Source organism: Bufo gargarizans, chromosome 1 (genome assembly GCF_014858855.1).
Source record: "Bufo gargarizans isolate SCDJY-AF-19 chromosome 1, ASM1485885v1, whole genome shotgun sequence".
NCBI lineage: Eukaryota > Metazoa > Chordata > Amphibia > Anura > Bufonidae > Bufo > Bufo gargarizans.
The window spans coordinates 580,268,683-580,377,524 of record NC_058080.1 but is presented as its reverse complement, the minus strand read 5'-3'; the positions used below and the strand labels follow the sequence as shown (position 1 = coordinate 580,377,524).

At 43.9% G+C, this 108,842-nt stretch overlaps 1 protein-coding gene across 1 annotated transcript; it reads right to left on the bottom strand.

Annotated features, from left to right (window-relative positions):
• Positions 1-35,500: 35,500 nt before the first annotated feature.
• On the bottom strand, positions 35,501-79,758 carry ERP29 (endoplasmic reticulum protein 29). Its single transcript, XM_044290707.1, has 3 exons — positions 79,633-79,758; positions 64,910-65,048; positions 35,501-37,595 (listed from the first exon to the last, which is right to left on the bottom strand). Exons 1-3 carry the CDS (start codon positions 79,756-79,758, stop codon positions 37,093-37,095), a joined length of 768 nt encoding a protein of 255 aa, XP_044146642.1. The 3' UTR covers positions 35,501-37,092.
• Positions 79,759-108,842: the final 29,084 nt, after the last annotated feature.

Sequence of the window (108,842 nt, the reverse complement as noted above, 5' to 3'; positions counted from 1 at the left end):
CTAGATACATTTCGACACCGCGCGGAAAAAATAAAACACAAAAAAAAGCTGCGTGCATTCCGCATTATATGGAACGTCTGGCCCATAATAGAACAGTCCGATGGGGGGGGAGTGGGGGACAAGTTTGGACTTTTCAGACGTGACGATATGTGATATGTTTGTTTATATATTTTATATGTAAAATTGGGAAAGGGGGTGATTTTTACTTAATATTTTGATTTATTTATTTTTTAAATAACTATCTGGGATCGTTGACTTTTTTTTTTCCCCCAGTATTTATATATATATATATATATATATATATATATATATATATATATATATATACATACACACACATACATACATACATACATACATACATACATACATACATACATACATACACACATACACACATACACACATACACACATACACACATACACACATACACACATACACACATACACACATACACACATACATACATACAAACCGTGCATCAGCAAAAGCGGGACAACTCCTCCGTCTGGTCCGGCGAGCGAATGTGGTTCCATTCCTGCGGACAATCGGGTGGAAGGGGTGACCCCATCGATTCAGTAATAACTTGGAGAATCGGCTTCAGAATACGCCTCATCGTCAAAGTTCTTCTAGACACATCCGGTAAAATGTGGATTTGAGAATTTGCAAAAGGTACCGGGCCTCGTCTCCAGGCTCTCTGTATCAAGTCCTCTTTCTCTGAAGAAATGGACGTGACACAGCATGTCTCGCGGATTGGAGGCACTTACACGCCGGGGACCCGTGACTCGGTGGACCCTGTCCAGCTCAATCTCGGACTCTTCCGGCCTGTCGAGGAGGGTGTGAAAAACAGCCGTCATTGCTTTACGCAATTCTGAAGATTGGATCTCTTCGGGGATCCCTCGCAGTTTAATATTGTTACAGCGCCCCCTATTCTCCTGGTCATCAAGTTGAAGCAGCAGGTGTCTGTTTAGGGCTTTTTGGGAGGCCATGCTCGCCTCCACCTGTGTCAAACGAGAGTCCAGAGAGTTAGAAAGATGCTCCTAGGAGGTCAGTTTGGTAGAAATGGCACTAATATCAGCTTTGACTGAGGCAATGGCCTTGTCTTGTTTAGATTCAAGCTTCAATAACATTGCCTCTAAGTCAGTTTTAGTGGGAAGAGTGCTGAGCAATGACCAAATATCACGTAGTTTAGGCCTTTTAGCGCGTTTATTAGGCGAAGAGGAGGCGGAGGACGCCGAATGGGAGGCCTATGAGACTGAAAGATGGCAGGGGTATCTGACATGTCCTGCGGTAACATCTGTTCCATCATGGGGTCCCCCGCTTAGTCAGGGGCACTGAATGGTAAGGATCCTATGGTGGCCAAAGGGGGCGACCCTGTAATGTTGGTTTGCCGGGGCTGCAACTGAGGGCCTGCTACATCAGGCACCAGTGTCTTGAGATGGTTTCCCCCCCCAAAGTCTCTGCATAATGAGAGGGCAATGTGGGTATCTGTGCCCATCGCATCGCATGACGGGGAGTCAGGTGGCGGCCTCACCTCTGTTCCAGTGCTCCCTGTAGCTGGTGCAGCGGGCGGGGAGGCTGATTGCTTCGAGGCCCATGTGCCAGAGGTGAAGGGGAAGGAGGCCTTTGCAGGCACCATCGGGCCCCATCAGAGATCCGGTCTGTGATGGCAGGGGAGCCGGAGAGCAGGCCAGTAGGGGCTTGGGTCAGATGGAGTCGCGGCTGTTCCAGCGCGTCCGGCCCCATCACTTCCATCAGCACCATCTTGGTGGTACAGGTGGCGGCTGCTGGGAGAAATACTGCGCTATCTGCGGTTCGGCCGGCACAAAGTTGGTCCCTCAGCGTCCAGAGCGTCTCACCATGCCCAAAAGAGGAGAGAAGGGCCCTTAGGAGACTTGTAAAAGGTATTCAAGAGGGCCCAGGGTCTGGGAGCTCTGTACACCGGCTGCTCACATGTTCATGCTCAGGCCACGCCCCCTATCTGGGATTTTTTAATCCCTTGTCCTATTCACCCTAATAGAGCTCTATTGGGGTGAATAGGACTTCACACTCTCCCTGCTGCCCCAGGATTACACTGCTGGGGCTTTGATCGGAACTGCCACTGCACCACCAATGAGGAGGAGGGGAGAGGACCCTGTGGCCACTGCCACCAATTATTTTAATAGTGGGGGGGCGCACTGTGCCACCAATGATTTTAATACTGGTGGGGGGGGGGGGTTTGAAGGGAGGGGGTGCACTGCGCCACCAATGATTTTAATACTGGGGGGGAGGCCTACTATGCTACCAATAGTAACATAGTACATAAGGCCGAAAAAAGACATTTGTCCATCCAGTTCGGCCTGTCATCCTGCAAGTTGATCCAGAGGAAGGCAAAAAAACCATTGTGAGGTAGAAGCCAATTTTCCTCACTTTAGGGGAATAAAAATTCCTTCCCGACTCCAATCAGGCAATCAGAATAACTCCCTGGATCAACGATCCCTCTCTAGTAGCTATAGCCTGTAATATTATTACACTCCAGAAATACATCCAGGCCCCTCTTGAATTCCTTTATTGTACTCACCATCACCACCTCCTCAGGCAGAGCGTTCCATAGTCTCACTGCTCTTACCGTAAAGAATCCTCTTCTATGTTTGTGTACAAACCTCCTTTCCTCCAGACGCAGAGGATGTCCCCTCGTCACAGTCACCGTCCTGGGGATAAATAGATGGGAGAGATCTTTGTACTGACCCCTGATATATGTATACATAGTAATTAGATCTCCCCTCAGTCTTTTTTCTAAAGTGAATAACCCTAATTTTGATAATCTTTCAGGGTACTGTAGTTGCCCCATTCCAGTTATTACTTTAGTTGCCCTCCTCTGGACCCTTTCCAGCTCTATGTCTGCTTTGTTCACTGGAGCCCAGAACTGTACACAGTACTCCATGTGTGGTCTGACTAATTATTTGTAAAGTGGTAGGACTATGTTCTCATCACGGGCATCTATGCCCCTTTTAATGCAACCCATTATCTTATTGGCCTTGGCGGCAGCAGCTGCCTGACACTGGTTTTTGCAGCTTAGTTTGCTGTTTATTAAAATTCCTAGATCCTTTTCCATGTCAGTGTTACCGAGTGTTTTACCTATTTAGTATGTACGGGTGACTTGCATTATTTCTTCCCATGTGCATAACCTTACATTTGTCAGTGTTAAACCTTATCTGCCCAAGCCTCCAATCTATCCAGATCCCTCTGTAGTAGTATACTGTCCTCTTCAGTGTTAATTACTTTACACAGTTTAGTGTCATCTGCGAAAATTGATACTTTACTATGCAAGCCTTCTACAAGATCATTAATAAATATATTGAAGAGAATAGGGCCCAATACTGACCCCTGAGGTACCCCACTAGTGACAGTGACCCAATCTGAGTGTGTACCGTTAATAACCACCCTCTGTTTTCTATCATTGAGACAGTTACTTACCCACTCACAGACGTTTTCTCCCAGTCCGAGCATTCTCATTTATATACTAACCTTTTATGTGGTACAGTGCCAAATGCTTTGGAGAAGCCCAGATATACAACATCCATTGATTCGCCGCTGTTAAGTCTAGAACTTAATACAGGAGGCAGGGGCGGCGCCTGAAGGGTTAACTGCCGCTAATCGCAGCGCCCCGCCAGCACCCACCTCCGGGATTTGTATTAAACATTTACTTTCTCCTCATTGGTGGCAGCGGCCCAGCGGGGAGGGAGGGACTGCTTCCTTCTCCCCCTGTGCTGCTGAGGAGAACACTGAGCACGCTCCTTGTTCTGTGATACTAGTCTGTGCAATAGTGAAGTCTGGTATCGAGGTCAATACCAGGCAAATGTATTGATTTGGAAATCGAAAATTCGATATCCGAAATAACCCTAACTGGGTGCTATAGGCAACACCTTTACATTTTTATTATGTAAATCCACGCATTTATGTGAATTCTATTTGTTCACATCAATTATGAATTAGTAAGTCTGTATTATTTATTTCTAAAAACTTCAGACCTTCTTTCTCCCCATAAATAGTATCCTGGGAATGGCACTTCTGTTCATTTGGCCAGGTCATTATACGTACATTACTCCTGTAAGTATGAATGTAAGAAAAAGCCATCACTCGGAAAATTCCTGGCGGCTAACCTGTGGCACTTTTCAACAACGGACCTATCCATGTTGTATACCAAGAACAAAAGGCTCAACTCCGTGATATAACTACCGTGTATTGCCAAATACATACATGCCTATGGTATAAAGATTAATACAAATGCCTATAAAAAAAAAACTACCAGACTGCATAAAGTCAATATTATATTTTATTAACAAAATTCATAGAAAAATCACAATAAAACAAGTGCAGGGAAAAGGCGACATCAACCAGAGGGGGGCACAATGGTACTAATTCATACTGCGCCAGCATTTAATAAACAATATATATATAAAGTGCAAACAATGCTACAGGTTACAAAGGCAGAATCAATTACCCATACTGTGCCTCTTCCGGGATAGTGCCGAATTTTGTTAATAAAATATAATATTGATTTTATGTGGTCTGTTTTTTTTTTTTTTGTTTTTTTTTATAGGCATTGCTATCCATGTTGTAGTAGTTGGGTATCACTTTGGAAATAGTCCTGCACTATATTGCAAACCACTGGCTTTGATATGCTTTAACAGGTGTCTACGCATATTTCTGGGCACAGGCACAATGAATAACACATCCGTATGCAAATATATTGGAAATAAAAAAAAATGTTCCACCAGTGCTCCTACAGGTTCTATTGTCATTTTAATTAAAATAACCTCAACATAACATGCTAAATATTCAGTATTTACGTATTTTAGGTTACGGTTGAATAGTGGTAAAATGAAAACATGCTTGTAATGTTGCTATTTGAAATACTGCACACTTGCCACAGTCACCCTGGTCACTAATATATGGAGACTTCAACATAGTTGTCTTTAAGGCTACTTTCACATTAGCGTTTTTACTAGATCTGGCAGAGTTCAACAAAAATGCTTCCGTTACTGATAATACAACCATCTGCATCTGTTATGAACGGATCCGGTTGTATTATCTTTAACCTTGCCGAGACGAACTCCATTGAAAGTCAATTGAGGACGGATCCGCTTTCTATTGTGGCAGAGAAAACGGATCTGTCCCCTTTGACTTTCATTGGGGGTCACGCCAGATCTGACTTGCGCAGCATCCCAGGACGGAAAGCAAACTACAGCATGTTGCGGTTTGCTGTACCAGTATGGGAACGCAACTAAACGGAAGGGAATGCATTTTAAAGCATTCTGTTCAATTCAGTTTTGTCCCCATTGACAGTGAATGGGGACAAAACTGAAGCGTTTTTCCGGTATTGAGCCCCTATGACAGAACTCAATACCGGAAAACTAAAACGCTAGTGTGAAAGTAGCATAACTTGGGATCAGTACATGATACTACCCACAAAATCCTAGTATCTAGGTGATTCTCGTAGAAATTACACAGGAATTATGTTCAGTTTTGTTCCAGATGAGTCTTTACAACACAGGAAACAACTGGTTTTCTTATTTTAAGAGAACATTGTTAAAAGCACTTACAAAAGTTGAGAGAAGAGCTTAAAGGGTTTCTGTCACCAGAATTAACCCTATTAAACTGGCTGACATTAGCGATGTGCTATTGTCAGCAGACCCTAACTGTACTATTATTATGCTTATGGGTGCCCCGGTTACTTCACAATTTTAACTTTAATAATATGCTAATTAGCCTCTAGGAGCGTTGCTCCTGCTCCTAGAGGCTCCATTCGCCCACCTCAAGTCACTCCCTGCCTGCCTTGATTGACAGGACCAGCGGTCGTCTTCTTTGACTGCGCTGTGTGCTGGATAAATCTCGCGCCTGCGCACTCTCAGCACACACGGCTGGCCGGAAGAGACGAACGCTGCCTGGCCCTGTCAATCAAGGACGGCAGGGCGTGACTTGAGGTTAGAGAACAGAGCCTCTAGGAGCAGGAGCAACGCCCGGCTCCTAGAGGCTAATTAGCATATCAAAGTTAAAATTGTGACTTAAACGGGGCATCCATAAGCATAAAAATAGTATAGTTAGGGTCTGCTGACAATAGCACATTGCTAATGTCAGCCAGTTTAATAGGGTTAATTCTGGTGACAGAAACCCTTTAATAAATCATCTACCACTGTACATTCCACTACTAAGTGAACTTGACAGGTATATGAAGGCACACACCCCTTAAATACTAATAACTTGACAGATTTACTAAACCTAAAAAGTAGACTGGCTCAGGCTGGATAATACATTGGGTGCATGGCTGGTGCACTTTTGTGTAACCTTACGCCAACTTTTGATTTGCTTGCTTTGTCACATCTTAAAGTTTTTTTTTCATCTTAGACAATGGGGGCCTATCGCTAGGATATGCCCCCATTGTCTGATAGGTGCGGGTCCTACCTCTGGGACCTGCACCTACAAGGAGAACGGAGCCGGGGAGAGTTGTGGCTGGAGGACCCCGTCCACCACCAGGCACAGCTCCCCACCTCTCCCATTGAAGTGAATGGGAGAGCACCGCGCATGCGCGGCCACTGCTCCCATTCATTTCTATGGGGCTGATGGAAATAGCCGAGCCAACGCTCTGCTATTTTTGGCGGCTCCATAGAAAAGGCGGCTGCGTAGTGAGTCCTCCAAGTTTTTCCTCTCCGTTCTCCTTGTAGGTACAGGTCTCAGAGGTAGGACCCGCACCTATCAGACAATGGGGGCATATCCTAGCAATATGCCCCCATTGTCTAAGATGGGATAACCCCTTTAAGGCATGCCACAGTTGATAAATGTGTTTAAAACCAAAATGAGACATTTTGATGCATTTTAAAACAAATTCTAGACACATATCACATTAAATGTGGGAAACTATCTTCTGCCACCCTTTATTAGACTAAAGTTGCCCTCGTAGTATAACACTTTAAACACTGGAAGCGTACTGCCTTTGATAAACTTGTGAAGATGCATAGGTAGAACAAACCCCATTACAAAATCCTGTGCTGCTCTTTTCTACTGCCAGAAAGTGACATGTGAGCAGTCAACAAGCAGCTAACCACATGACTTTTCCTACACTTACTGCTCATGTGCAGGATACTTACTTGAACAGTCAAGAATTGGGGGGTAGGGGACTCCCGGAGGGCAACATGTATTGTAACGTGCTCGAGACAGCTAATGGGTAATTGTATAAATAGCATAGCAACTCTGTTCACTAGAAACCAGCATAACTAGGTTATTAATTCAAGACTTTGGTATCAGCAAAAAAGTTTACTTAAAGGAAACCTGCTCAAGAGATCCAACCATGGTTTCCATATTTTTAAGGATAAAGAGGGTATTTTGATTGTAAGAAGTTATTCCCTATACACTGGAAAATGGGGGCCTCTTACCTAAAAATGAACGGAGCAGCTCAGGAGCATAGCTAGGGAGGCAGCCATGGTATGTCCAGTTAGTACTGAGGGCATGGACTTGTGCTGGCCTAGAGTCTCCCACTCAACACATGGAACAGTAAATCAGTGCTACAGTTAAATACACTCACTGACAAAATAAATAATGCAGCAAGAAATATTTCTTGCTGGAATGGAATGAAACTGTCTGAGTGAATGTCATAGGCGTGCGTGTGTGCATTTACAGTATGTGTATATATATATTATACACACACATACATACACACACTCTGCATACATACATACAGACCCACACTCATAATTATCAATATAAACAAACATTAAAAAAAGTATTAAAACTTTTTATTTATTAAAAAAGCATTTAGCAATGTAAACAAACATTTAAAATAAATAAGCTGTTATAACTGTAACAAATCTAAGTAAACATTTTTACACAAAGTGCATGGTACATGGGAATTTTTCCTCATCTTTATGCTCTAGTGAAGAAGACGTCGCACAGGTGTTATTCACTTAAATTCTTGCTCAATATATAATATGAGTGCATCCAGGCGTTCTTGGGACATTGTACTCCTCAGTTTGGTTCTTACATGTGTCAGTTTTGAAAAGGTTCTTTCACATGAATAGCTTGTCACACTTACTTACTCTTACAGTTACAAACTTACTTACTCTACCTGGCTGCCGCCCGTAACCTGTTCTGGGAGAAAACGCTGGGCTCTGCTCTGGCACTGCGCTGTGACACGGCCAGGCCTCACCCTAACGTTGCCGTGACTCCGTCTCTACGTGATGTCACGGAACGCGTGTACGCAAACGTTACAGGGGAGGTCTGGAGGAGGAGCAAGTCCGTCCTTCTCTATGCGGCGCTTCTGCTCGCATACTGAAGGATCGGATCAGGACAAACAACATGGTAGACGGCAGTGCAGCAGCACAGAGGTGACAACCTCAACTTTGAGGCTTGATTAGGGTGTGCCCAGGAACACCCGGCACACCTCGTGCGCACGCCTATGGTGAATGTAATGATGATATGCATACGTTATTACAATATTGGAGCAAAAGTTTTTTTGGGGAAAACTATACAGTTGAAAAGAGGCTCTTGTACCATGTAAGGCCATTGAAGCCTGGATACCAGATGAGATACAGCTGGGCATCAAGGTGGCAAACAAAAGTGGCTGTCTGTCAATGGCAGGACATGTAATGGGCACCGTGACACCAGTCAGGCAGAAACTGAGGTGCGTAATGAAGGTGTCTGGATAGTGAACAACAAAACTGTGGGAGCTGCTCATGCTTGTCAACAGATTAAGGCCTCATGCACACGACAGTATTGCTTTTTCAGTGTTTTGCGGTCCGTTTTTTACGGATCCGTTGTTCCGTTTTTTGTTTCCGTTTCCTTTCCGTTCCGTTTTTCCGTATGCCATATACAGTATACAGTAATTACATAGTCAAAATTGGGCTGGGCATAACATTTTCAATAGATGGTTCAGCAAAAACGGAACGGATACTGAAGACATACGGATGCATTTCCGTATGTGTTCCGTTTTTTTTGCGGACCCATTGACTTGAATGGAGCCAAGCACCGTGATTTGCGGACAAGAATAGGACATGTTCTATCTTTTCACGGCACGGAAATACGGAAATACTGAAACGGAATGCACACTGAGACACTTCAGTATTTTTTGCTGAACCATTGAAATGAATGGTTCAGTATATGTTCCGTATACTGAGCTAAAAAAAACGTCCAGTATACTGAACGCAAAATACTGTCGTGTGCATGAGCCCTAAGGCTGGGTTCAGACCTGAGCGTACTGAACGTACGCTCTGTATGCGCGATTGTACGGGCGTTTGCAATCGAGCATACAGAGACAAGCGAACGCCCATTGTCGCGCGTTCCCGCTGAAGTCTATGTACGGGAACGCGCAACAAGACGCCCCAAAGAAGCTCCGGTACTTCTTGGGGCGTCGGGCGTTTTACAGCGCGATCGTATGTGCTGTAAAACGCTCAGGTGAGAACCAAGCCTGAGTGATCCTCTCTACTGGTGGTCTGTCTGCGCCATCCGTAGCCTGTTCGCCATGTGTGCTCTCAAGTAACCACTGCTCCTAACAGCTAGGTCACAATGACCTAGATCGCAGGTCATTGGTTGAAATGACCATTCTGCTTCTCTCCGTTCAATGATGCGACCCCTCTTAAAGTCTGTCAACTGGGTAAAATGTCTTTGAGTGCACTGTAGAAGAATGTCTAGCAGTCAATGATCTCTCACCAAGATGTACACTAACCAAAAGTAGCCTCTTAGAGCCTTTTTATAGGGCAGTGGGGAAGTACTTTTACATCACCTTGAGGCAAGACCCAGTGTCTAATCAGACCACAACTGAAATCATTTATATAACTGCCTGATACTGCATGCCAAGTTTTCCAGCAATTTGACATTTCTATCAGGGTGTTTTTTTTTTATTTATATTTTTGCTATATGTTTTTATCTATAATTTTATGAGCAGATATAGAAGGCTAAATATGCTATTTAAAAAGAAACATTTTGCATTTACAATACTGGTTTCTTATGTAGGAGATGGGTCTTTCATCTGTGTATGTTCAGTATATATCTGTGTACTTCATGTGTACTATCCTGCAGATAGTGGATAACTTCTTAGACCTCGAATACAGCTTAATGATAATTTATTTTATAAAGTAAATTTTTTTCAAACAGTAAAATATATATAATAATTATATACACAATATTCCATTTAATTAGGGGGAAAGTTTAAACTTACAATCTCTAGAAATTAATTACATAGCCTTCTGTAAAGGTAGAGAACAAGTTACCGGAAGTTCAAAAATATACAGTACATAAAGTATTTTCTGGAAAAACATTAAGACTAGTGTTGGTCGAGCACCAAAGTGCTCGAGTAGAAGACCTCGGAAAAGTCAATGGCAGAACCCGAACATTAAACCAGGCACCCCCTGCTCTGAAGAGGGGAGGGTGTCTGGTTCAAATGAAAAATTAAGAAATTTATGGAAACGCCACTGAAATGGTTCAGGAACAGCATGGGGAGGATGTCTGGATGCACCTTGGACTCCCAGGTCGCTGCTGGGAACGAAGAAAGCCCCTGTCCATGTGTCAGTCGTTAAGTGGACCTTCCCAATAACTGTGTTGGTCAGGGCACAGGTGATGTTACGGGACACATGCTGGTGTAAGGCTGGGACTGAACACCGTGAAAAATATTGGTGGCTGGGGACAGAGTAACGTGGATCGGCCACCGCCATCAGCATGCAGAAAGCCTCAGTGTCCACAAGCCTAAATGGCAACATTTCCAGGGCCAGAAATTTGGAAAGGTGCGCATTTAGTGCTGTGGCCTGTGAATTATTATCACAGGGATCGCAGGTCAGTGAATGTAACGGAGCATTAGATTGCATAGAAAGGGGGAATATAAATGTAATTTTAACTCCTAAGACTCCTGTGCCCAGCCTTCTGTCTCCCAGGGAAGCACGGGAGGCAGAAGCATAGCGTCTGGCTGCACAGCCCATCTTTTCTAATCTGAGACGGATGGCCTTTAGCAACGCTCTTTCGTCTATGAAAAAAGTACACTGATTGTCACAGATATTTAGGATGCACAAACGTTATACAGGAGGTATAGCGCAGGTAATGTCGCTGTCACCACCGGCTAATAAAAAATTACACTGAATTAATGTCACTGATATTTCGGATGCGCTAACGTTATACAGGAGATGTAGCGCAGGTAATGTAACTGTCTGCAGCAGACACCTTCTACAGATAAAGTACACTGGATGTCACAGATATTTAGGATGCGCTAACGTTATACAGGAGATGTAGCGCAGGTCATGTAACTGTCCGCAGCAGACACCTTCTACAGATAAAGTACACTGGATGTCACAGATATTTTTAGGCTGCGCACACGTTACACAGGAGATGATGGTGTGCTCACCGTGTATAGGTCAAACATTACGTTTCTCCTTACCTAGTATTTCATATCACAATGTCTTGTAAACTATTTTAGCTGGAGGGAAATAACTTCAGTTCGGTCAACACTGACTTAATCCCTGAAGGAAAAATAAAGTCTTCTGTCTTTGCAATGGAAACTGCAGATAATTGAAGGTTTTCATATCTGACCTCAGGAGATTGGCATAAAAAAATATTACCTCAGTAACGCTCAGCTTTGTAATGTTTTAGTTTGTTCTGATTTTTTTTAGGTCACCTTACAGGTAATGTGTCACCAAAAATAGTATCTGCCAGCTAAAACCAGATAGTTTCGCATCTTTTTTTCTAATCTTTTTTTTTTTTTTTCCTGATTACCGATTTTTTTCTATATAATTTTCAGAACATGATTATGGGGGCGGCCGTTACCTGAGCTGTTCTTAACAGCATTTACAAAGCATAAAAAAAATTGCTTTATGTCAGCCACATGGTCCATGGACACAATGGTCAGAAAGGGGCCTCATTGACTTCTATGGAATAGTTTTCTGGGCATGTACTGTGACCTGTGCAGAGTCATTGTACAAGGAAAGAATAGATAAGATTTGACAATCACCTATTGTGAATGGTGGATCCTGCCTTATCTATACACAGAGGTGATATCAGTACAGGCAGGATAAGAATGACAGATAAGCAGATAACTGCAGTAACGTGATCTGTACAGACCAAGAAGTGGTGCCTCATATTAGGCTTAGTGGCCAGTGCAAAACCTGCTGGCATTCTTGTTTAGTTTAAATATAAAAAGTGACATGGAAAATTAAAAATAATATAAAAAATTATTCAAAAATATGTTAAACATAAAAAAGTGATTTAAAGAACAGGTGATTTTCTGATTAAACCTTTCCATTAAAGTGAATCAGCCATTCACAAGATGGGGGCATCAGTTAGGGTACTTTCACACTAGCGTTTTTCTTTTCCGGCACAGAGTTCCGTCACAGGGGCTCTATACCGGAAAAGAACTGATCAGTTTTATCCCCATGCATTCTGAATGGAGAGTAATCCGTTCAGTTTGCATCAGGATGTCTTCAGTTCAGTCGTTTTGACTGATCAGGCAAAAGAAAAAACCGTAGCATGCTACAGTTTTCTCTCCGGCCCAAAAAACTGAAGACATGCCTGAACGCCGGATCCGGCATTTTTTCCCATAGGAATGTATTAGCGCTGGATCCGGCATTCAGAATACCGGAATGCCGGATCCGTCGTTCCGTCATGCGCATGCGCAGATCGGTAAAAATGAGAAAAATGTACAAGACGGATCCGTCGGTCCGCATGACAAGCAGAGAGACGGATCCGTCCTTGCAATGCATTTGTGAGACGGATCCGCATCCGGATCAGTCTCACAAATGCTTTCAGTCAGCAGCAGATCGGCGGATCCGGCGGCCAGTTCCGACGACGGAACTGCCCGCCGGATCACACTGCCGCAAGTGTGAAAGTAGCCTTATATAATTTTTTTTTTTTTTATCTTCTTGTGTGTATGTATGTATGTATGTTTTTTTAGGTATGTAAAATGATGTTATTTTAAAAGTTGAGCTGCAAAAGTCTATAGCAGTAAATAAATTATTACCTGATAACCAGCATGGATTGATGCAAAACAGGTCATGCCGGACTAACATGCTGGGTTTCTTGAGAAGGTAAGTGCAATTCTGGGTGTTGCTTATGCTGCAGATGTGATATATCTGGATTTTTCTAAAGCATTTGATACAGGAGCACACAAGAGCCTTGTGCTGAAGCTACACATGCAGGGACTAGGGGACAATATATGCACATAGATAAAGAACTGGTTACAGGACAGAAAACAAACAGTCAGCAGTGGGGTACAGGGGAGAACGTGACAGATTCATTTTATGTTGATAAATGTAGTCAAGGGCACAGTAATCGTATGGCTGCATACACATTGAATAGAATAAAACTGGGGACAATAGAACAAGAAAAGGTCGTATAATGTAGAAAGAATCTGAATCGCACCTCCTCATTCCTATACTAATGACTACTGTACGTGATTTGCAGCATTTCTATTGATAAAACATGGCTATACAGCACAAGTATCAAACATTTGCTGTGCACTAAAAGAGGCATTAGTATACAGTTTTATCAAAGAGCATAGGCCCACTTACCGTGACAAGGTTGCCTCTTGTTAAGTGGGAACCTACTCTAACCATAGCGCAGTGCCGTGCGGCAACCACCGCGCCTCCACACCGCACCAGCAGGCAATGGGATCCAACAGCCACAATGCGGCCCCACCGTGAGGCAGAGCCACCTAGGCCTCGGATCCCATCACTCCACCAGCACGGCACAGAAGCAGCGACGGCCACCGTCCAGCGCTGCATGTGAACTGGTGCAAAGGGATCACCTGTTCACAGCTTCTCAGGAACTTCAACTGAGATGGGGTAGGAATTATTTGACCCTTTGCAGACTACTGCTAAATTAAAAGCACCTGTGCCACATGGGGAGGAGTGCTGACTCAGAGTGGGAAGCATTGTGGCTGTTGGATCCCATTGCCTGCTGGTGCGGTGGGGCGGTGGTCGCCGCACGGCACTGCGCTATGGTTAGAGTAGGTTCCCACTTAACAAGAGGCAACCTTGTCGCAGTAAGTGGGCCTATGCTCTTTGATCAAACTGTATACTAATGCCTCTTTTAGTGCACAGCAAATGTTTGATACTTGTGCTGTATAGCCATGTTTTATCAATAGAAATGCTGCAAATTACATACAGTAGTCATTAGTATAGGAATGAGGAGGTGCGATTCAGATTCTTTCTACATTATACGAATAGAACAAGAAAAGGACTTCTGGTTACAAGTAAGCCAACAGCAGTACTTATCAAAGGAGTATTATGATAGGTAAAAGTTACTCCCTATCTACAGGCTAAGAGATAACTATCAGATCGGTGGGGGTCCTACTACTGGGACCTCCACCAATGTAGAGAACAGGGGCCCTGTACGCCCTGCTACTCCCCTGAAATGACCGGAGCAGCCGGTCAAACATGGCCCCCGTTCTCAAGATTGGTGGAGGTCCTACTGCTGGGACCTCCACCAATCTTGAGAACGGGGGCTCTGTACGCCCTGCTACTCCCCTGAAATTACCAGAGATAGCAGAGCGCTGTACTCTATTTGCAGAACTCCCATAGAAATGAATGGAGCAGCCGCTCTGGTCATTTCAGGGGAGTAGCAGGTGGCCTGCAGCGGTTACAGGGCCCCATGTTCTCGAGAATGTTGGGGGTCCCACCGATCTAATAGTTAACATTTACCTACAGGAATACCCCTTTAATGTCAGGCAGCAGCTGCAAAAGCAAATACAATTTTAGAATGTATAAGAAGAGAAATACAAACTTACTGCAATATTACCCCTATATAAATCATTGTAAGGCAAGTTTATGCTTGAATTTCTTTGCAGGGTTTTAGAATAGTCTCCCAGAGCTGCTGTTTTGATGTGAACTGCCTCCCACCCTCATAGATCTTTTGCTTGAGGATACTCCAAAGGTTCTGAACAGAGTTGAGGTCAGGTGAGGATGGTGGCCACATTATGAGTTTCCTTTTATGCCCATAGCAGCCAATGGTGCATGGTCATGCATGAAGATGACTTTGCCACGGAAGTTACGGTTCTTTTTCCATGGAAGAAAGTGGTTATTCAGAAACTCTATATACTTTACCAAGGTCGCAAAGAGATATCACAATGGAGGCAGAGCAGCGGAGCCCTCTTGCTCACGGGCCCCATAGCAGTGGCGTGGTCACAAGTGAAGCTCAGCGGTGTAGCTACCATGGAATCAAGAGAAGCGACTGCTACGGGGCCTGAACTCAGGAAAGGGTACAGGAGTAGTCTTGATCGCAAATATTCTAATCATGAATTTTTATCGCAAACATCGGCACTTCGAGAATTCGCGAAGATGTAGAATATAGTGCTATATATTCGTAATAGTGAATATTCTAGATTTTTTTTTTCCATCAGTAACCTCCCTTCTTGCTTGTGGGCCAATAAGAAGGCTGCAATGTCTTTGTCAGAACTTAGCAACATCCCTAGCAACCAATAGGAAAGTTGCCTACCCCTTTACTATATAAGAACCTCCCCAGCAGCCATTTTCTGCAGTTTTTTTTGTTTTGTAGTTCTGAGAGAGACAGCAGTGTCATTGCTGTGCTCTGTGCTTTCATCTGGATCCTATTCCTTATCCAATTACATTAGTTAGTTAGTATATATATATATATATTACAGATAGTTAGTGGGAAATAGTCAGTGTAGGTTAGATAGTGATATAGTGTAGCTGACGGGTTTCAGTGCAGGGTGTTAGGTAGTGTGATAGGAATTACTGTTTCTCTGCTGTCCATACATACATGTTAGGCTACATGCACACGACTGTTCAGTTTTTTGCGGTCCGCAAACCGCAGATCTGCAAAACACGGAAGCCGCCTGTGTGCCTTCCGCAATTTGCGGAACGGAACGGACGGCCCATTGTAGAAATGCCTATTCTTGTCCGCAAAATGGACAAGAATAGGACATGCTATATATTTTTTGCGGGGCCACGGAACGGAGCAAAGGATGCGGACAGCACACGGAGTGCTGTCCGCATCTTTTGCGGCCCCATTAAAGTGAATGGGTCCGCACCCGAGCCGCAAAAACTGCGGCTCGGATGCAGAACCAAACTACGGTCGTGTGCATGAGGCCTTACAGACATAGTGCTGTGATGTCACAATACTTAGTACACCAATTAGTAATATCTACTGATAAAATGTGAAGTTGCATGCATTGCGCAAAAAATATGCACATCATTGGTGCCGATTTGCACAATCGCGACAATAATGACTGGAGATCACGTATTCTAGAATTCGCTAATTTATTGCGAATATTATGCGAAATATCACCAAAATGAATATTGCCTATGCCGCTCATCACTACTCAGGAGGAGGACAAATGGATTTATTTTCAGTACCACTGGTCTTCTCTTCCGGGCGCTTGCACTGCACTTGTACCTGGCAGCACACAGCTTCAGGATGGGATATAGTGTGTGCAGAATTGCAGTATGACCTGATGCTGTGCGACGTCAGGTCACAGTGTAGTGCTTGTCTAGACATAGTGTTGCACGAAGAGAAGAGGTGCCCATTGGGGATCAAGGGAGGCCCCATTCAAAAATTTGCTGTGGGGCCCAGTCAGTTCTAGCTACGCCACTGGTGATGATGTTTCTGGAACAAAATGTAAATTTTTTATTTTTTTTTCTAAACTCACACAACCCCTTTAATGGGGTTATGCCTTAAATAGTTTATAATGCTGAAAAAAAGACATCTGTCCATCCAGTTCAGCCTCTTATCCTGCAAGATGATCCAGAGGAAGGCAAAAAATAAATAAAAATACTGTGAGGTAGAAACAAATTTTCCTCACTTTAGGGGGAAAAAAAATAATTCCTGACTCCAATCGGAATAACTCCCTAGATCAACGACCCCTCTCTAGGAGCTATAGCCTGTAATATTATTATTTTGGAAAGAAGACACCCCAAGGTATTCCGTGAGGGGCATGGCGAGTTCCTAGAATTTTTTATTTTTTGTCGCAAGTTAGTGGAATATGAGACTTTGTAAGGAAAAAAGAAAAAAAAAAGAAAAATCATCATTTTCCGCTAACTTGTGACAAAAAATAAAAAATTCTAGGAACTCGCCATGCCCATCACGGAATACCTTGGGGTGTCTTCTTTCCAAAATGGGGTCACTTGTGGGGTAGTTATACTGCCCTGGCAATTTAGGGGCCCAAATGTGTGAGAAGTACTTTGCAATCAAAATGTGTAAAAAATGGCCTGTGAAATCCGAAAGGTGCTCTTTGGAATGTGTGCCCCTTTGCCCACCTTGGCTGCAAAAAAGTGTCACACATCTGGTATCGCCGTACTCAGGAGAAGTTGGGTAATGTGTTTTGGGGTGTCATTTTACATATACCCATGCTGGGTGAGAGAAATATCTTGGCAAAAGATAACTTTTCCCTTTTTATTTATACAAAGTTGGCATTTGACCAAGATATTTTTCTCACCCAGCATGGGTATATGTAAAATGACACCCCAAAACACATTCCCCAGCTTCTCCTGAGTACGGCGATACCAGATGTGTGACACTTTTTTGCAGCCTAGATGCGCAAAGGGGCCCAAATTCCTTTTAGGAGGGCATTTTTAGACATTTGGATCCCAGACTTCTTCTCACACTTTCGGGCCCCTAAAAAGCCAGGGCAGCAGTGGCGTAGGGATCGCCATAGCAGCCATAGCAATGGCTATGGGGCCCTACGCCACTGGGGGGCCCGCCGCCGACTGAGGATTAAAAATAAATAAAATAAAAATCATGTGGCGAGAGGGCCGGGCCCGGGGCGTGGCGCTGTGATAGGGGGCGGTCGGACTCGTAGCTGGAGGCAGAGAGGCAGTCTGGGCTGTGGTTCGCCGGAAGTGGAGGAGGCGGAAGCAGCATGTACAAGGAAGCTGCGAGGCGAGCTGCTGGAGTGTGGGTGGCTGGCTGGCTTGGCGGCGCGCGCGGTATGGTACGGCTTCACTGTGTCGGTTCAAGTGGCTGAGGTGAGGGCTGGCTGGGGAGTGGGACTGAGTCTGTCCCTGTTGCGATGTGTGTCCAACCAAAGCGGCAGGTGGCAGCGTCAGTCAGTGAGTGGAGTCAGACGTGGAGTACTGTAACTGGAGACTAAAGTGGACAAGTATTACAGACCCCTCAGATAGGATTAGGTGGCTCTGTCTTTGCCAAAATCCCACTAACCATTACCACAAATGCAGCTGTGCCTGCCAGGCTTGAGCAGGTATATGTGTGAATATGGAAGATGCTGAGATCCGGCTGTACCTCACAGTGAGGTACAGCCGTATCTCAGCATCTTCCCTAATCCATATTCACACATATACCTGCTCAAGCCTGGCAGGCACAGCTGCAATTTTTAATAGTGTGGTGTGGTAATGGTTAGTGGCGTTTTGGCGAAGACACAGCCACCTAATCCTATCTGAGGGGTCTGTAACACAAGAAGGTGAAAGTACATATCGTGGGAGGTGTATGTGTATTAGACAGAAGGTAGGGATATGTATCTTGTGTAGTTTGGGTATTAGGGAGAGTAAGGGGTGTATATATCTATTGCTGTTACAGAGCCGCTCTTCACCTACACGTGTATCAGCACTAGATATATACCCCTTACTCTCCCTAATACCCAAACTACACAAGATACATATCCCTACTTTCTGTCTAATACACATGCACCCCCCACGATATGTACTTTCACCTTCCTGTGTTACAGACCCCTGTACAATTTAAAGAGGACCTTTCACCTGGAAAAACATTGTGAACTAAGTATGCAGACATGTAGAGCGGCGCCCGGGGATCTCACTGCACTTACCATTATCCATGGGCACCGCTGCGTTCTCCCGTTATGCCCTCCGGTATCTTCTCTCTGTAAGTTATAGTAGGCGGTGTCTGCCCTTGTCCTGTGGGCGTCTCCTTCTCCTAGGCTGCAGCGCTGGCCAATCGCAGCGCATAGCTCACAGCCTGGGAGAAAAAAAAACTCCCAGGCTGTGAGCTGTGCGCTGCGATTGGCCACTCTACATGTCTGCATACTTAGTTCACAATGTTTTTCCAGGTGAAAGGTCCTCTTTAACAATCTTCTATAATACACAGACATTTGGGCTGGGTTCACACCTGAGCGTTTTACAGCACATACGAACGCGCTGTAAAACGCCCTACGCCCCCAGAAGTACAGGAGCTTCTTTGGGGCGTATTGTCGCACTTTCCTGCACATAGACTTAGCGGGAACGAGCGACAATGGGCGTTTGCTTGTTTTCTCGCGCGTATGTAAACGCACGATAAAAACGCCTGAAAAATCGCATACAGAGTACGCTCAGGTGTGAACCCACACTTAGATTCATACATTTCCTACACTGGCACAAATGCGTTGCCAGTGACCAACTGTCTGTGCTCAGTCCTATGCGTAACCGTCGCAAGCGCATGAGGAGCTGCGGATGTGGTGGCGAGGTCCGAGAGGTATGTGGGAGATCCGGGACGGGGGGGCCCATAACAGTTTTTTCTGCTATGGGGCCCTGTCATTTCTAGCTACGCCCCTGCAGGGCAGTATAAATACCCCACATGTGACCCCACTTTGGAAGGAAGACACCCCAAGGTATTCCGTGAGGGGCATGGCGAGTTCATAGAAATTTTTTTTTTTTTGCATAAGTTAGCGGAAATTGTTTTTTTTTGTTTTTTTCTCACAAAGTCTCACTTTCCGCTAACTTAGGACAAAAGTTTCAATCTTTCATTGACTCAATATGCCCCTCATTGAATACCTTGGGGTGTCTTCTTTCCGAAATGGGGTCACATGTGGGGTATTTATACTGCCCTGGCTTTTTAGGGGCCCTAAAGCGTGAGAAGAAGTCTGGAATATAAATGTCTAAAAATGTTTACGCATTTGGATTCCGTGAGGGGTATGGTGAGTTCATGTGAGATTTTATTTTTTGACACAAGTTAGTGGAATATGAGACTTAGTAAGAAAAAACAAAAACAAACAAAAAATTTCCGCTAACTTGGGCCAAAAAAATGTCTGAATGGAGCCTTACAGGGGGGGGGTGATCAATGACAGGGGGGTGATCAATGACAGGGGGGTGATCAATGACAGGGGGGTGATCACCCATATAGACTCACTGATCACCCCCCTGTCACTGATCACCCCCCTGGTAAGGCTCCATTCAGACGTCCGTATGATTTTTACGGATCCATGGATACATGGATCGGATCCGCAAAACACATGCGGACGTCTGAATGGAGCCTTACAGGGGGGTTATCAATGACAGGGGGTGATCAGGGTGATCACCCCCGTCACTGATCACCCCCCCTGTAAGGCTCCATTCAGACGTCCGTATGATTTTTACGGATCCGTGGATGCATGGATCGGATCCGCAAAACACATGTGGACGTCTGAATGGAGCCTTACAGGGGGGTTATCAATGACAGGGGGTGATCAGGGTGATCACCCCCCTGTCACTGATCACCCCCCCTGTAAGGCTCCATTCAGACGTCCGTATGATTTTTACAGATCCGTGGATACATGGATCGGATCCGCAAAACACATGCGGACGTCTGAATGGAGCCTTACAGGGGGGTTATCAATGACAGGGGGTGATCAGGGTGATCACCCCCCTGTCACTGATCACCCCCCCTGTAAGGCTCCATTCAGACGTCCGTATGATTTTTAAGGATCCGTGGATACATGGATCGGATCCGCAAAACACATGCGGACGTGTGAATGGAGCCTTACAGGGGGGTGATCAATGACAGGGGGGTGATCAATGACAGGGGGTGATCAGGGAGTGTATATGGGTGACACACGCCTGTCATTGATCACCCCCCTGTAAGGCTCCATTCAGACGTCCGCATGTGTTTTGCGGATCCGATCCATGTATCCATGGATCCGTAAAAATCATGCGGACATCTGAACGGAGCCTGACAGGGGGGTGATCAATGACAGGGGGGGTGATCAATGACAGGGGGGGTGATCAGGGAGTTTTTATGGGGTGATCATGGGTGATCAGGGGTTCATAAAGGGTTAATAAGTGACGGGGGGGGTGTAGTGTAGTGTAGTGTTTGGTGCGACTTTACTGACCTACCTGTGTCCTCTGGTGGTCGATCCTAACAAAAGGGACCACCAGAGGACCAGGTAGCAGGTATATTAGACGCTGTTATCAAAACAGCGTCTAATATACCTGTTAGGGGTTAAAAAAATCAGATCTCCAGCCTGCCAGCGAGCGATCGCCGCTGGCAGGCTGGAGATCCACTCGCTTACCTTCCGTTCCTGTGAGCGCGCGCGTCTGTGTGCGCGCGTTCACAGGAAATCTCGGCTCTCGCGGGAGGACGCATATATGCGTCCACCCAGAAGAGCAGGGCCGCCGGCAGGACGCAATCCTGCGTACGGCGGTCCTGTAGCGGTTAAAGGATAACTGTCACATTTAGACCCTAATTTCAATTTTCATATATGTAGTTACTAATAACATGATATTCCAGAATCAGTTACTATTAGACTGACTTACTCCATATTCAATAAGATTCAGCCCTTAGCAACCAGTCTGCATAAAACTGCAATTTCAATATTCAGTTAAGATGGCCGCCACTGCCCTCACCCTGAGGCTAATCCCGCCTGCCCTTACTAGCCAGTAACAGTAGCCCCCCAAAAGTGTCAGTAACCAGAGCCCTCCCCCCCTAAAGGGTTAATCTCCTGCAGCACAAAGGGGTCCTCTTACCACATGTTGCTTTCATTTATACACTGAGCAGACGGCAGATCTCCCTTCCCTGGTCTGCGCTGCTTCGGCTCTGCATTCTCCAGCTCTGCTGAGTGAGGGAGTGTCTGCCAAGCGCAGGGACAGGGAGAAGTGCACACAGCCCAGGCACCGTTATCAGCTGCTGGGGAGGACCTGGCTTTAATCATTTACACACAGTCCCTGGCTGTCAGTAATCTGACCCTGCACGCTGCGTGCTTCTGCGTCCTCCGTCCTTCAATAGAGAGACGGACCATGCCTAGCAACCTGATTTTAAGCACAGGTAAAAGTAGGCAGTACAGGGAACAAAACTGTGGAATCAAGGGGTAATTGAGTACACAGTGAAAAGCTGAAATAGGGCCACCAAGGAGATATTAATCACCACAATCCAATACAAAAAAATAAATATATATATGACAGTTATACTTTAAGGCCTCTTGCACACAAAGTTATACATCCGTTCCGTGCATTGGGGATCGCAATTTGCGGTCCCCAATGCACGGGTAACGTCTGTGCGCTGGCTGGGACGGATGCAGACCCATTCAACTTGAATGGGTTCATGATCCATTCGCACTGCAAAAAAATAGAACAAGTTGTATTTTTTTGCGGTGCGGAGGCACTGACAGAAACACCATGGAAGCACTTCGCAGAGCTTCCAATCCATGCTTCCATTACGCATCTCCGTGATTGTGAACCCATTCAAGTGAATGGGTCCGCATCCGTGATGCGGAGTGCACACGGGCCGGTGCCCGTGTATTGCAGACCCACCATATGCGGGCCGCAATATGGCCACGGGCACAACACGTTCGTGTGCAAGAGGCCAAAGTCTTGTTTTTTTGCAGTACTTAAATGGTAGCTCTATACTGAAGGTGCCAATCAGAGGTGTGTAGATAAAAACTCATGGGCCCTGAAACCGGTAGCTTGAGCTCATTGAAGGGTTCAAAGCCAGAGAAGGAGTTAATATTAGCGTATCTGGTGGTCTAGGGCGGAGGAGGAGGTTAAAGGGTTATTCCCATCTGGACATTTATGGAATATTCACAGGAAGTGGGACCTGTATTGAGCCCCATCTCATAGCCGCAGTGGATGGAGAGGCGGCTGCACGCTTTTATGGGAGTTGAAAACATAGCCGAGCAAACTTACCGCTGCCTGCCACTCAGTGGCCCGGTGACATGTGCAGGCACAGCCATGTGGCCATTCATCAGCCAGCAGTGGTGACGTGCGACCTTCATGGGATCGGAAGTGCGGTGACGGTGACACGCTGCAGTAATCAGGACGACCAGAGCAGGTTACTGGGGCTTTATTTGTACTTACAGCATGCTCAGCCATCCCCAAATTTTTTCCATGCCGAGCCAACCCCTCTTAATGCAATTAACAAGATGCTCTCAATACCATTGATATATTGTATTTTTTTTAATTTGATTTATATATCAAGAGCACAAACAATACAACTTCTGCATGGATGAGCAATCTCCCATTAGAATAAAAACCTGATTCAGTAATATCCGACACGTCTCAAGTACCGTATGTGGTCAAAAGTCTACCTGTTATACAATGAAAGGTCACAGACCCCTCAGGAGTAGAAGGGATTAGCAGATTAACAACAGAGGCGCCAACAATTCTAACGGGATGTCACACACACAACATTTCCTTTATGTGACAAGTTCTAACAGTTTTTAATGGATGAAGTGACATGGAAGATGCACTTACCTAGATGTGTGCTTTCTTGTGTGGTTTGTGGAAGAGGACTGGATCCGTCCCTGTGGTCTCATGCATACAGCCCGTATATTACTGCATAGTCACCGTTTTATTTGCTCATCTCCCTGCCAACCAGGTACAGCCATTTCCATGAAAATCCAATGCCGTGTACGCTGGCATTGGGTGAGCTTGCCATATAATTAAGCTATTGGTGATAAAATTATTACCTTTTTTTTAATGAAATTATTTTAGCAGTGGTGCTGTGTTTCTAGGACCTGACCCCTAATTTACAGTTATGCATAAAATATGTAATTATTCTATTTTACTTGCTTTTATACATAGTGCAATAAGAGGTTATATAGACCCTATTATCCCAGAAGGCAGAAGTTTTCCGGCTCATGCATACAAACGTATTTTATTTCTGTGTCCGTTTTTTTGTGGACCATATACGGAACCATTTATTTCAAAGGGTCTGCAAAAAAAAGAAAGTAACTCAGTGTGCATTCCGTTTCCGTATGTCTGCATGTCCATTCTGCAAAAAAATAGAACATGTCCTATTATTGTCCACATAAGGGGGCCAGCTGTTCCGTTCCACAAAATATGGAATACACACGGACAATTAAGATGTCCTCAGGGCAAGAAAATAGGTAACGTGACTGGTCTGTATATATTGCTTATCGCAGACACACTATAATAATGAGGATGTTTATAGAGGCTCTCCTATCCTATTGCTGTGGGTTAGTGCTGTCTGGAGTGGCTCACCCGGTCACTAAAAGCGTATATATTATATAAGAACAATAGACAGGCACTCACCATCTGACTCAACACAGGCAATCAAATAAAATACACATTTGATTCTAATATAAATTATTTAAAAAGGCCAATAACATAGAATATGAATGAGAGTAAGGCTTGCCTGTGTTGAGTCAGATGGTGAGTGCCTGTCTATTGTTCTTATACAATATAATAATGCTCCTAACAGGTTCCCCTTAGGACCTGTCACCTCTCCTGACATGTCTGCTTTAGTAGGGGTATTCCGGTTGTTTAAAATTAACTGATCACAAGAATGTGTACCCCGTACCCCCCTGAAATGAACAGAGCGGCCGGTCGTACGTGTGCATGGCCCCTCTATTCATTTCTATGGGAGTTCCAGAGATAGCTGAGTACAGTGGCTTGCTATCTCCAGAATTCCCATTGAAATGAATAGAGTGGCCGGACGCATGCCCGACCAGCTACTCCTTTCATTTCAGGGGCTGCAAGGGGTACGAGGCACCTATTCTCGTGATCGGTGGGGGACCTACCACTGGGATAGAGGATAACTTCGAACAACGGGATTACCCCTTCAACCATCCAATAACAATTCTGGAGCATCTTTTCTTATACCTCTATGATGTGCCATTCCTCTGTTATTCCTACTAGAATTGCATGAATGACTTACCAGCATTTTGCAATAGAGGTCCATCTGGGGGTTACCTGGTGGGGCGTGTCCCTGTCTGACATTATGCAATCAGTGCTTCTATTACTAGACTATACAGGGACACACCCTCCCAACTGCTAATGCCCGGAAGGACCTTTATGGCAGACTGCTGGGCAGCTCATTCATGCACTTATAGTAGGAATAATACAGGAATAGAACAACACATATGCCATATGAAAAGATGGTTCAGAATTGTTATTACATAGGGAATGAACGTAGCTACTCAAACTGAAATGCAGGAGAGGTGACAGGTCCTCTTTGACTCCCAAGCACCTTTCTATGAAGCAACAGTTACATTTGAAATCCATCTAGAAGTCTAGCCTACATGAGTGCTATAAAGCTGGCCGAGGATGCAGACTTTTCTTTGTTCTTTTACCAATCTTACATATATTCCTGTTCCTTGGAAAGACTGTTCACCATCGATAAGCAGATCATCAGTGCAATGCTTTTACTGACAATATGTCAGCCTAATAACCTGTGTAAATGCCGTGTGAGCCATATGTCTGGGAGAGTGGACTGACCACAGGGGGTGGTGATGACATCTGCATCTTTGGTCACTCCAATCAATTCCTCTATACCCTAAGCCGTATCCAGAAGGATAAGCTGAGTCCTCTCTCCTTTTGTTTCTTTGTAAGTAGATATGTTGGGACAAGAAGAACATAAAAAAAAATCTCATTTACAAAGCGTGGCAGAAAGCCAAAATTTTCCAATTTATGCCAGCAAACTGGTTGGGGAAAGATTTACCATGAGGGGAATTTTTGAAGTCAGTTTTTCTTGAGCCTGTGCTACCATAATTGTCGCTCGTTGCTTGATAAATTTGGTGTATCTTTATATATGTCTAGAGATATTTCTCCTGCTTTCATGACACCCCCCTACTGCAGTGAAGCTGCTACATCTTTTAGACCTTTTGAAAAAAAAAAAATATATATATAATTTTTGCATAAAAACGGCACATGCCAAAAATTTGTGACTTTTTTACACCATAAAACTGGTAAGAATGGTTTATAAACGTCGCCCGTATTTTCCTGTGGATTCTGCAGTGAGGAGGAGAAATAGCTGTGTGAACAAATTTCTTTAGCACGTCTGCACGACTTGTGCTTTTCAGATTGTGAAACACTACAAAAAAAAAAAACCTATGAAAAAAAAAATGTATTTATTACTTTGTGAACAATGGGTGTAGCCAAAAAGATCAAAAACACAAACATTTTTAATACCATATGGTTCTCTGCAGAGTTCTGCACATACTGAAATACAATGCTGGCTACAACTGCATGTACTGACATACAATGGAAGATGACTGGAAAAAAAGCAGAAATAAGGCCAGAGACATGGAAGAATGCAAGTAAATTCAGATTAAAGAGAACCGGTCACCACAAAATGCAATACAATCTAAAAGCAGTATCTTATAGAGCAGGAGGAGCTGAGTGGATTGATATATATTTTTTGTGGGAAAAGGTAAACTGTAATTTATACATTAATATCTTAGCATTTCCCACCTCCTGTGAACAGCTATTGGTACACTGAGGTGTTATCAGTGACTGACAGCTATCTCTTATGCACACTTAGGGCTGTATTAGACCTGGAGATGAGGCTGGCGATTATTGGGAAGGTAGCGTTCCTTCCAGACAATCACCTGCTGGTCAGTTAGGGAGACCGCTACAATGATCTCCTCCACTGTATGGGGAGGAGCAATCACTAATGCCGTCGCTCGTCTCCACAGAATAATTATTTGCCGGCAGCAGACAGTGATTTCACTGCATGATCTGCCACCGGCAAACAATGATTTTTTTTTAGCCTGCATAAAAATTGCAATTGCCTGATGAATGAGCATTTGCCTGTTCATCGGGTAATCAAAGTCACTTTTACACAGGCAGTGTCACGGACGTACTGAGACATACAGACGTCCCCGCAACAATGGGTGACAGAATATCTGTGAGACTGGCAACACGTGCTTTTGTCTGACAGGTTTACTTGTGGATCAATAGACGTCTGTGTTGTTTCTGATTCTGGCCACACCTCTAACCTCCAGGTGTTGCTATTGTGGTCATTTAACTTTCCTTATTTATAGTTGGTTCTCCCACAATGCTGTGCGGTTTATTGCTTCAGTGGTATCTGTGGTCTGCTGGTGTTTGGTTCTCAGCCGAGTTTCTGTTGCTGCCATAGCTACTGGAAAGTTAAGTGTTTCCTTTCCCTTTTGCATTTTGTTTTGGTTCATCTGCGTGTTGTTTCTCCCCTGCCCCTTGTTGTAGGCCTGATGGAGACTCCTGGTCGTCTTTCCTTTCTGGAGGAACAGGTAGTCTCAATCCTGTCACTGTCGCCAGGGCCTTATAGGGTGAGTTAGGACTCGAGGTACTCCTGTGTATGAACTCACCTACCTTTGGGGTCTGTTCATAGTGATTGCCAGTTCAAATGTTTAAGTTGTGCTTGTACTCTCCTATTCTTTTTTTTTTTTGTTTTATGGCGTACTATCCCTGGAACAGTTGCAGTCATGGGGCTCTTATATTGGACCCCTATATAGCAGCAGTCAGCCTTTTGGTTCACACTGTGTACTACAACCGAGTACTATGGGGCTAAAGTTCCTTTCTAATAATGTGAGGGGTCTGAATTCTCCCTTCAGACGCTCTCAATTATGGTCTGATGTACTAGAAGCTCGCTGCGATGTGGTTCTGATACAAGAGTCTCATCTGTTGGAGAAGGATCAGCATAGATGCGCTCACAGGCTCTTTCCTCATATGTTCTTTTCTCCCTCAGTTAAACGGCGTAAGGCTGGTACGTTTATTGGGGTCAGAGCCTCGGTAACATTCACCCTTCACCACTCTGTATCAGATCCACATGGTAGGTTTATTATTCTGATCTGCTCTATTAATGATGTTTTATACACCATTGCCTCAGTGTACGCACCCAATGTCAGACAGAAAGCCTTTCTCAACAGATTCTTTAGAAAGCTCAGCAAGGTGGCGAAAGGTGCAGTAATAATAGGAGGCGATTTTAACATACCGGTAAATGCGGATATTGATTGTCACACAGCCCCGGGGGTCAAGCGGGATGATTTAAGGTCCACCCTAAGTACTTTGCCCTATCATGATATTTGGAGGTATCATCACGGAGATGAGAGAGATTTTACCTATGTCTCCTCAGCTCACTTGTCCCACTCTCCTATTGACTACTTTCTTTTTTTTGTTTCAATCATTTTTATTGAAAATTTCCAATACAAGCGAGAATAGACGCCATCAGATACAAAAAGCAGTTGGTCATACAGTATTGACTACTTTCTGATCTAGGGACCTCCTGCATAAGGCAATCAAGTCTGACATTGGGTGCGCCACCTGGTCCGATCACGCCCCCATAACCCTGGAATTGGACACGGGGCTACCCGGCTGCTCTCCTGCTCAGTGGAGACTTAACCCCTACCTACTTAAAAGTGAACAGAGAGTTGAGGAATTTAGATCCAAAATCTGTGATTTCTTTGCACTGAATGTAAGCCCTGAAATCTCCCCCTCGACTCTGTGGCTGGCGCACAAGGCGTATATGAGAGGGATCCTATTACAGTCAGCTGCTCGTCTAAAGAAATGTAGGGACCAACAACTGACAGCGGCCTTATCTGCTTTGAATGCGGCAGACCAGCTGTGTAAGAAGGTCTCTACCCCTGCAAACCTAAAAGCCCTCCAAGATGCCCGTTCGGTGGTGAAGTCACTCCTTCTCTACAAGCATGAAAGGACGTTACGAAGACTTCGCACCTCCTTTTACCATATGGGCGACAGGGCGGGGGCACTTTTGGCACGTAGGTTACACCGCAGAGTGGCTGAGTCCAGGATAGGCAAGTTATGTCATGATAATGTCACCCACACGCATCCTCAGGAGATAGCTAATGCATTTGCTGCGTATTATAAGCGACTATATAATTTAGCGGATGATCCTTCTGTCTTCCAGCCTTCCTCTGATATAATAAAGGCTTTCCTGGACTCAGTTCACCTACCTGCACTAACCAGAGAGCAGCTAGATGCTCTGAACTTGCCCATAACTAGTGAGGAAATTCATTTTGCCATTCGCAATACCCCCCTGGGTAGGGCCCCTGGTCTGGACGGCTTTATTTCTAATTATTATAGGATATTTAAGCAACAGCTGACACCTTACCTGACCTCACTATTTAATAGTTTTTTCACCTCTAGAGCCATACCCCCAGAAATGTTGGTCGCTACGGTGGTAACCATCCCAAAGCCAGGCAAAACTCCTGATGAACCGGCAAACTTTAGACCTATATCATTATTAAATGCAGACTTAAAGCTTTTTGCTAAAATTCTGGCATCTCGTATTAATACTTATCTCCCGTGTTTAGTAGATCCGGATCAGGTGGGCTTCGTTCCTGGGAGGCAGTGTCGGGATGGAACCAGAAGAATGCTGGACCTGATTCAACTTGCGGGCAGTTCCAGGAGCCCCACATTGTTTCTTTCCCTCGATGCCGAAAAAGCATTTGACAGGGTGCACTGGGGGTTCCTGGAACAAGTCCTAGGTAAATTTGGGTTTCACGGACCTATATATGAGGCGATTCTAGGATTATACTCTGTGCCTTCTGCAAGAGTCTTGGCTTCTGGTTTCATCTCCGACCCGTTCCCAATAACGAATGGTACTCGCCAGGGGTGCCCCTTGTCCCCGCTTATATTCTCTCTGGTTATAGAGCCCCTAGCATCTCATATACGTACCTGTCCTCAAATTCAAGGAGTCTCAGATGGTAATTCCTCACATGTCATAGGGCTCTATGCTGATGATGTAATCCTGACCATAACAAACCTAGAATACTCGCTAGCTGCTGTGTCGAATGTTCTCCGACTATATTCACAATGCTCCTATTACAAACTAAATGAGAAGAAAACCTATGTTCTGGATTTTCATGTTAATGATGAGACCAGATCTGTCCTTCAACAGCGATACCCCTTCCAGTGGGCCGCCACTTCAATTACTTATCTTGGGGTGGAGCTGGCACGCTCTGTCCCCAAATCCCTCTCCATTAATTTGTCCAATCTGAGGGCTGATCTCAAAAAGGATTATGCGAAGATGTCCCAAGTCCACTTATCGTGGATAGCCCGAATTAATGCTGCTAAGATGCTATCCCTCCCTAAAATACTGTATTGTTTAAGGTGCCTACTAATATTGGTCCCCAAGGCCCAGATTACTCAACTCCAACGAGACCTTATGACGTTTGTTTGGGGTGGTAAAAAGCCCAGAATATCCAAAGATGCATTGCACCCCCCCATTAGAAACGGAGGATTGGGAGTACCTGATCTATACAAATATTATCTTGCAAACCTGGCGGAACAGGCATTTGAAGCGTGGTCCCCTACCTCCCCTCAAAAATGGCATGGGATAGAAGAATCCTTAGTAAAAGCCCGCTCTTTGAGAGCTTTGCTTGCAGCCTGTAGTCTGAAAGCTGTTCAGTTCTCCCCTTTACTCTACACCACTCGGGCTATGATGTATATTTGGAAGCAGCTCATAGATTCCTTTCAATTATTCAGTGTGCCCCTAAATGTTGCCCCTTTGACTGCGCTGGAATATCATGTCCCTGATCTGTCCCTAGGCACATGGAGATCTAAGGGTATTGAATGTCTTGGCTGCTTGTACTCTGGGGATGCTCTAGTGGAATTTGCCACCTTGCACACCAAGTATGCCCTACCAAACTTCTGTTTTTATCAATTTTTGCAAATACGACATTTTCTAAACTCATTGCCTGACCGTCACCTCCCAACTCCTAACTCCTTCCAGCTCTTTATTAGGGAGTCTTGCCCCCTTAGACCTAAAATCTCTACATTCTATGCTGCCATACTCCCTGCGGAATTAAAGGTTAAGCAACCCTTCGCCCACAGATGGGAATTGGAACTGGGGAAAATATTCTCTGTACGGCAATGGAACACAGCCTTACACTGGTCCTACAAGTCTACCAGGTGTATTAACCATGTTGAGCAGGCTAGGAGGATTCAATTACGCTGGTACCTGACGCCCAATAGACTGGCCCACCTGGTTCCGGGTTATTCCCCCCTCTGCTGGAGAGGCTGCGGGATGGTGGGTACTCCCTTGCACATGTGGTGGTCATGTCCCTCAGTTACCCCTTTTTGGTCAAGTGTCGGATCTCTCCTTAGAGAAATTACTGCCACACAAATAATTCTCTCTCCTGAACTGTCAATCCTAGGCATAGGATTAGACAACTCCCCTCCCAAGATAAGGGGGATTTTAGCACATGTACTCAGCGCCTCCAGGAATGTTATAGCCCGCCAGTGGAAGTTGGCGCAGTCCCCGGAGGTAGAGCGGTAGTGCAATCTGTTAATGAGCATATGCATTGTGAAATGGTTTTTGCGGAGAATGTACGCTTCAGAATACGCATACATAATCAGTAGGGCATGTGGCTATCTAGCCGTTATGCTACCCCCCTACCGTTTTCTATACTCTGATAGAGTTGCATTGTCACTGTAGTTCTCACTGGATATGCTGCTTCATATATGTGAACTCAGGACGTGCTGCACTTGCTTTCCTATGTACGCCTTTTCTTTTCTTTCCTTTTCTTTTGCACTCTGTTGTTATTACTTATAATGCTGTGAATGCGCTATTCGCGCCTCTGTAAACTGTGCTGCCCTCACTTGTTATAACTCAATAAAAACCTATTGAACACCATAGTGATTGCCAGTTAAGACTGTGACTAGGTATTTGACTAATAGGTGTCCTTCTTTCTTCCCTTACTTTCAGGCCTTGTACCCTTCTCCTTTAAAGGACCTTAACATGTATAGCTTGGAAGAAAGACGAGACAGAGGGGATATGCTAGAAACTTTTAAATACATAAAGGGAATTAACAAGGTAAAAGAGGAGAGAATAGGTAAAAGAAGAAAAACTGCTACAAGAGGACATAGTTTTAAATTAGAGGGGCAAAGGTTTAAAAGTTATATCAGAAAGTATTACTTTACTGAGAGAGTAGTGGATGCATGGAATAGCCTTCCTGCAGAAGTGGTAGCTGCAAATACAGTGAAGGAGTTTAAGCATGCATGGGATAGGCATAAGGCCATCCTTCGTATAAGATAGGGCCAGGGGCTATTCATAGTATTCAGTATATTGGGCAAACTAGATGGGCCAAATGGTTCTTATCTGCCGACACATTCTATGTTTCTATGTTTCCTTCTTCGTCCAGTGTGATGTCTCCCTCCCACACATGGGTGTGACAGGCAATGATCTGGCTGACCCTCTGCACAAATTAATCTCGACAAGAAAAAATACTTGAAGGGTAGTTGCAGAATCAATATCACTATCACTGAAAACAACTACCTAAAACGTAACTTTTATTAAAGATCATTAAATATAGATCCCTTACGGGGACCAGTGAATACATGGACAAACACAGAATAGAGCTGTAAAGGACCAGACAGACGGCCAATGCTGAGGAATGGAGGTACGGGGCAACACGTAAAGATCCCTAATGTCTGTCCCTAGGGTGTCCATCAAAATATCCTCAGCCCAGAGATGCACCTGGATGGTAGGAGCACTCTGTCCACGTGCCTCGACTGTCTTTCCCTATAGGCCCTTGCTAAAGGTGAATATACCCCATACATATACCTGGGTCTTCATATACACTAAATACGATAAACACATAAAAATCACGAGAACTGTACAGATTTACAATCCTGATCAAAACTTGGTATTACATTACTTGTCCCGACACGTTTCCCCCTATAATTCTAAAGGTTCGTCAGAGGACACAAGTACCAAAAATATCATGTGTGTCAAAGATACACAGCAAATACAGTACAAAACCAAAACAAAAGCTGGGGTACCCCCAAGCCAGCACTTGTCTATGAGAGAAACACCATATACGTGTAATTACTCAATTTAGATAGACTGAATACCAGTATGATACTTATCTGGCGATAAACTTCAGATTCCGCTCACAGACCAATGGTGCATGGCTTGAGGGGCCCAAGGGGGCAAAAAAAGATGTGGCTCCAATTAGTCCCTTCACACAACCACTAACTTTCAAAGCCCCAGAGGGGGGTGGTCCTGAAAATCATTGGCCAATCCTGGGCTGTGAATCCTATCATAAGACCTGGCTATTGGCCATGTTAATTAGCCCAGGTCATAATGATTAGGATTACAACAGCCCCCCACATATAAGGATCACTATATGGGGTCCCAGCAGTAGATTAATATCTACAACAAACCGGAGGATGTATATGCTTACCTTTGCTATTGGAACACATGCCAAGTCCCAAGATGGCCGTGCGCTCCAAATGGATCCAATGGTGGATGTGTGCGTCATTGATGCAACGAGGCGCACGTGTGACGATGCACACAGGGCGTATAAACATGGCCGTGCGTTCCACCGCAGCTTAGTTAGCTTCACCATTGCGCCCGCCTCCCGGAACGTTTGACGTCGATGATCATGGACGTGCGTTCCATTCCTGCGGTCCACGCGGCGCATGTCACGACGAACACATGCATTTCATATTGCAAGGAAAACGTACCACCCCTCACCCCACCTATTCAAGATCATAGGCTGGGGAGGCGGACCGTATGTTAACCCTCTTGGTGCCATATTAGTGTCCCAATCGTCACTCAGGGACACATACAGATTACCGAAGGCAACATTAGATACATTACTCTTTCAGGTGTCCTATGGACGCCATGCTGTCCTAACCATAAATGAGATATATTTGATGCAAGAAATGGCTACTCAGATATAGAGCTAGCCCTACAATAGTAAATTGACACTTCGTGTGTCGATGTCTAATTCTATCAATTATAGAGGATGAAACTTATGGATAATTGGAGCAAACCCATTGGACCAGACGAATCCCTCTGCACATCTAATACAGCCCTTATACACGCAATGCTATCAATCATTGATAAAAGCTCCTGTACCAATAGCTGTTCGCATTAGGTGTAAAAAGCAGATATAAATGTATAAATTACAGGTTTTACTGAAGCTTTTCCCACATAACTATATATCACACTTCTCAGCTTCTCCTGATCTATAACATGGCAATTTCAGATTGTATTGTATTTTCTGGTGACAGGTCCTAACAATGCATCACAGGTAAGACATATTGACATTTTAACCATGATATATTAGAAATCATAAGAAGGCTAAAAGTATAAAATATGTAAAAACTTGTGTTATTGAGTAGGTGGGAACAGTCCAACATTTATTGGGCTTCTATAATATAATCCATACATAGTACATTGAAACATCTGCAACATTTCAGCAAACTGGATGCAGCTATTATCTAGGAGTTATTAGGGACATTTATTAATAATTGTGTAGGGCGTAAAAATAAATAAATAGATATAATAACATTACAAATCAAAAGTGGTGATTTGTTCCATCTCATATATGAAAAGGCGCACGTCACTTTTAAAATGTGACTTTTTTTTAAAGGGAGTCTGTCACCTACATAACTTGTTTTAAACTGATTATATAGCTCTGTGGGAGGTAGATCCATAACACTGATGGTACCCGGGTTTAGTTTTTCAGAGCCTCCAAAGTGCCAAAAACGAATTTTTAAAGATATGCAAATTACCTATCGCAAGTGCTGAGGGGCGGAGAGTGTGCTGCAAGTGCTCCCCGCCTTACTTGTGCCGGACTCCTCCCCTCTGTATCGTCCGGCCAGCCCTGTATCCTTGCGGCGTCATTCTCGTCTCCATTCATAATCCAGCGCCTCTGCGCTTTACCACCGGGCATGCGCAGTACATTGCCCACTGTGGGCAGAGGCATACTGACATGCAGTGCGCATGCGCCAGTTAAGTAACTGGCCCGATGGTAAAGCCGTAGACGAGTGGCCAGCTCTGTATTATTTGGTATGGGACTGTCAGAAATAGCTGAGCCAGCACTCGCCTATTCTAGGAACTCCCATAACAGTGAAGGAAGAGCATGCATGGCTGCTCTCTCTTCACTTTGCGGGCACCGTTCTGGAAATAGGACCGGGTCCCAGAGGTGTGAAGTCGCACCTGACACTGATGGCATATCCTAGTGATATGCCATCATTGTCCCAGAAGTGAATACTCCTTTAGGAATCTTAATGGGAATCTGTCAGCACTTTTAACCATGCAAAACTGCTAATAGCCCTAGGCACGGGCTGGGAACAGCACAACAAACATACTTTTTGTGGAGATTTTATTATCAGGAGTAGTCTGAATATGAACTTTTATTCTGCCTAGTTTTGCTCCTGTAGCAGGGTTTCATTGTGAAGTGGTCTCTGCATTGAGCTCCTTCACAACTCTTCCAATTTGCTGAGTGACAGCTATAGTTGTCTCCTGGTTGAGCTGTCACTCAAAGTAGAAGAGCTGGGCTGTGAAGAAGCTCAATGCAGAGAGCACTTCACATTGAAGCTGAGTCTCCGGTGCACTTGCGGGAAAAGAACCTGGCAAAATAAGGACCCTTTACCATGAGCAAGTTTTCTGCGCAGGAAAAATGGGTGACGTGAACCCTGACCCATTCATTTCAATGAGTCTGTGTACATGAGCATTTTTTTGCCATGCATCAGTTTTGCGTTACGTGAAAAACGCAGCATGTTCTATATTCTGCGGTTTTCACGCAGCCCTGGCCCCATAGAAGTGAATGGAGCTTCAGTGAAAAACGCATTGCATCCGAAAGCAAATCCGGATGCAATGCGTTTTTCACTGATGGTTGCTATGACATGTTGTTTGTAGACCTTCAGTTTTTTATCACGCACATGAAAAACTGATCAATACGGATCAAAACGCATTGCACCCGCTCGGAAAAAACTGAACGCAATCACAGACAAAACTGACTGAACTTGCTTGCAAAATGGTGCGAGTTTCACTGAACGCACCTGTAAGATGGAGAAACAGTCCCCACTGTTTAAAATACTGTTGATGTGTAAATTAACTTGGAATTTGAATATGCATAGAGAGGTATGGTGATCTAACTGGACAAGAAGCAGGAAATAGAGTGAAATGACAGATTGCTGTGGGTTATCCAGATATCGCCCAGAGAAAAGAAGATTGGTTCCTGGAAAACTGAAAGAGCTGTGGAATGGAGCTACACACCCTGCATGGCCTCATGGTTGCTGGAAAGACTTGTCCTCTGATTTAAGTCACCATCGGATGAATAGCAGACCTAGGTCAGTAAGATCGTGCACGCACCAAGTAAATTGGCGCCTAAAGACGACAGTAAGCCAGTAGTAAGTTAGTTAGGGGATCCTGTCTTGCATCAGGCTAAAAGTGTTTGCCACGTTTTTCTGCAAGGAATCCGTTGCCCTAAAGGGACACTGCGCAACTGAACGCGACAGTATTGTTCACAAATTCAATTCACCCAGTTGTTTCACTCAAGAATATTATAGAGCTTTATATCTGTGATAAGGTTGTAGGCTGCACAGTTACACCGCAGGCGAGATCATATCCTGCATCCAGTTTTCTAGGGTAATAATAGGTACGCGAGGCAGTGTTAGTTGTCCTTGCCAGTAGGTAAATTGTTGCAAGTGTTTTTTTCCCTGCTACCACTCGAGGGCGCCGTGCTGTGTAACTCAGGGGTCTCAGCCTATGGGCTGAGGGGATGGAACTTTATGCTATGTTCACTGCATTGGGAACTGTATGTGATATCCTGTTTAATACAACTATTCAGTAAAGTTTCTGTTGTTTTAAAAGCTGGTGTCGGTGTTGCTTTCCTCGTCTGTGACTTCGCTGCATCCTGAGGAGTTACACACCCTGAACGCATTCAGAGCCAATATGTATTGTTCGTGTGAAAGAGGCCTAATACATAATTTTCACATTACTCATAATAAATGCTCCACAAAAAAGTATGTTTATCCTCCTTTCCCCGAAACCAACTTAGTGCTGTGAGTATTTTTACATAGTCAAAACTGCTGACAGATACTCATTAAATATAGGTACAGTACTAGATAATCTGCACCAACCTTTCACGTGGATTACTGGACAAGGCACCATGTAATAATACAACAAGCTACTATCAAGACAGACATGAGCATCTCTTGAACATTGGGGGCATCTATTGCATGAAAGTAGGAAGCCACAATACAAAAAAAAATATATATATATATATATACTATTCCTTAGAATGGAAAAAAAAATACTGTATTGCTGAACTTAGAAATGATGCACATAACAAGAACACATTATATATCAAAACTAGGCAGGCAGTAAGACTTCCTATGGGAAGAACAGATGTCCATGAAGTGAGATGAGACATGTCACAATGTTTCTTGTACCATTAATATGGAATACTGTTGGAATAAATAGGTTAACTTAAATCTTTTTTTAAAGCTCCTCTTTTTCTTGCGTTTTGCTCTGGAAGCTGCTGAGAATATTGAGCCTCTTCTGGAGATCCTCTTTCTTAGAATCACTCATCTTGTTATTTTCTATCAGTTTTGTAATGCGTTCAAACTCACTGTGCGCAAAGTTCTCTCCTTGGTCCAGGATTTTGCTCATGATCTTCACATATTGCTCTGCAGACTGTTTATCCAGCTCCCGAACAAAGGCCAACATGGTCCGAGTTTTCTTCAGGAGCTCGCTCCTCTCCTCTTTATCAGTGGACTTTATGAACTCTTCAGCTAGCATATCATAATCCTCTAGGCACCCAGGCATGCCCAAGTATACTCCATGAGTCTTTAACCAATGCTGGATAGCATTGGTCTTAACCACCCCATTGTAAGGGATTGGGTTTTCGATGTCACCATTCACAAAGAGATAAAAATATGGGAACTTTTCCTTATCTAGCTTGTACCTCTCACCCAACTCCATATTAATTTTATCACCATAATCTGTAAAAGAATGAAAAAATACAGAATAAACACTGAAAGCATTTTAAGAAAGGGAAGTGTCCTTGATGTAGATCTATCACCATCTATCTATAAAATATATTTATTCTTCATAGACACCTATTAAAACAAATTTGGTACATACAGTATACTCTTCATGATCCAATTTCAAATGCTGGGGGATTGTCAAGTCCAGCCGACAGGGTTCTAGAAGTTTCTAATAAAGTAATGTGTTTTTGATGCAGTGTGCATTAAATGTACACACTAATGTGACTTTAACTACTGAGGCACTGCCTCTCACTCTGCCTCTTATCTCCCTATATGTGCTGTCTAAATTACAAACTGGTGCTTATAGCAACCGATTACAGTACAGGTTTCATTTTTTTTTCCATTGCAACCAACCACAGCACAGATTTCATTTTACTACAACGCTTCTGACTCTGCCTCTTGCTGCATGTTGTCAGAAAATAAGGTCCTTTGCAATTTGTAATTCAAAGTTTTGTAATTTAGTTGCAATTTCTAACATGCGCTATCTAAAGGATGAACTATTTGCTGTCCCAAGCAACTAATGATGCAGTCTGCACTTTATACACTAATGTAACTGCTGAAGAACTGCTTCTCACTCTGCCTCTCATCTCCCAGGCAATTCAGTCTGCCTCTCATCTCTTTGCTGTCTAAAAGACAAACTGCTCCAAGGAATGCCCAGTATGTAGTGGAAAGCCCAAGCTTTCCCGAAGTGGTTTTGTAGAAAAGCCAGTATAGGGCCTGGAGTTTTGGATTGGGGAAGAGTTGGGCGGATTCCCCAATCCTCAGTCCACTTCTGGTACAGATCTAGCCTGCTGCCTGATTAGCTGCACCTGCAGCACTTGCATAAAGAGAACACGGGCAGAGTCTGGGCCTGAGAGCTGGATTATATCTGGAAGTGACATGCCGGTCCTTGTGAGTAGTTTGCAGTGGTGAACTTCAGTGCTGACAGTACTGTACCTAGGACAGTTAGTGGAACACTGTTTAGGCTACTTTCACATTCGCGTTTGGTGCGGATCCGTCATGGATCTGCACAGACGGATCCGTTCAGATAATACAAACGTCTGCATCCATTCAGAACGGATTTGTTTGTATTATCTTTAACATAGCCAAGACGGATTCGTCTTGAACACCATTGAAAGTCAATGGAGGACGGATCCGTTTTCTATTGTGTCATAGAAAACAGATCCGTCCCTATTGACTTACATTGTGTGTCAGAACTGATCCGTTTGGTGTCCGCCTCGGAACGGAGGAAAACTGATGCATTCTGAGCGGATCCTTTTCCATTCAGAATGAATTAGAGCCAAACTGATCCGTTTTGGACCTCTTGTGAGAGCCCTGAACGGATCTCACAAACGGAAAGCCAGAACGCTAGTGTGAAAGTAGCCTTAGTTAGTGCTCAGAGCGGATTTGTTTTGTGTTGTGCCTGAAATGTAAAGGCCCTTTATTTTTGCTATTTAAACCACAATAAAGTGGAACTTTGCTTGGACTTCATCTCGTGTGTCACTGTCTCTGACTGTCCGCAAGCCGTCCAATCCTGCCTCTATCAGAGCTAACTCCCACAGCTAGTACACTAAATAGATAGAAGATAGAATACAGTGGACTCATAGTTATGAATCAGACTCTCCCACCTCCTTATAAATGAATAAAGGTTAATGAGTATAGAGGACCATTGGTGAGGGGTGGGAATAGGAGAGGGGTGCACTGGGCTAATGAATAAGCAGACTCATAGCTATCCGTCCACCATGCTGTTTCTTAGCAGATTTTTTAATAAGTGACACAGTATTTTTTTAAAATCTGGTAACGGTTTCAATGTGTCAATAATAGCTCAACAAACCTGTCACGATAATATGCTGTCCTTGAAGAGGCATTGCCACAGGATATGGCATAAATACCTGAAAGGTGTGGGGATATGTTAAACCCTGTTTGCCAAGCCATCTGATCCTCTATACTGCCCTAAATACCTGATGGGTGCAGGTTCCAGCTCTGGGACTATCACCTATTGGGTCTGATCTGTTCACATATTCTTGATGGTCAACCTCTCGATAAAATTCTCTGGGAGTTATGGAAAGTGCAGATCTCAGCTTCCTTTTTCCATATCTCCAAAATACTTTGGTGGAGGGGACTGCATGCAAGCACTGAACGGGGTCCAGAAGACCCCTATCTGAATGGAAGTGAGATGACCACTTCCTAACTGTCTATGGCACTTCCGAGTACAGCTCTTAACTGTTTCCATCAGTCCCAGAGAAGTGAATGGAGCTCTGCTCAAGCACGCACACTACCATTCTATTCACAGAGAGGACTCACGGATCCAGTTCTTATGGGCAGTGGGGATCTCAGCAGTCGAACCCACATCAATCATACATTTATCCTGTGGATAGGAGTAAGAGTGGTTTTAAATACACAGCATTTTTTTTCAAAAAAAATACCACTGTATTTTTGGTCAATGTGAAGATGTCCCACCAGGACCTTTTTGGCCGTGCCCCCTCCATGCTGTGCAGGGACAGATCCATCCCAGTAACTCCAGCCTCGTACTACTGCTTTGGACTGGGTAAGTGCTGGCAGCAATACTGTATTGTTGGTGCGTCTTATAGTCCAGTCGGTTCTATAGTCCAAAATACAGTAAGTTTTTTATTTAGATTTCCAATTCCTTTCTCATACATTTCTGGTGTTGGCTCAATAAACTGCATGAGAAAAAGCAACACAAACTGCACCCAAAGGGCTCTTTCACAAAAGCAAATGTTCCGTCCGGGTGCGATGCTTGAAGCAAACGCATAGCATCTGGACTGAATCCTGACACATTCATTTCAACGATTCTATGTACATAAGCGCCATTTTTCACGCATCATTTCTGCATTCAGGAAAAATCGCAGCATGTTCTATATTCTACGTTTTTCACGCAGCTCTGGTTCCATAGAAGTGAATGGGGCTTCAGTGAAAAACTGAGGGCATCCAGATCCAATGTGTTTTTCACTGATGGTTGCTAGGATATGTAGATTGTTATCCTTCAGTTTTTTTCATGCGCGTGAACTCTACTTTGAAAAGCTGTGTAACCAACCAATATGGCGCCCACTACAGCTCCTGCAGGGTTTATAACAAAGTTATTTTGGAGTCATGAACAGACAATGTGGGGAAGATTTATCAAATCGATTGTAAATGATAACTGGTTTAGTTGCCCATAACAATAAAGCAGATTCCACTTTTCAGGGTTTCAATGGAAAATTAAAAGGTGGAATCTGATTAGTTTCTATAGGCAACTAAACCAGATTTGCATATTACTCTAAATAAATAAAAGCGACACTTATATTTGGATAAAACAGGCCGTGTTGCTTTATTTTGGGGTTACCCATAAAATTGCACCAATAAATAGTTAATTAATAATCCATAAATAATAAATAACCATAAAGATAATTTTTATCTCAGCAATAACCAATAAATCTTGACCAAAAGTCCACCCAGCATTAGCTGGGCGACAAAATCCCACAAGTCATACCTCTAAAAGGGCATGGCCCCCCCAAAAAAGTAACACAGCCATTGTTGCCAATCGAATTTTGAAGGCCCAAGTTAAAAATATCCAGACCCACATCTAAGTGCACATTGTCAGATCTGTATAGCCCTGGAACAAAGCCTTCAAAGTCAATGTGTCTATAACTAAAACCTCCTTAAACCGGTAAAAATTTTGACATGGCCCTGTTGATTCGTTTTCTAATCTTAAAACAAATGAAGCGAGATGGAGGGCAACCCACTATCCAGCAGTATATGGATCAACACAAATGTATGCTAAATAAAGTATTTAATTACAATATATATAGTAGAAAACAAACAATAATATGTTAAAAGAGAATGCTAAAAAAGAGAAACCGCTAGATGCAAGTCTGAATAGCGGCGTGTAAGTCCATGTGGTACGTAATAAGTTCAGCGGAGGTGCTAAACAGGGTAGTCCACTTGAATATGCCCCTATGTCTCAGGCAAATATACAGTCTGTCCCACTGTACCGGTAATAATATATGTTAAAAAATCATCTGCTCACACTTATAAATATCGTGTGTCTATATGTCCAAAAGACATCCACAAAAAAAGTATATAGTTGTACCAGTCGGTCCTCTTGTGAGTTTTAACGTGATACACTTGTATATAATAAACAGGTAGGTTGTACACAGTACTTTACCGGTCCTTGTTGGTAAATATGGAGAGTTCTTTCCGCTAGAGCCGCCCGTATATTCGTAGCATTCCTTTGTGCTGCCGAGACCTCCGCGGCATCCCACGTGGTCAACAGAGTAAACCCGTGGCGTCCCACGTGACTCTGAGGCTGGGAACGCTCTGGGTCATAAGTGCCGACCGCTCTAGTCTAGCAGATGTATCACTGTAGATGCCGGCATACGGGTTGTATAAAACGGGACGGTAATCTGTTGCTGTCGAGATAATGATTCTGTTGCTGTTGAGATAATTATCTGTTATTGTTGAGATCTCTCACTGTTCGTTACCAAACGCGTTTCGGGGTTAAGACTTCCCATCCCTCAGTGGTCGAACAGTGAGTAGCAGCTAACTTCCTTTTATAGGGTCCAGAGACCATAAAACAATGGATGCTGGGACAGCGAGAGATCTTCAACATATGGATAACGAGTCCCAAACTGGAGTGGAACTCCAGAGTGGTCTAATCTTATTGAAGCCCAAACCATCTTTAGACCATACTAATCTCGGCACGATCTCATAAAAAATCATAGTGGCAAAATATGCATTTTATTGGACTCAAAGGATAAGTTCTCAGAGTAATGTCTCTTCCTCAACCTAAGCCCTGCAGCCTCGGCTGGATGAAGCAGGCAGACAACTCCAGTTCCAGGAAGAAAGCATACCCTGTGAAGATAACTGTGAGTAAAGTCCAGAGACCCAGGAGAAGCCATATTCCTCCTCAGTTAGTCAGTCAACATACAGCAGAAGATAGAGAGTGCAGAAGCCAAATTCCTGCCACAGTACAGAGCTAACAAGCAGACGTCCTTTCCTGCAAGCTCCACGTTGATATAGCAGAAGATAAATTCCTGCCAACCATTGCCAATACCTACTGGGACCTAAGAAAAAAGCTGTATCTTGCTTGGGTGAAAGTTACCCTCAGTAAAGACAAGTTTGAACTTTACCAAAGGTCTGGATCTCAATTTCTGCTGCAAATTCCTCTATTACTCCTACTATCACTACACTCAATTTATTGCAAGTGAGCCAGGATCCAGGGATCCAGCTGTACCCAGGTAGGAGACGCCATTGACAAAATTACCACTACCATACAGAAACAGTACACCACTCTGGCATTGCTAACCTAGGGCGCGAGTTATACCATCCTTGGAGGGCCCTGTGACAGTACCATACGCACGCTGCAATTGGCGTCACAAACAAAATACAGACTATTATTCACCTGACACAGCCATTGCATTAAAGTGGCATCAGTATACCTGCATCCTGGTTGCTGCATTGTTGGCGTCGCTGGAACAGGATCGAGCTGTGTGCCAACCGGATCCAACTGTGTGCCAACAGAACTGGATCCAATTGTGTGCCTTAGCAGGATTAAATTGCATGTTTAACACTGCTACAAGGCCTGAAGAGTGTAAAAATGTACTTTATTGACTTAATTGCTGTGCCAGAAAGTGCTCCACAGTGCGCACCAGCACTCCAAGGGTTAATTCGCCATATTCGTGTAATGGCGCCGCTTCTTCATGCCCTTTAGAAGCGGGAAAACTCAAGAACATCCTCTCAAGAGCGCGAAAATGCTGAATACGCCCCCCTAGAAGCGGGAACTCTCAAGCCTGCCCACCAAGAACTTTGCAATGTGAGCCAAGGGAGTGAAGACTCCTCCCTCATTCCCTGTACCAAGTGAGAGAGGAGACGCAGGAAACATGGCGCTCCCATCACTTAAGTGGGACCAAATGGCGATACAAGGAGAGCTAGTTTACGAGGCTACCTTACCAGAGATCCGGGTCTCCCAACTCGTGAACAAAGCTGGCCCCTGCATGTTCGGAGTGTCCACAGAGCCTGCGCATGCCGCGAATGGTGGAGAGACAGCCGCTGACGACCAAATCAAGATGGCTGCCGTTTCTGAACTCACTCCCGCGGAAAAGGACATTGCAACTACAGTCCAGACCCTGGAGGCTGTGGATCCCTCCGCGACGGCCGAGCGCACGGACCAGACATCCCCTAAGATGGCCGCCGACGCCAAGCCTGCTCCCGTGGACGACACCGGCTACTAAGTCGCCCAGGCCTTGGACCAATCCTGAAGTCCCATTAGAGATCACCGCTCACACCTAGACTGCGTGGGAATACAAGTCGGCTATTGAAGAGTGGGTCAAGCAAGTGTTAGATGACCACCGGCCAGGTGACTCAAAATTTATCCAGCGCACTGGGACCGTACTCTGGTTCTCAGTGGAGAGAGGAGTTGGATTCCTGCAAGACAATTACAGTGTGGCAGAAATATTTGTGGGCCGCCGTTCTGTCAAGCGCTCTTATTTGCCCCAGGCACCCCCAGTTTGCCTGCCAGAACCCCTTCAGCCGGAGGTATTAACCACCTCTGCACCGGCTAGGGATCCCGGTTTACAGCATGTCACAGCTGCATTCACCAGGCTGACTGCTCAGCCAATTCCAAAAGACACCACAAGAGGGCAGTGGCGCACCACTACAGCTGCAAAACTAAGTTACCAGAGGTAACAGCACCCTCTAATGATCTTCAGTAGCTCTAGTAGAGAGGAGGACCTGGACGTCCTTCTCTAAATGTCCTTATCTTCAACACCTGAACTTTTTGGGAGCCACATCATGGACTGGTCTTGACGGGTGAGGACCCGTTGGCATTGTTTTAATGTTTTCCTTTACAGGTTGCCTTATTTCGTCCTCACCCTGATGGTCATGTGCAGTAAGGACTCCCCCCCATCTTCAATTACATTTAACCTCATCTTCACCTTCAACAACCTTTCACATCCCAGGTTGTGCCAAAGTTTGCACATTGTTTTATCCCCTTTCTCAGGTTACTTGATAGCCTTATGAAACTATGGTTCTTAATATGCTGCTTTTATGTGTTTTACATAACATTTTATACTGCCTAATGGATTACAATTAACGTTATTATTCCTGTGGATTACAACTGACTTCTGCCTGTTTCCAGTGGATTCTACATCAAGTACTTAAAGTAAAAGGACTCAAGTCATATTTGAGCATATTATTGCACTAACAAATGCATAACGTATTTGCACTGTTTTCCAAAATGTTTACTGCAACGTAAAAAAGCTTGCACCCAAAGAAAAGACTCAAACGTATACCTGAACTCTTTGTGATTTATACTGTGATATTATTGCACTAATTTTGCCTAATGTTTTCATGTTATGCAACATTTAAGTATTATATGCCCATTGTGTGTATTATTTTTTAGGTGCCTCGATGTGACCTCATGCACTTATTGTGATATTGCACTTACTTTTGTACTTAGCCAGATAGGTAGCGCCTTACTCTTGTGTGCCTTGCTTTACAGCTCTTGGTCTCTCCCCCTTTAAACGGACTGCCTATATGGACGCTTAATACTAATGGCCTACACCCAGTGTTATATACCCATAGATACCCAGGGTAGGACCAAGTGGTAAGTCCCGGCAGGTCTAGTACCTACACGGGTAACCCCGCTGCTTCGGGAATGGTTAGAGGAGTTTTTGACCCCTCCTTCCCGTTTGTTATTTGTTCAGGATTGCTCCCATCCTGAGGTGTCTTCCAGGAGTTTCATGGGATTATCATACCCTCCTCCTGTGACTGCCAGAAGTGCACGGAGACGCTTATACCTCCCATTCTGTGCTTTTGCCTAAGGTATGGTAGCTCAAACCTTAGAGCCTTTTAGCTAACTATAGCCACCATAGTGATCATGCTATAAGCCTTATATTTTGACTTTGGTGCAGGGAAGGGAATACAGGATAAAGCCACCCTTCCATTTGAGGGCATTTCATTACACAATGGCAGGATTACAGAGTAAAGACACCCCCATGCTTCCTTTGGTGTTTAGAGGAACACTTCAAAGTCAGTCAGTAGTAATTGCTTAGTGCAGACCTTTGGTTCCCTGGTTATACCGAAAGGGAAACTGTTACTTAGGACACCCTACTCATGCGGGCAGGAACCTAGGGTAGCCGTTTTGTGTTTGTCTTTGTATGTCTTTATGTGTAAGACACGCAGCACTCTGTACTAATTTGGGTACCCCAGAGCTGGTTCCTCCCCTCCTAAGCATAAGCCGAGGGCGGCTTAAATTGAAGTAAGGGGGAATGTAACACCTCAGAGTTCTGTTACTAAACTCTTTTACACCGCTACAATCTCCTAAGAGCATTAACTTTGTCATCTAATGTAATTTTACATTATATCCTCACAACTGTGCATTATAAACCATGTTAAAGGGATTCTGTCACCAGGATTAACGATATAGCGATATTTCATATGTGCCCATTAGTCTCCATGCAGTGTTTACAATGATCCCTCTGTTTATGCTCTGTGTGAGTTAGATTCTTATAAAAAGCGATCTTATTGATATGTAAATCACCTCTGTCAGGAGCCCAAAGGGTTGTCCCACGATATGTTGGAGCCCAGCTGCGCCCATCAATCCGGAGCCCAGCACCGCCTACTACTTAATTTATTCACTCCACTATACTGACGTCAGTTCATCTCTGCTCCGTAGTCTTGCGCAGGCGCAGTGGACACTGTAGTCTGCGCCCGTGCGGACTACTGGCACCGACTTCGACTAGTCCACTGCACATGCGCCAGCTCCCTGCGCACCCCGATCGGACCGGAAAAGACTTTATTTCGCTGCGCAAGTCGGTCCTAAGTGGAAGAATGTTCTGGCAGAAAGCGCTCCTTTGACAATTTTGACCGACTTGCGCAGAGAAAGAAAGTATTTTCTGGTCCAATCGGGGTGCGCAGGGAGCCGGTGCATGCGCAGTGGACTAGTCAAAGTCGGTGCCAGTAGTCTACACGGGCGCAGACTACAGTGTCCACTGTGCCTGCGCAAGACTACGGAGCAGAGATGAACTGACGTCAGGATAGTGGAGTGAATAAATTAAGTAGTAAACGGTGCTAGGCTCCGGATCGATAGGCACGGCTGGGCTCCAACATATCATGGGACAACCCCTTGGGCTCCTGACAGAGGTGATTTACATATCAATAGCCCCGCTAGGTGAAACCCCCTTCATGACCAGAGCACTTTTTACACTTCGGCACTACACTCCTTTCACCGTTTATCGCTCGGTCATGCAACTTACCACCCAAATGAATTTTACCTCCTTTTCTTCTCACTAATGGAGCTTTCATTTGGTGGTATTTCATTGCTGCTGGCATTTTTACTTTTTTTGTTATTAATCAAAATGTAACGATTTTTTTGCAAAAAAATGACATTTTTCACTTTCAGCTGTAAAATTTTGCAAAAAAAACGACATCCATATATAAATTTTTCGCCAAATTTATTGTTCTACATGTCTTTGATAAAAAAAAAATGTTTGGGCAAAAAAAAAAAAATGGTTTGGGTAAAAGTTATAGCATTTACAAACTATGGTACAAAAATGTGAATTTCCGCTTTTTGAAACAGCTCTGACTTTCTGAGCACCTGTCATGATTCCTGAGGTTCTACAATGCCCAAACAGTAGAAAACCCCCACAAATGACCCCATTTCGGAAAGTAGACACCCTAAGGTATTCGCTGATGGGCATAGTGAGTTCATAGAACTTTTTATTTTTTGTCACAAGTTAGCGGAAAATGATGATGATTTTATTTATTTATTTTTTCCTTACAAAGTCTCATATTCCACTAACTTGCGACAAAAAATAAAAAATTCTAGGAACTCGCCATGCCCCTCACGGAATACCTTGGGGTGTCTTCTTTCCAAAATGGGGTCACTTGTGGGGTAGTTATACTGCCCTGGCAATTTAGGGGCCCAAATGTGTGAGAAGAACTTTGCAATCAAAATGTGTAAAAAATGACCGGTGAAATCCAAAAGGTGCACTTTGGAATATGTGCCCCTTTGCCCACCTTGGCAGCAAAAAAGTGTCACACATCTGGTATCGCCGTACTCAGGAGAAGTTGGGGAATGTGTTTTGGGGTGTCATTTTACATATACCCATGCTGGGTGAGAAAAATATCTTGGTCAAATGCCAACTTTGTATAAAAAAATGGGAAAAGTTGTCTTTTGCCAAGATATTTCTCTCATCCAGCATGGGTATATGTAAAATGACACCCCAAAACACATTCCCCAACTTCTCCTGAGTACGGCGATACCAGATGTGTCACACTTTTTTGCTGCCAAGGTGGGCAAAGGGGCACATATTCCAAAGTGCACCTTTCGGATTTTGCAGGCCATTTTTTACACATTTTGATTGCAAGGTACTTCTCACACATATGAGCCCCTAAATTGCCAGGGCAGTATAACTACGCCACAAGTGACCCCATTTTGGAAAGAAGACACCCCAAGGTATTCCGTGAGGGGCATGGCGAGTTCCTAGAATTTTTATATTTTTTGTCACAATTTAGCGGAAAATGATCATTTTTTTTTTTTCTCTTTTTTCCTTACAAAGTCTCATATTCCACTAACTTGCGACAAAAAATAAAAAATTCTAGGAACTCGCCATGCCCCTCACGGAATACCTTGGGGTGTCTTCTTTCCAAAATGGGGTCACTTGTGGCGTAGTTATACTGCCCTGGCAATTTAGGGGCCCAAATGTGTGAGAAGTACTTTGCAATCAAAATCTGTAAAAAATGACCGGTGAAATCCGAAAGGTGCACTTTGGAATATGTGCCCCTTTGCCCACCTTGGCAGCAAAAAAGTGTGACACATCTGGTATCGCCGTACTCAGGAGAAGTTGGGCAATGTGTTTTGGGGTGTCATTTTACATATACCCATGCTGGGTGAGAAAAATATCTTGGTCAAATGCCAACTTTGTATAAAAAAATGGGAAAAGTTGTCTTTTGCCAAGATATTTCTCTCATCCAGCATGGGTATATGTAAAATGACACCCCAAAACACATTCCCCAACTTCTCCTGAGTACGGCGATACCAGATGTGTCACACTTTTTTGCTGCCAAGGTGGGCAAAGGGGCACATATTCCAAAGTGCACCTTTCGGATTTCACCGGTCATTTTTTACAGATTTTGATTGCAAAGTACTTCTCACACATTTGGGCCCCTAAATTGCCAGGGCAGTATAACTACGCCACAAGTGACCCCATTTTGGAAAGAAGACACCCCAAGGTATTCCGTGAGGGGCATGGCGAGTTCCTAGAATTTTTTATTTTTTGTCGCAAGTTAGTGGAATATGAGACTTTGTAAGGAAAAAAGAAAAAAAAAGAAAAATCATCATTTTCCGCTAACTTGTGACAAAAAATAAAAAATTCTAGGAACTCGCCGTGCCCCTCACGGAATACCTTGGGGTGTCTTCTTTCCAAAATGGGGTCACTTGTGGCGTAGTTATACTGCCCTGGCAATTTAGGGGCCCAAATGTGTAAGAAGTACCTTGCAATCAAAATGTGTAAAAAATGGCCTGCGAAATCCGAAAGGTGCCCCTTTGCCCACCTTGGCTGCAAAAAAGTGTCACACATGTGGTATCGCCGTACTCAGGAGAAGTTGGGTAATGTGTTTTGGGGGGTCATTTTACATATACCCATGCTGGGTGAGAGAAATATCTTGGCAAAAGACAACTTTTCCCATTTTTTTATACAAAGTTGGCATTTGACCAAGATATTTTTCTCACCCAGCATGGGTATATGTAAAATGACACCCCAAAACACATTGCCCAACTTCTCCTGAGTACGGCGATACCACATGTGTGACACTTTTTTGCAGCCTAGATGCGCAAAGGGGCCCAAATTCCTTTTAGGAGGGCATTTTTAGACATTTGGATCCCAGACTTCTTCTCACACTTTCGGGCCCCTAAAAAGCCAGGGCAGTATAAATACCCCACATGTGACCCCACTTTGGAAAGAAGACACCCCAAGGTATTCAATGAGGGGCATGGCGAGTTCCTAGAATTTTTTTTTTTTTTGCATAAGTTAGCGGATATTGATTTTTTTTTTGTTTTTTTCTCACAAAGTCTCACTTTCCGCTAACTTAGGACAAAAATTTCAATCTTTCATGGACTCAATATGCCCCTCACGGAATACCTTGGGGTGTCTTCTTTCCGAAATGGGGTCACATGTGGGGTATTTATACTGCCCTGGCTTTTTAGGGGCCCTAAAGCGTGAGAAGAAGTCTGGAATATAAATGTCTAAAAATGTTTACGCATTTGGATTCCGTGAGGGGTATGGTGCGTCCATGTGAGATTTTATTTTTTGACACAAGTTAGTAGAATATGAGACTTAGTAAGAAAAAACAAAAACAAACAAAAAATTTCCGCTAACTTGTGCCAAAAAAAATGTCTAAATGGAGCCTTACCAGGGGGGGGGTGATCAATGACAGGGGGGTGATCAATGACAGGGGGGTGATCACCCATATAGACTCCCTGATCACCCCCCTGTCATTGATCACCCCCCCTGTAAGGCTCCATTCAGACATCCGCATGATTTTTTACGGATCCATGGATCGGATCCACAGAACGCATGCGGACGTCTGAATGGAGCCTTACAGGGGGGTTATCAATGACAGGTGGTGATCAGGGTAATCACCCCCCTGTCACTGATCACCCCCCCCTGTAAGGCTCCATTCAGACATCCGCATGATTTTTTACGGATCCATGGATACATGGATCGGATCCACAAAACGCATGCGGACGTCTGAATGGAGCCTTACAGGGGGGTTATCAATGACAGGGGGTGATCAGGGTAATCACCCCCCTGTCACTGATCACCCCCCCTGTAAGGCTCCATTCAGACATCCGCATGATTTTTTTACGGATACATGGATACATGGATCGGATCCACAGAACGCATGCGGACGTCTGAATGGAGCCTTACAGGGGGGTTATCAATGACAGGGGGTGATCAGGGTTATCAGGGTGATCACCCCCCTGTCACTGATCACCCCCCCTGTAAGGCTCCATTCAGACATCCGCATGATTTTTTACGGATCCATGGATACATGGATCGGATCCACAGAACGCATGCGGACGTCTGAATGGAGCCTTACAGGGGGGTTATCAATGACAGGGGGTGATCAGGGTAATCAGGGTGATCACCCCCGTCACTGATCACCCCCCCTGTAAGGCTCCATTCAGACATCCGCATGATTTTTTACGGATCCATGGATACATGGATCGGATCCACAAAACGCATGCGGACGTCTGAATGGAGCCTTACAGGGGGGTTATCAATGACAGGGGGGTGATCAGGGAGTGTATATGGGTGATCACCCGCCTGTCATTGATCACCCCCTGTAAGGCTCCATTCAGACGTCCGCATGTGTTTTGCGGATCCGAACCATGTATCCATGGATCCGTAAAAATCATGCGGACGTCTGAATGGAGCCTTACAGGGGAGTGATCAATGACAGGGGGGTGATCAATGACAGGGGGTGATCAGGGAGTGTATATGGGTGATCACCCGCCTGTCATTGATCACCCCCCGTAAGGCTCCATTCAGACGTCCGTATGCTTTTTGCGGATCCGATCCATGTATCCGTGGATCCGTAAAAATCATACGGACGTCTGAACGGAGCCTGACAGGGGGGTGATCAATGACAGGGCGGTGATCAATGACAGGGGGGTGATCAGGGAGTTTATATGGGGTGATCATGGGTGATCAGGGGTTTATAAGGGGTTAATAAGTGACGGGGGGGGGGGTGTAGTGTAGTGTGGTGTTTGGTGCTACTGTACTTACCTACCTGAGTCCTCTGGTGGTCGATCCTAACAAAAGGGACCACCAGAGGACCAGGTAGGAGGTATATTAGACGCTGTTATGAAAACAGCGTCTAATATACCTGTTAGGGGTTAAAAAATTCGGATCTCCAGCCTGCCAGCGAGCGATCGCCGCTGGCATGCTGGAGATCCACTCGCTTACCTTCCGTTCCTGTGAGCGCGCGCCTGTGCGCGCGCGTTCACAGGAAATCTCGGCTCTCGCGGGAGGACGCGTATATGCGTCCACCCAGAAGAGCAGGACCGCCGGCAGGACGCAATCCTGCGTACGGCGGTCCTAAGGTGGTTAAAAGAATCTAACATACACAGAGCATAAACAGAGGGATCATTGTAAACACTGCATGGAGACTAATGGGCACATATAAATATCACTATATCGTTAATCCTGGTGACAGAATCCCTTTAAAGTGTATATTGCTGTAATTTCCATGTTCACCAGCAGGTGGCAGCAATGTGTTAGCAAGGACTTAGGTTCAGTTTAGTACATCTACGCTGGAATAGTTCGTTCCAGTTTAACTCCCCCTCTGTGAGCAGAGTTGGCTACGCCAATATCCTGCAGCATGGGGAGGGAAGGAAGTTAGAGGCAGTGTGCCTGTTGGGGAAGGCTGTGTGTGTTAGGAGCTCCCAGATGAAAGGGAACCAAACCAGGATCTTGTCTCGGCTGTGACATTGATCACCATCCCCAACCTGAGCCCTGCAGCCTCGGCTGGATAAAGCAAGCAGACAACTCCAGTTCCAGGAAGAAAGCATACCCTGTGAAGATAACTGTGAGTAAAGTCCAGAGACCCAGAGACCCAGGAGAAGCCATATTCCTCCTCAGCTAGCCAGTCCCCATACAGCAGAAGATAGAGAGTGCAGAAGCCAAATTCCTGCCACAGTACAGAGCTAACAAGCAGACGTCCTTTCCTGCAAGCTCCAGGTTGATATAGCAGAAGATTAATTCCTGCCAACCATTGCCAATACCTGCTGGGACCCAAGACAAAAGCTGTATCTTGCTTGGAAGAAAGTTACCCTTAATAAAGACAAGTTTGAACTTTACCAAAGGTCTGGATCTCAATTTCTGCTGCAAATTCCTCTATTACTCCTACTATCACTACACTCAATTTATTGCAAGTGAGCCAGGATCCAGCCGTATCCAGGTAGGAGACACTGTTGACACATTTACCACTACCATAAAGAGACAGTACACCACTCTGGCATTCCTAACCTGGGGCGTGAGTTATACCATTCTTGGAGGGCCCTGTGACAGTACCCTGCGCACGCTGCAATTGGCGTCACAAACAAAACTATAGACTAATATACCCATATCCTGACCCACTGCATAATTTGGCGTCAGTGTAACCGTACCACACCTATCCGGCTCTATTGCACTTTGTTAGGGACAGGAATAGAAGAAACCACTTGACTCTGAATTAACGCCTTGGGATGACTAAACCAGACCCCAAATGGCGATGAAATATCCACTTTCCGAATGAAATCATAAAAAAGGGAATATAGACCAGAAACAAACTGTTGGTTAAAAAGTAAATTAGACATGGACTGAACATTGACTTTCTCACCACTAGATGGCGTGAGTAGAGTCCCTTGACCAAAACGTTTTAATAAATCCACTGCTTGATCAAACGACGCATAAGACACCGCAGCATCAGACCTAGAAACTTCATCATTAAGCAAATGATCAAGTGGAAAAGACAAGTGATAAATTAATCTAAACTCGCCAGGTTCTTTCTATAATTATCCATCTTCTCATCCTTTTTATCAGGACGAACAATATGTTCTTTAATGGACAGTAACAGTGACATAGTTTGAATAAATTCTAATCGCCATATAGGTTCTTTAATGCTTGGTGTTAAATGGCACCTCCTGACCAGGATCAGAGAAATGAAGAGCTTTCACATCCAGCTTCGGAGGATCTTCACACTGCACCTCAAGTAAGATTGCTGAAGCCATAGGCAAGTTGTAGTTTCCATGGCTGCTGCTAGGTCAGCTGTAAATCCAATGTGGGTCTTTTTCTGCGCTTAAATCTTCATCTGGCTGCCATCCTTGGATAAATTCCTGTGCTCCTGTAGAAGTTTCCGGCTGGGCAAGGCAGTGCCGCTCTTCTCCGCCCTCCAACTCCGCTCTCAGGATTAATTGCCGCAGAAGGTGCTCCATTCCTGAGCTGGTCCCGGTCTTCTTAAACTGCAAGGTACTAAAAGCGATGTCCCCCTCTTTTAAACCACAGGAACCAATGATCAGCTGATCCATCAGGAACCGTCGCTATAACTGGAATTCAACTTGAGGTAACCCTGTGGAAACTGAACACAAACAAAAAAAGGGGGGGAGACACAAAAAACAAACCAACCCCAGCCATAACAATAAAACCAACACCAAACTCCTCAGAAAATTATCGTGACTGTGTCCCATGAGTCCCCCAAGCTAAACGCTCTGGGAAACCCTATACATTACACCAGTTTGGATAACTCTCTCCCAATGTATCTAGATATTCTGTAATATTCGGAAATATCTCAAAGACCTGAACTGTTCTCAAAATCTTTCCCATTCTTGATCATCATTCCAAAACATTTTCTGCTTTATTATTGCAGTGCCGAACGCCTCACACGATGGACACCAGCAGTACCCAATGGCTGTAAAATATGATGGACTTCATTACTGAGGGCCTAAAGCAGCCTTCAACGATAATGTGAACATTGAATAAACAAGTCCTAAAATTTAAAGTGATTAATTAGCTTGAACTCAAGGATCCTAAGGGTGCGACTAAAAGGTGTGGCTGGTTACATGAAGCCAAACCCCACCCACCCACAGCAGTTAATGGTCTCGTGGTTTTGCTGTAAAATCGCACGCCCATTGCCTGCAGCAGATGGGGTCGTGCCCTAACTATATTAAACTGGGGTTACACCTACACTTTAGGAGCACTTTTCATTTATTTCAACAACTGAGCTACAGGTGAAGTCCAAGGCAGTAAACTCACTTGTATGTAATCTCTCAATAAAAAGTGCTACAAAAAGTCAAAAGGGGGTCATTTATTTAGACCGGCGTTTTAGGCCTCTACATAACTTCGGCTGATCCACCGCCACTTCTAAATCTACGGCAGCTCTTATGCTGTTGTATATTTAGACCATTTTCTACCCCTAAAACAGCCATCCCATCCCCTTTCCCATGGTATGCTCAATTTTGTAGACCTGGCATGAGCGGGGGAAAGTCGCAGATTGCGGCGCAAAGAACCTTTGCGCCACAATTTATGCCAGAAACACACCTAATATAGACGTATTTCTTTTAGGCTATTTTCACACTAGCGGCAGGGGACTCCGGCAGGCTGTTCCGGCGGGGGAACAGCCTGTCGGATCCGTCCTGCCGCTAGTTCACGTGTACCCCCGGACTGCCGCTCCGTCCCCATTGACTATAATGGGGGCGGGGGCAGAGTTCCGGCGGCGGAACAGCCTGCCGGAGTCCCCTGCCGCTAATGTGAAAGTACCCTTAGCAAATAAACCCCTAAGTGTATGACCACAAGGCGCAATCATGATCTGATCAGGTCGTTGCCAGCTTCAGTCAAGAACTGCGCGGCCAATTAGGCAGCAGCTACCTGATATTTAACTAATGAAGACTGCACCGTATAGGGAGTCTGAATTCTTAATGGCTGGGCGATAGTGTCTTCATTAGTAAAACATTAGGCAGCTGCAGCCTAGTTGGTCATACTGTTCTTCACCGCAGCTGGCCGTAACCCGACCGGATCACGACCGTGCCATGTCGTCATACCCTTAGGGGTCGGCTACACTGTGACATGTGTCATGTGACAGTAGGTCGCAGTAAACTACTATTTTAGAACTTTGGTTTCACTGTGAAAACACACCCAAGTAACTGGCCAGTCGCACATGTCGCAGTTTTATTCCGGCCGCCTCTTGGGAAGTTTGCCGTGCTGCCACCAGAACTTCAGCCCGCCCCCGTCATAGTCAATGGGGCCAGAGCGGACCTCCGGCGGCACGCGTGCACTAGCGGCAGCATGGATCCGGCAGGCTGTTCACCCGCCGGAACAGCCTGCCGGAGAAGGCTGTCGCTAGTGTGAAACTAGCCTTAAGGTCCATTCACAAAACCATATCCGTTTTTGCGAACCGCAAATTGCGTATCTGCAAATCATGTATACCAGCTATGCGCGTTCTGCATTTTGTGGATCAGAGCTGCCTTCTCTATGATAGAAATGCCTATTCTTGTCCGCAAAAACAGATAAGAATAGGACATCTTTTTTGCGGGGTTGCAGAACAGAAGTGTGGATGCAGACAGAACACGGTGTGCTGTCCGCATCTTTTGCAGACCAATTGAAATGAATGGGTCTGCATCAGATCTGCAAAATTGTGGAATGGATGCGGACAGAAAAATACTTATTTTATTGACACATTCACACTGTCAGTATTTGGTCAGTATTTTTCATCAGTATTTGTAAGCCAATACCAGAAGAGGGACCATAATACAGAAAAGGCCAAAATATTTCCATTACAGTCTTCTCTATTGGTTTTGCTCCTAGTTTGGGTTTGCTGATAAAAAATACTGACTAAATACTGACAGTGTGAAAGTGGTTCCTGCTGCAGTTTTTCAGTCTGAATGCCATGGATGCTTAGGGTCTGCACCAGGAAAGGAAACATACTCTCTTGGAGCCGTTGTGGCTATAAACAATGGAAGGTGGATCCCGTGTGGCCGGTGAAAGCTTTTTGGCGTGCGATCGGCACCGAATTCTGCCAACAAAGGACTGTATGTAAACGGGGCAAATTCAGGTTTTTTGCTCCAGCTTTTTAAAGCCAGTACTGAATCATACACAAGGCACATATAAAGGAAAGGCTGACTCTTACACTCTCTTTGATGTCACTCCTGTCTTCGGCTTCCTAAGCTGAACATGTCTGACAAATCCTTAATACAAGTCCTAATATTGGAGAAATCTTACTCAGCGATAACAAAGGACCGAGAACATTATTGTATTTGTTAATCTCACCATAAAATCTCTCCTTAATAATAATCCTATTAGGAAACAGACTTTCACACTGGTTAATGTTAAAACATCTGCTGTTCTGGATAAGACATCATCAGTCCCTTCGTTTTAAAGAAAGATCCTAATCATCCCAGCACTCAGAAACCCGCTGACCATAAAGTGTATATCCCAGCAATATACAATCACTTTCTGTCATGGGAATACCCCTTTAGGATCCCTATAAATTTACACTAGCATCTTTTGCGGGGTGTAAAAATGCCACATGCTTGTGACATGGCTTGGTTTTTTTGCCACCTGCGTTTTTTAGCATTTTTTGGTGGCCTTTTTTTTGCACACAGTGGCACAGAATTACGAATCCTAAAGGTGTTGTAAGCGTAGACGTCCTGTCTAGACCTGCGCCAGATTTATCATAGGGGCACAGGCTGGATAATAAATGTGGTGCAGGGATAGACACTTTTCTCTGACTCTACCAACAATTGGTTTGTTTACTTTGAAATTCTGGGGAAAATGTATCATCTTAGGTCTTTCCCCCTTTCCAGTGAAGTTCTGAGGTCATCATTACCATTTACCGGATAATCCCTTAAGAGACCAGCTATGTATGGAGACCTTTTTAGCAGTGCTCCATGGTATAGTGACTTATTGGCAATGCTCCATGGGGAAAAAAATATGCAGAGAGGCATCTCGGAGAAAGAGAACAATCTCACTAGCGTCACCTTCTTGAAGTGGCTCCCATGAGTCAAAGTCCGACCTTTTAAACAAGTCTTGGGATAATGGAAAATAGCCAAGCCAAATATCCATAAGTAGACATCTGTTTCAAGGTGCTTGCCCCTCATCAGTACACAGGAGGACTGCATGTGAGGGGCAGATAATCTAAACTAGATTGCATCTAACACATGGCAACAAGTCTGTGCATGAAAGAATCCTGAAGTTCACATACATCAGTGGACATAATCTAGAAATAGGAAGTATGCAAAACCCTCAAGTAACAAAGTAAAGCAACTGCAAACAAAACAAAGCTGGCGAGTGTTGAAGTTACCGTAGATTTTAGACTCTATATTTTTAGTACAAGGAAGTGGATACACCTTTGGAAGAGACTCAGGTTCTCCACATTTGGCACACCATCATAGTAGCTTGGTCTGGATGACTCACATTAGATCTACAGTTATAAAACAACACAGGAACAATACTAATGGACTGTTTGTGGTAGTTTGCGAACACATAAAACTACATTAACTCCTTAAGGACACATAAGTACCAGGCCATTTTTTGCAAATCTGACCAGTATCACTTTAAATGGTAATAACTTTAAATGCTTTGACTTATCTAGGCCATTCTGAGATTGTTTTTTCGTCACATATTGTACTTCATGACACTGGTAAACAATAAAGTAAAAAATAAAAATAAAAATACCAAATTTACCAAAATGTTAGAAAAATTGCAAATTTCCAAGTTTCAATTGCTCTACTTCTATAATACATAGTAATACCTACAAAAATAGTTATTACTTTACATTCCCCATATGTCTACTTCATGTTTGGATCATTTTGGGAATGACATTTTAGTTTTTGGGGACGTTACAAGGCTTAGAAGTTTAGAAGCAAATCCAGAAATAAAAAAAATAAAAAATTTTTAGGGACCAGTTCAGGTCTGAAGTCACTTTGTGAAGCTTACATATTAGAAACCACCTAAAAATGACCCCATTCTAAAAACTACACCCTTCAAGGTATTCAAAACTGATTTTACAAACGTTGTTAACCTTTTAGGTGTTCGACAAGAGTTAATGGCAAATGGAGATAAAATTTGAGAATTTACATTTTTGGGCACATTTTTCATTTTAATCCATTTTTTCCAGTAACAAAGCAAGGGTTAACAGCCAAACAAAATGCTATATTTATTGCCCTGATTCTGTAGTTTGCAGAAACACCCCATATGTGGCTGTAAACTACTGTACAGGCACACGGTAGGGTGTAGAGGGAAAGGTGCGCCATGTGGTTTTTGGAAGGCAGATTTTACTGGACTGGTTTATTTACACCATGTCCCATTTGAAGCCCCCCTGATGCACCCCTAGACTAGAAACTCCATAAAAGTGACCCCATTTTGAAAACTACGGGATAAAGTAGTAGTTTTGTTGGGACTATTTTTAGGGTACATATGATTTTTGGTTTATCTATATTACATTTTTGTAAGGCAAGGTTACCAAAAATAGAAATTCTGAAATTTCATCTCCATTTGCCATAAACTGTTGAGGAACACCTAAAGGGTTAATAAAGTTTGTAAAATCAGTTTCTGAATACATTGAGGGGTGTAGTTTCTTAGATGGGGTCGCTTTTATGGAGTTTCTACTCTAGGGGTGCATCAGGGGGGCTTCAATTGGGACATGGTGCCCCCCAAAAAAGGCCATCAAAATCTGCCTTCCGGAAACCATACGGCGTTCCTTTCCTTCTGCGCCCTGCTGTTTGGTCATACAGCAGTTTATGTTCACATATGGGGTGTTTCTGTAAACTGCAGAATCAGGGTAATAAATATTAAGTTTTGTTGGGCTGTTAACCCTTGCTTTGTTACTGGAAAAAAAACGGTTTAAAATGGAAAATTTGCCAAAAATTGCTGTTTTGGCACCGTGATATGACTTTTTGATCACTTGCTATTACAATTTTTGTGATGTAAGGTGCACCGTTTTAATTATTTTTTTTTGACCGTGTTCATCTGAGGGGTTAGGTCATGGGGTATTATTATAGAGCAGATTCTTACGGACGCAGCGATACCTAATATGTCTACTTTTTCAAATGTATTTATGTTTTACACTATATTATCTTTTTATAAACAAAAAAAATAAACTTTTTAGTATCTCCATAGTCTAAGAGTCTTTTTATTTTATTTTAGCCGATTATCTTAGGTAGGGGTTCATTTTTTGCGGGATGAGAAGATGTTTTTTTTGGCACTATTTTGGGGGGCATATGACTTTTTGATCGCTTGCTATTACAATTTTTGTGATGTAAGGTGCACCATTTTTATTTAATTTTTTTGACCGTGTTCATCTGAGGGGTTTGGTCATGGGGTATTTTTATAGAGCAGATTCTTACGGACGTGGCGATACCTAATATGTCTAATTTCTTATTTATTTTAGTTTTACTAAATAATATTTTTGAATTATTTTGTTTTTGTTTTAGTGTCTCAAGTCTGAGAACCATCGTTTTTTTAATCTGATTGTCAGTGGCTAAATTGGGATATAACTTTAGTACTCCATGGAAGTGTGGTACTCCCTGAAGCAACCGTCAATGCAGAGGCCCGGATGATCGGGGCACGTGTTGCACTGAGTAGTGGTGTCCTTCCGTATCCCCCTCCTGTGACACACTGCACTTTTTTGGGTCCGTCCCTTTTTTCCAGTATGGGGAACCACATCTGGAAAGTGTTGGCCAGGGACAATCCGGGCGCCTCCAGTTCCGGAGGTACTCCAGCCTGCTCTTTCCAGGTGAGAAAAGATCGGGGCCTTGAGGACTGCCTCATAGAACTGAAGGAATTTCCCTGTGCTGCCACCACTCTGGGACAGCACAAAAGAGTTGTACAAGGCAACCTATACCAAGTAGACCGCAACTTTTTTGTACCATGCCCAGGTTTTGCGCATGGCGTTATATGGCTTGAGGACTTGATCAGAGAGATCAACTCCTCCCATATACCGATTGTAGTCGACGATACAATCGGGCTTGAGGACCGTTGCCGCGGTACCTCGCACAGGGATGATGCCGTTACTGTGAATTGTGGACAGTACAAGGACATCCCTTTTGTCCTTATATCTGACCAGCAACAGGTTTTCACTGGTAAGGGCAAGGGTCACCCCCTGGGCATAGGTACCTGGAGGGGGTGGGTAGGGAGGCCACATTGATTTTTCCGCACGGTCCCACAAGTGGACGTGGATCTGGCGGTGAGGGACTGGAACAAGGGGATACTAGTATAAAAATTATCCACGTACAGGTGGTAACCTTTATCTAGCAGTGAGTGCATAAGGTCCCACACAAGTTTCCCGCTAACACCCAGAGTGGGGGGACATTCTGGGGGTTGAATACGGGAATCTCGCCCCTCGTACACACGAAACTTGTAAGTGTACCCTGAGGTACTCTCACAAAGTTTGTACAGCTTCACGCCATACCTCGTCCGCTTTGAGGGAACATACTGGCGGAAAATGAATCTCCCCTTGAAAACAATGAGAGACTCATCAACAGCGACATCCCTTCCAAGTATATAGGCCTGTACAAATTTGGCCCCAAAGTGATCGATGACTAGCCTGATTTTGTACAGGCGGTCATAGGCAGGATGGATAACCTTGGGGGGGACATGTTGCATTATCTGAATAATGCAGTCATTTCCCGATGGCTTCAAACCGGTTATGTGTCATGGCATTACTGTCAAGTGGGGCCTTGTAGAGGATGTCCCCACTCCAGTAATGCCTGACACTAGGTTTCTTGACTAGACCCATATGCAGCACGAGGCCCCAAAATGTCCTCATCTCGGCTGCACGAGAACATCCGGCGGGCCATAGGGGAGTGTGTGTGTGCTTGATAAACTTTATTTGGTGTGCGTTTGTGTGGGGGCACGGGTGTCCGCGAACTTACCCTAAACCTAAGAGACAAAAAAAATTATTTATATATATATATATATATACAGTACAGACCAAAAGTTTGGACACACCTTCTCATTCAGAGAGTTTTCTTTATTTTCATGACTATAAAAATTGTAGATTCACACTGAAGGCATCAAAACTATGAATTAACACATGTAGAATTATATACATAACAAAAAAGTGTGAAACAACTAAAAATATGTCATATTCTAGGTTCTTCAAAGTAGCTACCTTTTGCTTTGATTACTGCTTTGCACACTCTTGGCATTCTCTTGATGAGCTTCAAGAGGTAGTCACCTGAAATGGTCTTCTAACAGTCTTGAAGGAGTTCCCAGAGATGCTTAGCACTTGTTGGCCCTTTTGCCTTCACTCTGTGGCCCAGCTCACCCCAAACCACCTCGATTGGGTTCAGGTCCGGTGACTGTGGAGGCCAGGTCATCTGGCGCAGCACCCCATCACTCTCCTTCATTGTCAAATAGCCCTTACACAGCCTGGAGATGTGTTTGGGGTCATTGTCCTGTTGAAAAATAAATGATGGTCCAACTAAACGCAAACCGGATGGAATAGCATGCCACTGCAAGATGCTGTGGTAGCCATGCTGGTTCAGTATGCCTTCAATTTTGAATAAATCCCCAACAGTGTCACCAGCAAAGCACCCTCACACCATCACACCTCCTCCTGCATGCTTCACGGTGGGAACCAGGCATGTAGAGTCCATCCGTTCACCTTTTCTGTGTCGCACAAAGACACGGTGGTTGGAACCAAAGATCTCAAATTTGGACTCATCAGACCAAAGCACAGATTTCCACTGGTCTAATGTCTATTCCTTGTGTTCTTTAAACCAAACAAGTCTCTTCTGCTTGTTGCCTGTCCTTAGTAGTGGTTTCCTAGCAGATATTCTACCATGAAGGCCTGATTCACACAGTCTCCTCTTAACAGTTGTTCTAGAGATGTGTCTGCTGCTAGAACTCTGTGTGGCATTGACCTGGTCTCTAATCTGAGCTGCTGTTAACCTGCGATTTCTGAGGGTGGTGACTCGGATGAACTTATCCTCCGCAGCAAAGGTGACTCTTGGTCTTCCTTTCCTGGGGCGGTCCGCATGTGAGCCAGTTTCTTTGTAGCAACTAATGGTTTTTGTGACTGCACTTGGGGACACTTTCAAAGTTTTCCCAATTTTTCGGACTGACTGACCTTCATTTCTTAAAGTAATGATGGCCATTAGTTTTTCTTTACTTAGCTGCTTTTTTCTTGCCATAATACAAATTCTAACAGTCTATTCAGTAGGACTATCCTGACCACCTGACTTCTCCACAAGGCAACTGATGGTCCCAACCCCATTTATAAGGCAAGAAATCCCACTTATTAAACCTGACAGGGCACACCTGTGAAGTGAAAACCATTTCAGGTGACTACCTCTTGAAGCTCATCAAGAAAATGCCAAGAGTGTGCAAAGCAGTAATCAAAGCGAAAGGTGGCTACTTTGAAGAACCTAGAATATGACATATTTTCAGTTGTTTCACACTTTTTTGTTATGTATATAATTCCACATGTGTTAATTCATAGTTTTGATGCCTTCAGTGTGAATCTACAATTTTCATAGTCATGAAAATAAAGAAAACTCTTTGAATGAGAAGGTGTGTCCAAACTTTTGGTCTGTACTATATATATATATATATATATATATAACTGAAAAAAGGGGCAAAAATGTGAAAAAAAAATATTCAAAATCGCTGATCAACCGTCCGAAGTTGATCAGCGGTGGGATGTGCAATGCGCTAACAGTGGCCGGACGCTAAGCTGCAGCACCCCTGGGGGGTCTAGGGTCACACAGTGTGCTGTGGACCCGAGACACCTGATTTAGGGTGATGCAACTAAAACTGGCTTTTTTTTTTTTTTTTTCTTCCACTAACTTTCCCTTTATATCCCTGTCTATCCTAACCTTTCGCTAAATACCTGATTGCACAGATGGGGGTGCCGGGGCACAGATGGGGGTGCCGGGGCACAGATGGGGTGATCCCTGGACAGATGGGGGTGCTGGCTGGAGATCGCTGTACGCACCCCCAGCGCATTGTCCCCGGGTTCCTGCTCAATGATTTGAGCAGGCACCGGGTTCAGATCACTGCCCGCCGCACAGCGGTGATCGGAAATACATAGGACGTACAGGTACGCCCTGTGTCCTTAAGTACCGGGACATCAGGGTGTACCTGTACGCCCTATGTCCGGAAGAGGTTAAAGGGGTTTTGTAATTTCAGACAATGGGGGCATATCGCTAGGATATGCCCCCCATTGTCTGATTGGTGTGGGTCCCACCTCTGGGACCCCTACCTACAATGAGAACGGAGCAGGGAAAATAACAGAGGGCTCACTGCGCATGCGCAGCTGCCCTCCATTCATTTCCATGGGACCGCCGATTTCTGTCTGCTTTATAGAAATAAATAGGAGCAGGGGCCGCGCATGCGTGGTGCACTCCCATTCACTTCTATGGGAGCAGCGGGGAGCAGCGCTTGGTGGTGGACGGACCCCAGGAAATCCGGTGTCCTCCAGCCACAGCTCTCCCTGCTTCGTACATGTTGTAGGTGCGGGTCCCAGAGGTGGGACCCGCACCTATCAGACAATGGGGGCATATCCTAGCGATATGCCCCCATTGTATGTGATGGGAATACCCCTATAATGAGGAGATATATGAATATAATTTGTGCATGCTGCAAGCTAGGGTCTGGGTTTATGGCTTCGAGTTAAGGTCTCCTGATATGTCTGTTTTAGTAAATACTTGTATTCCCTATGACATCGCAATAATAGAGAAACCTTTCTTAGAATCCTGTATTGTGCCATTGCTCTGTGATTACTCCTAGAAAAAAATAAATAAATGTGCACCTCATCCACTTGCACGTGCAGTGGCAGTCACTCCTCTCTTGATTAAAAAAGACTTGCCGAAGGACGAGAGCATGGTGACAGTATGCTGAGCGCATGTCCTTCCGCAAGTCCTTTTCAATCAAGAGAGGAGCAACTTCTGCGTCGTGTACAAGTGGATGAGGTGTTTTTTTTTTATAACCCCTAAAAAGCCGTATTGTTCTAGTGTTTTTAACGGCCGTTAGAAGGGTGCCCTCATGTCTAAGCGGCCATTAAAACCAGTCCCATTGATTTCCTATTTTTTGACAGCCGCTATTCACTGGCCGTTAAAAAAACGGCCATGTGAATAGCACCATGGACTTTCATTGGTCCTTAAAATGGCTGTGTGACGGCCGCTACTTAAACAGCCGTCACATGGCTATTCCTAATTTTCATATGCATGTAGCCTAATGGAAAGACTTGCACGTCTGCAGTGTTCTGGACCCGCCGCTGACAAATACTGTCCAAATACTGACCATGTGAATGTGGCTTTATAATATTAGTATTTGGCTACTTTCACATTAGCGGGTTTTGCGGATCCGTCATGGATCTGCAAAAACGCTTCCATTACAATAATACAACCGCATGCATCCGTCATGAACGGATCCGGTTGTATTATGTCTTTTACCTTGAAAGTCAATGGGGGACGGACTTGTTTTCTATTGTGTCAGAGAAAACAGATCCGTCCCTATTGAGTTACATTGTGTCTCAGGACGCATCCGTCTTGCTCCGCACCACATCACGGACAGAAAAACGCTGCTTGCAGCGTTTTTCTGTCTGCGATGGGGATACAACCAAACGGAACGGAATGCATTCTGGTGCACTCCGTTTGGTTCAGTTCAGTTTTGCCCCCATTGACATTGAATGGGGACAAAACTAAAGTGTTTTCTTCCGCTATTGAGATCCTATGACGGATCTCCATAGTGGAATTGAAAACGCTAATGTGAAAGTAGCCTAAGCTGCATCAGCACCATTAGAGCTACCTGAGATCCCAACGTCAGCCACCAGAAGATCTTTACTGGAAGATGAACTTTCTGCTAACTGTTTGAACTCATCCTGCTTTTCTCCATATGGATACTGAGTGTCGAACTTTACCAACACAAACTTCATCTTTGGAATGACCTGCAACGAGAGATGAGATGCATCTTTTATGGAGACTTGTTTTGCACCATTCAGAAATCTGTTGTTTTTAAACTAAACATTTGTGCTAGTCATTCTTTTTTCTTCTTAGAACAAGTCATCAAGTATCAAAGGTGATTTCCATCTCTCCAACCAAGTTTTGCTCCAATGCAAAAAAAAAAAAATCGACTTTGTAAGAAGTCTTTACTACAGTCACCCAGAGTGGAATTTTAAAAGACCGCCATTGTGCCGGCCTCTTTTTGGGCCATCCGTGTGCCCAACAGATTTCAGATATAATTTACAACATCTTTCTAGTGTAAATTATAATAAATGTGGTGAACGTGCCACAATTGGTCAGCATGCTGCAAGACCCCTAAGATGTTTGCACAAGTGGGGTGTGAGCCAATAAACTGGTGTAGGGGAACTCCCCCTCCACTGTGTATTTCAATTCCAAAATCATTATCCCATCCATCTCCCCCACAAAGAGGACAGTTTGAAGGTGTCAGTTCATAGTCTGTAACCATAAAGGACTGTTCACCCGGCGGTTTATGCCACAGGAATTTGAATGCGGATACCGCACCAAAATTCCGGCAGCAGTCATATGGTGTCTAACTCTCATTCTTGTCACCGGGAGGCAGCTCTGCCATTCACGCAGCCAGCAGTTTAAAACCGTGACAGTCCCCAGAAGGGACATGTCAGTCGGCAGGGACATCCAATGGAGCTGTATCCAAGTGAACTACTGTAGCAAAAAACGCAGCAGTTTTGACAACATCCAAATCCGCACTGCGAATGTAGCAGCCTAAGAGTCGTAACACACATTAATTTGGTGCTAGCATTTTTACCAATAAAAAAACCCACCAGAATAAGCGTTTTTTTGTGGCATTTTTTGCATGTCTTAGGCTACTTTCACACTGGCGTTTCTGGGTCCGCCTGTGAGATCCGTTTCAAGGCTCTCACAAGCGGCCTAAAACGGATCAGTTCAGCCCTAATGCATTCTGAATGGATAAGGATCCACTCAGAATGCATCAGTTTGCCTCCGTTCAGCCTCCATTCCACTCTGGAGGCTCCCTGCAGCGTTTTGATGTCCGTCTGACGAAACTGAGCCGTCCTGACTTACAATGTAAGTCAATGGGGACGGATCAGTTTTTACTGACACAATATGGTGCAATTGAAAACGGATCCGTTTGCATTATCATGAACAAAAAATTTTTTAATAAAAATGCCTGGAAAAGAAACAAACAAAAAAGAAGACTGAAAGAAAAAGAAAACCCTAATAAAGAACAGCAATGCCAGTAACAAAAAACACTTGTGTGTTGCGCATTTACTATTTCCCAAAGACCTTCAGCTGCAAAAAACAGAACTGTGCAGAAAACCCCACGAAAAACCTACGTGTGAAAGCACTCGTATACACAATCCTGTCGGATCTCTAAAGGGTTTCTATCACCCCAATTTTCGGTATTAAACAGGCTGACATTATAGATGTGAAAATGTCACCTGAATTTAACTCTGCATTTCTTTTATTTAATTATGCCCCTGTTTTCGTGTCATTTTAACTTTTATTATATGCAAATGAGCCTCATTTCCACATCCTTCTGTCTTGATTGACAGGGCCAGGCCAGTGTTGGTTCTCCTGCTGGCCCCACCTGCTGGCTTTCTCACTGCACCTGCGCCGAATACTGAACGGGACGGCGCAAACGCAAGATTTACACGGCAGACAGGGCCAGCAGAAGAACAAACGCTGGCCTGGCCCTGTCAATCAAGACAGGAGGCTGTGGAAATGAGGTGGCCGAACTAAGCCTCTAGGAGCCTCCTAGAGGCTCATTTGCATATAATAAAAGTGAAAATTACACGAAAACGGGGGCATACTTCAATTAAAGAAATGCAGAGTTAAATCAGGTGACATTTTCACATCTATAATGTCAGCCTGTTTAATAGCGATAATTGGGTTGACAGAAACCCTGTAACTGCAAAATCGCCTTATTTTAGGCCCCTTTCACACAAGCAAGTTTTCCGCGCGGGTGCAATGCGTGACGTGAATGCATAGCACCCGCACTGAATCCTGACCCATTCATTTCAATGTGTCTGTGTACATGAGCGTTGTTTTTCACGCATCAGTTCTGCGTTGCGTGAAAATCGCAGCATGTTCTATATTCTGCGTTTTTCACGCAGCACTGGCCTCTATAGAAGTGAATGGGGCTGCGTGAAAAACGCATTGCATCCGCAAGCAAGTGCGGGTGCGATGCGTTTTTCACTGATGGTTGCTAAGAGATGTTGTTTGTAAACCTTCAGTTTTTTATCACGCGCGTGAAAAACGCATCAAAACGCATTGCACCCGCGCGGAAAAAACTGAACAACTGAACGCAATCGCAGACAACATGGAACTTGCTTGCAAAATAGTGCGAGTTTCACTGAACGCATCTGGACCTAATCCGTCACGCTTGTGTGAAAGAGGCCTTATTTATAAAAAATGGTGACAAAATATATCATTCAAAAGCCACCAATTATATGCCTGTGTTTCTATGCGCAAAACACTTTTACATGAACAAAGTAAGGCCTCATGCACACGACAGTTGTTTTTTGCATCCGCAAATTGTGCGTCCGCTAAAAAAAACTGATGCGGCATCCATTTTTTTTAAGGATCCGTTTTTTTCCACAGATCCCTTGTAATAAATGCCTATCCTTGTCCGCAAATGTGATGAAGGGAAACACGGACAACAGACACGGAACACAAACGGATGAACTATCAGCATTTTTTTGCTGACCCATTGAAATGAATGGGTCCCCATCTTATCCGCAAAAAAAATGGAACGGAGGCCAAGAAAAACAACTGTCGTGTGCATGAGGCCTAAGGCCCCTTTCACACGAGCGAGTTTTCCGTGCGGGTGCAATGCGTGACATGAACGCATAGCACCCGCACTGAATCCTGACCCATTCATTTCAATGGGTCTGTGTACATGAGCGTTGTTTTTCACGCATCAGTTCTGCGTTGCGTGAAAATCGCAACATGTTCTATATTCTGCGTTTTTCACGCAGCCCTGGCCCCATAGAAGTGAATGGGGCTGCGTGAAAAAAACATTGCATCCGCAAGCAAGTGTGGGTGCGATGCGTTTTTTACTAATGGTTGCTAAGAGATGTTGTTTGTAAACCTTCCGTTTTTTATCACGCGCGTGAAAAACGCATCAAAACGCATTGCACCCGCGCGGAAAAAACTGAATAACTGAACACAATCGCAGACAAAACTGACTGAACTTGCTTGCAAAATAGTGCGAGTTTCACTGAACGCACCCTGAACGCATCCGGACCTAATCCGTCACGCTCGTGTGAAAGAGGCCTTAGGGCCGCTTCACACGAGCGGATGCCGTGCGTGGCATCCGCTCCGTGACAGAGTGCCAAGACCCGCTGCAGACTGCAGAGGCACGGGGCAGTAACATGACTGTTAATGCTCCGTGCCTCTCTGTGATCTCTTTACTACGAAATCACAGTGACAACTGTGATTTCGTAGTAAAGAGATCACAGAGAGGCACGGAGCATTAACAGTCATGTTACTGCCCCGTGCCTCTGCAGTCTGCAGCGGGTCTTGGCACTCTGTCACGGAGCGGATGCCACGCACGGCATCCGCTCGTGTGAAGCGGCCCTTAGTGTGAGCTTTTTATGGCGCCATGTTGGAGGAGACACAGTATGGGTAAATGTCCGATGTTTTCTTTAATTGATGAATTGCTTGCATTTGCACTTTATTGAATGATACAATCATGATGAACCAATGGACTATATCCACTGTATGTTTCCTCCAGTGATGTTTTTTATCTCCTGCACCATTCTCTTTTAATCATGTCTGTAATGTATTTGTGATTTTTTGTAATAAAGTATTGAAATCAGTATAAGGTCCCTTTCACACGAGCGAGTTTTCCGCGCGGGTGCAATGCGTGACATGAACGCATGGCACCCGCACTGAATCCTGACCCATTAATTTCAATGGGTCTGTGTACATGAGCGTTGTTTTTTATGCATCAGTTCTGCGTTGCGTGAAAATCGCAGCATGTTCTATATTCTGCGTTTTTTACGCAGCCCTGGCCCCATAGAAGTGAATGGGGCTGCGTGAAAAACGCATTGCATCCGCAAGCAAGTGCGGGTGCGATGCGTTTTTCACTGATGGTTGCTAAGAGATGTTGTTTGTAAACCTTCCGTTTTTTATCACGCGCGTGAAAAACGCATCAAAACGCATTGCACCCGCGCGGAAAAAACTGAACAACTGAACGCAATCGCAGACAAAACTGACTGAACTTGCTTGCAAAATAGTGCGATTTTCACTGAACGCACCCTGAACGCATCCGGACCTAATCCGTCAGGCTCGTGTGAAAGAGGCCTAAGGCCTCGTTCACACTTCAGTGTTTAGTCAGTGATTTCCATCAGTGATTTGTGAGCCAAAACCAGATGCGGCTCTAAACACAGAACAGGAGCAGATCTTTCCCTTTTACCTCATGTCTGTGGAGGCTCCACTTCTGGTTTTGGCTCACAAATCACTGATGGAAATCACTGACCAAACACTGAAGTGTGAACGAGGCCTAAGCGGTCTGGCATTCTCTATGTAGGTTGAGTTTTTATGGAGGGACTACATAACACACTGGATGTGACATCAAGACGTCTGCCAATTCACACAGAGGTCACAACTGCTTATTGCTTTTTGAAATGTACTTTAAAGGGAACCTGTCATCAAATTTGTGCTGTCCATACTAACGATAGTATAAAGTAGAGACAGGTGAGTTGATTTCAGCGATCTGTCATTTATAAGCTAAAAGTAAGTGATTGCCGAGAACCAACATCACAATCATTGCAGACTGGGCCTGGAAAAGAGTCCCGGCCACCTGAGAAGAGTCCTGGTTATTCATGATTTCCTGCTCTCCTGCCGACCTGCTGATGACGGACCGGCTTCTACCCAGTTGTCTCCCTTTCTCTCTAGGAGAGAACTGCCAATCATCAGCAGATGGATGGGAGAGCAGGAGAATATAATAACCAGGACTCTTCTCAGGTAGATGTGACTCTTCTCCAGGCCTGGGCTGCAATGATTATGATGCGGGTTCCCGGCAACCACTTACTTTTAGTTCATGACTGACACACCGCTGACATCAGCATTTCTGTCACTATTTTATGCTGCCCTCAGTACGGTCAGCATTGTTGAGGACAGGTTCCCTTTAGGCCTCATGCACACGACCGTTGTTTGGGTCCGCATCCAAGCCGCCGTTTTGGCAGCTCGGATGCGGACCCATTCATTTCAATAAGGCAGCAAAAGATGCGGACAGCACTCCGCGCTTTGCGGACAAGAATAGGCATTTATATTGCCGGCGCCTGTTCCGTTCGGAACACGGGCGCCTTCCATTTTTTGCGGATCCGCAGTTTGCAGACCGCAAAAAACGTCATGGTCGTGTGCATGAGGCCTTAAGCTGCTATTCCTCTTGGATGCAATAATGACCCATGATCTGCACTACTAGCCGGGCCTTGTACCAAGCCATTTAGGGTGCCCACAGTGGAGACATAAGGATCTATTCACACCCAGCCAATCTGTTGCAGGAGTTTCTGGGACTTAACATTAGTTCCATTCTGTTAAAAAAGGTTTTCTGGGCGACAAGCAGACAGATTTCTGCACAAATTGAAGAGCCACAAAACTTTCTGCCGCTTGTAAATTCATTCCAAACCTCTTAGGCCCCATGCACACGGCCGTGTTTCACAATTTTTCCGCAATACAGTAATAGGCCCCATGCACACGGCCGTGTTTCACAGCCGTGTGCGGGCCGTGGAACCGCGGCCTGGATCCCTCCTGAGAGCAGGAGCGCACGGCGTCACTGGTTGCTATGACGCCGTGCGCTCCCTGCTGCCACCGCAATACAGTAATACACTGGTATGATCTATACCAGTGTATTACTGTACTGTGCCGGCAGCAGGGAGCGCACGGCGTCATAGCAACCAGTGACGCCGTGCGCTCCTGCTCTCAGAAGGGATCCAGGCCGTGGTTCTACTGCCCGCATACGGCTGTGAAACACGGCCGTGTGCATGGGGCCATACACTGGTATGATCTATACCAGTGTATTACTGTACTGTGCCGGCAGCAGGGAGCGCACGGCGTCATAGCAACCAGTGACGCCGTGCGCTCCTGCTCTCAGAAGGGATCCAGGCCGTGGTTCCACTGCCCGCACACGGCTGTGAAACACGGCCGTGTGCATGGGGCCATACACTGGTATGATCTATACCAGTGTATTACTGTACTGTGCCGGCAGCAGGGAGCGCACGGCGTCATAGCAACCAGTGACGCCGTGCGCTCCTGCTCTCAGAAGGGATCCAGGCCGTGGTTCCACTGCCCGCACACGGCTGTGAAACACGGCCGTGTGCATGGGGCCATACACTGGTATGATCTATACCAGTGTATTACTGTACTGTGCCGGCAGCAGGGAGCGCACGGCGTCATAGCAACCAGTGACGCCGTGCGCTCCTGCTCTCAGAAGGGATCCAGGCCGTGGTTCCACTGCCCGCACACGGCTGTGAAACACGGCCGTGTGCATGGGGCCATACACTGGTATGATCTATACCAGTGTATTACTGTACTGTGCCGGCAGCAGGGAGCGCACGGCGTCATAGCAACCAGTGACGCCGTGCGCTCCTGCTCTCAGGAGGGATCCAGGCCGCGGTTCCACGGCCCGCACACGGCCGTGTGCATGGGGCCTTAGTGTGGGAAAAGAAAAGTTTTGTATTTAAAGGGGTTGCCCAGCGGCGGTAACCCACTAGGCCTGCACAATATATCGCCAAAGCAATCGCAATTAATCACCATATCGCAATCGCTAATTTGCCGACCCAAAAATGCTGCAATTATTTTACCATATTTTTTCGCTTTATAAGACAAACTTTCCCCCCCCCAAAAGTGGGGGGGAAATGGCAGTGCGCCTTATAAAGCGATGGTTGACTTTTTACGTGGTTGACACGGATGTATCGCCGGCCGCTATGCTGCACAGCGCGGCCGGCGATACATCAGTTACAGTATGGGGAGGGAGGAGGGGCTGGAGGCAAGTCGTTATTTTAATGAACAAATGTTCTTTTATTTATTCTATTTTATTTATCTGTTCTGTGCAGCGCTATTAAGAAAATGGCAAGTTTTGTATTTATGTTATTTAATTTAGTAAAAGATGTTTTATTTTGAAAAACACTGTGCATTTCAGTTCTTGAGTTAAGCATAACTACATTTCAGAATCATCAGTAATTTGTGTGTGCTTTTACCTTGAAAATCCAATCAAATAGACCTCTAGCACAATTCCCTTAAAATATCGCATCGCATATAGTTATCGCAATTTTTAGGGCCCGAATCGCAATCGCACAAAATTCCCATATCGTACAGCCCTATAACCCACCAATCAGATACTTATCCCCTATTCATAAGATACAGGTTAATAGTTGCTGTAAAGGGACAACTCCTTTAAGGCCTCTTTCACACTACAGTATGTTGCATTCAGTGTTTTGCGTTCCGTTTTTCACGGATCCGTTGTTCCGTTTTTTGCTTCCGTTGTGGTTCCGTTTCCGTTCCGTTGTTCCGTTCCGTTTTTCCGTATGGCAAATACAGTATACAGTAATTTCATATTAAAAATTGGGCTGGGCATAACATTTTCAATTGATGGTTCCGCAAAAAACGGAACGGATACGGAAGACATACGGATGCATTTCCGTATGTGTTCCGTTTTTTTTTGCGGCCCCATTGACTTGAATGGAGCCACGGACTGTGATTCTCAGCCAAATATAGGACATGTTCTATCTTTTCAACGGAACGGAAAAACGGAAATACGGAAACGGAATGCATACGGAACACATTCCGTTTTTTTGCGGAACCATTGAAATGAATGGTTCCGTATACGGACCGTATACGTAACGCAAAAAACGGACCGTATACGGAAAGCAAAAAACTGTAGTGTGAAAGAGGCCTAAGGCCTATTGCACACGACCGTATGGCTTTTTCAGTGTTTTGCGGTCCGTTTTTCATGGATCCGCTGTTCCGTTTTTTGTTTCCGTTGTGTTTCCGTTTCTGTTCCGCTTTTCCGTTCCGTTTTTCCGTATGGCATATACAGTATACAGTAATTACATAGATAAAATTGGGCTGGGCATAACATTTTCAATAGATGGTTCAGGAAAAAACGGAACGGAAACGGAAGACATACGGATGCATTTCCGTATGTGTTCCGTTTTTTTTGCGGATCCATTGACTTGAATGGAGCCACGGACTGTGATTTGCGGGCAATAATAGGACATGTTCTATGTTAAAACGGAACGGAAAAACGGAAATACGGAAACGGAATGCATACGGAGTACATTCCGTTTTTTTTGCGGAACCATTGAAATGAATGGTTCCGTATACGGACCGTATACGGAACGCAAAAAACGGCCAGTAAACGGGAAAAAAAAACGGCCGTGTGCAATTTGCAGATGATTATAATGGGATCTGCCTGGTTTTTGGCACGTGTGCTAGATGTCAGCTGGACAAAAAAAATGTTCGTCCATTGGTTTATGTTCAGCCGAAATCCTGCACTCATGCCAGAAACTGTCCGGATCCCATTATAGTCCATTATATGATCATCAGGGCCCGAATCTGGCTACTTTCACACTAGGGCTGCACGATATGGGAATTTTGTGCGATTGCGATTAGGGCCCTAAAAATTGCGATAACATGATGCGATGCGAAATTTTAAGGGAATTGTGCCAGAGGTCTATTTACTTGGATTTTCAAGGTAAAAGCACACACAAATTACTGATAATGCTGAAATGTAGTTATGCTTAACTCAAGAACTGAAATGCACAGTGTTTTTCAAAATAAAACATATTTTACTAAATTAAATAACATATTTGCATTACTGCAAAAGTACAAAATACAAAACTTGCCATTTTCTTAGGCTGCTTTCACACTAGCGTTCGGGTTTCCGTTCGTGAGCTCCGTTTGAAGGAGCTCACGAGCGGACCCGAACGCAGCCGTCCAGCCCTGATGCAGTCTGAATGGAGGCGGATCCGCTCAGACTGCATCAGTCTGGCGGCGTTCAGCCTCCGCTCCGCTCGCCTCCGCACGGACAGGCGGACAGCTGAACGCTGCTTGCAGCGTTCGGGTGTCCGCCTGGCCGTGCGGAGGCGTGCGGATCCGTCCAGACTTACAATGTAAGTCAATGGGGACGGATCCGTTTGAAGATGCCACAATGTGGCTCAATCTTCAAGCGGATCCGTCCCCCATTGACTTTACATTGAAAGTCTGGACGGATCCGTCCCAGGCTATTTTCACACTTAGCTTTTTTTAGCTAATATAATGCAGACGGATCCGTTCTGAACGGAGCCTCCGTCTGCATTATTATGGGCGGATCCGTTCAGAACGGATCCGCCCGAACGCTAGTGTGAAAGTAGCCTTAATAGCGCTGCACAGAACAGAGAAATAAAATAGAATAAATAAAAGAACATTTGTTCATTAAAATAACGACTTGCCTCCAGCCCCTCCTCCCTCCCCGCACTGTAACTGATGTATCGCCGGCCGCGCTGTGCAGCATAGCGGCCGGCGATACATCCGTGTCAGCCACGTAAAAAGTCAACCATCGCTTTATAAGGCGCACTGCCATTTTCCCCCCACTTTTGGGGGGGGAAAGTTTGTCTTATAAAGCGAAAAATATGGTAATATAATTGCAGCATTTTTGGGTCGGAATGCTGCGGTTTGCTCTCCAGTATGAGAATGGAACGGAATGCATTTTGGAGCATTTTGTTCTGTTCAGTTACATTTTGTCCCCATTGACAATGAATGGGGACAAAACGGAAGCGTTTTTTTCCGGTATTGAGCCCCTATGATGGATCTCAATACCGGAAAGTAGAAACACAAGTGTGAACGTAGCCTCTTTTATAGAATAAAGGGGTTCTCTGTGAGTCCATTTTTATTCCTCCAAAAGAGTGGCACTTACTGTATGTCATTGGCTATATCTGCAGGTCAGCTCAACTCAGTCCAGGCTGCAATACCAGACACAACCTATGTACAGGAGTGGCACTGTTTCCAGGGGGAAATCTCAGACAAACCCCTTAGATGGGTTCTTCAATTTAACCCTATTTGTTTACAGTGGAAAAACCATATAGGTATATGGGGGGTCATTTATCAAACTGGGGTAAAGTAGAACTGGCTTAGTTGCCCATAGCAACCAATCAGATTCCTCCTTTCATTTTCCAAAGGAGCTTTCCAAAATGAAAGACCTCTATGTTTTTTTTTCTGTGGTTTTAATGTTTTGCCATTTTTAGCAGTATGTTTTAAAGAAGGTATATAGTGCATTATTAAATGCAATATAAAGCATTGCTTTATGCCAATTTAGAGCTGGTTTATGTCTTTTTGTGCGTGTGTTTTTTTTTTTTTTACAATTGCTGTATGCCTTTTTTCTGACATTTCTAGCTTAGGCATCTCTATAGAAGGTGAAAAGTGCAAAAAAAAAAAAAAAAAAAAAACAACAACCCACAAACGCATGATTGAAACGTTACTATGGAAGTCTGGGCCTTCCTTTTGAAGGCTTTGAGGTCCATCCTAGGTAAGTTCCTATGGCAGGACTTAAATAGGAACACTGTGGGGGAGATTTATCAAAACTGGTGTAATGGAAAACTCGCTTAGTTGCCCATAGCAACCAATCAGATTCCATCTTTCATTTTCCAAAGGCGCTCTGAAAAATTAAGGGTAGAATCTGATTGGTTGTCATGGGCAACTAAGCTTGTTTTCCTTTACACCAGTTTTGATAAATATCCCCCAGTGATTTTTCTATTGACTGTAATGGTAAACCATTGCAGTCTATGGTATAAGTGATCTAATGGTCACATGTTAAAGCCCTCTAGGGGGACTAAAGATAAATAAAGATTTAAAAAATATATACCCGGTATATAAAAAACACAAAAAGCATAAAAAATCCTCTCTCTAACTTACAGATAAATATAAACAAAAACATTAAGATCTTTAGTATCGCAGCATCCCAAATTATAAACATAACATTCATACACACCCGATAAAAACTACAGATGTCCCTGCAAAAAAAAAAGAGCCCTAATATAGTTCTGCAGACATAAATATAAAAAAGTTAAGGATGTTTGAATATGGTACTGCAATGGACATTTGTTTGCCAAAGTTTTTTTTGGGATTGGAATATATAGAAGGGCACTTAACACATGGAGTCACATCGAAATCGGAGAATTCTAATATATTACGATTCTAATATACACTGTATAGCCTGACTACTGCTACAGCGATTACCAGCAAAAGGCCTCAAACAAGCTCCTATACATAAAAGATAAGTAAAGATTCCTATATCTAACTCATCGAATATTGCTGCTGTGTCGATTTTCTATCACCATTTGAAAATGTGGGACGCGACAAAATGGTTTTAACACAGATGGCCTCATATTATACGATTATTCACCACGATATTATTGAAAGTCCTTACACCTGCGTTTTTTGTGGTACAGGACATTTTAATCTAAACGCCCCCTTTTTTACATCACCTTCACATTATCTATATTGCTCTATTGACTACCATTTTATGCTTCTATGATATAGCGTCTATTGTTGTTTGTTTCATTGTTGCCGATTTTATATTGCCATTGTCATCTATTTTAGATTATGTTCAATAAATCGTAATATATTTGAATTCTCCGATTTCGATGTGACTCCATATGTTGAGTGCCCTACTATAAATTCCAATCCTGCAACATTCCTAATTTCTTGATTTGGGTGCATCAACCTCAGTTAGAGCACCGTAAAAATCCTAAATCAGGGTGAGCCACTCCATATACTCTATAAAGTTTTTTATTTTTATATAAGTTTTTTATAAGTATTAAAACACAAGAAAAACTACGAAAATGTGGTAACCCTATGATCGAATTGACATGCAGAATGCAGTTAACATGTCAGTTTTTACTGTTTAGGGAACACAGCAAAAACTAAATCCATAAAACAATGCCAGAATTGTGAACGGAACGGAAAAGTTAAAGCTCCTAGAAGGCAGCGAGTAAAAAACAAGAATGGAAATGTCTGCATTAGGCTACATGCACACGACCGTAAAACACGTAAGGCGTCTGTGTGCATTTCGCAATTTGCGGAACGGCACGGACAGCCATTAATATAACTGCCTATTCTTGTCCGCAAAGCAACAGGTTTTTGCAGACCACGGAACGGAGCAACGGATGTGGACAGCACACGGAGCGCTGTCCGCATCTTTTGCAGCCCCATTGATGTGAATGGGTCCGCACCTGAGTGACAAAAACTGCGGCTGGGATGCGGACCAAAACAACAATCGTGTGCATGAGGCCTTAGGAAAAGATGAATGCGTTTTTTCTGAGATTTGTAACTGATGTCCTATCCTCTGGGTAGATTATCAGTATCTGATCAATGGGGGGTCCAGCACCCTGGTCCCCCACTGATCAGCTGTTTGAGAAGGCACCTGTGCTTGCAGTAGCGCCATGGGCTTTCTTTCATCTCACCAAGCACCTCTCCGTACATTGTATAGCGGAGGCATGCTCAACCTGCGGCCCTCCAGCTGTTGCAAAACTACAACTCCCATCATTCCCGGACAGCCTACAGCTTTAAGCATACAGAAGGGCATGGTGGGAGTTGTAATTTTACAACAGCGGGAGGGCCGCAGGTTGAGCATCCCTGGTATAGCGGCTATGCTTGGTATGACAGCTCTGCCCCATTCACATCAGCTTTGGGGCTGAGCTGTGCCTAGGCCACGTGACTGATCTAGTAAAAGCTGCAAGAATGCAGGGGCACTAGTGCTGGTGCCTTCTCAAACAGCGGATCAGCGGACCCCCAGTGATCAGATTCTGATGACTTATCCTCGGTTTTAAAAAGTTCTCTCTAGTTATCTATCTTTTTGTTTATTCCATCTCTATCCTCATCTAGCAGGTCATTTTTTCTTCTACACTTTACATACAGTACACACTACCTTTCTGACCACATGAAGCAAGCACCAATTAGAAGGTTTGCTTCAGTGAAGCCCGGTAAAGAGTAGGATGACGCTTTACATAAAATAAGGAATGTTATCTGAATAATTGTATTATACTGGAACTTACATTCTCCGTTACCTGATTATAATGGTGTTCTGCTTGACACTGTAACAAATCAAACTGCAATGTACTTTCTTTATACCGTTTGAAATGAAAAACTCAATAAAAACTATTGAAACAGAAAAAAATAAATCTCGGAAAACCACTAAACAGACATTTGTCCACTCTGTTCTTATCCCCCATTCAAAAGAGGAAATGTGTTGCAGACGTCTCACAAATGGCCTAATACTAAGCAGAACTTTCATTTAGAGTTTAATCCTTTTATTAATGCAGTGCGTAGTCATGGAACGTATGCCAGTCCTTCCATTAATCCCAGCCCTGGGGCTAACAGAACCTTGTTATTGGGAACAAATAGCTGACATACCACATGTATCATAGGAACATCTGCACGGCTAGTGGCAGCGCTGTGAAAGGGCTCTTCACATCCCGTTCTTGCTGTACGTTAGGCAGATAAAGGGCATCTGTCAGTAGATCTGTGACCTGTTACATGTGCTCCTGGCAGCTGAAGGCATCAGTGTTGGTCCCCTGTACATATGTGCCCGCATTGCCGAGAAAAGTGATGCTTTAATATATGCAAATGAGCCTCTAGGAGCAATGAGGGCGTTGTCATTACACCTAGAGGCTCTGCTCTCTCTGCAACTGCTGTGCCCTCTGCACTTTGATTGACAGGACCAGGCAGTGAAAATGTCATCATTTTACATTTTCACTGCCTGGCCAATCAAAGTGGAGAGGACGCAGCAGTTGCAGAGAGAACTGAGGCCTGAGGAGTAATTGCAACACCCTCATTGCTCCTAGAGGCTCATTTGCATATATTGAAACATAATTATTCTCAGTAATGAGGACACATATGAACATGGGACCAACTCAGGTGCCTTCAGCTGCCAGGAGCACATGTAACAGGTCACAGATCTACTGACAGATGGCCTTTAAAAAAAAAAGAACATGCAATTTTGTGATTATCTATACTTTTAATGTTTAATGTTTTTTACTAAAAGCGTATGTTTTTGTGAAAACTTTCTTTTTTTAAATAAAGATTTGAAGGCATCATCTGAAACAAATGGATACGTGTAACAGATGGAAATGTATTGTTTTATGCCTCCATCTGTAAGAAACAAAAAACATATACCTTTCTATACGTTTTTGTCTGCAGGACAGAAAAGCGCGGTAGGCTACACTATTCGTTCCTAAAAAAAAAACTTACAGAAATATAAATGATGAACGGAGTCAAAGTATGCATTTTTGAACTAGGTTTGCCCAATTATAGTCTATGGTTCTGTCAAGTAATACGTTTCTATAGCTATCGGTTTGACGCACAGCAAAAATGAGACGTTGACAGTCCGCCTTATAGGACTGGTCATCTCTGCCAGGCTGCCAGGCTCATCTATGTATGGGGCTGGTACTGCCTATTAACCCTCTGTGTGCACAAGGCTGCTGCCTGCCCTCACATGAGAATTCAGGTCAGAACTACAGATGGAATGCCATGAGACTCCGGTGCCACTACCTTATAGAAGGTGATCTGGTCCAGTGACAGGGAGCCCTTGGTGTGCAGGGAGCAGCAGCACTGCAGGACGCAGGAGGCCAGCAGCAGCACTGCACATGGGGCCGTCACTCTGCAGCCTCTCGCCATGGTTCTGGAAGGAGATCAAAGGCTGGAGACGAGCAGAGCATGGTCACGTGATGCCCACAACACTTCCGGTCTGGTACATGATGACAGGAGCCGTGTGAGCAATCAGTGCAACCTATGGCTGTGTCTGTCTGTACTTCCCATGTCATCATGAACATCTGTCTATCTATAGCTCATATCTATCTACTTTCTCTATATACATATATCAATCTGTCATATCTGTCTATTTATTATCTATCATTTATTATATCTATCTCATATCTATCTACTTTCTCTATATACATATATCAATCTGTCATATCTATCTCTATATACATATATCTATCTATCATTTATCTATACGTATATCAATCAGTCATCTCATATCTATCTACTTTCTCTATAAATATATATCAATCTGTCATATCTGTCTATCTCTATATACATATATCTATCTATTTCTCATATCATATCTATCTATCTATCATTTATTATATCAATCTATCTATTATCTATCATTTATTTAATATCTATCATATCTATCATCTATCTACTTTATAAACATCTATCTCATATCTATCTATTTATCTATATCTATCTATCTCATATCTATCTATCTATCTCATATCTATCTATCTATCTATCATTTATCTATATGTATATCAATTAATCGGTCATCTCATATCTATCTACTCTCTCTATATACATATATCAATCTGTTCTATCTATCATCATTTATTATTTCTATCCATCTATCTCTATGGATGTACAGTTATCCCTCAAGATACAATGGCCTCAGGATACAATATTTACAGCATGCAATGGTCTTTTCAGACCCATCATATGTTGAAACCAGTCTTGACATACAATGTCTCAGACCCAGATCCAACTAATCAAGGCCACTTCTCTGGTAAAATAGCTGGATTAGTTGCTAGTTATTTATACCAAAAAAGAGCAAAAGGCTTTTCACCACATAATAACAATCATGCATCACCAAATATGCACATGCCTATGGTATAAGAATAAATTACAAATGCCTATAAAGAAACTACCAGACCGCATGGAATCAAATATTATATTTATTGACAAAATTAATAAAATAAATTACAATAAAAACAAGTGCAGGGAAAAGGCGGCATCAACCAGAGGAGGGCACAATGGTATCAATCCATGCTGCTCCAACAATTAATTAGAGACTGTATAAAGTGCAATTGAAGACAGAGAAATTACACAGACAAGATCAATTACCCATAATGTGCCTCCTCCGGGATGGCGCCAACCCCGACGCACGTTTCGGCAAACCCTCGTCTGGGGGTAGCGTCATCACTGCGGGACGCACAATAAATACCCATAACACCCAATCGTGTTTCTCGATATAATCACAACTTGCACACACCTGGATCATAGCTACAACAGCGTAAATAGAGCGGGCTGCATGTTTGTGACGTTATGCGTCACATACCAAGTTAGTCATGTGATCAACTATCCAGTCACATGATGGCGCCGGCAAATCCCACAATAATTGTGGGATAAATGTCAGCAGCATCAAGTAAATAACAGCGGATGCGCAGGCCTGGAATAATCCCGCTCAGAATAAAAAGCAATCTGCAATACACTGAACATATAAGTGATAGCGTGAATATGTATGAATGTGTGTTAATGAAAGTGAGTGAATATATGATAATGTGAATAAACAAATTATGATAGTACATAGCAAAAAATTTGTGAATAATCCTAATTCAATATATCATGATCATAATATAACAATCCAAATAAAATAATAATCAACCAAATAAAATAATAAGACAACAATAAAGTGTGAAAAATACAAACAAAATAATAAGTTGTAATTGTGTAAAAATTGGTATACAATGAGAAAAAGAATACAAACATAAAATCATGCGTAAAAAATGAATAGATAAATGATGTGCAAAGAATGATGAAGGTGATAATATATGGAGGGAAAAAAAACACACCAAAAATCAAACAAAATTTAATTATTGCAAGCTATTGCATTATTTTTGGTCCAGGAGCATGTTATAGTGGAGCCTAAGAATATGAAAGTGATTAATTTCATGCAGTGATGACACGCAATATTAAATTAATAGTTACAAATATCAATTCATAATCATTTAAAACCTTATTAAAAACAATAACATGTGCTGATCCGGGAACTGCCTAGAGAAAAGACGAGAAGCCAGAGGATTCATTGGGCCAGATTTATCATGACTCTGACAGCTCACTCCACTTTAACATACAGGGAGTGCAGAATTATTAGGCAAGTTGTATTTTTGAGGATTAATTTTATTATTGAACAACAACCATGTTCTCAATGAACCCAAAAAAACTCATTAATATCAAAGCTGAATATTTTTCGAAGTAGTTTTTAGTTTGTCTTTAGTTTTAGCTATTTTAGGGGGATATCTGTGTGTGCAGGTGACTATTACTGTACATAATTATTAGGCAACTTAACAAAAAACAAATATATACCCATTTCAATTATTTATTTTTACCAGTGAAACCAATATAACATCTCAACATTCACAAATATACATTTCTGACATTCAAAAACAAAACAAAAACAAATCAGTGACCAATATAGCCACCTTTCTTTGCAAGGACACTCAAAAGCCTGCCATCCATGGATTCTGTCAGTGTTTTGATCTGTTCACCATCAACATTGCGTGCAGCAGCAACCACAGCCTCCCAGACACTGTTCAGAGAGGTGTACTGTTTTCCCTCCTTGTAAATCTCACATTTGATGATGGACCACAGGTTCTCAATGGGGCTCAGATCAGGTGAACAAGGAGGCCATGTCATTAGATTTTCTTCTTTTATACCCTTTCTTGCCAGCCACGTTGTGGAGTACTTGGACGCGTGTGATGGAGCATTTTCCTGCATGAAAATCATGTTTTTCTTACCTTGCAGACTTCTTCCTGTACCACTGCTTGAAGAAGGTGTCTTCCAGAAACTGGCAGTAGGACTGGGAGTTGAGCTTGACTCCATCCTCAACCCAAAAAGGCCTCACAAGCTCATCTTTGATGATACCAGCCCAAACCAGTACTCCACCTCCACCTTGCTGGCGTCTGAGTCGGACTGGAGCTCTCTGCCCTTTACCAATCCAGCCATCTGGCCCATCAAGACTCACTCTCATTTCATCAGTCCATAAAACCTTTGAAAAATCAGTCTTGAGATATTTCTTGGCCCAGTCTTGACGTTTCAGCTTGTGTGTCTTGTTCAGTGGTGGTCATCTTTCAGCCTTTCTTACCTTGGCCATGTCTCTGAGTATTGCACACCTTGTGCTTTTGGGCACTCCAGTGATGTTGCAGCTCTGAAATATGGCCAAACTGGTGGCAAGTGGCATCTTGGCAGCTGCACGCTTGACTTTTCTCAGTTCATGGGCAGTTATTTTGCGCCTTGGTTTTTCCACACGCTTCTTGCGACCCTGTTGACTATTTTGAATGAAACGCTTGATTGTTCGATGATCACGCTTCAGAAGCTTTGCAATTTTAAGAGTGCTGCATCCCTCTGCAAGATATCTCACTATTTTTGACTTTTCTGAGCCTGTCAAGTCCTTCTTTTGACCCATTTTGCCAAAGGAAAGGAAGTTGCCTAATAATTATGCACACCTGATATGGGGTGTTGATGTCATTAGACCACACCCCTTCTCATTACAGAGATGCACATCACCTAATATGCTTAATTGGTAGTAGGCTTTCGAGCCTATACAGATTGGAGTAAGACAACATGCATAAAGAGGATGATGTGGTCAAAATACTCATTTGCCTAATAATTCTGCACGTAGTGTATGGCTAAAGTCAGTTTTAGCCAAGTCAGATTTATGATCGGCCCTTTAAGACTGTAATAAATGTGGTTTGACGGTAGCAGTTTATCCGTCAGTAAGCAGCTTTACAAAAGTCGCACGTTTTTATGAAAAAGTCACACGTTTTTATGAAAAAGTCGCATGTTCTATTAAAAAGTCTCATAAGATAAGCATGGTCCTCACTGGAGTGAAATTGCGACTTTTTAGCGACTTTTTAAATAGTCCCAATAGTAAATCTGTCTAGAGATTCATTTACATAAGAAAACACGCCCACTTTCAGAAAACTGGCGAGCATAGTGCAGAGCAGAATTTGTGCGCAGTTTTAGCATTTGGGACTTTTTTTGGGACTTTTTCACTCCATTATTCTGACCTGAGCTAATGATAAATTTGGCCCATTGAGTCACAATATGTTCAATTTCCAAATCCATTTACATTCCAGTTGAGCAAGTTTCTATGTGGTGTCCCCACCACGGACATTTTTTGGTACAAAATCTATTCCCCGAACTTTCAAACCCTTGGGGTCACAAGCATGGAACATCTTGAAGTGTCTAGCAACAGGTTTCAAATTGATCACATCTCCTTCATTGAGAGCGGCTGAAATATCTCGAACGTGCTCCCTGACCTTCAACTGCCTTGTAGTAAGGCCCACGTATATTTTTGGGCATGGGCATTTTGCACAGTAAACTTCTGCTGTACTAGAGCAGGTTAACCAATGAGCAATCTGAAAAACCTTCTCATCAGTAACATCACAACTCAGCGGCCCTTTCCATATTAGTGCAACCTATACATTTCCCACAAGGGACAAAGCCCCACTTGGGTCTTCCAATCCCAGGAAAGATTTGAGGAGTTGGTTTAGTATAGAGACTCTTCACTAAATGATCTTTAAAATGTTTAGATCTTCTGGCCACCATTGAAGGGCCCGAAGTGGCATATTTCGCAACAATTGGATCTGTCAATAGTACTGGCTAGAATTTTTCCAAGCAAGCCTTCATCTCAAACCATCTGGAATGATAGTTTGTGATAAACTCACTTGTCACCCTTAGGCTTCTGTTTCTTAGAGTAAAGGGGATCGTAGTGAGAGCACAATTTAGCTCCTATAAGCATCTTTGATGGATCATAGGCTATATCCACGATAAGAGAAACGCTGCTTCAGATCACTTGCATAGTCTTCAAACTTGTAATCAGTAGAGCATATCCTACGTTCTCTCAAAAACTGTCCAACTGGAATTGACCTTATCATCTGTGGAGGATGGGATGAAAAGGCATGTAAGGAGTTCACAGAAGTGGGTTTCCTGAATACATTCGTCAAGATAGAACCATTTCCCCCTCCGAACTTGTACATCCAAAAAATCTATGGTGTCCCTATCAAATTTATATGTCAATCTAATATTCCTATTGTTTTTATTTAGGAGTCCAAACAGTTCTTGCAAATTATAAGTATCCCCCTGCCAGATCATAAACACATCATCGATGTACCACGCCCAAAAAATAGCGTGGTCCATCAATGGTTGTCAATCTGACAGGAAGAGGTCCCTCTCCCACAGCCCCAGGAAAATATTAGCGTAAGAGAGCGCACAGGGCGCCCCCATCGCAGTCCCCTGGAGCTGTAGGTAGAAGAACCCCTCAAAAATGAAAAAACTAAACAGTCAAAACAAAATCCAGCAGGTCTACCAGAAACATCTATCTTCTACCTTTTTAAGAAGAATTCCACTGCCTGAATGCCATCCTGATGTCTGATACTGGTATAGAGGGAACTCCACGTCACATGTCATCAAATACATATCCTCATCAAAATGGATCCCATCAATCCTCCACAAAAAATTGGTGGTGTCCTGAATATATGATGGAAGATTAGCCACTATACCCTTAAATCTAAATATCGCCCAACTTTCTCAGTCACTCTACCACTCCAAGAAATAATAGGCCTACCTGGAGGTATTCTTTTGTTCTTGTGAATCTTTGGTAGGAGGTATAATGTTGGTATAGTGGGTTCTTTCACAATAAGAGCATCATGCAAGGGCTTGGATATTATTTCTTCATCCAAAGCTTTATCCAGAATCTGTTTCATCTTCCCTTCAAATGAATGTAACAGATTACTATGTAAAAGTTAATCTTTTATAGCACTCTTTGTTCCTGAATTGTCTATATACTTCATTCTCATATAATGAGTGGGGCCAAACTACAATATTACCACCCTTATCCGAGAGTGGGGCCAAACTACAATATTACCACCCTTATCCGAGGGTTTAAACACAACGTCAAAAAACGTTTGTTGCTAGTTATCAGCTATTCCTGACTGATATATGTAAGGACTTGCTTTATCTGTCTTAGTTATCTGCTTATTTTTCTTAAATCTTCATTTTCTTTTATCTTGAATGACATTTTGGGGCTTTGGAGCCAATTACTCAACTTACAATGGTTTCAACATACAATGGTCATCCTGGAACCTATTAATATTGTAAGGGTACTTTCTCACTTGCGTTGTTGTATTCTGGCAGGCAGTTCCATGTGCAAACGTATAGCATTTGTTTCCGGATCCGGCGGACGAATGCATTGAAACACCGGATCCGTCTCTCCGGTGTCATCCATAAAAGCGGATCCGGTATTTTTTTCCCCCACAGATTTAAAGGTCTGCGCATGCGCAGATCGGGAAACCGGATCTGGTTTTCTGGAACACTTGGTACCGGATCCGGCATTAATACATTTCAATCCGGCATTCTGGTATGTGTTCCGGAATTTGGGCCAGAGAAAATACAGCAGCAAATACCGTAAGAGTGACTGAACTGAATACATCCTGATGCATACTGAACGGAATGCTTTCCATTCAGAATGCATTAGGATAAAACTGAAGTGTTTTTTTCCGGTATTGAGCCCCTGTGACGGAACTCAATACCGTAAAACTTTACCGCAAGTGTGAAAGTACCATTATCTATTTATGGATCATATCTATAAGCTACACATATCTATTTCTACACACATATATCTATCATTTATGTATCTATCATTATCTATCCATCATTTGTCTATCTGTTATCTCATATCTATCTCTACATCTATCTCTCTCTCATATCATATCTATCTATCAATATCTCATATATATCATTATGACCTTTTAGTAATTTACAGATAAGGGTTATTAGATGACAGACACAAAGAGAAAGTGAAAGTACAATTTCCACAGGTAGAAAAACAGTTAACCTTTTATGACAGAACGGCTCAATATTTTTAATAAAGACCAGTTGTAAAAAAGATTTTTAGCCCAAAATGAGTAAAATGCAATCATAAAAAAAATTGCCCCCAAAATGTACATAGCATTTAAGGCTTCAGACAGGCCTGAAATTGTGAAGCATTTTTAAATGCAGATTTTAATGTGGAATTTATCATTGGACAGATATTTGTCAAATCCCATCTAATCTGCAGCTGTGCTGTGTGTGAATTGTGGGAGAACAGGTAAGAAATAGAATTAGGGCTCACGCACATGTCTGCAAACCGTGGATCCACAAAATACGGATACTAGCCAGGTGCCTCCCGCACTTTCCATGGGCCCTTTTCTAGAAATGCCTATTTATCTTTTGCGGACAAGAATAGGACATGTTCTGTAGTGTCAGGACTGGAATAGTGGATCAGGTATGGAATCTTTTGGCAGGGACGAAATAATCCCAAAAATTAGCGTAGTACAAAAAGGTCAATCCAATCGGGTAGTTGGTTCCAGTTCCGGGTCATGGCGGGCAGCAGAAATCGTAATCGAGGAAACAGGCAAGGAGTCAGTAGCTGGGAAGTCAGAATAAAATTCACAGGGAAGAGCTGGGTGTTCACCATAAGGTTGAATAACTCAGCAATGAGTCAAGGCTCTGACTGGCTTTAAGTACAGAGTGAACCCAGGACCGCCCCCCTGGTTGCCTGGCAACCAGGAGTCTTCCTTAGTCAGAAGACAATCATAAGGCTGAGGGCGGTGACGGAGGCTGAAGCCCTCCCCCAGCCTGAGTAGCACCTGTGGTCTGGAATGGCGCATGTGCACTACGCTCGTATCCCTGCGCACGCACACGCGGCACACTGGCCACATTGACGTCAGGTGTCCTGTCAGGAGGAATAGGAGGCGCTATCTGCGCACACCACCCGCGCCTGTGAACCCGATGCGAAACGGCCCCCCTGGTTCCCTGACATGTAGGCTGCAGAATGGACACATACAGATGGACATTAATGTGCTGTCCGCATTTTTTGCTGCATCATAGAAATGAATGGGTCTACGTGTGATCCGAATAAAATGCAGATCGAACGTGAACCCAACATACAGTCATGTGCATGAGGCCTTATATTGCAGATATGTCATGTTTATGTGAATACATTATGTAATTATCAATTTGCCATTAATGAAAATTATTTGATAAGCAACTGTATGAGCATTACCTAAATTATTATTATTAGGGATGAGCTGAATTTCATATTTTAACCCCTTAAGGACATGGCCATATTTCACCTTAAGGACCAGGCCATTTTTTTCTAATTTGTGTCACTTTATTTGTGAATAACTTTAAGGCTACTTTCACACCTGCGTTAGGTGCGGATCCGTCTGGTATCTGCACAAACGGATCCGCACCTATAAATGCAAACGATGGTATCCGTTCAGTGCATTGCATAACAGCTTTTTCAGATCTGAGTTTTCACTATCGTGAAAACTCAGATCTGACAGTATATTCTAACACAGAGGCGTTCCCATAGTGATGGGGACGCTTCAAGTTAGAATATACTAAGAACTGTGTACATAACTGCCCCCTGCTGCCTGGCAGCACCTGATCTCTCACAGGGGGCTGTGATCCGCACAATTAACCCCTCAGGTTTGGCACCTGAGGGGTTAATTGTGCGAATCTCAGTCCCCTGATCGGGTGCTGCCAGGCAGCAGGGGCAAGACCTCCTCCTCCCCTCCCCAGTATTAAAAGCATTAGTGGCCAGTGCGGCCCCCCCTCCCTCCCCAGTATTAAAAGCATTGGTGGTCAGTGTGGCCCCCCTTTCTCCCCAGTATTAAAAGCATTGGTGGCCAGTGCGCCCCCCCTCCCTCCCCAGTATTAAAAGCATTGGTGGCCAGTGTGGCCCCCCCCCCCCCTCCTCAGTATTAAAAGCATTGGTGGCAGTTGCCACAGGCTAACAACCCCCCTCCCCCCCATCATTGGTGGCAGCGGAGCGGCATTTCCGATCGGAGTCCTAGTTTAATCGCTGGGGCTCCGATCGGTTACCATGGCAGCCAGGACGCTACTGCAGTCCTGGCTGCCATGGTTACTTAGCTTATACTTACATGTGCTGTCTGTGGCCGGCTGACGCTCCTCCTACTATTAAGTGACAGGTCTGCTGCCTGGTCTGAGTTTTCACGATCTAGCTCAAATCCGATGGTATATTCCAGTGATGGCTAACCTTGGCACTCCAGCTGTGGTAAAACTACAACTCCCAAGATGCTCCGCTTGCTTGGCTGCTTTCAGAACTCTATAGAAATAAATGGAGCATGCTGGGAGTCGTAGTTTCACCACAGCTGGAGTGCCAAGGTTAGCCATCACTGGATTCTAACATAGAGGCATTCCCATGGTGATGGGGCCGCTTCAAGTTAAAATATACCATCGGATTGGAGAAAACTCTGATCCGATGGTATATTAATAGGGACTCCTGACTTTACATTGAAAGTCAATGGGGGACAGATCCGTTTACAATTGCACCAATATTGTATCAATGTAAACGGATCCGTCCCCATTGACTTACATTGTAAGTCAGGATGGATCCGATCGGCTCTGTACCGCCAGGCGGACACCAAGACGCTGCAATCAGCGTTTTGGTGTCCGCCTCCAGAGCGGAATGGAGGCGGAACTGAGTCAAACTGATGCATTCTGAATGGATCTGCATCCATTCAGAATGCATTGGGGCTAAACTGATTCGTTTGGGGCCGCTTGTGAGAGCCTTGAAACAAATCTCACAGGCGGACCCTGAAACGGCAGTGTGAAAGTAGTCTAAAACGCTTTTACTTATCCAGGCCATTCTGAGATTGTTTTTTCATCACATATTGTACAATTTGTAATTTCCAAAAATTTGGAAAAATTAGCAAATTTCCAAATTTCAATTTCTCTACTTTTATAATAGATAGTAATACCTCCAAAATAGTTATTATTTTACATTCCCCATATGTCTACTTCATGTTTGGATCATTTTGGGAAGATATTTCATTTTTTGGGGACGTTACAAGGCTTAGAAGTTTAGAAGCAAATCTTGAAATTTTTCAGAAAATTTCTAAAACCCACTTTTTCAGGACCAGTTCAGGTCTGAAGTCACTTTGTGAGGCTTACATAATAGAAACCACCCCATTTTACAAACTACACCCCTCAAGGTATTCAAAACTGATTTTGCTAACTTTGTTAACCTTTTAGGTGTTCCACGAGAATTAAGGGAAAATAGAGATAAAATAGCAAAATTTCACTTTTTTTTCCATTTGAATGCATTTTTTCCAGTTACAAAGCAAGGGTTAACAGCCAAACCAAACTCAATATTTATGGCCCTGATTCTGTAGTTTACAGAAACACCCCATATGTGGTCGTAAACTGCTGTACGGGCAAACGGCAGGGTGCAGAAGGAAAGGAAGGCCATACTGGTTTTTGACACCATGTCCCATTTGAAGCCCCCCTGATGCACCCCTAGAGTAGAAACTCTTTGGAAACTACGGGATATGGTGTCAGTTTTATTGATACTATTTTAGGGTACATATGATTTTTGGTTGCTCTATACTCAACTTTTTGTAAGGCAAGGTAACAAGAAATAGCTGTTTTGGCACAGTTTTTATTTTTGCTAATTACAACATTCATCTGACAGGTTAGATCATGTGGTATTCTTATAGAGCAGGTTGTCACGGACGCGACAATACCAAATATGTTAATTGTTTCAGTTTTACATAACAAAGCATAAAAATAAATTATGATTCTTTAGTGTCTCTATATTCTGAAAGCCAAAGTTTTATTTATTTTTTGGGCGACTGTCTTGTGTAGGGGCTCATTTTTGGGGGGATGAGATGACAGTCTGGTTGGCACTATTTTGGGGTGCATGTGACTTTTTGATCGCTTGCTATTACACTTTTTGTGATGTAAGGTGACAAAAAATTGCTTTTTTACACCGTTTTTATTTTTTACGGTGTTCACCTGAGGGGTTAGGTCATGTGATATTTTATAGAGCAGGTTCTTATGGACGTGGCAATACCTAATATGTATACTTTTCTTTATTCATGTAAGTTTTAGACAATACCAGCATTTTTTAAACAAAAAAAATATGTTTTAGTGTCTCCCTATTCTGAACCATATTTTTTTTTTGCGGAGATTGGCTTAGGTAGGAGCTCATTTTTTGCAGGGATGAGGTGTCGGTTAGATTGGTACTATTTTGGGGGGCATGTGCCTTTTTGATCACTTGGTGTTGCACTTTTTGTGATGTAAGGTGACAAAAATGGCTTTTTTTTTTACACCGTTTTATTTTTATTTTTATGGTGTTTATTCGACAGGGTGATGTATTCGACATGTGATATATTTATAGAGCCGGTCATTACAGACGCGGAGATACCTAATATGTGTGGTTTTTTGTTAGTTTTTTATTATAAAATAAGGGGAAAGGAGCGTTTTTTCTTTATTAATTTTTTTACTTTTTTTTCTTTACTTTATTTCTGATGTTCACTTTTGGGGGTCTGATTCCCTCTGCAATGCATTACAATACATTTGTATTGTAATGCATTGCCTGTTCGTGTACTACAGTGAGTAGTAAACAAAAAACTTTTTGTGGTGTACTGAATATACGCCTATTTGCACGATCAAACCAAATAATGTGAGGATAGGCGCTAAAACAAAATAACAATTACTTTATTATATATTCTGTTTAAAATAAAGGGTGTCCACCTGTCAGTGCAACAGTCAGCGACTGACTAATACTGAATTTGTGAGAGTAAACCTGCGTCTGCAACCAGGGCAACCACCTGGAGCACACGTCAGTCTCACAAACTAAACCCACCAACACATAAGGGGGCTCAAAACACCACAGGGTACAAGGTGTGCAACCCGGGTCAAAAATACTATCTAGGAGGATACCTGGTGCTGTGAAAACCACCAAGCAGCTCTCCTAACAGTGAGTGTCAGCGCGCATACTCTCACTGCACAAAGATAGTATCGGTGCAGGACTATGGCAGAGCATTAGCCGTCACTCCAATTGTTGTATATGGAGCAAGGATTGCCCTGACATACTCCTTTATGGTATAAGCTCAACGCGTTTCCATGCATTAACAATGCACTTCATCAGGAGCTATATGCACCATACTTGAACAAAGCCCACAGCCTCTACAGTGATGTTAGACCGAGGCAGTGGATGACACAGAACAGTAGAGTAACCTGCCTAACACCGGATTCCTCTAGTGTGAGGTACGGTGTTGTCACTAACAGACTACTGTCCTGCCTAAGCTACACACCTCTAGGTTGAAGCGTAGCGTGCTAGTGTGCATACAGATCGGCGCTGTAATGGCCGCTGTAATGGCCGTTTTAGCGTCTACAGTAAGTAGTACACAAACAGGGAGACCTAGCCTGAGGCTGGATCTCCTCGGCTCCCGTAGAAGGCAGTTCCCGATGCCGTGCAAGGCATTGGGATCAGGGCCGGTGCAAGGATTCTTGCCAACACAAGCGAAGCTACATTTTGGCGCCCCCCCCCCCCCCCAACGCTTCTCCTCTCTGTGGTCCTGGTATCTTCTCTCTGCTTCAGACAATGGCTGGTTTAAAGGACCATATTTTTTGCCCTCTAAGACACACCTAGGTTTTAGAGGAGGATAATAAAAAAAAATATTTTCCATTACACCTCAGGTCAGACCAGCAATCAGACCCCCAATGTTAATCAGACCCCCATGTCAGACATCATCCCCCAGCCATCAGCCCCCATGTCACATTTCTCCCCCTCCATGTCACATTTTTCCGCCCTCCCCCAGGGTGCGCCCTAAGGCGGCCGCTTGGTCTGCCTTATGGTAGCACCGGCCCTGATTGGGATGCCTCTGCATGGCATGGGGCTGCCTTCTGAGACATCGAGGTCCCGCCACAGCAGCGCGGGGACTCGATGGGTTCCCTCAAACACAACCCCCTTCTATGCCGCTACCGCAGCACAGCGATCGCTGATATGGGGGAGGGGGGGGGGGTCACAGGACCCCCCATTGACCTAGGGTGCCTGCTGATTGATTTCAGCAGGCACCCAGTTACGATCACCGCCTGCCGCGCGGCGGTAATCGGAAATGCACAGGGCGTACAGGTACGCACTGTGTCCTTAAGTACCAGGACATCAGGGTGTACCTGTATGCCCTGTGTCCGTGAGAGGTTAAAGGTCGTGGGTGGACGGATCCGTTATGCAGGCCATAGACTTAGACTGTTATGACGGAATGAATAATGGAATGCCTCTAAAAGCATTCCGATATGCATTCCGTCATGGAATTGCGCTATGGTCCGTGGTAATGGAATCCATAACGCAATTCAGTAAATACCACAACATGAACCCGCACACGACCTTTAAAATATGAAATTTGCTTATCCCTAATTATTATACCTTCTGTTATTGGCTTAATGACTGGTGAATATTATATGCTTTTGTCCGTAATTATTTTTGGGTACTGTAAATAGTTGTGAAATATGACAAAAGCTGACTTAAGTTGTCCATGAATAAATGACAGCCTATGGTAATACTGAAATTATTGGTGTAGAAGATAAGTTAAAGTCCGCCAGTCTTAATCCTTTGTTTGCACAGAGTTGACAGCAGAACAAAAGCTAATATAGGAACCATCAGAAACAATTAGTACTAATGAATGCAATCTGCTGTGGACCTGGAGTCTGACCATAACAACTCATGACAGCTCTAATGAGCTGAAGAAAGTGGGTCAACATTTGGGCAGCTGTCAAGCATGGGACAGGCATATATTGTTTGTTGGTCTTTCTCTCCACCGTTGACCCACCAGGAAACGTAAAACTCTTTGCTAGTAAATAAAATCAACTGATCAGGAGATCATCCAATCTTTATATGAAAGCTACCTAGGTAAAGGTGAAGCAATAAGGATAGCCTAGCGTTGCTACAGTATTGATCACGCATGTAGAAGACATTAGTAACTGTATCATCATTCATATAAAAATACATGTTTCCTGTGAGAATCTCAGTTATATTCGCAATATTGCACCTTTTAGGCCTGTTTGATGCTACCGTCATAGTTCTGGCAGAAAACAGCCTGCCTGAGCTATCTAGATCCGGCATTACTGGGTGTTACCGGAATGCCTGCCGTCCTCATTGACTTTAAGGTGGTCTGGCAGAGATCTAGCCACTACCCAGCAAATATGCTAGAATTTGGCCGCAGAAGTACTGCAGCACACAGACTGTATTTTCAGTCCGGTGAAGAAAATGGTTGGCATTCCCATATCCGGTAGTAGGGTAATGTCCCAAATGTACTGTCAAAAACGGCACTCAGTGAGTATTTTCAATGCAGTATGTATTTATTATTTCATCCAGTTATGTTACTTTGACATGTCCAATGTAAAAAACTGCATAAAATTCTAACTTTTTTTTGTGTTGTGTTTTGTGTGTTTTTTTCCGACATATTTTTTTTCCCTATAGAGTAGTCTATGAGAAAACTCCTGACATGGCGTGGGGTGAATTTGTGGTGGTGGTGGTGGTGGGGGGGGGGGGGGGGGGGGGGGAGTTGAGGCAGGTGACAGGTCCTCTTTAACCTCTTCTACTAGGAGGTTGTTTTGACTTTGCGTTTTGGTTTTTCGCTCCCTGCCTTCCCAGAGCCATAACTTTTGTATTTTGAGTCCAGTGAAGAAAATAGTTGGCATTCCCATATCCAGTGGTAGGGTAATGTCCCAAATGTACTGTCAAAAACACCATGGCACTCAGTGAGTATTTTCAATGCAGTATGTATATATTATTTTATCCAGTTATATTACTTTGACATAGCCAAAGTTTCGGTCATTCCCAGGACCTTGTTCACAACCGATATATCGAGAGGTAGGTGTATGGGGCTGCTGGATGAAGGAGTTCATCCTGTATTTTCGGTCCACATCCGAATGCGGACCTACTCATTTATATGTGGCTGCAAAATGCCATCCGTGTGCTGTCTATATTAATGTGCCCGTGCTGCAAATTATAAAACATGGCGTATTCTTGTCCATGCCAGGGATAGACACAGTGGCGTACATATAGGGGTCGCAGAGGTCGCAGTTGCCGCCTGTGGACCCCTGGCCCCGCCCTGCAGTAGTACTGTGTGTGCTGGCGCTGCGCCTGCCAGTATAATAACCCGGGGGGGCGGCACGGGGCCCACCGCCCAGTGTTTCGCTGTAGAGCCAGGCCTACCCTCCGTTGAGTCTCCCCCCGTCAGTCTCCTCCCCATGCGGGTGCGGCGTGCCTCGTCATTTCCTGTTAGGCACCGGACATGACGTTTCCCTAGGCTGCGCAGGCGCACAACGAAGCCGAGACACAGCAGGGAGAAGGGAGCGCGCAAAGAAGCCGGTGCCGACCGTCCGGATTGGAACTAGATAAGATTATTAAGATTTTGTAAAATAAAAAAAAATTGGTCACTGAGTTCAGACTCAGAGTGGGGTCTGACTGGGCAATGTTACTGTCTGTATTGCCTTCATATGGTATGGTAAAATTAAATACTTCATTGGCCTATCAATGGCTTTTAACTCTGCTATATTTCTGTAGCCTGCAACCTCTGACTGCCCAGTTGGACTGAAACTACTACACCCAACATGTTCTGGCAGTAATAGTAAATGGATATTGGTGCAATTCTGAGCTACTAGTCTATATAATACATATAATGTATTATATAGACTATTAGCTCAGAATTGCACCAATATCCATTTACTATTACTGCCAGAACATGTTGGGTGTAGTAGTTTCACCCCAACTGGGCAGTCAGAGGTTGCAGGCTACAGAAATATAGCAGAGTAAGGCTACTTTCACACCTGCGTTAGGTGCGGATCCGTATCTGCACAGACGGATCCGCACCTATAATGCAAACGCTTGTATCCGTTCAGAACTCCGTTCATTATTCTTTTTTAAAAAAAGTCTAAGTCAAAACAGATCCGTCCTGACTTACATTGAAAGTCAATAGGGGATGGATCAGTTTTCAATTGCACCATATTGTGTCAGTGAAAATGGATCCATCCCCATTGACTTACATTGTAAGTCAGGACGGATCCATTTGGCTCTGCATCACCAGCGTTTTGGTGTCCGTCTCCAGAGAGGAATGGAGGCGGAACGGAGCCAAACTGATGCATTCTGAACGGATCCTTATCCATTCAGAATGCATTGGGGCTAAACTGATCCGTTTTGAATCGTTTGTGACATCCCTGAAACGGATCTCACAAGCGGACCCAGAAACGCCAGTGTGAAAATAGCCTGTGAAATCCGTTTCAGGGATGTCACAAACGATTCAAAACGGATCAGTTCAGCCCCAATGCATTCTGAATGGATAAGGATCCGTTCAGAATGCATCAGTTTGGCTCCGTTCAGTTTGGCCCAGCCGTTACTTTCAATGTAAGTCAGGACGGATCCGTTTTGACTTGGACTTTTTTTTTTTTTTAAAGAATAATGCAAACGGATCCATTCTGAACGGACACAAGCGTTTGCATTATAGGTGCGGATCCGTCTGTGCAGATACAAGACGGATCCACACCTAACGCAGGTGTGAAAGTAGCCTTAGTTATAAAGCCAATGGAGTATTTTACCATATGAAGGCAAAAGAAATGCATGACAAAACCAGCTCTGCTACATAATGTAGCTGGTTTTACGTGGGAAATGCGTTGCTGGTACCTGATGCTGACACCTGCAGTTCTGCGTAAAAGTACATAGTTATGGTTGAGGCCATTTGTTAACTCTGCTACATCTGCTTATAAAGGGAAGAACAGACGGCGCACATTGGGGTATACCTTCTTGTTCTTGCATTAGTCTTTAGCCTGTGGCTCTCTAGACCTGGTGGAAATACAAATTTAGGCGGTTTGGGGGTGGAGGGAGGTTGGGGGGGCGGCGATGGGGAGGGGGCCCCATGGATCAGTTTTGCACCGGGGCCCCATGGATTTTATGTACGCCACTGGATAGACATTTCTACAATGAGACCCATGAAAAGTGAGGTATGCACACAGACCGCATCTGTATTTTGCCGAACTGCAGTTTGCAGACGAGAAAGCGGATACGGTTGTGCACAGGAGGCCTTATACTGTAGTAACCCATCCCTGACCTATATTTTTCTACAAAGTTGTTTCTAACTTGTTTAGAGAGCTCCTTGGCCTTCATGCTGCTTGCTTTATACTCACATCATGTGCACACAGGGGGACCTTATTCAACTTGTAACTTTGGAAGTTAATTGCAGGAACCAGACCCTAATAGCTTCTTAGCAAAGAGTAGTGGATATATGTGCACACTAGCCTTAGGCATTAGCGCCTAAGCCCACCAGAGTATCCTCTAGTACTCTGCTGGGCCCGTCCCTTCCATTCTAGAGAGCTTTCTGTTCAGAAAGTGGTAACACATATGAGCAGTTCTGGAGATGACTATGAAGCTTTAATTGTATACATTGTATACATTTATACATTGTAATTTCTAGAAAGAAACAATAATTATAGGTGTCAGGAGTCATGAGATGTGTTGAGTGGGACTTTCCATTAATTTTATGTTTTTTATATAAATCTGGTTCAGCAAGTTTTGTTTTTATTTAAAGGCACTGGTATAGCTTGCATTACAGGTCTTGTTTCTTTCTTTTAAAATGTCAATCTTGGATCCACCAGTATTTACAGTATCAAGTTCTTTATATTCGTGAGTCAGAAGATGAAGTACAGATAGATATGCTGCTATGCAACCTCTTTATTTTGCTGTTTCTGGGTTATGTCTGTGTAAAAACTAGTGCAAGTGAGAACACTGGGCAACACTTGTCAGCCAGTGAGAATTCAGCTCATATGGCAGCAAAAAGGACTACAAGTAGCAGCAAACTGCCATGCACCAAGACATGCAAACACTGGAAACATGAATAAATGTAAATTGCATTACTGTTATACATTGTATATAAAGATTTGAAGATCTTTGCGCACATTTTTGATCAAAATTGTGTCGGGCCCATATACCATTGACAAGGTGGTTTCTAACAGATGGGACCTACACTAAGAGACTTACTTCCTGGACTTTTGACTGTGACAAAGTGACACAAAGAAGTTGATTTGTTTGCTGTCCTGCCAAACCGTGACTTGCCTTCTCTGTATGTTGCATGGAGACACTGTGGCTCTGTATTTGCAAAGCCACGTGCCCCTGTATCATACTCTAGTGGGGAATTGTGCATGGAATTAGAGACATACAGAGGTACAATAGAAACCCATAGAAGTTTATTTGTTCTGTATACCTGGATATACTAGAAAAAAAAGAAGAAGCAGAGTGTTACATAGGACAGTATGTACAGTATGTTCAGGTTATGACAATAGAGCAGTTGACAATAGTTCAGGTGCTCTTTTCAGGTGTTCAGGATATATATATATATATATATACACTCACCTAAAGAATTATTAGGAACACCATACTAATACGGTGTTGGACCCCCTTTTGCCTTCAGAACTGCTCAGGTAGCCCGTGGCATTTAAACGATGGCCAATTGGCACTAAGGGGCCTAAAGTGTGCCCAGAAAACATCCCCCACACCATTACACCACCACCACCAGCCTGCACAGTGGTAACAAGGCATGATGGATACATGTTCTCATTCTGTTTACGCCAAATTCGGACTCTACCATTTGAATGTCTCAACAGAAATCGAGACTCATCCGACCAGGCAACATTTTTCCAGTCTTCAACAGTCCAATTTTGGTGAGCTTGTGCAAATTGTAGCCTCTTTTTCCTATTTGTAGTGGAGATGAGTGGTACCCGGTGGGGTCTTCTGCTGTTGTAGCCCATCCGCCTCAAGGTTGTGCGTGTTGTGGCTTCACAAATGCTTTGCTGCATACCTCGGTTGTAACGAGTGGTTATTTCAGTCAACGTTGCTCTTCTATCAGCTTGAATCAGTCTGCCCATTCTCCTCTGACCTCCAGCATCAACAAGGCATTTTCGCCCACAGGACGGCCGCATACTGGATGTTTTTCCCTTTTCACACCATTCTTTGTAAACCCTAGAAATGGTTGTGCGTGAAAATCCCAGTAACTGAGCAGATTGTGAAATACTCAGACTTGCCCGTCTGGCACCAACAACCATGCCACGCTCAAAATTGCTTAAATCACCCTTCTTTCCCATTCTGACATTCAGTTTGGAGTTCAGGAGATTGTCTTGACCAGGACCACAACCCTACATGCATTGAAGCAACTGCCATGTGATTGGTTGACCAGATAATCGCATTAATGAGAAATAGAACAGGTGTTCCTAATAATTCTTTAGGTGAGTGTATATATGGCTTGAGAAAGGCTCATACTGAGCTAAAACGTTGCCTTGTGACATGGGTGAATAACGTCTTGCATATTTTTTCACCTTTACCTTGGAGTGCTGCCTGCTTTTTGGATTTTTGAGAGAGAGAGAGAGAGAGAGCGAGAGAGAACTACTCCAGGGCAGTGATCTTCTCTGGCTCACAAATTCAGAACCAATTCTTAGCAACAAGGAAGATCGAAAGTGAAGAACATCTCAGGACCACACTGCAAGATTCAAAGATACCAATTCCAAACAGTGGAATGCAAACAAAACTCTTTATTATGATTTCTTTTTGTAACAGGTTTCATGGTATTAGCACCCAGTCTTCAGATAATGAGATTTGGGTGTTGATAATCTGTCCAAAAATCATGTGCATGTTTGATACTCAATGCTATTTTTCAAAAAATTGTGGATGTTCATTCTTACACCTGACAATCTTTGGTTGGATGTGTTTGGAATACTATCATTCAATAGTACTCATCACTTCTCCAGTTTCAATCTCACAGCTATTGTTAGTTATATGCTTGAAAAAAATCAATAGCACAGCTCAAAAAGTTCAATTCAATTTAAAGAATAGCTATAACTTAACTTCAATACAGATAGTTAGTGGGAGATAGTCAGTGTAGCTTAGATAGTGATATAGTGTAGCTTATAGGTTCCAGTGCAGGGTGTTAGGTAGTGTGATAGGTATTACTGTACTGTGCATTTTCTCCAGTCTCAGGAAAATTGTAACAGCTTGAAAAATTTAGCAAAAGTGAGCCACGCCTGTATTGGACACGCAATACGCGCACATTACATTGCCGATTTTCGCAATCAAGAAAATAATAGCTGGAGATCACGAATTCTAGAATTTGCTAATTTATGGCAAATATTATGCCAAAAATTAGCAAAATATCGTGAAAACGAATATTGCCTATGTTGCTCATCACTGGTACTTATTCACAGAAGATGTAGTGAAAAAAACGCGGCAATCATGACTCCTGGTTTGGGTGAGAGATTGACCCATATTTAATGTTATGTCACTGTTATGGGGCAGTAATGTGGTCTGTTATTCCTTGTTTATCCTTAGAGGTGGATCCAGGTTGAGGTTCAATATGTATGTCCCCTTTATGAAGACTGATGGAATGTCTTCTCCTGATTTGTCACGTTTGGTCATGTGGAGGCCGACGTCAGCAGTTCTCGCTTAAGAACTAAGAAGTTAAAGATATGCACCTAAAGCCAGAGCACACGCATCATGGAGGACTTGACGATGGATTTGCACGATTCCTGTCTGGAGCCTGGTTTACATGTCTGTACATACAGAAATATTGTGCTTTTTAGCAGTAATTTCCCCCACACTGCCCCCATACAGTAATTTCGCCCACACTGCCCCATACAGAATTTTCCCCCACACTGCCCCATATAGTAATTTCACCCACACTGCCCCCATACAGTATTTTCTCCCACACTGCCCCCACACAGTAATTTCCCCCACACTGCCACCACACAGTAGTTTCCCCCACACTGCCACCACACAGTAGTTTCCCCCACACTGCCACCACACAGTAGTTTCCCCCACACTGCCACCACACAGTAGTTTCCCCCACACTGCCACCACACAGTAGTTCCCCCCACACTGCCACCACACAGTAGTTTCCCCCACACTGCCCCCACACAGTAATTTCCCCCACACTGCCACCACACAGTAGTTTCCCCCACACTGCCCCCACACAGTAGTGTCCACCACACAGTAGTTTCCCCCACACTGCCCCCACACAGTAATTTCCCCCACACTGCCACCACACAGTAGTTTCCCCCACACTGCCTCCCACAAAGTAGTTTCCCCCACACCGTATTTTTCTCAACACTGCCACCACAGTAATTTCTTCCACACTGCCACCACACAGTAGTTTCCCCCACACTGCCTCCCACAAAGTAGTTTCCCCCACACCGTATTTTTCTCAACACTGCCACCACAGTAATTTCCCCCACACTGCCACCACACAGTAGTTTCCCCCACACTGCCTCCCACAAAGTAGTTTCCCCCACACCGTATTTTTCTCAACACTGCCACCACAGTAATTTCTTCCACACTGCCCCCACACAGTAGTTTCCCCCACACTGCCCCCCACAGTAATTTTCCCCACACTGCCCATATAGTAATTTGCCACACATATAGTATTCCTCCTATAATTATTCCCCCCCCCCCACACTGCCCCCACACAGTAGTTTCCCCCCACACTGCTCCCACACAGTAGTTTCCCCCACACTGCTCCCACACAGTAGTTTCCCCCAACTTCCCCCCACACAGTACTTTCCCCCACACAGTAGTTTCCCCCACACTGCCCCCACACAGCCCCCACACAGTAGTTTCCCCCACACTGCTCCCACACAGTAGTTTCCCCCAACTTCCCCCCACACAGTACTTTCCCCCACACAGTAGTTTCCCCCACACTGCCCCCACACAGCTCCCACACAGTAGTTTCCCCCAACTTCCCCCCACACAGTAGTTTCCCCCACACTGCCCCCACACAGTAGTTTCCTCCACACTGCCCCCACACAGTAGTTTCCTCCACACTGCCCCCACACAGTAGTTTCCTCCACACTGCCCCCACACAGTAGTTTCCCCCACACTGCTCCCACACAGTAGTTTCCCCCAACTTCCCCCCACACAGTACTTTCCCCCACACTGTAGTTTCCCCCACAATGCCCCCACACAGTAGTTTCCTCCACACTGCCCCCACACAGTAGTTTCCTCCACACTGCCCCCACACAGTAGTTTCCCCCACACCGCCCCCCACAGTAATTTTCCCCACACTGCCCATATAGTAATTTGCCACACATATAGTATCCCTCCCATAATTATTTGCCCCCCACAGTAATTTCCCACACACTGCCCCCACACAGTAGTTTCCCCCACACTGCTGATTTCACTACCGCATAGGCCTCAGGAGTATGTGGGCATCAGTGAGCGCTTACATCTGCATTGATGCAAGCGCTCATTGCTTCTGGCACCCCCCTGAGAGCCGGCACCTGGGGCGGACCGCCCCCTACTAGGCACGTGTTTGCGTGGGTTTCCTCTGGGTACTCCTGTTTCCTCCCACACTCCAAAGACATACTGTTAGGTACCTTAAATTGTGACCCCCATTGGGGACAGCTTGCTGCTAATATCTGTAAAGCGCGGCAGAAAATGTCTGTGCTATATAAGGCTACTTTCACACTAGCGTTCGGGCGGATCCGTTAAAATGGCAAAAAAAAAGCTAAGTGTGAAAATAGCCTCGGACGGATCCGTCCAGACTTTCAATGTAAAGTCAATGGGGGACGGATCCGCTTGAAGATTGAGCCACATTGTGGCATCTTCAAACGGATCCGTCCCCATTGACTTACATTGTAAGTCTGGACGGATCCGCACGCCTCCGCACGGCCAGGCGGACACCCGAACGCTGCAAGCAGCGTTCAGCTGTCCGCCTGTCCGTGCGGAGGCGAGCGGAGCGGAGGCTGAACGCCGCCAGACTGATGCAGTCTGAGCGGATCCGCATCCATTCAGACTGCATCAGGGCTGGACGGCTGCGTTCGGGTCCGCTCGTGAGCCCCTTCAAACGGAGCTCACGAGCGGACCAGCGAACGCTAGTGTGAAAGTAGCCTAAGTGAGCAAAATAAAGGAATAAAGACGTATCAAGTGATTCACTTTTTTCCTTTATCATATATACTTGAAGCTATGACAACAAAGCTCACCTGTGTAGTTCAGAGCTGCCCCTCTGTGCATACACATTTAATAGCTGTCAGCCATTCGCTCCACCATCAGTGATCTCTCCCGATCCCCTAACAACTCCTTCATACAAATGAACATTTAACTCGACTGAGTGTGTATTCTATCTCCCAGGTGAACAAAAGGATTAGGTGAAAATATTCATTTAGCCCGATCCATTAGGGTGTCATCTGAACCCACCGTTCTCGGCAGGTTCTGCCAACAACACACTAATGTGTATGGGGGCCTTTAGAGACACCTGGTGACTATTCCATTAGCCATCTACTAATGTGGCTTACCTCGTAAAGACCAGGCCAGTTTTGTTTTTTCCTCATTGCATTCCGGCCACCATATCACTTTTTACTTTTTCTTCGATGTAGCTGTATGAAGCTTTATTTTTCAGGACAAGTTGTATTTTATGCAGGTGCCAATTTTGGTATTATACACAATAGCATTTAATTTTTATTTACAGATGCATTTTATTTAATATTTGTAATAATGTATTCATTGTATTCTTGCATTTAATGATGACCTCACAGATATTCCCTTTGAAGCAATCAAATTGGAGTTCCCTCCTCACATCCTCCTCTTGAGTGCTCAGATCTCTGAACGGAGCTTCAGCTATGTATTACAGCCATTGTCCCAATCCTGATTACATGAGCACACTCGCTGTTTCTGCATGATAAGCAGGACAAGTATGCTCATCCTAATGCGGCATCTGCCTGACACTCAGGAAGAACAAACTGGTCCTGTGTCCTCAACCAGTTAAAGGACATGATTCTTGAAGACAACTTCTGTCCATGTGTCTTGTTAGGGCATATGGACAAAAGGAGGGGGTTACAACATTCAAGAAACCCCCTATGAACCAAACCTGAGAACTACTACGTGAGCTGCTTGCCTAGGGTGCTGGAGCCCAGACTCGCATTGTGATCAGATCTAATATCAAAGGGATAGTCTGTGATGAAACTAGAAGATGATGCATCTATAGCTAATTTTTTAAAGCCCTTCAACAATATAGTTTCAGACAGTAGTTTTTCTAGGGAAAATTATGGTAATTCCTTCTATGGCAAACCAGTCTGTCATTATAACATCTGATCACTGCAGTATGCAAAATGAACCAAAACCAATGTGCGTGAATGTAACCCATCAATACATTTCAAACACTTAGGCCCCTTGCAGACGAGCGAGTATTCCACGCGGGTGCAATGCGCGATGCGAACGCATTGCGCCCGCACGAAACCCGCACCCATTCATTTCAATGGGGCTGTGTACATGTGCGTTGGTTTTCACGCATCACTTGTGCGTTGCCTGAAAATCGCAGCATGTTCTATATTCTGCAATTTTGAATGGAGTGAATGGAGCTGCGTGAAAAATGCATTACATCCGCAAGCATGTGTGGATGCGATGTGTTTTTCACGGATGGCTGCTAAGAGATGTTGTTTGTATACATTCAGTTTTTTTATCACGTGCGTGCAAAACGCATTGCACCCACGAGGAAACAACTGAACGCAATCGCAGACAAAACTGAATGACTTTGCCTGTGAAATCGCACATTTTTCACTGAACGCATTCGCAACGCATCCGGACCTAATCTGCACACGCTTATCTGCAACAGGCCTTACTGTTATGACGCCAATCTTCATACACCATATAACGACATAAAAACATGTAAATAAGTAACTGCTAGAGTGAAACTTTACAAAGTCTGATTTATAGTGGATTGTCAAACCTAAGAGTATATTATGAATCCTACTGCAGTATGTTTGTCAGGAGGTTTTACAAGCCCTGAGATATTGCACAATTTATTACCCAGCGACTGTGCTGTGGTCAGTCATCAGACATAGTCACTAGTGAAACTTGTAGACAGTATTTATACGGGTAGTGCCCTGCCAACAGCCTCACCGTCAGCATAAAGGTTTCTGGCCAAAATATAAACATAGGAAAGTCCAGTTTTAGGCAATTGCTAGTCAGAACTTGGTGGAGTTTAGAAAACCTTGTATTGTACTGTAGTCCATTTACTGGTAGCAGATTGCTTCATATTACTAAGTCTGTTATACATACAGTATATATCAATTTAAAATATATATATCACAATCAACTACCTCTTGTGTCACCCCCATTTCCTAGATTGTGAGCTCTTGTGAGCAGGGCCTCACTCCTAGTGTTTTAGTTGTATATTAGCCAGTTACCTTGTGATGTCTTTTGTTTTCTACATGAACCCTCTGAATTTGTAAAGCGCTGCGGAGTATGGTGGCGCTATAGAAATATTATTATTATATATTTCCACAGCGTGAAATGGTTATTAGACTTTCAGGGAATTGTCCAAAAACATTTTTATTCACAATGATTTTCAAGAATTTGGATTTCTTGTGCACTCATATTTGGTTCAGTTGCTGGGACTGTGAAACCTGCTGCCGGCCGTGGCCCGTATTGCGGCCCGCAAACAGTGGGATGCAGACCCATTCATTTGATCTTGTTCACTTGAACTTGTTCTATTTTTTCGCAGTGTGGATGGATCATGGACCCATTCAAGTTGAATGGGTCTGGATCTGTCACAGCAGCTGCACGGATGGTGCCCATGCATTGGGGACTGCAAATTGCGGTCCCCAATGCACGGAATGGCTGAACAACGGCCGTGTGCAAGAGGCCTAATACAGGATCACTCTGTTAGTTTAGTAATTGTAGTGTAAATGAATATTCAGTGGCTCAACACTTCCCCCAAACACAGAATGGGTGCTCACTCCAAATAGACGTACCCAATGTCAAATCAACTGCATAAAGAAAAATTTAATGGTTGGCACTCTCTACCTGTGACTGCACGGATGAATCAATGCCCTTGGATCAAACAAATCTATTTATTAAAAATCAAAAACACTTAAAAACATCACAATAAAAAACACCATAACACTCATATGCCATATAGCAACCATATTAGAAATGGGAATTCGTGAGAATATGGTCCGATTCACGTAGGATATAAGCATATGTATATCCCTACCACTACTTGTCCTGTAGGCACTGCGTCATCTATGGTTGTCGCAACTTGACAATAGATACATCGTGGTGGAATATAGCAGGTAAGTCTCTCATATAACTTATACTTGGACTATAATTGTATAAATGTCTCAGTCTCCACTATATCAAACAATGTACTGTGAATTGGTAGCAACATCTGTTGCCCAGAAACTGTATATATAGGTAGTTCAAATTGTCAGTATTACTTTACCACTCGTAGTATTCACGCTGTGAGGACCGAAATTCTCTGCTGGCTCTACAAGTCTCACTGGCATCCCACGTGATCGAGGGTCGGCTCTATGTCTCACGTGTTCTGAGATTCTGTGTCTCACGTGATCGAGAGCTGTGTTTCAGTGCCAGGTCCTAAAATAATTTGGATCGCATCTTTAATGGGCAGGTATTCCTCGATACTGGAAGTACATTATATATGTACAGTGACCATGGCCATGGAATTCTTGAAGGTTAATATTGTTCGTCAAATACTGCCCAAAAATCACCATCACGTGTTTCAGAGATGACTTTCTCCTTCTTCAGTGTTATATTAGAGGCTTACCTGCTATATTCCACCGCAATGTATCTATTGTCAAGTTGCAAAAGCCATAGATGAAGCAGTGCCTACAGGACAAGTAGTGGTAGGGATATACATATGCTTATATCCTACGTGAATCGGACCATATTCTCACGAATTCCCATTTCTAATATGGTTGCGTTCCAGTCCTATACAGATTGCCTTGACGCCAGCGGACAGGCACAAATAATTTTGTACAAAATGTATTTGCCAAGAATTTCACATTTATAAAATGAGCATAGCATTAGCAGCAGAATATTTTCTATAATTATGGCATAATATTGTACTTTATTTGTGGTTGCAGAGTGCTGTTGCGTTGTTTTTTATGTACTTGAAATGTTAACAACCACTATATCACTGCAGGTTAGTATTTTATTGAGCTAATTAGTTATATGACATATGATATGAGGTAATTCATGTACTATTAGCTCCCAATTCAGGTTTGTCTGTTTAGTAATGTGTCCTTTTCCATTCACATTGTCAGTGTCCAGTTAAGGTACAATAGATAATGTGGAAAAAGTCCAAGACGATGTTATTGAAAACCATTTCCTTCTCCAGGTGAAATGTATGATACAGCAGGGCATACGGGGAACATAACATATTCAGGCAAGATTTATTTATCTGCTGTCCAATCCAACTTCCTCATATGCAAACTCTGAGGTAGACATGTGAGCTCCAGAAAGTGAAACAAGTTTCTAGAGTCTGGGCAGCTTTTTGGCTTTTAGTTCTTCAGGGCAGAGCTCTGATCAGTGACTCCAATGTAGCCTAGCAGTCTAAGGTATCTGAAATTATTCTTTTGTAGTATAAGATGCTCAGGTAGTCTTGTCACCTTGCTTTACACCACATCACTGCTTGTTCACGCTGGCTGATGTGCACTAGCACAGCATGAAGTTAGTGCATGGAGCGGTGTTCTAACAAAAGAATTACAAATGACTGCAAGCAACTAAGGAATGAATAATTAAAGGGGTTCTCCAGGCTTTAACTAAGTTGCCCCTGTCAGCGTAGGCTGAGTTCACATCACCATTCAGCCTTTCCGTTTAGGAGCAGGAGAACGGAAAGGACAGGTTTGGCACATAACTGAGCCGAATGGAGCCTACGGACCCCACAGACTATAATGGGGTCTGTTAGGTTTCCGCTCAGAAGAAGATTTTGAAGCGGAGAAAAAGTAGTGCATGCAGGACTTTTGTCTCTGCTTCAAAAATCTTCCGCTGAGCGGAAACCTAATGGACCCCATTATAGTCTATGGGGGGCTTAGGTTCCATTCGGTACATGAGAGTCAACAAATCTTTGACTCTTTTTTTCTGTGCGGAAATTGACCTGCCCTGCAGATTTCCAAATCCGTAGCACGTGAACACCAAATATCACGATTAGAAATGACATTTTTTGGTGCCGTTTGGGAGCAGACATTTCCGTATGGATCTTCTAGGCGTTCAACCGCACCCGTGTGCAGGTACCTTAGGAAATATTTCTGGCAGACAATGTCCAATGCTCAGTCCCGCCTGCATGAGGATATTTGCGATGGCAATCACCCTGTATACGTCTTCATGTTTTTTAGGATTGAAGCCCTTTTGCGTTGGCAGGCAGCTCTAGAGAAGGTATTTTTAAGTGCCCTACTTGATTGTTTTAAGTGTTGAGAGAAGAAAAAGCCAAATCAGATCTGAGGGTGAAAGCAGATAAGCGCTCAGCACCATCCGAGGACAGAACTCATTGGAGAGGGGGGTGACCTCTGCACTGAGGACATCAGAACGGACGATAGAAAAAAAACATATGCAGACAGTGGGCATATCTACTATGGGGGCACAATGTGGGCATAACTACTTTATGGGGCACTAAGGGCGGAATTGAGTATGTATAGATATACATTGGCGTGTTTAGTATTTATTTATATTGTGTTTGTGTAGGGGTCTGGAGTGTGGTCTGTATTTGTGTCTGGGGTCTGGAGTGTGGTCTGTATTTGTGTAGGGGGTCTGGAGTGTGGTCTGTATTTGTGTAGGGGGTCTGGAGTGTGGTCTGTATTTGTGTCGGGGGTCTGGAGTGTGGTCTGTATTTGTGTAGGGGGTCTGGAGTGTGGTCTGTATTTGTGTAGGGGGTCTGGAGTGTGGTCTGTATTTGTGTTGGGGGTCTGGAGTGTGGTCTGTATTTGTGTAGGGGTCTGGAGTGTGGTCTGTATTTGTGTAGGGGTCTGGAGTGTGGTCTGTATTTGTGTAGGGGTCTGGAGTGTGGTCTGTATTTGTGTAGGGGGTCTGGAGTGTGGTCTGTATTTGTGTCTGGAGTGTGGTCTGTATTTGTGTCGGGGGTCTGGAGTGTGGTCTGTATTTGTGTAGGGGTCTGGAGTGTGGTCTGTATTTGTGTTGAGGGTCTGGAGTGTGGTCTGTATTTGTGTAGGGGGTCTGGTGTATTTTCAGTATTTGTGTAGGGGGTCTGGAGTGTGGTCTGTATTTGTTTCGGGGGTCTGGAGTGTGGTCTGTATTTGTGTAGGGGGTCTGGAATGTGGTCTGTATTTGTGTAGGGGTCTGGAGT

Coding starts and splice junctions, on each gene's coding strand:
- ERP29 (XM_044290707.1), bottom strand. CDS start 79,758: ATGGCGAGAGGCTGCAGAGTGACGGCCCCATGTGCAGTGCTGCTGCTG. Junction 65,049..79,632: donor ACCAGATCACCTTCTATAAG/GTAGTGGCACCG, acceptor CTCTCGTTGCAG/GTCATTCCAAAGATGAAGTT. Junction 37,596..64,909: donor GGCTGACGTTGGGATCTCAG/GTAGCTCTAATG, acceptor ATTCTTTTACAG/ATTATGGTGATAAAATTAAT.